The 144,179-nt window shown below is 41.7% G+C and overlaps 3 protein-coding genes across 3 annotated transcripts; 1 reads left to right on the forward strand and 2 right to left on the reverse strand.

The window, feature by feature from the left end:
* Window positions 1-5,569: 5,569 nt before the first annotated feature.
* On the reverse strand, window positions 5,570-8,936 carry idi1 (isopentenyl-diphosphate delta isomerase 1). The gene is made up of 6 exons (XM_030767310.1): window positions 8,888-8,936; window positions 8,585-8,784; window positions 8,072-8,244; window positions 7,420-7,512; window positions 7,185-7,315; window positions 5,570-6,486 (listed from the first exon to the last, which is right to left on the reverse strand). Exons 2-6 carry the CDS (start codon window positions 8,713-8,715, stop codon window positions 6,169-6,171), a joined length of 846 nt encoding a protein of 281 aa, XP_030623170.1. The 5' UTR covers window positions 8,716-8,784; window positions 8,888-8,936; the 3' UTR covers window positions 5,570-6,168.
* Window positions 8,856-30,160, forward strand: wdr37 (WD repeat domain 37). The gene is made up of 15 exons (XM_030767309.1): window positions 8,856-9,063; window positions 10,856-10,948; window positions 11,638-11,816; window positions 14,444-14,540; window positions 14,894-14,989; window positions 15,502-15,566; window positions 19,545-19,680; window positions 19,936-20,007; window positions 20,135-20,179; window positions 20,869-20,945; window positions 21,724-21,958; window positions 22,412-22,553; window positions 28,547-28,681; window positions 29,056-29,170; window positions 29,429-30,160. Exons 3-15 carry the CDS (start codon window positions 11,679-11,681, stop codon window positions 29,558-29,560), a joined length of 1,485 nt encoding a protein of 494 aa, XP_030623169.1. The 5' UTR covers window positions 8,856-9,063; window positions 10,856-10,948; window positions 11,638-11,678; the 3' UTR covers window positions 29,561-30,160.
* Window positions 30,161-35,131: 4,971 nt separating this feature from the next.
* Window positions 35,132-70,575, reverse strand: adarb2 (adenosine deaminase RNA specific B2 (inactive)). Its single transcript, XM_030769254.1, has 9 exons — window positions 70,500-70,575; window positions 68,546-69,525; window positions 51,709-51,823; window positions 46,328-46,496; window positions 44,614-44,765; window positions 43,104-43,272; window positions 39,660-39,841; window positions 36,681-36,867; window positions 35,132-35,309 (listed from the first exon to the last, which is right to left on the reverse strand). The coding sequence occupies exons 1-9, from the start codon at window positions 70,573-70,575 to the stop codon at window positions 35,132-35,134; spliced, it is 2,208 nt and encodes a 735-aa protein (XP_030625114.1).
* Window positions 70,576-144,179: the final 73,604 nt, after the last annotated feature.

Here is a 144,179-nt window from a genome sequence, read left to right on the forward strand (position 1 = left end):
CCTCTCTCTCTCTCTCTCTCTCTCTGCCTCTCTTTCCTTCTCTCTCTCTCTCTCTGCCCACTCTGCCAGTCTTTCATTCTAATAAGTCCCTTGGTGACCAAGTGTGGCAGGACTCAGCAGCAGGAAACAGCAAAAAAAAAAAAAAATACCTTTGAATTTTATTCTCCTGAAAGAGCACTCCTTGTTTAAGAACCAGTTCAAGATGTTTCAGGCTGTCAGCATCATGAAGTCTTTCAAGATTAATGGGATTATTTTATTTTATATTATTATTAATATCTATTTCTTCATTTCTTGTGGAATATTCACAGTGAGTGTTTGTTCTTTTGTGAGGAGGAATAATTTAGTCATCTAACCCAGTTTTTTCCAGCCTAGTCTCGAATGACGCATAGATTTGCGTCATATGTCAGATGGCTGCTGAAATATGCGTTATCCTTATTTTGACTTAGTGTGTAAGTGTTTGTGTAAGCATTAGTCAGTGAATAATTTTCATACAGATGACTATAAAATGTTTGGAGAAAGAAATATGTGAACCATAATTAAGAGGATCCACATTTGAAAAAAAAAAAAAAAAAGCAGAAATTTTGTCATTGTAGACTTAGTTTGTCTAGGCAGTCATTGTGTGCTAGTGTGTGTATGTGCATGTATACATTTGCATGTCAACACACTTACAAGCGTACTGAATGAATGAGTGTATATGTGTGTGGGTGTTTCTCTGTCCACACATGCACACATGTGTATGTATGCGTGCACGCCCCTATACGTGTATAAACATGCATGAGTGTTTCAGTGCTCATAAGACAGCTCTGTGGCCCTGCAGAACGGGAATAAAGCTAACACAAAGAGACATTTCCCAAGCAGGTCAGGCTTCGGCTTCCCTGGCGACAGAGTTGTCACAGCAAATATGTCACAAGCACGGGGAGAATTGAAACAGTCGCCCTGAATCTCCTCTCCCATCCGCTCTCATTCATTTACAGGCACAGGACGCAGAACCCAAAGTCCTGCCCGCTCATCTCTGGGGTGGGGAACTCTTGCCTGATGTAATAATTCTTCATGAAAGTATTTTATCAATCATTTCTGTCTACCTGAGCCTCCAATACATTAATAACACTAGTGAGAACACAGTAGAGCAGTCATACTAATGCTGAAATTCTTTTTTTTTTTTTTTTTTTTTACTTTTTAGTGCATTTCCTCACACATGTCAAGATATATTGGACCACTTTCAGTGATCAACAAAGTGCTAGTACCTTCTGAACTCATTCTAACTAGGAATGAAGACCTGTTATAGACAAGAGAAGTCATTCCATATTTCAGTCAAAATGAGTAATGCAACACAATATCACAGTCTCTTAATGACAATAAAGAACATTTATAATTTGTCTATTAGTCAAAAATATGGCTATATAAAAATGCAGCTCTGATATTAATGGATTGAATGAGCATAAATAATTTTGCGTCTTTCAGAAGTAATACTGGCCATTGTATTTTCCATTGAAACAAGCTACTGGAGAAAAAGTGCCGGCAGTAATAACTTTAACCTTCCCTTGTCCCTGGAAAACATTAGAAGCCTATCCTACATAGCAACTAGCACAACCGCTAATTATTAGTGATGGAGCTGTGAAGCACAGAAAATGCATGTACAAACTGAATTTTCTAGAAGGCACCCACTGATATAGTGACCAGTAGAGCCCCTGCCTCATCGAAATCTCTCCTGTGGTGTCAGCTCTCTCAGGCTGGGTTTAGCTTTACATGCAAGACTTCTCAACTTCTTCCTCTCCATGTAAATCTATGAAAATAATGTTCAGATTTAATCATACAGTGAGGAGGAAGATTGTCATACACCAGTGGCAGCTGTAGGATTAGTTTTATTTTAATAGTATCGGACATCAAAATGAGAATAGGTATCATAGTATGGAACATCATGGTATCAATCCATCTATCTCTATTTTTTAACAAGCTTTGGCTGTATAGGTCCATCTTTATGACCTTCTATAGAAGTGCATCATCGTTGTGCTCTGTAAAGACTAACAATCCAAACATTGCACAGATGCTATAAAATTAGATGCATAAAACCTCCACAAAGGTGATGACTCAATAGTTGGATCTATGGTTCTTTTAGTTTGGTTAGTTCTGTGTTCTTGGACTACAGCTACATAAAATAATGTCACACTCTCAGTGGACTGAGGGAGTTGTTTGTGACAAAGGCAAACATAAGGTTAGACCGGACTGTTATGTTTTAGCTTTTAGCTGCAGGCGAATTCACAGTAGAGCAAAGTGTGTGGCACTGCAGTCAGGATGTTAATTTAATCTTTTCACCTTAGCGGAAAAAAGCAATTAGCCTGGCTATGCTGCAGGACTCGCCAAGACAGCTTCATACTGGAACTAGTTAGCCCAGTTTCCTGCACCGTGAGTTCTTCCATTACATACACATATAAATGTATACATGGACAGATATGTAAGCCTTCATCACCCATGCATGCGAAGGCACAATTCAGCATAAGCATGCAGCACAGTCTACTCAGCAAAATCAGACTGATAATTAAAGAAAATGCAGACAAGCAAATCGTGTACGTGACTGGGACATATTTGAAAAATATGAATTTGTCATTACAACATGACAACCAAATATTCAAATATAAAATCAACAGAATTAGTTCCGTACACATTTTAAATTGATAATATTACTATACTACATTCAAAACATTTAGGTTGTGCTGTTTGTACTAAGGATATTTTGGACCTCAGTCTACATATGCTAAATGATGCAGAATATGCTAAATACCTTCTGGAAACCTCTCCTTTAAAACTGGCAAGTAATCTCCAGATCCAAGTGTGAGATACCATGTATGTGTGATGCCCAAGGGCTGTAAGATACATCTATTCTCACACACATCCTTACTTACACTCCCCTTCTCTCACTCTCCTTCTCACACATTCACGCACAGACTCACATTCTCTCATACGCACGCACACATGCACGCTCACACACACACACACATGCACGCACACCACACACGCACACACACACACTCACACACACGCACACACACAAACACGTACACACGCCTGACAAATAATGATATAAAAGTCTTATAAAGGCATTCTTTCAGCTACAGAGATTTCTACCAGTCTGCTGGTGATACCTTTTTGTTCCCTCGTTTTTACTGCAAGGCTAAAGCTTACTTTGATAAAATAACACTTCTAATCCTGCAACTAATACTACCAGTAATACTGGGAAATTGCCTTGGTACAGCGTGGGTATCCGCAGTTTAAATGGCTTTACAGAAAACAAGACGACAGTAATCCACTGCCAAAAATCGATAATGTTCCTTGATTGGTGACATCTCCAAACAAGAATTTTCCCCTTCCAAAGTTCTGACTTTCAGTTCCTTCACCAGAACCTGGCTGTAGTCTTTGATGGATGCGTGTGACTCCTCCGTATATTCCAATGTGCAGCTCTTCATGCTTAACATTTGTTTCTCAGAAAAGAGGTACATAGCCATGATCTAATAACATATTTTTTTTGCACTCTGGACATCCAGTTCCACAAGCTGGAAACAAATGCAGCTGTAAACTCTGATATATCATTTACCAAGTGACTCCTGTCCTAAATCAATGTAGACGACAAGCCACAGATCTCTCAGACCATCCACTTTCTTCAGGACTGTTTTATTTTTATTGACTTGTTTACTTAAACCAAAGACACGTACTGCCATTGAGTAGTTGGTTTTAACAAAGTATTAATTAAAACCAGCTGGACGTGGCTGCTGTAAGCAGATTGCTGTTGTCTGGAGAAGGACATAGCAAGAACCAGAAGCAGTGGAGGGGTGAAGATGTGAAAAACAGTGGTATATCTAACGAGGAGTAAATTACACACACGTGACAGAGGAAACAAAAATCAAAGCTGAAAATAAGCTCTATTCTTTAAAATCACGGATCATTTTCAGACAAACGATTCCAGCCTAAAGGAGTAAGGTGAGGATAGTGGATTCAGCAGAGGGAGTTAAGGCTAGCTGAGGGGGAACATAGGTTTTAATGTAGCGTCTCCTTGTAAAGCAGGAGGTGAGGGAGCCTTTTAATCCCCTGTCTTTGTTCCTTAGCACCGCAGACGACGCGAACCTGACACTGCTTCCGCGTCCATCTGGTCCCCCTGGTGGTCGCTCAAGAGAACTCCTCCTCATCTTTTCGCTTCAAGTCTTCTCCTCCCTCTATCTCTCACACTTTACCCATCCCCCCGTTTCCAGCGTTTCCTCGGCGTATCCCTGTGAATAATTGAGATGGGTTGTCCCTCTACAGCTGCCATGTAGGCTGTGATGTTCTGATGTCAGAGACTCAGACACACTGACTCTTGATCAACATATCATTTTTTTTTTTTAATCAGAAAGATACTGGCAGATCAAGCCAGAAAATGCAGCAGACAGTGCATAGCTTTCAGATGCGTTGTTTTTTTTTTAAATGTCCCAAATAACATAACTGACAAAAACCTGACTACATACCTCTTTAGACAAGTTCTTGACTGCACAATCAAGTGTTCACACACCCTAAACTCAAAGTGTAATTACCTAAAAGAACACCCTGTGGTAATAGAAAGCACGCATGATGCCACACGCTCTGAGCCGAGCTGACACAGACCTTCATCTTCACCTCACACATTTCATACAGCCTCACCCCTATCCACCCGCCCTCCCCGTTTAACGTACCAATCACCTCGTCCCACCTGGAGGTCTATGGTGCTAAGCTTCCTCTGATAACGTCAGCTGCAAGAAGCTCTCTGGCTTCTGACTATCCACAAAAAAAAAAAAAAAAAAAAAACCCCACAACAACAACAAAAACAACAAGAAGAATTCTCCGGGCTCCGGGCTTTATGCCCACAGAAGCCTGTGTGAGTGAGTCACGGACAGCACACTCCAGGCCAGAAAAAAAAAAAAAAACAGCAGAAAAGAGGCTTTCTCAACGCCTATCCTCTGCTTTCAGAACAAAACCACATCACTCCTGATGACCGTGCAGCTTGCTGCTTATACAAGCCAAATGTCACCTCCGATTTTATTCAGGGAGTCTACAAATAAACAATAAAAAATGAAACAGTGTCAAATCCTTAAGGTGAGTGCTTTGAAATATAGAGAGAACAATTCATAATGAGAAAGCAATGGGTCTGTTATATACAATGGGTCTTCTATTGTTATATTAAAAATTTGAGAATTAGATTCATTCCATGATGTTAGGACATTTTGATCCTATCTAGCCTACAGATGTACTGTAATATATTTTTCCCCTTTCTAACTATCATCTAAGCTTTTTTTTTCATCTAAGCTGTCTTAGGTGTAATAATGAGGTAAGGCTCTCTGTAGTATTTGCTGCCACCTTCTGGTGCATTTAGGAAGCTCACGAGTGGCCCTTCGGATTAACATATCACACATTGTTTGTAGATACACTTACGCTTTTAGCTCTAGTCTGGAAAGCTGAAAACATTGCAGTTTAAAGGAAGTTTCACCAAACTCGCCATTAAACCTCAAAATGTCATGGTGTTAATCTTGGAGGGATACTGAAACAATGAGAAGATGAACATTACCACCAAGTTCCCAAACTGGAATATTTATTATGCAAAATACAGAAAAAGCATTTGTGTTACTCTGCTAATAATTACATAGCAACTAATTATTTTACATTAATGTACAACTGCACTATCAGCCCTGATGGCATGACATCTACACATAACATTCCCTACATACCTTAGTCTCAGGGAGATAACTAGGCACTTAGGAAAAATCAAGATCATTTGATTGTGAACAAATTCATGTGCTTAATTCTTCTTTTTTAAAATAAACCCTTCTAAAACACCCTTAGCAGCTCCTCCATGTGAAACCACTTAGCAGCTCTTGCATGTAAAACTACAAAGACTCCATTGTCCTTCAGCAAAAAATGACAACGAACGATGTGAACACAGCAAAAATCATTACATAAATTATTTTTTGAATCTCGTCTCTGAAAAACAGTTATAACTGCAGTAAACAATGTAATGACTCGAGTAAAAGCCGCAGAACACTTTCAGCTTTCTCTGGGGTTCACGCATGCTTCGATATTTCCAAAATGTACAATTGTGTTATTTTATTTTGCTGCTTAAGCTGGTTTCTGCTGAAGGGAAATCGAGGGAGGTGGAGACGAGAGTGGCGATCACATGCGATGGATTCGGTCATGATCCATAAACTGTTTTAGGTTATGCAGGTTGTCCCACCATTTGAAGAGGAACGTTTCAGCGATGAGGCTAAACCAGGGTGTGAGCTTCAGTTCGTTTCTCTTGGCTTTCTCTATCATGTCTTTCAGTTCCTCTTTAGACACGTAGCAGTAGGTCTTAATCTCGTTGGGGTCGGGATCCAATTCCACGTCTTTCTGCATAAAAAGGATGTAGTCTATCTCGTGTTCACCCCACACTCCGTCTGACTGGGCCTTGTAGTGGATTCTGGTCAGGTAATTCATCTCCTCTGGAGGGACCTGGAGGTTCACATTAATATGAGCAAAATATTGGCCCCGAATCAAGAGTGGATTTCACAAAGAGCACCACATGTAAATGTTCAACTTATGAAACTATTGTCTTCTAAAACTACTGGTCCTTATTTTCAACATCACAGTGGTAACTTTACTTAAAGTTACATTGGAGCCATTCAAAAATTAATTTACTGTAGGCTACAATTCAAATATTTATCTTGGTTGTTAATAATTAATTTTGGAAAAGCAGTGACATCTTGTTAAATGGTTATCATTTCTGATATGACTCTACATTGTGGCCAGTTCAGTATTGTGAAAGGTGGTACAAGCCCTTGACAGGAAATAGCTTGGTGAGCTAGGACTGGAAGTACAGCAGTTTAGATTGTACAGACAGCATCTCTGTTTACCTACTGTTTGTTTTCAGTCATTAAAAAAAGAACTCATTTACAACATTTCACAACATTTACCCTGTCACATCCTGCATTACTAAAACACTCATCAGAATTCTGCCTGCTCTAGAGTTTTATTTGGTCCTCTGAAAACTTCAAGAAGTTTTCTAAGCTACAAATTGACGTCGACCACCTTCTTGGTGAACTCAAACACACCTATGTCACCTATGACTTTTCCTTGAAGCGATGCAGCTGTATTTTTTTCTCTCTCCATCTTCCCTTTTCACACACTCACACCCTCATCAGACATCGTACCTGTTCAATAGGGATTCCAAGCTCAGCTTTGAGTCGTCTCTGTGCTGCCCGTCTGACCCCAATGGCATCTGTCTCCTCCAGCTCACTGGGCGTGTGCAGGGGATGGCTGCAGCAGGTGTTGGTGAAACAGCCTGTGGATACAGATAGTGATACATCCAGTAACTGAGTGGTCTGAATACTTAATCTGTTGTGGTTCTAATGGTAAATGCCATTTGTGTCTGCAGGTATAACCCACCTGGGAAGGTGATCTTAGCATCTGATCTCTGTTGAAGAAGAAGCTTATCTTCACTGTTAAACAGGAAAACGCTGAACGCTCTATGCAACATACCTGAGGAATGATATATGTCAAAGTAAGTCAAAACTGGATAAATTACTACAGCATCCATTATCCATGTATCTATAAAACTGGTTATGGGACCTCAGATTGGTTTGAAAAGCCCTTAACTTCAGCAGTCCATAATCTAATGTGGATAAAAATCAATCCCTAGCTACATCTACACCATCAAAGCATACAGAGAATGAGTTCTATTTCGACTACATGCCAAAATTTTGTTGATTACAGAGCTATAACTGCCACCATGATTCAGTATTAGAAGATAGAAAGGAGGGAGTCTCCTCTGTTACACAATTTGCTAACTCCACCTTTATGAAGGCAATGTAAAACAAAGCACTTTATCTAGAACACACAACAGTACAATTCAATGTAGCACTTATTTCTTGGCCAGGTAAACAAAATGACAGTCACAGAAAAACGCACTACTACTTCCTCTGCGCCAGTACATTATTTTACAGAAACAGTGTAAGTAACGGCTGAACATATTCTGTCATTTGAAATGTACGGTTCTACTAATCAGGCTTTAGTATACAGTCCAGGTACAAAGCATTACCTTTGTCGATATTGGAATTAAGGTGACAGTTCTTTTTGCTTTCGGCTCCCGTCTTCTTGTCGTTTTCATCAATAAGGATGCACATCTCCGCAAGGAGCTGGACTTGCTTCTCGTCCAGATTATCCGTGTTAATTTCTGGCATCCTTAATGACTGTCTGATCCCTCTGACCCCGCTACACAACACAACACAACACAACACAAGCTGATTAACTGTACCGGTACAGTGACAAGTAAAGACATGCTTCTGTGCGTTTCTTTGCCACATGAAACTCATTCTTCCTGCCCAGCAAACAACTGCTTAATCTGCGTCATGAAAGCTATAGCTAGGAATATGAAAGTGCTCTCGAGCGCTTTGCGAATTATAATTTCCGGGCTCATACAACTACTTCGTATAGACGTAGTTTATTACAATGCTGTCAGACATTGCGTATAGCATTGCGTTGCCAGATCATTGCTAAGAAGCTTAAGTTTATGCACGTACCTGCAAGTTAATATCACAAAACGGTAACTCACCTTGACAGATGTCTCACACAAACAGCTGCGCTGGGTTTCCTGACGGTGCTTTGCACAGAGAGATTTGATTTCATCAGAGCGGGTCCCTCACAGGACACCATCCTAAGCACCGCCCACAGAGCGCGCACCATGGCCAGACAGAGGATGAAAGCCAATCAAAAAGTATCAGTCTGCAAACACGCCATCGAACCACCCTTGTACTGTGAATGAAACCAAATGCACAAACTGAGTTCAGACAAAGCACGGTATAATTTCTGCAGAAAATGTAAAATATAGCAGCTGGTCGGCGATTCTAAAACATACCAAAGGCGAGAGAAATAACTCTTCAGTACGGAGTCGTCTCTGTTCCGTCATCTGCTCACGCGCTGTTCATGTAACGCTAAACGTCAGTCGACCGCCTACTGTCGACGCATTCTTCATTGATTGGTTCCTTGGATTTGTCTTCAGCATTCTTCCTGAAATAGAAATGCTTCTTATGAGTAAGAAATACGTACTTAAAAAGGCAGTGTATTTCATGTAATTGTGAAATAATGTAAGAATAAACATCATAATGGAATAGAGCACCTTAGCTGAGAAGTAATAGCACAACACCATTTTTGACTCTTGTGACTTTCTTTTTTAATCACATATTTAATATCATAGAACTGTTTCTCTATAAAGGCAATCACATGCCGCATGAACTAGCTGGAACTGAGCTCTCGCCTTTTGACTATGAAAATTAAACTGCACAATAAGAACGAAAATTCCTTCAAAGATAATTACTGAATTTAATCAAATATCAGTTGTGCACATTCGCATATAAGCATGCACACACGTAACAGTTTTAGTGCCAAGACTGAATATTTTAGCTTTTAAAACCACATTTTCTGGTCCCTCATTTATTGTCTTTGAAACCCAAATAACATTTCCTTCATTCATGAGAATGTCTATTCTGTTCTGTTCTGTTCTGTTCTATTCTATTCTATTCTATTCTTAATTTTTGGACTAAAGAGTATTGAAATATGAGATTTTAATGTAAGACACGCCAGATACAACTATATGCAACACGTAACACAATTCAGTAACCTCTGTTGCCTTCGGAGCGTCAATAATGTGATTATTTTCTGGAGGACTTTTATTTTGGTTATTTAGAGTAGCGTTTGTGAAACCGGAAGTTAATGCACGCGACCTTTTTCTTTATTTTCTTCGCTGATTCGTATCTACTACGAGTTGGACACCTCGCACAAAATGAGACGGTAAACGTTTCCGCATAGTATTGAAATCCAATTTTCACATAACCCGTATGCAATGACAAATGCCATTTTGACAGTGTGAGAAAAAGGGGAAAACCAAAATATTTGCCGGAATTCCGTGTGAAATCTTACGGCTTCGTTCTGTTTATCCAGAAATTTCTCGTTGTTTCAATGGCAAACGACCTTCGTTTCAGCGTATGACAAAATACTTTTGCGTTATTGTCTATTAAATGTAAGTATTATTGCTGTGGCACAAATTAAGTAAAATTAGCTTGGGGATTAGCTAGATTAGCTAGTGGGTGTCATGTCAACTAATATTAGGAGGTCTTGTACTAGCAGGCGATAGCCAAGAAGATAACCCTTCACAAACCCAAAACACCTTGAGACGTCCTGACAGTTAGCACTCTCGTTGGTTTATCACTGACAATCGGTAACGATAAAATGTTATCCGATCCACCATCTCGTCTTGGGAGAAACTAGCAAGCTAACTTGCTTCTACGCAATTTCTGTCTTTAGCACCCGACCTTGCAACAGACAGCTGACACGGCCGTGTGAATTTATTGTTATGACGTTGACGTGACAGTCTGTAAAATTTCTCTTCTTGTTTATCCAGTGGAATGAGTAACTCGGTAGACGTTATCCTTTTATGATACATTACCATCGTAAAGGTTCAAGGTTAGAATTGGAATGTGGGGAGCTACGCCTAGATCAGCGTAAAACCATAAGCTAAAATTGTTGCAGGGGGCATTTCGTGCATGACTGACACGTGAACGCTGCACCTGCATGTGTTTCGTTTAAGTGCATGGATGTGGAAGATGAAGTGAAGGGAGTTGGCTGTCTATTCACATCGCTTTAGAGCAATGCAGATCATGTCCTCTTTTTAACTTATCATCCTCCTCTTCCTTAATCACGTGTCCTCATTTTCTGTGTCTCGAGATGTCAATGTAAATGTACGTCTTTGCTTCTTGTTTTTTTTTTTTTTGTAGTGTCTTGTCGTATATGTAGACATATAGAGCATTTTCTTTTTTTTATCGGTCAGTGTTGGAGACCTGCGCAAGAGGCCCATGCAAGTGTGAGCTGTCACCTGAAGGATGCATCTGCTTTGTTTTGTATTCACTGCTCTTCACTGCTGGTATTTTTATTTTATTTCATTTCTTTTTTGCATGTCCAGTTCTAAGTGTGCGTTTGTTAACCCTTTTGTCATACACAGCTCACAACGAATTCTGTGTTGTTAACTTTGACAGGGTATCTATTTCCCGTCTGCCTAATTTGAACAGGTTTGGACAGGGGATTAGCATTAGAGTTGACCTGAAGCTGGGTTCATGGGTAACAGATCTGAATAACCCATGAGTTTAAGCTTTAAAGCAAAAGCAGCGTTTACTGACATCTAGAGCATTGATCAGAATGAATCACCTATCTTTTCACAAAGGAAAGGACTCTTTAAGATTACCTTTGAAAAGAGTTTACCTAAACTTCTAGAATCGGTCTTTAGTCTTGTAAATTTAGATGAATGCCGGCTAGTCTGTTTTAAAGCATGGTGCATTACTCTCATTTTGAGGTATTGAACCCATAAACAGGTTCTACCTCAGCATTACATTAAGAAGTCATTGGTCAATATATCATCTGTAGACAGCTTTGTTCACATAAAATCCTGAACCTTTTTAGGTAAACCTCTTGCAATCCTTAGGCGATTGTTTATTTTATGTAACACCAGGAAGTAGAGAACTGACAAAAGGGATTGTTGTTTACACAGGAGAAACAGTCTTTTCGTTGCAGTGCAGCGGGGTGACAGGACAAATCATGGCACGTGTGTTTACTCAGTTTCAGGTAGGAAGTGCGTAAGAGTACGTCACTGAGGAGTGATGCCTGTTGAAAGTGGAAACAGCGCAGCCGCTCGTCAAGCCAAGCAGAAGCGCAAGTCACACAGTCTCTCCATTCGGCGAACCAACAGCACGGAGCAGGAACGACCAGGCATACACAGAGACATGCTGGAGGGACAGGCGAGTGAACCTTCTTTTTGGCTGTCTAGTTTTATTTTCTCTCTCTTCTCCTACTTTTTCTCTTCTCGCTCAGTCTCTTATTCTGTTATACACAGGGCCAGGTTGAGGTCTAACCAATGGGAGTGTCAGCGTCTATATCTCATTTTCAGTGGACTTAGGGAGGTCATCCATGAATAAAGATAAACATTTATTGTTCAATTGTGCATGCCCTAAGACTTGATCTTGACTCTGTCTTCTGTTCATGTTTATTGGAGTACAGTACATGACAAAGCCGGTTTTGCTGCATTGTTTTAGACATGCTGATGACTTTGTGGTGCAGACAAATGTTTTACACTTACTGTACTCCTACAATTTCCTTGAACATTATATCTCTGCCTTTGTTCACACTTAAATCTTTGTTTTTAAGGTCTGGAGCAAAACATGATTTACAGACTAGATTTCAGAAGGGTTGTTTAGCCTAAAGCTTTTGAGTAATTTTTTTTCAAAGTGTAATTTCATCACAAACCGTATACACCTGTGGATGAAAGAGATTGTATGTGGTATGAGTTCCAAAGACTTAGCTTAAATGCGTCCAAATTACTCAGACCTGTTCAAACTTGATTGGTTCATTGAGGAACTTGTGAATGAGTTAGTGTCTCTGGTTTTAAGTTTTACATTACGAGTAGTTAAATGGTGTTAACAATTAACTCTTCCTCCATCGACCAGATTCTGTAACATCACAATTCTTCAACAAAGTGTCTTTCAGCATTCTCATCTGATCGGACCTTCCCTTATGCAAACCGTACTTGGCATGCACAGTGATAAGAACCGCTGAATAAACCTCCCTATCACACATAAAGCTAAGGACAGAGTCTCTTACATATCATAGAGCAATGCATGTAGACCCACACATAAAGCAGTAGACATTTATTTTCACTCAGCTGCTAAAAAACCCATAGCTTTCTCAACAGGATATGCTCATTTTCTTAGGTGTAACCCTGTGTGGGGCCAAAAGAGGCTAGTACAATTCTATTCTGGAGATGATGACTTTTAGCATCAAGCTAACTGTGAATGAACCCCGCATTTTAACTGAAACAAACCGTATTGAAGACATACTATACTGTGTGTGCACACCTAAGTTACCCCCTTTGGGTATAGTTGGTGTTGAATTCCTCCTGAATGAAGCTGACAGCTGCGTCTGATGTACTCAGACAGGTATTGTCTGTAAAGCTCACTTTTAGCTGGAACTTTTCATTCACCTGAAGGATTTTCATTCAGCAGATGAACATGGTGAATGCAAGGCAAAGCCGTCACCTCAACCGAGCTAAACACTTAGGATAATTCATTCACAATAAGTGTGTGAGACAGTTAAATCAATTTGTTTGCATTTTCAACGTACATGTACTTAAGAATGACCTCATGCAGCAGTAAGCATCGTGTTAAATTGCGTCAAGCATCTTGTGGGCGTGGTTAAATGACTGCAGAATTGTAAGGATAGTAGTTTGATTGGTCAAAGCTGATTTCAATTACTAAAAAGCATCAGTAAAATGCATTAAAACTGTTGCTATGATCAAGGCGCTCATGCTTTTTTGGACTATCGTCAGCCCGCTATCTAACTCATCAAATTTTAATTTGACACTCTTGTCATGGTTTGATTATTCTATTCACTGGCCCTTTCTGTTCCTCTGTGCTACCTGTAGGCTTATTGTTGACAAGTACCCCCTCTCTTTTGGAAACTGTTCGCCAGGATTAGACCTGAGGGCCTTTTCACTCACTCAATGCTGTCATTATGTCTGGTTGCTATGGCAATATCTACTTTTTAGTCACATGATAGAGCAGCTTTGTTAGAATAAGAGGCTGACTGTGTGTTTGCTAATTGGTTCCCCCCCTACTTCTACGTGTATTTACATATGGCAGTGACAGAATGGAGAGTTGCTAACCTCACTTTGACACCAACTATGTTTAATGTCAGTTACAATGAAGACATACTCCTCTCCTGTGGTGGTTTGTCATAATAACAGTGGCAAGCTTCTGCCCAACCCACTTATGTTCATTTGCGTTCTTTGTGGACTACTTTCTTTTGTATAGTTTTAATCTGGCTGAAATCATTTTTCTGGGAACTTCTTAATCTTGAGCATGGAGGTAAGATCTGAATATAGGGTAGCATTGTGATGTAGCAGAAATGTTTTGGTCAGAATCTGTTGTTTTATGTGATGAATTGTCCCTCAGAGCACCGTTACTAACCCAAGCTAACCTCACTGATAAATTCTTAACCATTTGATTAGGATTAGGGTTTTAGCCATGTAATGAAACAGTTACATGGAATTTATACAGTCAAACCCATAGAGGAATTCAAGACTATCGCAAGCTAAACTGGAACAAGGCAAATCAAATGATTTGCCTTGTTCATTAGTAGAGATAATGTTGCTTTAGTGGAACTTGTTTGTGGTAAGCACATTGATGTTTTAAAATAAAATTGTTTGTGTAAGTGTGTGTATTAGCAAATTCCCTTAAAGGCCTCACTTAGTTTCTAGCACCGTTGTGAGTGTTGATTCATGTACATTGCTTCAGGGTAGACAATAATCTCTCATATAGATTTTTGAATTTGTTAATGTGGATTTTTGATGGGCTTTATGCTTTTTTTTCAGGATTCCAAGCTGCCCCTTCCTCTAAGGAACAACCTTCTCGACCTGTTTGGACAGATCGAACGAGAATTTGAAAATCTCTATATTGAGAACTTAGAATGTGAGTACTAAAAGCCTAACATTTTTTAATGAACAACCAGCTAATCCATTACGATCCTAGGCTAGACAGAGCCCCACTCTCTTTGTCAACATTGCGTAGTGGAGATAATATTGAACGTCAGCTTGAAAAGTGGTTGCGAGGGTACATAGATTTCTTTTTTTCTTTCTCTTTAATGGAGCTCACAACCACCAACACATAGTACACACCACTTTTTTTTTTTTTTTTTTTTTTTTCCCCGTCAGTCATTTGGTGTAACTGAGGTAACACAGCTCATTTAATGTAAGTATTTGTGATGTGGTTATGTCTGGTGCTCTGTAGAATTCTTTTTGGATATGTCCTATCTAACTGTGCAGTGCGGCGAGAAATCGACTCTTTGAATGAGCGCCTGGCTGGGGAGGGACAGACCATAGATGGGGGAGATCTGAGCAAAGGAGCTCTTAAAACAAAAGGTACCGAGAAACTAGACCCAGTCCTCATTGCCCTCCTGTTTAGTATTTTTTCTAAGGTACAAATTACCAAACTCTTATAGATTATTTATGCTATATGCTAAATTGTTGTTGCTTTTGGTTCTTTCTACCTTGCCTTAAATCCAGAACAGCTCCATGGAGTCCATTGACTCATGTTATTGTGAATTTCTGATGGCTTGTGTCAAGTCTTGTTTGTTTTGGTGGCGTAATGTAAAGGTAGGCTAAAGCTAGGTCAGATGTTTCCAGCTTGGTGACTGTGAGATAGCCTAGAAACAATTTCTGTTTTTGGGATCAACAGTGAAGACACACAATGACTGACTGTTGATGGTCATATTACTGTAACCAGAGTTGTCACACATATAATATTACAAACAGCCCTTATTGTCAGAGATGTATCCCGTGTTCATGTTTTCTAGAAGAAGTGATATGTAACTCTTTCCTGCTTTTTGTTCCTTTATCTTGAATGATCTGTTCATCTATTCTTATCTGTTTAGCCAGTCACAGTACAAGTCAGCTGTCTCAAAAACTGAAGACCACATACAAAGCCTCCACAAGCAAGGTATGTACTGCAGGCAGTTCCATTAGCCCTGCTATGGACTTTACAGTCAAGAATAATTTGGCAGGGTTAACAGAACTGCTTTTACGTAATGAGTTAATATCATTATTCAAAGTCCAACGGCAACTGGCAGCCAGATCGTCTGGCTGATTTTCATAGGAAAATAAATCATGTTTTCAACTCAGTAGAAAGCAAGCTCAGATTTTTTCATTTAGACGCGTTAAAGAGCAAAAGAAAAGAATGTGGCTCTCTCTGAGGAAACGTTTCCAGCATTTGGTATAACGTTGATTAGACCTGTTCTGAACCTGTCCGAGTTGCATATTGTTTTCGCAAAGTATCAGATCACTTTGCAAAACTAGATTTTCAGGAGTACAGTCTTATCATTCTGGTGCCAGTAATGCTTATACATTGTCTTGACTTTAGCCTGAGGTGCCTTCACATTGAACGAATGACCAGTGGCGTATCTGCTCTGAATGTTTTTAAACGGTTCATTTCAAACAATCTAGAGGAACATTCCGGAGTGTTGGCAACAAATCCAGTGATGGAAAATATGTTCCTTACTCTCATAGCCGCGTCAGTTACATGGAGTATTTCACTCAACCGTTCTCAAACTGTCTTTTTCCCTCTCATTGTTAGCTATTGTTTGGAATTGGAAATGTATGCTAATGAGAGCCAGTGTGAACGCACCTTGGCAGGACAGCCAAAAGAGTGAAGGATATCTCAATATAAATTATATCCGCACAGCAGGTCACAGAGCGTCGCAGTTTGAGTGAATTCCATGTTACACCCAAGTCTTACTACCCACTTTTCATCTGTGAATGTAGTCATTTGTTGTAAGACACACAAACTGCATTCTGGTAATGGAAGGGTTATGGCAACACCTCTTCCTGTCAGCTTCGGTCTTTCTGATTGAAAAAAAATGCTCTTTTCTCTCACTCCCTCCCTCACTGATGTAGCGCTCACATTCTTTCCATGGCAAAGTAGGTGGACCTCGCAACTTCAATGTGGGAAACTGGGAGTTGTGGGGTGGAGACTCATGGGTAACTTCCTCGCTTTTCCACGCGCCAAATTGTGCATGAACTATCCACAGCGGGGGGTTGTTTAGCTGTCCCATTAAGCACTCAACAAATTGAACAGGCTATAATAGGTTTTCAAAAGGCATTTATGACTTTATTTCTGATATAATGAAAGTTCTGATCTTGCACAAAAAAAAAAAAAAAAGAAAAGAAAGGAAAAAAAGGCTGCTAACCAAGATTATGAAATGTATTAAGATAAGTATGACTGGAATACATGACATGGAGATGCTAGCCTGGTAAGACAGTTTGTTAGCATCTTCTGTATGGATATGTGTCTCAGGTTTGGGCAGTACTGAACATACAGTAGATCATCAAATTATTATGCTCTATATTAACAATCTCTGTGCATCTGCATTTCTATCATGTGTCAATGTCTATTCAGTGATACGTGCAGATATCATTTCATTTTCACTTTTGCCTTGTGATATTCTAAAGATGGAAAGTCATATAGAGTGTGAATTTGATCTTATCCCCCCCAGCTGAGTGGTTCTGTATTCCCCCCTCCCTTTCTCCTAAGAAACCAAAGTCATTTTCACTGTCCTTTAATTAGTGAGAATGGCTTTTACGGTCAAAGAGCGGTTCTATCATAAATTGAAATATCTTTTACTCTGGCTGAGTCTAGAGTCGAAATTGATCTGTCTGTGATGACAGCCACCTGTCAGTTAATGAAATGTGCACAACAGAACTGAATCAAATTTAAAAAAAGGCTTGTCTTGCTGCCTGTTATTCTGTATTCATTCAAGAGAAACTCAAAACAAACCACATTTTTGATCATACAAGTGTCTGTTGTCACACAGTGTTATATTTCGAGATTGATATGGTGTATATCTGATATAGATGACACTTTATAGAAAAACCACCTGTCAATGGATCTGTGCCCCATCCCCAGTTGTTATTGTTTCAAATCATGCAAACAGTAGAAACAATGTCTGACTGTAGTTCTGCTTTGCAGTATCTAAGTCAAGAGATTGCTATAATGAATTATTGTAGTTTAATGTAGCATGCTTGGCTAGTGATTGATTTTAAACAGCTCATGAATTCTACACTGTTAAAGCAGCAGACTGTTTACGGTCACAGCAAATAGGTTGTACACAAAAAGACTTATTTTTTTTGTTTGTTTGTTTGTTTGTTTGTTTGTTTATTTAATACTCTTTTTGTCTGGATGTGATGTAGTTAGGGTGTAACGGTACACACAGCACAGGGTTTGCTTGGTAATACGTTTTCGAGGTCACGGTTTACCACGTTTTTGGCACATTTCAGCGTAACTTCGGTCTTCAGACGACGATGTCTCGCCTTTGCCAAAATGAAATTACCCATCAGGCTAAGGATTGAAACAGTGTTCGACACGTATTGTGTTGGCTTGTTCAGTAACAAGAACATACTTCAGGAAAGAACACATACCTTTTTTTTTAAGTGTCCATGCAACTTAATGAGAGTGTCCATGCAACTTTTCTGTGGTTTTATACATTACATTAACTGTAGCCCATAGAAGAACACTTACTGAAGGATTCATTCTGGATGATGTGTACCGTTACATGTCTACACGCAGGCTCACATTCCTAATGTGCCATAAGAGCAAATATTTCCTAACAGGATATTTCTTTTTTCGTTCAAACCCATCTGATCACACAATCAGATATATTTACAAGTCAAAATCAAGTATATCTGACACTCTCCTTTCCTGCTTCAGCCAGATTTTATCTGTATAATTTTAACTTCAGTGTCATTCAGCCTTTACGGAGAGTGTGAATGATGTGTGCCATAGGGGCAGCATGGAAAAACTGATCAGAGAACAGTGCTTATAAGAGCAAGTTAAATCCAGTCTTTCAGTCAGAGTCAATGAAAACGGCACACACTTTGCTTTTCATAGCTCAAAGTGAAATGTGAATGCTTGTCTATGTTTAGGTACTGTAGGTAGACTGCGTATTGGCTTGCTTGCCTATTTTTTACAGTATGATTTTTGCTTCATAGAAACCGCAAGTTTCCTTAGCCAAGTGTTGTTGAACATTTATACATTTTAACAGTTATACGCAATACTTCCTGTAGATCTTTTACTTTATTGTTTTTACTCATTAGAGATGTTCATTTATGTTTGTCTGTTAAACAGTAATATAAACCTTTTGATTCATTGGCGTACGGTTCTGTCACCAAGGGTTGGGTCAGTTATTACCATTGGAAACGTCTCTGTTCGTTTGCAGAAGAGATGCTGACTTGTTAAAAAGTCCGTTTTATACTCTGGACTTTTCTAGTATTGAAATTGGACTAAATGCAGAATATCTGCTTTTTCCGTTTTACTCAGCCCAGCTCATAGTAGGATGATTTTTTTAGTATGATTTAGTGTAGGCACCTTATTCAATTCACTGAATTTGATGTGCATGAACAAATTGCTTGATGCTTAATTTCACCTTTTAACTATGCTTTTTATTGCTATTCTACATTACATCTTCAGTCTTTTTTTCTTTTTAAATATACTTTATAGTTAACTGTGTACTCAATGTAAAATGTTGTCTTATTTTGAAAAATATTCTGTTATTCTTTTTGGTGGATTTTTATTTGTTTATTTATTTCATTTGGTTTTATGACTGAAGTATTGATCAGAGTTGGAGGCTTCATTCACCATTTCAAAGGCCTTTGAGATGAAATGAGTCTCAAAGCCAGCCACGCACACAGTATAGGCCCTCATTCAGCGTAACCACACGCAGCGTGTTATACACAGCTACACGCAGATGGGCAATATTCTTAGCTCAGGCAAGCCACGCTTACGTGCTGTCTGCTTCTTGCTCTGCACCTAGATCAGTGTGTGTGTCTGTGTGTGCGTATTTGTGTTTGTGTTTGCGTGTGTGTGTGTGTGTGTGTTATGTCTTAATGTGGACTGAAGGTCTCCTCTCTGTTAACCCCCTGTCAGATTGTGTCCAGTTTCAAAGCCACTACGTCCCGGGCCGTGTGTCAGCTGGTTAAAGAGTATGTGGGGCACAGAGATGGAATCTGGGACCTCAGCATCACGAGGATACAGCCGCTGGTCCTGGGCACAGCCTCAGCAGGTACAACCGCCGGCGCTCCCCACCCGATTTAGAGCGTAAACTACACAAAGATTCAACACCTTTCAACCATTGCAGCGGTGGCCATCCCTCACATTAAACAGTGTCCAGGGTTAGATTAGTTGAATGTTTGGTTGATGTCTAGAATTTAAAAAAAAGAAAGATCATTCACGGTGTTGAAACGTCGCTTCAGGAAAAGCTTTTTAAAAGCGTTTAATAAATGGTATGTTTACATTGTCTCTGTGTGATTTTCTGTAGATCACAGTGCTATGCTGTGGAGTATTGAGACAGGAAAGTGTCTCCTTAAGTATGCTGGTCACGCTGGATCAGGTAAGGACAGCTTCCCATTCCCATACAGCCATGAGAAGCATCCTGAGTTTAAACGAAGTGGGTTTTGTTTTTTTTGGGTTTGTTTAATCAATGCTGATCATGACTCCTTTTTTTTTTTTTTTCCCAGTCAACTCAATCAAGTTCCACCCCACAGAGCAGATGGCTCTCACAGGTAGGTCATTGCTTTCAATGGAGAACGAGCCCCAACTGTAGCTTCAGCATAGCAATTTTACCTGTAGGACGGTTTCCATGGGAACACGACCTTTTAATACGCATTAGATCGTTCAGCATAATGGAGACTTCATATGTAGAAAGCTCCTCATGTATTGTCATCTGTTCATCTCTTTTTTGGTGAATGGTTTTGATTGCTGCCAAAACATTTAGAGAGAACTAACTGCAGAAACACCCAGAAATCAGTCTACGTAATTAATGTCAGATATGGTGCCACCTGCTGAGCGTTCTGTTTACTACAGACACATTTCTGTCCTCAGTCCTTACTGGTTAATATCAGCTGATGGTGACAGTCTTATTTCTCTCTTTGATGCTGTTAATAGTGGTTAAATTTGGTGCACCGTGACTGGGGAAAAGAGCTCTAACATGATCTTCATCCCTTTGATTTCCTGTGTGTATTTGTCCAGTAGATTAACATATTAATCAATAAATGGGATTACGCCCCCTCTCTCTCTTTCTCTCCCTGCTCTCACACACATACTCTCACGCTCATTCCCTCACTTATTCAATCTCATTCTCTTTCTGACTTTCTTTCTGTGAAATGTTTTGATGGATGGCGGTATGTTTATGTCTATCTTAGTGTTAGTGTACCTGTGTTCAGTGTGTACGTGTGTGTGTTTCTTCTCCAAGCATCTGGCGACCAAACTGCTCACATCTGGCGCTACATGGTGCAGCTGCCTCCACCTCAGCCCCCCGCAGACATCAGTGTGAGTTTCAAGCTCTGCTGTTATTTACACTGTCGGCATGCGCGCGTGCACACACACACAGACACGTGCGCAAACACACAGGCACTCTCTCTCTCACACACACACACTTGCACACAAACTACACACTCCTCATTCCTCCCAGTCATTCATTTTAATTCACCTACTCTTACTGCTCCTTTAGCCATAGCAGGTTTCTGTTTTCTGAGCTATTAAGAACCTTCTCTTGACCTCCTATTCACTACACTCATTTGTGCATTCACGGACTCATTCATTCATTCATTCAATCTAGCCCTGGGCTAATTTATGTAACCATCTGAGCCATGCACAGCGGTCATTCACTCTCTCAGCTCTCTTATAATATCTTCTGAATCGCTCACATGCCTTTTTTCTGACCTCCAGTTTATTCACTCCACTGCCCACTCTCTATTCCTCATTATGGTGTTTTACAATGGGTCTCTCACAACTGAGCTCTGACAGGCACACACACACACACACACACACACACACACAGATACACGCAGAGAGACAGGGCCTAGAGGTCTTAGTCAATGGATGTCTGGTTTTTTTTTTTTCCGGTTATAATTTGAACACTGTGTCTTATCTACCTTAGCTTGAGACAGATGCAACAAAGAGAGCAGAGCGTCAGTGACGTGAGCTGTAAAAATAGTCGTGAATGTCTTAAAATCAAGTATCTAAAAGAAGAAGCAGGAACATTTCTACGAAATAACCCTCGTTGAGTCACCTTACTTACAGCCGCCTCCCTGCTGTCTGACACCAGGCCTCGTTAGACGATGACGTGGATTTCTCAGACAAGGACGAGGCGGACGGAGAGGTCGACGGGCCGAGCGAATGCCCCACCATCCGTGTCGCCACCACCACTCTGAAGAGCCACCAGGGCGTGGTCATCGCTGCAGACTGGCTTGTCGGAGGCAAGCAAGTGGTCACCGCATCGTGGGACAGGGCCGCCAACCTGTACGACGTGGAGACGTCTGAACTTGTCCACACGCTAACGGGTAAAGAAAGCAAGCTGATGGCTGGAGTGAGCTTTGCTGCTCTTATGAGATACTGGACATGTCACAAGTTAGGATATATTCCCTGCTGGGAGGTTATTTGTACTAGAGAAACTAGGAAGGACAGTAGTTGTTTGCAAAGCCCTGTTTCTCAATTAACTGGAGAAGTTTAGCAAACGTGTACTTAAGCGTCTAAAAGAGGAACACTAAACTGAGGAACAGTTTAGGTGTTTTCCACTTTGGCTATGCTGTGTCGGGGGGGTCATGGAGTTTGGCTAAACCTCGGATCAGCCTTTGGGAAATGAATGCCTGGTTGTCATGGTTTAGCTGTACTGAAACTGATTACACAATCTTTCGTTTTTTTTGAGTATGTTTTTTTTCCCCCGTGTGTGTGTGTGTGTGTGTGTGTGTGTGTGTGTGTGTGTGTGCATTGTGTGTATCTGTATCTGTGTCCAGGTCATGATCAGGAGCTGACCCACTGCTGTACTCACCCCACCCAGCGTCTGGTGGTCACCTCATCCAGAGACACTACTTTCCGTCTGTGGGACTTCAGAGATCCCTCCATTCATTCAGTTAACGTCTTCCAGGGCCACACTGAGTGAGTACCCAGTGCTCCTCTGTACCACTCTCTTTCACCCCTCAGGATACCTGAGTATCTACCTCAGTCATTAAGATCACTCAGTAATTTCTACATGTTCACCAGTTAACACAGAATAGGCCTAATGCATATGTGTATTAGGTCTCTAATACTTAAGTAAGAGTTGATACTATATACCTTTGGAACTACCAGCCACACAAAACAGCTTAGCGGCCTTTGGCCTTAACTCATTATGGAATTGAGTCCTACCTTTCAATGCTTGTTTGTGTGTCTATATGTTTTGCCTCCTGGAAGTTTTATTGTGTCCACCAGATGGCAGTGTAGTTCTTTCAGTTGCAGATCTGTTACAGTTAATGTGCACTCTCCCATTGTCAACCCTTTCGTGCCAACGTGTACAACTTCAGCACTGCGAGTCCTAGGCAAAAATCTTCCAGTTTCGTCTCGTGTATTAACGAGAGACCCTGTTCGTTAAAACGTTCTGTCACTTCTCAGGCTTTTTACAATAATCTGTGGTCCTGTTTAATTTGGTCCCTTCAACATCATTTTTAAAAACAGGGGCTTTTTTCGCCACTCGCATCTTAAGTGTCAACTGACAGTTCCCCTCTGAAGTCTCAACGGCGTCTCTTCTCTAATGCAGAAACGTGGATGCACTTGACGCCTTTGATTGCGGGGGGATTACATGTCGCTCATTATGTTGGACCCCAACATGTATAATTCCGACAGATCCGGCAGTAATTCTCTCCAATAGACAATCACGGTAATGAGATTAGTTGCCGTGCCGCTGCCAGTTTTCCCACATTTGCACTAGTCAATGCTAAGTCAATTATTCCCTGCCACTTCGAGTGCCACTCCGTGCAAGTTCGTTCCTTCCCCTTCGCTAGATGTGCGAAAACCTTTTTGTTGTTCATATTTGTTTGTCAAGCCGTCTTTTTGTTCTCATTTATTGTTATCGCGTCAAAGATTCAACAAGTCGAACTCGACTTAAGGTAACCTTGCGCACATAAGAGTCGTTAAGAATCACTCCGCAACAGAGGGCTGTGTTTTCAAACTCCATAAACACACAAAAATACAGGGAGCGCTGACAATGGCTCTTTTTAGCTACTTTTACATTGTGTAGGTGTAACTTTAATTTTATACTCAAGAGATTGATCACGACTGTTTTACCAGAATGCTCTTTCACTATAGTCACTGTAATTGTTAGTTGTTTTATTATGGTGATTTTTTTTCTCTGCCTTAACCTGAGCGGCCTGAACTGGTTTGATAATAACGCTACGGGAGTTTGGAATCTACTCTTTTGGCGTATCAGCTTTAGAGAGGGTGGAGTGACAGCTGTAGCTAAACTGTAGACGGCACTGAAACGCCTGAGTCAATACTCAACCAAGTAGGTTTCAGATGGAACGGAGGGCTCTGCAGAGGTATTGTACTGGAGTTGATGAGTCGCGGCTAATTAATTTGGGCTCTGTGAATCCGCTGATGCAGTCAACACCCAAGCCTCTGAGGTACACTTGTCACACATGCATATACACACACACACACACACACACATAAAGGGGAAGAAATATGCATACTAACACTGCTGTGAGGATATTGTGGCAATTTGGCATTAACATATTATAATGAAGTAGACACTTGAGTAACACTGAACGTGTGATTACATTTCTGCATGTTAATGAAATGCATTGCTAAAGAATCTGAATTTCTCCGTTTGTGGCATTCTGTGAGAATAAAGAACTTCTGTGTTTTGGTATTGCCATGGAAACATTGTAATGGACTATGCTTTTGTGCTTAGATGTGTATATGAGTGGAGTGTGTGTGTGAGAGGGAGAGAGAGAGAGAGAGAGAATATCTGCAGTAAATTACTGAGGTTCTACAGTTCACATCACTGAATATGTTGGCTGTGTGTTGCGGATGTGTGTATGGGTTTCTGTTGTGGTGAATCCATGTATGAATTTATTTGAGAGAACATGTAAAGGGGTGAATATGAGCAAATGTGAGTTTGTGAGTGTGTGTGTGTGTGTGTGTGTGTGTGTATGTATGTCTGAGTGAGGACTAGGGAGACAGCTGTTAGTCCTAATGAGCGGCAGTCACAGTGGAGTGTGTGTGGGTTGATTGAGGCTCTCGCGGGGACCGGCATGTAGCAGGCTGAGGGAGGGAAGGAGGGAGAGAGTGAGAGAGAGAGAGAAAGGAGGGAGGGAGAGAGAGAGTAGTGCTACTGTCAGCGTGAGGCAACGCTCGGCTGCACTGCCACCACAAGATGAATGAGGCCTGCACCACGCCTGGCAGGGCCTGAAGACCTCCCTGGGCCTGCTACTGTTAGTGACTCTCTCTCTCACACACACACACACACTCTCTCTCTCTCTCTGTCGCTGTCTCTCTCTCCCACACACACACTCTCACACTTTTATGCGACAGCACACACACACACACACACACCCTCCCAAATACCTGAGTTACTGTACATATAGACACATGCACTGCTGCATATGTGTGTATCTGTGTAACAAATACATCCATAATATAGTCCCATATAGATGCCCTCAGTCCAATACACACAGCAACATCTTTTTCCTCAAAGAGCCACCAGCTCTGTACCTGCTCTCTTCTCTCAGCCAGTCTCTACCTGCACTTTGCAATCTTCCTTATCAATTTCCCTTTGTATCTTCTCTTCTCCTCATTCTTCTGTGCAGCAGTCTTCTTAGTCTGGCTAATCTATAGACTCTGCTCAATATGAGACAGGGAGCAGAGACAGCTCTGGGTTCCCTGAAACACAGACACAAACAGAACCAACTCTTGGTTCTTTTGTAACACACACACATACAAACAGAACCAACTCTGGGTTCCCGCAAACACACACACAAATAGAACCAACTCTTGGTTATGCACACACAAACAGAACCAACTCTGGGTTCCCTGAAACACACACACAAACAGAACCAACTCTTGGTTATGCATACACAAACAGAACCAACTCTGGGTTTCCTGAAACACACACACAAACAGAACCAACTCTTGGTTCCCTGAAACACACACACAAACAGAACCAACTCTGGGTTCCCTGAAACACACGCACAAACAGAACCAGCTCTTGGTTCTCCTGTAACAGACACGCACAAACAGAACCAACTCTGGATTCCCAGAAACACACACACATAGAACCAACTTTGGGTTCCGTGAAGCACACAAGCACACACAGCTGCATTAGTAGGAACCCTTGATGGTGCATCCTGTGAGGTAATTATTGGAAACACACTGTGACAGTAGAGCAATGGCACTCAAAAGGACTCCTGTGTCCAAGCCCTGTGCCTCATAATTGTCTGATAGTAGCGCTCGCTCACTAACAAGTCCAAGAGTACAAATCAGAAGTGGCAGCCAACGTGCTCAACAAACAGCCTGCCATGTCGTGTTTGTCTGCTCTCTCTCTCTCTCTCTCTCTCTCTCTCTCTCTCTCTCTCTCTCTCTCTTTCTTTCTCTTTCTCTGTCTCTTTCTGTTTCCCTCTCTCTCTCAGCACTCAGCCAGCGTGAGTATGTGTGCGTGTGTGTTAGAAGACGTTTGATCTTGACACCAGTGCGTGTCTGTCACTTACTGACACAGGGCTTTTGAGTTAGCATGCCAAAGTGGATCTGAGTCGACACAAATACACATGGGGCCAGAGAGAAAGAAGAGAGAGAACTCGCTAGTTTTTTGTTGTTTTTTTTTTTCCCGTGAACACGTCAGAACTGTGTTAACACCACAGCGCACGCCGGAAACATCACATACTCCGTTTCCTTTTAAGGCTCTCTCAGTTTACCGTTGATAGGCAGTGTAAGAAGAGACTTAGTTCTTTTCCCCTGTTGGGATATGTGGCTAATACGTGTCCTTTACCTCCCTCCTCTTCATCCTTTTTTCCTAATCCGTTCTACATGACTCATCTATATTCGCAAACTGATGTCCAATATCATTCCATAACAGGATCCCCTGAGCCAGTGAAATGGGAAAGGATCTCTCTGGATTTAGTCATCATTGGTGGAGAATGTGGGCAGGACTCATCCTGTTCCATTACACACTGCGTGATGCCGTACTTCTTTATTAGGGATGCGGAACTCCATGTACCCCTCCTTCCCTCCCCACTTCTCCGCTCCTTTATTTCCCCCCTAATGAGTCTCGACCTTGCTTGTCAGTCGTCCCGAGGGGGGAGGGGGGGGGGGGTAGAGGGAACATTTCGAAAATATCATCGGAGTTATAATAGGTTTTTAATCAAGCTTTTAATCTATTACCCCTCCACCCCCCCTCCCCGCCCTCTCGTCGCTGCCCACCCCCTCCCCTGGTCTCCGGCGGCGGCCACGCGGTGTCAGAAAACGTTTTCACACCCCGGCATCAGACGCAGAGCCCTCGCTCTGACGAGTACGGGCCAACAGGCCGTTAAATACAGTAAGTGCCTGAGCTCCTGCATTTCTGATGTGGCAGAATTTAGCCCTAATTAAACCTTATTATCATGTCAATTCAAATTAACGGGAGGTTAGCCGCAAGCAAGGGCTGGAGCTAACTCACACCTCACTAATCCCAGTCAGCAACCAGAACAGAACAGAACAGAAGTCCAACCTTTTTTTTTTTTTTTTTGGTAAATTTAGCCTATCCAGTGGTAGAATAGAAAAGACTGCTGGGGAGAAGTGACAGCAGAGAGTGAGGTTATAAATGAGAAATATTAAATTCTAATAAATGAACGTGCGTGATGTCAGCCGTGTGGGTGTGGGTCTGGCCGTGGGTGTGCGTTGGCACTGGAGAACGGAGCTGAGTTTAGCTCATTCATGAGCCTCTGAACCTGAATGCTGCTCACTCGCAGCCTGCGTCTTAGCTCTCACTGCTCTACTGTCTTTGGAGAAGACAACTTTCCACTCGGCTTTGCTAAGCTGTTGATGCTCTATGCGGACAAACAGTGTGTAAGGTGCAGCAGTTTACCTGACAAGCAGTTAAGCATGGTCCAGTTGGCGAGGCCCCTTGGGTGTCACGCGTCCGTAGATTTCAGAAGTGTTGTGAATGGCCTTTGCATCATCCAGAGGGTTAAACTTTACTATCCCGTAAGACCTTGCTGTACAGACTAACAAGAGCTTAAGTTGTGTGTCAGTTTAATGGCAGTAAACTGTGAATTCATGGTGAACTCATGGTGAGATTATAACTAACACAAGCTCATACATGCCTCTCACTGCACTGTTACTGCTGACTGCCATGCTGCTGGCCCCCACCCCTGGGAACTGTTATACCCCAGGATGTCTAACCCAAAGACGGCCACAAAATCAGTCAGAGCTGGGAGTGGAGGAGGCGCCTCACACAGGAGCTCTTGCTGTGTCAGTTTGAGCACTCCTCAGCACAAGTACTACTCAGAGAATCTCAAATGAAGAGCAGTAACTGAGAAATAAAACACGGGGTTTGACTTTGAGAGAAAGGCCCGAGGGCAAGTTTGGAGGTACAAATGTCTTTTAATTTAAATAGCCTCTGAAAGTAAGTGTGTGTCACTTTTATTCAAAGCAGCGTGACTGTTTGTGACTAAGTAACTGAGTGGATTCATAGAGACCCCCTTGGACATGTACAGAGAAAATACACACTGATTTTCTAAGAAAAATAGCATGATGGAGATTAAGCTTATGCTGTCAGAGGGTGAGCATATCTCAGCTATTTTTCAGCAGGTGAAAGGAGAATTTCTTAGTAGCCTGGTGTTAAGAACATAGGAAAAAATGAGAAACAGGTCCTTTTGTAAGTTAGGTGGCACATGTCATATTTCAAAAGTTTCTCACTCCTGATGAATCCTATAGATTGGAATGTGGCGTGACGTAGATAATCCAAAAATCTATCGGCAAATCATCTGAGTTTATGATTGGTGTCAACCTTATCTCGTGTCTTCCGCCGTATCGATGGGAAGGTGCTGAAAGGAACAGAGCGATCGTATCTGAACGGAACGCCTGAGCGATCAGACACTCTGAAGGAATCGTTATTGACTTCACAAACCTGTTTGTTCCAGCACTGTGACGTCAGCCGTCTTCACCGTGGGAGACAATGTGGTGTCGGGCAGTGACGATCGCACTGTCAAGGTGTGGGACCTGAAGAACATGAGGTCGCCCATAGCGACCATCCGCACCGACTCAGCCGTTAATAGGTAAGAAGGAGAGGTCGATAGAGGTGCCAGACGGATTTCACAGAACAGTCACACTGAATCAAAACTCACCGACTACGACCGACTACTCTTAACCGTGCTCTCGCTCTGCAATTATATTTTTGTCTCTGTATTTATGTCTTTTAAAATATTCACTAGCCCTTCCAACAGGCTCAAGTCAAGAATATGCCCATGTAATCAAAATAGCAGAAGCAAACTCATGGAGAACCCACATTTAGTGTCTAGAAAAGTGCTTCCAATAAGGAGAGAAATGAACAGGTTATGTTGAGGCTCAGCAGATGGTGTTCTGATTTTTAGCCTTTGCCTCTCACTGAATTTTCACCTGCCTGCCTAACCACAGTTTCCTGCCCCACCAGGATCAGCGTCTCTGCCAACCAAAGAATAATCGCTCTTCCCCATGATAACCGGCAAGTCAGGCTGTTTGACATGACTGGGGTTAGACTGGCCCGGCTGCCCCGCAGTAACAGACAGGTATACCATGCTCCAAAGAGGGACTGTGTGAGTGCGTGCGAGTGTGTGTGTGTGTCTGTGTGTATGAAGTGATGAATGTGTCATTCTTTTTCTTCATCTGTCACAGTCTTTCACTTCTCAAGGTCACTGCCCTTCCTGTTGTAGCTGTTGACCTTGGTTTAGTCTTGATGCTTAAATGATACTTATGTCCTTAAAGGATGAAATAGCTGGTTTTCTGAAGAAATGTGCTGTAACTTGTGTGCGTGTGTCTGTTTACAGGGACATCGGCGTATGGTGTGTTGCTGTGTGTGGAATGAGGAAAACCAGGCTTGTAACCTTTTCACCTGCGGCTTTGACCGTCAGGCCATCGGCTGGAACATCAATATTCCCGCCCTGCTTCAGGAGAAGTGAACGCCCCACATACATACACACACACACACACACACACACACACACACACACCTATATATTTACACAAACACACTGATCTACATGCACACGTCACTAGAAATGTACATAACCACATGTGACAGAACACTCTGCCTCTTTTCTCAGTTTAAAAAAAAACAAAAACGCATGAGGCCAGCTAACATTGTTATTCACATTGTGCTTCTGTCTACGTGTGTGTGTGTTAAAGTGTGTGTGTGTGTGTGTGGTTATCAAACTAGATATGTTACATTTACACTGGCTCCTGATATCAGCCATTGTTTTTGGACTAATGAGTGAGGAAGTAAATAAGTGAAAAATGCATCTTAAACCTGTGTGTGTAGTCCAGAAGCCTCTGTGTCAGTGAAGTGAAAACACAGGGGTTGGAGGAGAGTGAGGAGGCGGAGTCAAACTCACAAAGCATTGCAGGTGCCACATCCATATCACATATCTGACTTTGTGCTCTCTTGCCACCTTGAGGTCATTATGGATTTAAATGTTGCTTGGCTCAAACATTTTCCCCCCCACCTTCTGAATCCTTCAGCACCCAGGTATGGACTGCTGGGGTCCATAGGAAGTCATACTGTTTTGTTTTTTTTTATTATTTTCCTTTTCTTTTAGTGTTTCAAAAGCCTCATGCTGTTACTTGGTTTTTTATTTTTGTTTTTTTTGACTGTTTGAAATATGTCCTTTTGTACATATTTCTTTTCTTTTTGTTTAACTCTGTCATATTTTCAATATTGTGTGATGTTTTTTTTTCGTGTGGGGTTCGGCCTTTGCTTTGAGAGACGATGCCTCATTTGCCGTTGGCACAAGAGAAGTGCAGTGACATCTGCCTTTGAGAGAAAAAGATGAGAAAGCCTGCTGAGGCACACGCACTGTAGTCCTTTCTTTCTGAACAACAGTATTACTAAATGTCCTTTGCATGAAGAACCTTGGCGCTTTATTGTGGATGGTTAAAAACAAAACAAAACAAACAACAACAAAAAAAAAAATCATTGTATCCTGCTAAATAGAACAGAAAACGTTGTAAAACCTGTGACCATGGTTGTAAATCTTTGTGCTAAAAACTTCAAATGAATTACATTTTGAAGTTAATCTTTCATTTCAACGACTTATCTGTCTTGTGGTTGGCTTTTTTTCCCATTGTTGATCAGACAAATTAGACTGGTTTATTGAATCAATATGTACAAATTCTGAACTCATTTTTGCGACAAAATACCCTCGATGGAGATGTTTATTAGCTCTGAATATTGTCTATGATCTTAGCATAAGTGGTTACAAACTGGCTTTTGGGAATTGTTTTCTTATTCTGTATTCTCATAGCTGTCAACAGTGTGTTAGAGTGTTTGTAATACCTCACAAAACATTACTGAGATTGTTACACCCCTGTTAATGTATTATATATACACCTTCTATTGATGTGAAAGAAACAATCAAATCATAGTTACATCTGACAGTGATGAAATTTATTATGGCATCAAATGTTTGTTAAATTTAAGCAACTGCAAGATATGAGCAGTGACCATTTGAAAAAGTTTAACCAGTGACTGGCCACGTTGCTGACGAGCTATATTAAACCCTTTGTGTTTGATTGAGTAGGAATAAGGACATAAAATGTGAAACTGTGTGTGTGTGTGTGTGTGTGTGAGAGTGAGTGGCTGCTCTGTCTGTGTCAGTTTCTGTCTCTTATTTTACAGTGCTTAGACTTTCAGCAATATGCACCGTACTCATCAGCGTTGGGGGGTGGGGGGTGTTATTTGTATGAAAACGTAATCATTCACTGTTGTATTTGCATTCCAAGTGAAAATGTACAGATCAAATGGATTTAGCATAGCTTCTGTTATCAAAGACACATGGTTTTGAAAAGGTGCACATTCATGTTTTAGATAAGATACAACAGCATAGCAAACCTGGCAGCTTTGGTGTGAGATTGGTGTTTTCTGTTTCTCTCTCTTTTTTTTTGTTTTTTGTTTTGTTTTCATGATAAATGCAATGTTCTTGAGGGGGTGTACTTTTTGGAGCCATTCAAAGCTGGTTGCTTTTTTCTGCCTTTAAGAGTAACTTAGTTTACCATGCTGGGAAAGAAAGTTTGTTCTAATACAAAATGTGACAATAATAAATGGAATCACTTTTCATTAAGATTGACTTCTTCTATTATGATTTTTTTTGTTGTTTTTTTTTGCTAATCTAATTTAATGTTATTCTGTTTGATTCTGAAAGAAGTCGCATGGAGAAATGTGTTTAATTTGATAGAATCCTATAAGACAATAAACACTTTGAATTCTATTCTGTTAGTCATCAGTAGTATACATGGCAAAGTTATTCCATGATCTGGTTTGTCATTCAAATAAAAATGACTCTTTTACACTCCTGCTGGCTGATGTTTATCTTTAAAACGTACATATAGCATTCAGACTACAGAAACACAGGCATAACAAATCATGTATAATGTAAGGGATATAAAGAAGGGGTAATATTTATAGAACAGATTTTAATTTAACACAACGTCCCAGCATGTAAAAGATCAACACTGTTTGACTGGTACCTTTTTTCAGGAACTGTGCCAGGCTTAGGTGAGTTTAAACAGGGGCTCTATCTTTAGGACACATAATGTGTGGAGAGTTTTACACACCCAGACAGCTGAAATCAGATGAGACAGTGATGTGATTCCAGAAGAACAGCATTGGTAGCACGGATGTCTCCCATTTTCTACTAAATTTGGTCAAATGAAATGTGCGTGAGAATATTAAATGGTAAGAAATGACACGTTGTGGTCGCCACTCATGTGACCTTCAGTCCCTAGTTTTACATGTTGTCTCATGACGGGAAAAGAAAAGAGAGCATGTGTACATGTTTCCTCTTTATTCACATAAACAAACATTCACTTTTAAGGTATAACTGAGGTGCAATTTACAGACCTTAGCAGCATATAATCTTACATTTAAATGTACACCTTCATATTGTAACCTTAATTACTCGATTCATCTCTGGTATGTTCTATTTTTTTTTTTTTTTAATTCTTGCTTTTACAAATTTGTACAAAATTTACAGCTGTTATTACAATATTGCCATTCTACCATGCCCTACTATGTCAATTTGTGTTAATTTGATTTTGTTTCATTCTTGTATAGAATTTTCAATATGGCATGTTAGCAACCTCAATGAAAAGAAAAGAAAATTAGAACATTTAACCAGTTTGATTTATGAAAATACCATAATAGATGAGTTAATGAAAACAATTTCCCTACATATGTCTCATTAAGTACATTTTGTAAAAGAAAACGAAGAAAAATAACAATTATTATGAGCATAAATACAGAACAACAATAAAGACACAAATTTAACTAAATCATAAACATATGTCCATGTGTACATTTTGTGTCCAAAACTGAAAAGTGGCCATTTGTGTGTAAGATTATCATTAGTTATTATTAGCAGGATAGCTTTAGCATTACCTGTCCCATGTCTAAAATCTCAGTTGCTCTACCATTATTACTGCTCTGTGTTGACATGTTACTATTGGACTAAGTTCACAAACATAATGCTGGACTGGGGCCAAATTGAAGTGAAATTGGTGCAAAATTCAGTGGCACAAAATAATAGGCTGTAAGTGACTCCCCATGACAGACTTGGAGGACTTGTCAAAATCATGACACAAGGCAATAAGGAGCTGAGTCTTCTCCTGCCCAGGCAGTGATGCCAAAAGAATATCACTTTCTGTCTTGGTTCATTTCTGCTAATGTGGGTATAGTATGTAAACCTACGTGTTGTGTCCTCAGTATAATAATCAAGTGTCCCAAATCAGTCACTTGGAGTCAAGGCTGTCGTCCACCAAAATATATTCATTCAGCCAAAGGAAGTTCAGAAAAATATTTATATTGTGATATATGCTAATTAGAAGTGGTGGCAGAGGAAATGAGGAAATGGGATGGCCGGAGGTGTCGAAATGGAAGGAACTAAAAATGAAATTAAACTTCAGGAATAAACTAACAAATCCGGGACCACTAGGTGTCTCTGTGACTACCAATATTCTTCAGATGAAATTAGTGTGAGGACAAAAGTGTCAGTAAAACCAGAAAACGAACACTACATCCAATGACAAAACATATTGAGAGTGACTATAATATACTCATACCAGTGTAACGTAACTAAACCAATTTCACATAATGAATATTTAAAGTAGGGTTGATAATGATGTGTTAACATATAGGAAATCACAACTATAACCAAAAAACAATACAAAACAAAACAAAAAAACGCAAACACGAAGATATGTTAAAAGACATAAAAATACCGTAAATAACCTAAGATTCAAAGCACATTAATGTCAAAAGATTATGGCATGCCCACAAAAATATGAATAAAACCATTAAAGTTACTGGAATGGCCAACTTAGAGGGAAACGAACCATGTGTCTTTTAACAACCAGTGCAGTAAATAAGCAAAGGGACAAATGCCTTTGAAACAGCATCCTTCTTCATTCATACAGAGAAAGAAAAAAAAATGCTGATACGTCAAATAAAGTTTCCCTACACTGTATTTCCTTTTGCGTAATAATGATAAAAAATAATTTAAAAAAAAAAAAATCAGAAACATCTTCTCTTTTACAGTGAGGTCACTCCCTTTTCTGTGTCCTGTGGTGGCATGAGGAAAGTCAAAGGAAAATGAAAAAGAAGGGGGGGGGAGAGAGAGAGAGGTGACGTGTCATGGATGAGGGAAAAGCAGAGCAGGGGAAGCATTGGAGCTGTACGGGCTGAAAGGGGGAGGGGGGTGGGGAGGGCTTCGACAGAGACCCAGAGTTGGTTGATGGCAGCACTTCTGTTACTGTTGTGCTATTATCTCTTTCCTTCTCTTTATATTCCCTGTGCTGGACTCAAAGGATGGGCTGAATTAACCTGTCTCTGCAATGTCAAACCCTGTTCTTGGTTTCTGAGTCATGCTGAACAGAGAGAAAGAGAGAGAGAGGGAGAGGGAGAGAGAGAGAGAGAGAGAGAGAGAGAGAGCTGTGCTAAGCTTTGCTGTGTGGCATCATGCTGACAGGGTCTTTAATTGGACACCGTGCTGAAGCTCTGCAGGGGCCGGCTGTCCACAAACGCCTGATGACAAAATGGCTGCTGCCTTTCACTTTGGTGAAGGTTAACACACATACGTACAGACACACACACACACACACACGCTCAACTGTGACAACTGCAGGTGTGTAAGCTCTGGATGGAGAAAGTGACAAAGGAGATATGGGAGACGAAAGGTTGAGGTCACTGCCAAAATGAACTCTTTCTCTCTTTTATTTCTCCTCTTCCCTCACTCTTTTCTCCCTCTCTTTTTATTTATATTATTATTTTTTGTTTCTTTACTTTTGCGGCAGTGAAACCGGCTTGACTGCACGTCTGAATGAGACTGCCACACCATGGCAACAGCTTGACAGAGTGGTGAGTGTTCAGTAAGATAGTGATTGACAAAGAGAGAGAGCGAGTGAAAGAGAGAACGAGAGAGGGAGAGAGAAAAAGAGAGAGAGAGAGAAAGGGGCTAGCCATGTCCTGCTCATCCACTCTCTCACAAAGAGGAGAGAAAGTGCTCCTGTTCTGGTGGCTTTCTCACCCAGGTCCCCAGTCCTGACTCCTGTAGACACTTCATCCACTGCTGCTTCACAGTCTGATAGCAACCTGCTGCCAACTTAGCCTCACAGTACATCAACGGTGCTTCCACTGGACTGGCTGTGTGGACGTTTAGCTAGAGAGGGCAGGGAGGGGAAGACAGACAGACAGAGAGAGAGAAAGAGAGAGAGAGAGAAGAGGAAGATGAAGGTAGAGAGAGAGAGGGGAAAAAGTGGGGTGAGAGAACAAAACAAAACGAATGAGCCGGCACAAACGGGGGGAACTTCAACAGCTGTGTAATCTCCCCATTTAAATTTCACAAGCAATTGAACATTCTCTGTGCTTTTGTGCATTTTTTGGTGGCATGCACACACACACACACACACACACACACACAAAGAAGTGACAGAGCAGACGAGGGCAGAAGGAAAAGTTTCTTTGTTGGAGATTACAGTGAGCGCTCTTGCGTCTCCCACTGAACTCACAGTGAGGGAGCCATGGGAGGCCATTCCACTGCCTGCTCAAAAACATTACTACATTTTTTTTAATAGAGTCATTACACTTTAACTGCCACCATTTGATCTAACAGCTATATTTGTCTCATGCATTTTCCGTATGAGAATTAAAGAGTTCCTTGTGATTTCTCATCTCTCTAAGAATTACAAAGTATGATACTAAAGTATTCAAGAGTTCAAAAAGTATATTTGTTTGTTTACTTGTTCACTCAGGAGTCCTCGACTTCAAGTTTTAGATACTGTTTATAGAAGAGCTGCACTGTGTGCCGTGGAGCCGGAGTGGGTAACGAACAGTAAGCTGGTTTCCTGAAGGAAAACTCTGAAAACCGAGGTATCCAGTGTACTGAATTTTTACTACACAATTACAGCACATTCTCAGTGTTAGAGGAAGTGATACATTCTAATAGTTACAGTTTTAAAAACATACTTAGAAAAACAAACCTACTTTTTCTCTTTTTTGTAAAGTATTTCTGTTTAGCTCCTCACAAAAAAAAAAAATCATTACAGCTCTAAAGTGAATTGGTGAGTCTGACTCCGGGGATGGAAAAAAGGATTTAGCTATTGATGTATGCCTATTACACAATACAACAACGCCTTTGCTTGATATGAGTATGTCCCTAAAATACAAAGTGTTGGGAGTTTAATGATTTAAGAGTTTAATGTTTGACTACAAGTTCATACTTCAAATGTCTTTTAGATCAATATTTATGTTTTCCGAAATTTCCCTTAAGTTCCATCTACCGCTACCGCTATCAAAGCTTTAGTATGTCTGATATACATATATAAACTAAACATCAAGTCATTCAGTCACAGAATCAGGAAAACCTGTAGAACAAACATGAGCTGTCAACGGGCACTTCAGAGGAGACTTAGAGCACACTCTTTAAAGTGGACCACAGTTTTCAGTCGAAACCCTCATGTTTGCTTCAAAAAAGGCGAACGGGGATTGCTGACATCGTACTGAATCGAGCCCTGGTCCGGGTCAGAGTTGAACTCACCTTGCGGTAGAGTCTTGCCCAGCGTGTGAACAGTGCGTGCTTGCAGAGTCGAGACGGGGCTCCTGAGTCCTTCCTCTTCCCCGTAGACGCGTTGACCACTTCCAGCTGAGAGTCTCCAGCCGTCCAGTTAACGCTGTAGCACGGAGACTTCCCAGACTGCCTCCCCTCGCTGCTGCTTAAGCCTGAAACAGACGAGAGACTAAACCTTCTCTTCACATTTTAGTAATTCATTATAGTCATACACAGCCTGCATATGATGCATCCAGCATACCTGTGTCAGGTACAATGCTCTTTTTTATACATTTATTGTCTTATTTCTTTATTTTGCGGAGTCATGTACATGTTTCTGCCCTCAGCTTAATGAGGATTTCAATTCATTTTCTAATTAGCTTGGAAGCATTTTATTAGTGTGTGTCTGTATTAGAAATATGCAGTGCAATGAAAAATCTCATGAGGTACTGATGGATGATTTGTGGATATATCAACACCTACTCGAAAACTTGACAAGCTGATAGTCCTGGGGTCAACAGCTACTCAGTCAGAAGAGTGTTTGTGCCGCGTCTTTAGAGAACAGTGAATGAAGCTACTCCGGAAAAGCTCTATTAAAAATGTGAACGTTTCATTAGCTGTGTGTGTGTGTGTGTGTGTGTGTGTGTGTGTGTGTGTGTGTGCGTGCGTGTGTATCAGGCTTTCTTTTTATGGATAGCCAGTGCAGAATCTTTGTGGTAAACACCGGCCCCAGACACAAAGGCTGGCTTGTGCTGCACAATCAGTACCACTTTCTCTGCCAATTAGGGTAACATTCTCTCTCTCTCTCCAAGTCTCACTAACTCTTTCTTTCTCTCTCTCTCTTTCTCTCTTACTCCGGGCACAAGTTCTCTCTCTCTCTCTTCCTCTCTCTCCCCCTCTCTTCCTCTCTCTCTCTCTCTCTTCCTCTCTCTCCCCCTCTCTCTCCCCCTCTCTCTCTCTCTCTCTCTCTCTCTCTCTCTCGCACACACACACACACACACACTTTCTCTCCCTGTCTTTCTTTTTCTCTCTTTCCCCAAGAGGTTGCTTAGAGCGTTGCAAGCAAACAAACAAACAAGGCCCATTCCAGTGGCAGTGGTGTTCAGTAGAGGTTGAATGGTGCAGGGGGAACATGGTGCTTCAAACAGTGGAAGTTAGCAACCCCTCCTCAGTCAACACTTGCATCCACTACACCGGTCAAGCGGTGATCCACACTCTATTCACTTTCATATGCAAGCTCCTGCAAGTAAGACAGGCAATCCTACTTCACTTATCCCTCTAAATCTCCACATGTTCAAACTTATACTTTTATTCTTTTATGAAGACTGTTAAGATCTATATGGGAGTGTTTGTGGAAAGAATGGTGGTATATCTCAGTGACTGTATGGGTTGTTAGATGTGAATGAAAATAAAAGGGTAGCTTTGGACAGAGAGGAAAATAGAGCTTGACCCAGGAATCGTATTGTCCCTCTTCCATCTTCCTAGTGCTACATTTAATATCTAACTCTGCAATTCCACCTTTGACTAAAACCTAGTTATTACAATTATTAATAAATAGGTAACTTCTTCACACTTGAAATGTCATTTCAAAGAGCTACAGATTAATAATGAAACATTGTCTTTGGGTGAAGGGTAAAAGAAAAAGAGACATTGTCAAGTGCTAGTAGGCTTATTTTTCCGTGTCTGCATCCATGAATGTTTAGTGTGAATCTCTTTTTCTACGGCTCCTCAAACGTGGGATAAATTGCCTGCCAATGCAACAATTGTTCATGCTCTTATTACCGCTTCTCTGCCCTTATAGACACTGGTTTCTGCACAATGACTGGCTCTCTCCTCCGGCTTCCTATTCATGCCTCATTTGAAACCTTCAATTTACCTGTGTCTTGCATCTCAATAATAGACAGTTTGAGGGGGTTTTTTATTATCATTTTCTTCTCCTTGATCAGTTTCAGGGCCATTCGCCGTTCTGGAACATTCCTTTTTTTTTGCTATCTCCACTGGGATATGACTTCACATTTAAACTGTGACATCACCTCATGATATGATATCTGTGCTCATGATTGTGATTCTATACCATTCCGTATGTCAGAACAGAGCTGTTTATAGGCATTTTCTAATGCTATGTATAGGTTCAGTGAAGGTCCTGTGTGTGTCCCGTGTTTGAAGGACAGTCTCATTGATGTGTTTAGCGTCCTGGTGAAGGAGTCATTTGCCCCGCGGCGATAACGGAGGCGCTAGGCAGCTCCTCGGGAACTCCTGTTCCCTTTTCATGGCGGAGGGCTTAAAATAACCTGACCATTTTCTGACGAACAAGAGACAAGACACAATGGAGACGGAACTCATCAATGGCGTTGAAAAGAAAGCCGGCGGGGGAGGTGTGTGGGGAGCCTTCTGAAAGTCCCCAACTCCTCTTCATCGTGCTCCTAAGCTGAATACCCCTCTGATAAAACCCTATGATTAGATTGATTTCCCAGACATGAGCATTGGCGGTAACCTATGGAGGTGAACCTATGGAAGGTTAACACTGAAGGTCAGGAGGTATAGACCTGGTTTCTGCTCCTTGCTGGAGCCAGACTATTAAGAAGGAGCTGTTTGTGTGTTTGTTTGGGCCTGTTTTTTTGTTTGTTTGTTTTATTATATAGCGCAAAGGTTGTCAAAAGAGCATTTCCTTCAACCGGAAGTAATGAAATAACTCAATTTAAAGCTACAAGCAAACATCTCGCTCTTGGATAAGTGAGCATTAAACTGAGACGAGGCTGACGTGTTTCGACCTGCAGAACATTTGCATCCTCGCACTGAGGTCTGAAAGTAATCAGAAGCTGCACGGCAGACGAGAAAAAACGTCTTCTCCGTAAATTCAGTTTCGGTTCAGGACGAAACACAAGTGTGAGCGTCAGTTGCTTGGTCACAATATCAGACTTTTCAAGCTTATCTGAGTGAATAGGATGTTTGTAAGGTGTCGTACCACTGAGAAGGGGCTGGTTGCGCCTGTAGGTGAAGGGCAGAGGTCCAACCTGCTCCAGACGCTGGGTCATCATCCTGGAGAAATGACCCGTATGTCTTAGGCTGCCCACCGTTAAGCTGGACAGGTACACTGGCTCCAGAAAGTGACTCAGCAACGCCCCCTGCAGGCCTAGTATATTCCACCTACAGAAACAGAAAGAAAGCTTAAAGTAAAGACTGAAAAAAGTGGATGCTCTAAGTAATGCAAGAAAATACAGGAAGACACTCATAATCCTTCCCTTTCTATCTCTCTCTCTCTCTCTCTCTCTCTCGCACACACACACACACACACTCCCAAAGTGTCAAAGCATTGCTCTTGTTAATCATGACCATAACATAAACAGTGTCATCTAAAATTTGAAGAAATTTCCAGTTTATATATATATATATATATATATATATATATATATATATATACACACATACATACGTATATATATATATATGTATTTTCTTTTCTTTTTTTTCTTTCTAGCCGCATTTAATCAAAATACCCACAACACGTTAGAATACAAGGACAAAGACCAATTTACATAAACACATTATATAAGATCCTATCTATTATTTGATTAAACGAGACAATGGTTTCAAACCCAGCTGGTCGGTAGTCAGTCTCCTCTGTTGGATGAAACAAAGACAGGCTTGTTGCGAGCCTTTCACGGGTTTATTCTCATATGCACCTACTAATGAACTTATGAAAAGCACAATCATTGACAAACATTATGCTGCTAATTTTATATCATTGTTCTTTTGCTTAATTAAGGTCTCTTTATCATGTCTGCAATTAGTGCAGTCGGCTCTCGTCCTGCCATCTCTCCTCATGACTAATAATGAACCATTATAGTTTTTGCTTCCCCAAGCAGTCAATTAACATCCGCCGCTTTCCAAGAATCGCAGCGCATTTCAAAACCCGAGTCCACGTGTACCTGAGGTCCAATCTGTTCACGGGGTCTGCTTTTCCCCTTTCCAAAGAAAAGAGAGGAGTTGAAATTGTATTTTCTCTTTCTCCCTCTCTCTTTACCCCCCACCTTCTGGTGCTTTCAAAACAGAAACGATTTAGCCCTGCAATATTAATTTGCCCAGGAAGCGACACTGTGAATTAGAAACATCTTTTAATCTCATGCAAGAAAAGACATGCCATCTGGCTGCTACGAGAACTTTAAAAGGGGGAGACATACTCACTCTCACTCTCTCTCTCTCTCTCTCTCTCTCTCTCAGTCTTTCTATCTCTCTCCCTCGTGGTCTTTTCTGCCCTCCCCTCTCCCCTGCTCCGTAAAAATCCTGAGCCATTAAAGTAATGTGTTCATCTACATAAAACTTAAATGGTATATATATATATAAGGGATCATATTCATAGAGAAGCTATTTAAGCTTCCAATTAAAACAGTCGTTGACTTAATTAAACATCTACTCTGCTCAATCAGGTTCCCATACCTTGGTGCTTCTGAAAAATAATGAATAGAAGTATGAGAACTCTCAACCTTCACAAACAGAGGTGGGAGGGGAAAGAGGGCCCAGATGTGCTATGTGGACAGACAATGCAGACAATGAAGAGTAAAGATGAAGAAGGATCCAAAAAGAGTTTGAGCAGGGGAAGGAAAAAATTACGTTTGTTCTGGCTCCTACCCATGTTTGTCTGTGTGTGTGTGCGCGTGCGAGTGTGCGCGTGCGAGTGTGCACGCGTGTAAGTGGTAAAGCAGAGCTCATTGGAGGAGGATAAGAACTTAAGCCCCTCTTTTTCTGCTATGCTCTTGACAATGACCTTGATTAGCTGCCCCACAGTGACCTAGCCTCTTCAATGGGAGGGCGGGATAATTTACAGGGATATAAAACGGGGGAGAGAGAAAGAGAAAAAGAGAGAGAAGGATGAAGTAGCAGGGGGGGAAAAATCGCAGAATGTCCCTTTTTTTGTGGTTTTTCTATTTTTTGTAAAGTAATTGCTTTCACCCCTGATGGTGACCTGGTCAGATTTAATCGGACTGCTCCTGGACCTGGCCAACTGAATCAAATTGGTCAAATTAACAGCTCTTTAAAGGAAAGAGCCTCACCCTGGTATTTGTGTGCGTGTGTGTGTGTGTGTGTGTGTGTTCCTGCACATACCAGTGACACACACACACGCACGCACACACACACGCGCACACACACTATCTGTAGAGCCGATCACCATCATGTTCTTGTGTGTAAAACAGTGTATGTGGTTTTGGAAGCGCAGATCAGTTTTCAAGAAATGCTATAAAGGAGAAAAAAAACAAAACAAAACAAAATGAAAAAAAAACAAAAAAAAAAACCTTAACGCTTAACAAGGGTATATTCATGGACTTAATTAAACAGGGGCATATGGCTAAAAAGGCAAACAAATTTAGCATTAGCGCTAACATTCTTCCCTTCTCTGATCATCACGATTCTCACATTTACAGCAGAGGCAATGGGGGTCAGATGCACAAAAAGACAAGGAGACCAATCCAATATCACAGTCAACGAGACTAATTCACACCCACTTGACAGCGCTGTAACAATAAACAGCTTCATCACTTGCTAGGCTAAGGCAAATAGCCTGGGCTGAAGGGCCAACAAAACATTTTGTTTTCTCTCTCTCTCTTTTTTTTTTTTTTTTGGAGGAGGTGGGTATCTGCATGGATACATTTACAGTGGGTCACAGTCCACACTGTAGTACACTGGCCTGGCTGCTGTCTAAGGCTGAACACATGTTGTTTAAAAAAAAAAGAGAAAACCTTTAACACCAGGAAGCTTGTTATAACATGGATTAATAAAATGACATTCACAGTCGAAGCTAATTAGTACAGGATTATAGTAGCTACACCTTTATAAACGAGAACTCATTAGTGCAGAGCATTGACAAACACCAGTCCAGTGTCAGCATTAGGAGCAGAGGACTATCTCCCACGCAAGACAAATATCACGCCAACCTTTCTCTCGTTCATTAAAAGGCCTTATAAAAACGTCCTCTTTAAACGAAGTTTGCTCGCCTTCATAAAAATGTAATCCCGCTCTAATAAAGATAAACCTTAAATCAATACATTCTCCTCTGTGCTGCCTCCATAATGTCGCCGTGGAAGTTATGTCCACTTCTCTCTACGACAAAAAGCCTTCACTCTCCGCTGTGCAGAATTAGTCTGAAGCTGGTTTGTTTCCCTCCCTCCGGCAATGGCTACGGATCCAAAGCGATTCAATTTCTGACTGTAATGATCACATTGAGCTCATGTTATTTACGGCTAAGTTCATCCCTGAAGGGAAAATTCTGAGGTAGACGAGATCCGGCAGCGTATTTGAACATTGTATCATTTTTATATGAGCTTTGAGCCTTTTTTTAAAAGAAAAAAAAAAAAAAGAGAGAGAGAGAGAGAGAGAGAGAGAGAGAGGGAGGGAGAGACAGTTGTGTGGTTACCTGCTGATCTTGTCTGTGCAGGACATGGTGATGAGTCGCTCACCCTGCAGAACTCCATCCCACGTCTGAACAGGCGTCTGCGACCTCACGGGAAGCGTTCCTTCCCCTGACTCGATCTTAGTCCTCAGGTGGCTGTGAAACTTCTTTACCAGTGGTCGGCTGTTGTTCACTGCAGAGACAGATAACAGAAAACATGAGTGAAGCTCAACAGGGTTTATGTCAAACACATAATTTCATTCCAGTAGGTGTCTTTTCATGTTATATATTTATGGCGTCACAGACGGGAGCAGCATGTATTTGGTCTGTACATAGAGCATACATGTGTTGAAAGATCACACATTCTTGGAAGGATTCTGCATCAAAATATACACACAGCATTATGTGCAATGTGGATCAACATTTAGACCCACAGTGTATGAAGTTAAAATAGCATTATATAGCAAATCCTCAAAACAGTAGGTTGTCACCCTCTCCTTTTTCTGGGTAGGGGTGGGAAATGTTGAGCATCATTTTCCCATCTGTGTTAGCATATTGTTCAGTAAGTCTGTACCACTGTTTTGCTCCCTAGGGTAGCTTCTATCGGCATCGTGTGGAGATGAGTGAATGTAGACCACTCAACCAGAAGGTCTTGATGGTGTATTTTTCTATTTTCTTCCATGCATTGCCAATTACCATGTCTTTGGCGATGCAGAAAACTTCCCAAGTTCCTCTCTCTCTCTCTCTCTCTCTCTTTCTCTTTCTCTTTCTCTCTCCCCCTCTCTTGGTTTTGCATATAAAATGGAAAAGAGTTGTCATGAAGTCCATAAGTCTTTCCTCTGATCTGTAAAAGCTGCTTGATGAGCATTTAAAAGGTTTAATAACCGGGCTACAGGAGTTCAAAGCTTTCCTGCTAGACAATTTTCTCTTCAACTATGCATGATTCAATTTTTCTAAACATTTTCCCCTACAGCCAGACTGTCAATATGATGTTGACGTAACACAGAGAATGAACAGACTTGAAAGTAAAAGAAGAAAAAGAAATCAACATATGAAATGACTTGGTGGAAAACAGCTATAAAGATTACAATTCTAAGCCTGTAAATCATACACACACACACTGAGACACAAAGCTAGATATCTAAATAAATATAGTTTTTTTTTTATGGACTGAGCATTAAAGTGTCATCTCTTGGGTGCTGTTGCTGGCAGGCCTGTGAAGACCTTGTGAATGTGATGTGACATGAAAAGAAGGAACGTCGCTTTCTGACAGCAACTGACAAAAGTGGCACAGCGCTTTCAGAAATCCCGACGAAATAAGGGAGAAAAAGAGAAGGAGAAAGAGAGAGAGAGAGAGAGAGAGAGAGAAAGAGAGAGAGAGAGAAGGCGATGATCCTTTTAAAAAAGCCAGACTAAAGAGAAGAAGATATCGTAAGTTGTGTGTTTTGTGTGTATGCGTGTGTGTTAGAGAGAGAGAGGGGGAGGAAGAGAGAGAGAGAGAGAGAGAGACAGAGAGAGGGAGAGAGAGACTTACAGTCAGCTGTGATTTCGTAAGGTGAGTTGAGGCGGGCGTCTCCACAGGGCGACGTGCTGATGTACATGTGGAAGAGGATGTTTTCCCTCAGCCGGTAGCCGCCTTCTTTACAGCGCACAAAGATCGATTGCTCCCAGTCTTCTTTCCTCTGGCTTTCAGTGGGGAGGGAAGAGGAGGCATATGAGAAATGGCAACCCTCTGAGGTATATGGCACACTTGGGTATGCGCACACACAAACACACACGCACATCGCCTTTTATTAATGGAGGAATGCAGACAAATACTGCCGTAGTACTGATCTTTCCTGTACTGATCAAGGCTGTCTCTGGCTGATGTGTTTCCCCTCTCTGTGTGTATCTCTCTCTCTCACACACACACAAACACATATACACACACACATATATATGCATACACACATACACACACATACGCACGTACACACACACACACGCACGCACACACACACAGATCCTGTTAGATCATTACTCTGTCAGAGCAAGTGAAGACTGAATTGCTGGAAAAGCAGAGGGGAGTTGTAACTCTTTAACTCAGATGATCTGTAGCTCGTCATCTGTAGGGAGGACATGAGTGTGGATGACAGCCTCCCACTGGGCCCATCCACTTTCCCAGGCACCATCATAATTAATGCCACAAAAAACCAAAGAATACCTGGCTCTGGATTATGAGGCGCATGTGCACGTTACAAGTGCAAGGAACAGACACATATTTACACACACGCGCACACACACACACACACACACACACACACACACACACACACAGTCTGAGTCTTCGTACCATTTCTGCTCTCCCTAGTGGTTGATAAGTAATGAATGTTGAAGTTTTTGTTGTTGAGTAGGGAGACGCTCTTTTCTCCGTCTCCAGATCGACACGCTGAGGGATGCCATGACAGCCATTCTGGCATTTTCTTTGGCCGTTTACATTCTGATTTATCTACCCAATTAAGACACACACCGCTACCATACGGGCCCATTCTGTTGGTTTGATTACACGTCACGTGAAGACGGAGGTCAATCTTACGCATATGCAAATATGACATTAAAGAAGGAAGCCTTTCTTTGGACCAATCTGTTGTATTACGAAAGCCATTAAGCATCTGAAATGGCCACCAAGTGGGCAGTTCCTCAGCATCACCAATCACATGCTAGCAAGCCTTTAAATAAGGCTGTAAATAAGTAAACAACAGATAAGAAACTTCGGGCTTTAGAAAAATATACCTGTGAAACTACATGTGTTAACTGATGTCCTACAATTTATTTATTCACAAAGCTCCAGAAATATATATATATATATATATATATATATATATATATATAATTGCAGTGAAATTATGGAAGATAATCACCATATTTGAGCGAAAGAACAAAAAAGAAGCACTTTGGTGTACTAATACTGCAGACGATGACTGTAAAACAGAATCTTAATCGCTTTACTTTCTACTCCTGCGCCAATTCTACTCCTGCTCCAGTTAAGAATTTTGCTTAATTTTCCACACTCTTGTCAATAAAGATAAATGAGAAAAGAAAGAACCATGAACTGCATCAAGTTCATGAACATTCAAGATATTGAACTGGCACACGAAAGATAACACACACTAAATGTATGTAATATGGTGAATATGTAAGATGTAATACGGTGAATATGTAACATGTGTGATGTAAGGTGTGTGATGTGAGTTGAGTATGTGTATCACCTGAGGTGCAGCTCCAGTTGAGAGTAGAGAAAGCGGATTAAGGCCCTTCTCGTCATGACTTCGGCATGGCAGTCATTGACGACGAGCCCTTGGTCACTGATATACTCTCCGTTGATGCACTTCGTGCCAGTAGACAGTGCCACCACTTGAGCTTGTCTTAGGTCCAGACCTGACAAAAATCCAGCCAAGAAACAAAGACAAATATGTTGCTATGTTTTAATATATACGTTTATATTTGTCGTTGCCTGGACACAGCATACATGGCATTTGCAAAAACCAGTGAACTTCACCAGAATGATTGCTGTTGGTATGGTAAGAAGAAACCCATGTCTTAACATAAAGGATCCCACCTGACAAAGTCCAGCCCCTCCAGACAGACTAAGCTGAAAGGATTTTAGGGGTCTGGGGCAACTTTTTTTTTCCCCCTTTCAGACAGAATAAATCATCACTGTGTGTGCGGCTATCTCAGCATGCTTAACGCACCTTTCTCCAAACTCAAAAAAAAAAAAGAGTGCAAAAGAGAGAGAGAGAGAGAGAGAGAGAGAGAGAGGGAGAGAGAGAGAGAGAGAAAGGAAAGTCTCTCTGTTGTCTCAGAGAGTCAGAGTTCACTGCTTCTCTCAGACCTGCAGGCAAGGAGCTACATATGAGCTTTTATCTTCCTGAGCCCAGACGGTATTGCAGGTATGTCCTTTCCACTGCCACCACCGCCAATCCAGCAATAACAATAATAAAAGCTAATATTGAGGCAGGGTTAAAGGCGTAGCCTTTGAAAGCCTCTTTGCCACCTGTCCCGTCTTTCTCGCTCACTCTCCTGTCTCTCTCCTGTCTCTCTCCTTCACTCTCCTATCTCTCTCCTGTCTCTCTCCCTCACTCTCCTGTCTCTGTCTTTGTTGATTGAGAGGGTGCGTGAGTGCAAAGACCTAGAACAGGGTGGTCAGAGACAGATACCGCAGCTTAGCGACACCATACAGTCTTATCCGTCCTGTCAATCAATCCATCGATTGCTCTTGATTTGTTGTTTTAACGGAGCAATGCAGGCTTGGCTACGCAGTCATTTGAGAAGACCTTTGAATGTGGAAATCTTCATAAGTGACTGTAGTGAAATATCGGGACTGAACTGCATTATGATCACGGGTCCTGGCACATTTTTTTGTCTTTTACACTGTGTCTCAAATGCATAAAAGGAAGAAAATACGTTATGTTGTCTGAGATAAATTTCAATGCTAATGCGGAAAAAATACAGAGAGGGAATTCCAACAATGCCATCCTTCAAATGAGTTGCCAAAGCAGGAAGAAAAAAAAAAACATAAAACACAAGTCTAAAAATGAATTCTGGGTAGTTCCATCACCACAGTGCTCCTGCCCTTCACTGGTTCTTTCTCCTGCTCTATCTCTCCTTTTACCTGTATTTACTGACAGAACTCAGCAAGGGACCATAGCATCTCTGGCTCTCATCTCTATTCAGTGTTTTGCCATGAGCACTGTTCCAATAGGGGGAATAATTTAAGTTAAAGGGATCACACCACCACTCACACAGTGTATTTCCTCTCTTTCACCTCTTCACTTGCTGTTCCGCTTAGCATTTTCTTAGATCAATTTGGTCGAAGTAGAAAAAAAAAAAAAAAACGGTAATTGTGCAGTAATTTCTTCCCACCCACTTTCTGTCTCTGCGAAAATGACACAAAGGTTTGTCTAGTTCTTATATAGGATTAGCAAAGCCTGCAGACACAGTTGGTTTCAGAGAACAATCACATGGATCACAAAGAGAGAGAGAGAGAGAGAGAGAGAGAGAGAGAGAACAAGTGAATGTTGCTTATAAGTGGCAGTAAGAAAGGAGAACACTGCCTTTCACAGAAAAAGCATTTTCCAGACATCAGGTTGCTTTCTCTAACCTCAGAACTCAGAGGAGGTCAGCTCAGTTGTTTATTCGAAACAAAGTTATAAAAAGAAAGAGTGAATGCAGTGTAAATATGAGCTGCATGAGTCGCTTTGTGTACTAAACCAAACTGCAAAGTTTCTTTTTTTAATCTCTGTCAAACAAATACCAACTCAGTTTTAATCCGAAAATGAAGTGATTACAAACCTTATCTTATCGAAATCAATTTTGTTTTTAAATATTCTCATTAATAAATAGGAAATTGTATTTTCCTTACAACAATAACCCAGAGCTTTCTCACAATTTATTCTTAGACAGTTAATTCTCCACATCCCCCTTCACAGAACATTGAGCACTGTTCCAGATTATGCCAATACAGCAGGCTACTATTACTGAATAAACTTCTTTTGTTATGAATACATTTTGGAGATAAAATATTCTTAAAGCAGTTTTGACATTGTAACTACTGTGATAGCAACAGAGTGTGAGTCTAAAACAATCTAAAAGATGATTGCCTTTGTAAAGCACAGGACTGTTTATACTCGAGCATGGACCCGAGCCAGGGTTCTACAAATGTAAAAGAGAATTCAAAAAGCCATAAGAAGGCCGGGATGCAGAGGAAGAGGGGTAATATTTCTATAACTTTGGACTCTGCTGCTAACTGTAGCCTAATCTAAACAACCAAGTGTTGACGAAATTTCCTCAGCAGCTTGACTGTTTGCCATACATACCCACGACAGTGATGGCGGTGACTTGATTAAACAGTGATGCTAAATTTTCATATTGCTCGCTAGGTTGATCGACTGAATGTTTGTGTTTCTGTTCATTTCTATGGCTATTCCTCGGAGAGGCCGATACACATTCCTGCTGCTATCAGGTTTCAAGCCAGAAAATGATAGCCAGCGATGAATTCACAATAATAAACAAACAAATAAATAAATAAATAAATAAGGGATTTGGGGGGGGGGGGGTGTTAATTTAAGCTATTTAATTGTTCACATTTAGACCAGCATTAGCTTAGGTTAGTTATCTAGCTATTTTGAGCCTATTTTAGTTTAGGATGCCAGTGTTACCTAGTCAGCTTTATCAGCTGTAACTGATATGAAGTTTAAACATTCAAATTTGAAATCCTCTGGCCATGAGCAGCCAAGGTCATGAGGAAGCATTACAGCATGAATAAGAGTGTTTGTATTTGAATGACTAGTCATGGTCTCTGTTCATTTCTCTAGGCTCTTTTGGTTCTACTGTGCAATGACCTCACAGTTCGGGCCCTGCTTTTATTCAGCAATCTGTGAGAGAGTGCAGTAAAGATGGAAAACACCAGTCATTTGTTAAATTTAAAGTGGTATTTCCCCCCCTTGTGAGAGAAGTACAAGGCAATACACACTTGCCAAGGAAATGCATTGTGTAGTGTGTAGTTTGCTAATGGCACAGTGAGTCTACTGTTAAGAAGTTGTCTTACACAGAGTCATTGTGGTGTGACTCAGTAAATCCTTATTCTAAAGAAATGGAGAAATGGTACAATCACTGAATCAGTGTCCCACATCTGTTATTGACTGCTGACTGCAGTTCTTCCAAGTCTGATCTCTCTCTTTGGTCTCTTTGGTGTTTTTGGTACAAAGCCATTCTTTTCAAATATCTATAAATTTGCATTAAATCCATTTCCTGCCAGAGTAAAATGAATGGACAAGGTCATGCTTTCTCAACTCATTTACATCCCATTAAACCCAAAGGAGTCTCATGAATTGATTCTTTAGAAGTTGCTCTTGCATTACAAAATGTTTGAAAATTAAATGAGGTCAAAAATGTTGCATATCATCGTTAAGGGGAAAAAAACCCTCATCTATAATGAAGTACAGTTCTCAATAGTCTCTCAGTTACAAGGAGAACAGAACAAAGCACTAACTGGACTGTTTGTCCAGTAGGGTTCATTTTTCCATAAATTCAATGGAACATGTTGTTATTTCTGAGGTAACTGCCATTTCAGATTTTAAAATTACATTGACTACTGTTCTCATTAAAAGTTTGGTGTTATTTTGGGATTTTTTCCCTTTCTTTTCTTTTTTTCTTTTTTTTTTTTTTTGGTGCCTTAAAGCCTAGCGACAAACTTGAGTTTTTGTCACTACTGAGATAGAGCTAGACATGTCTAAAGGTCAAAACAAGGTTATTCTAAAAAGATATTGCAAATTTCACATTTCTTCACTCGGTAAAAGAAAGCAATTACTTATAAGCAGTTGTCCTCCAACACACAATTTTCAAGCTGAAAGCAAAACATTGTAAAGGGTTTCAGATGTACCAGGAGAATCTCTGCTTAATCGTATGCATTTCACACCCGTGAGAGGAAAAAAATTGAAATTTAGTTTCCTTTACTTCGCCATTGCTTTGACTACGCTTTGCTCGTCTGATGTTCAAAAATGCAACATCTGAACATCAATACCATGCTATGTTTAAGAAAAAAAAAAAAAACAGATTCTTCACACCATTAGATTTAAGGGGTATCTGTTTGCTCTTACCGGATAAAACAACCAAATAAAGCAACCTTTGTGGAACTGTTTTAGCTAGGTTAAAGCTCCTCGTATGGGGCTTTGGTTGATGAAGCCATGGAGCTCGGTTCATTCCGCATTAGTATTCCAAAGGTGCACGCTAAAGCCTGAAACGTTCAATAGATGTTCCAAAAGGCGAGGAAACGGAGCCCCTAGTGTTTCTGTCAAGTTTACGTCTAGCAAACCCACCACAAATACTTGGGCCGCCAGCCGTCTGGATCTTTGAAGATAACGGCACTATTAACAAACAAGCCGACCAATTATTTGCAAGGCAGGGAGAGAAGAGGGACGGGATTAGGTTGGACGAGTGCGGTTTCACTGAAGTCTAAACTGATGAGCCGCGGTCCCTCCGAGGGGAATCCTGATACTGATCCTCCAGTCCTGACCCCTAAACGTCTGGCTTCACATGCAAGATAAAGCTCTCGACAGCAAAAAAAAAAAGAAAAAAGAAAGAAAGAAAGAAAGAAAGAAGGAAACGTGGAAATGTCAAAGTGATTCTGCCAAGCAAAGCTGCCACTGATGTGCATGTGTTTAAATTGATAAATCGAGTAGCAGCTGCTCTAATTTTCAACATGAATATGAGATTAAACTCCAAAGTTATTAATGAGAGAGATTTTGCCTCATGGTAGTGTATCAAAACATTTGAATAAACAACTTGCAGGAAACCACACAGGTTTGACCTTTGTATTCTAGGCCACAGTTCGTATGTGAGAGAAAGCTCTATGTTTAAGTATAAACTGAGCGGCATGGGTGCAGCCTTATGGGCCTCCTCTCCCATGGGGGATAATACTAAATATTTAATGTCTGAAGCCCCTCCCTGACTCTATTCTACCTCTAAGTTCTGCAGGAGAACATGAATGAAGCGTCTGTGGTGTCTATGTATACTGGACCGGTTCAATAATTTACAATGATATAAAAGTCAATAAAATTTTATAAATTTATTTATTTATTTATTGCCATACCTCTGGTCATTACGATGCCTGCCAAGGCTTTGTGGCGTGCGTGCGTGGGGGATGGGCTGCCTGCCAGCTCGAGGTATTTCTCCCTCACCAAGTGGAATATTGCTTCGGCAAAATCCTGCAAGACACAACCGGTTCTCCATCAGTTTCCCCTGTCACACTCCTTTTTTTACAGCATTAGACATAATATACAGAACAGATTGTTTCATATCCACAGATATGTGAGTGTTTCACTGCATGAGCCTTTTTGGAAAATTCTCAGAGTAACACCATTTCGACAGTTAATTTTTTTTTTTTAATGCCATTCAAATTATTTGAATTATTTAAAAATTCCGATAAATAAAGACAGGTCAACTCGGTTAGAAGTAATATACCACTGGTAATGTCTAGCACAGTTAGAAAGAACACAACAATTTCCCTTTTGGAATTTCCTCCAATTCCAGCACAATGGGTTTATTAATGGGTTCATCAAAAAGTTGTCATGCGAACGGTAATAATGCTAGCTGGCATACATTTGTCTTAGACGCTTTTGCTAATGAAAGCAAGTGATTTGTTCAGTGACATCAGCATATTCTGGAAATGAACCATCTGTGCCCTGCTCCGAGCTGTGGCCCACGGCTGCCTGCTTAGCCCCCCTGAAAAATGCTGGGACCCCTCCTGCATTCACACCGTTTGATTTTCTCCATATCGCAGTGATACCGTTACTATAACATGTTACCATCCTGGACACTCTGTTTTCACTACACCAGTTTTTCCATGTCTGGGTAGCAATTATTATATTATATGTGTAGCAAACAAACACACACACACACACATACATACACACACACACACACATGCGTGCACATTCTCTCTCTCTCTCTCTCTCTCTCTCTCTCTCTCTCTCTCTCTCTTCTCTTTCTCTCCTTTACCCCCCCCCCCCCCCCCCCACACACACACACCATTTAAAAAAAAAAAAAGATTTCAGGGCATATTGTTCTTTATGGCTGGAGCAGAACTGCGGGAACTGTGGTGGAGGATATTCGATGCTTTTGGTAGAGACTGTATGGCCATGCCGTGGGAGACCATAGAACCAATGATAAAGCAGTTAGGACTAATTCATTGACCTGCAGAGACAATGGAGCTCTGTGTGAGACGTGAAATGACATGGTCAGTAAAGACAGTGGGAAATGACCACACAGCTGTTTAGCTAATTAAACCACACAGGGCAAGTACAGCACTCATACTGTCAGTGACATTAAACTTTACATCAGATTTGAATAAACAAGTCTGGTGGAACAGTCACTGAACATTCAGAGGAATCTGCAACAGCATATTTGACAAAAAAAAAAGAAAAAAAAAAGAATGATAACGTTAATATTATACTGATCACTGTATCATCACCACTACTGGGATATGATTACATCTTGGGAGCTTTACGTTACACTAGACAGTGTTCTGATGAGACGTTAGAAGACCAAACCCTGCATTATCTATTATCTCCTTTTCAGGGTTGAAAATTTCATACTATTTCTCCTATTTGATTGGCTGACACCAGAGCATCATCAGAATGAAGGTCTGGAGGAATCTGACTAAACAAGACCAGTGCCTAAAGAACAAACGTTCTCATCTTGTATTGCAAAAAAAGAAAAGAAATAAAAAAAAAATTAAAATAAGTGACCAGCTGCTTAAAGAAGTCTTGAAAACACTGACAGTGAGAGAGACCTAAAAAAGTGCAGTTTGTTTCCAGTCAGATTAGTCGGTACAAATCCCATGACTGAAGCTCTTTACCTGGTAATAAAACTGAAGCATCTAAAGATTTGCTCTGATTGAGAACGCCTGGTCATGAGTACAGACACCTTTAAATGCCTCTCGGCCATGATTAAACATTAAGCCCAAAGTCACCTTAATAAAACACCCTTTATTGGTGACATTAAAAGGATTAAGTGGGATGCCAAACATTTCCACGCTCTTCAAAGAGGAGAGGCGTGGGCCATCTTTGGCCTGAAGCCCAGGTTTTCTGTGTGAAGTGCTAGAACTCCCGTCTGATACAACCTGGCCTAATACTATCTAATGTCCGTAACACTCAGCATGAGAGTTGATAAGATGCAGGCAGAATTAGAGATAAGTTTAAAGAGGAGCTCACAGCTTTTTTGGTGAGAGTTGATATGGAGGTCTGTGATTTGAATTTGATGGTCGATTTTGAGAAAAGATTGACCAAGATTGCCCCGATTCTGAGTGTTACAAATATTCAGAGATATTTGTTTCATGCTATGATGCTGCAAGGGTCTAGCATAAAAGTATACAGAGTAGAAAAATGTATAGAATAACTGGACTGAAAAAACCCAGTTGAAAAAAACGTAAATTTTCCTTCCCATAAATTAATATAATCTGGCCACAATTTATCAGAAGAAACAAAAGAGCCACATTTAAAAATCACGATCATACAATTATCAAAATAAACCAAAGGTTGTCTAATAATTAGACTGTCTCACGAACCAACAAAATGTAGACTTTCCATATTCATTTGTATTCATGTTATGAAGTGAGAGGGGAAACTGTTGCCGCGCTTGATTTAAGGAGAAAAGCCAGGGTAGTTAATGGTCTCAATTTGAATGATCAAAAGCAGCAGTGAAATGTTTAAAGCAATCAAAAGGCAACATAATGCTCTAAAACAGCTGAGAAACACCATCAAGAAGATGGGCTGTGTCAGCCCATGGATCTCCATGGTAACGGTAAAAGCATGCTAAACATAACGAGTCTGAACTGTGCTCATTTGAATCGTCAACGACTGACTTGACAAAGGTTTTCGCAATTATGTGAAAAGATTAAAAAAGCGACTCTGAAGTTGGTCTGCTATCACAGCAGGTTGTCCTAACAACTGTATTCTCATAGCTTCTGTTGTAACTACTGTAATAATTTATAGAAATCCTTTTCTTAATTGCAAGTATTCACATGTGTGTAATAACTATCTTGGAAGAACAAAGTATCTACTTGCTTTCGAATATGAATATGAATATGAAAATGAATATGAATATGAATATGAATTAAAAACTTTATTTGAATAAGAAATTACTCTGTACCATTGTTATATATACCTAATAAACAGCCAAATAAACACTGCTTCCAAAATCTCACAGCAATGTCTTTATTTATTTATTTATTTATTTATTGCTGTGAATTCAAACTATGGCAATGCAGTAGAGTAGAAATACACTCAAAGACCATGTATGAACTTAAATCCTAAAGAAATGCTTTGCAAAATTCTCCAGACAATATCATGAGCAAAACATTGTTTTTCCTCTTCTTAAAGCCATCATCTAAATCAGTCATAACACCTCACTTATCTGTACCGTATATTAAAACCTATGGATAAAAAATATGACTTTGCATTAGAATGGAAAACAGGAGCAAAGTGCCAGACTCCGCAGCAGCATTCTCCCCTGCCAGCGGTAAAGCCTTTTTCTCTGGGCTAACACCGAATGTCAGTGCTGGTTCTGCTGCCGTCTTCATTTCTCAGAAGTCAATATTGTGCTAGGAACACAAATGTCAACAGGGAAATTTTCTCCACTGATCCCTGACCCAGAAGTCTTTTCCTCTGGGGGGGCCGGTGAGACCGGGGCTTCTGGGAGGGCTTCAAACAGCACACGGTTTCCTCTGAGGGGAAAACAGCGGGAACTGAGCTAAGCCTGGTGCTAGCCACCACGTCAGGTGTATGGGCAGAAATACATGGGTTGGACATGATCTCTCACTGCTGAGACATAAATAAGACACTGGCCAACCATGATTTTATTCTTTGTAAAATATTTTAGATGATATTTGTCAATTGTCATACATCAATATTGCTGGGGTGGTTGGGGAAGGTGGAGGTAGTGGGGGATGTAAGCAGGGTTAAAACACAATTAACTTCAGCCATCGTCTGGTGGCGCTAACATGCATTTTTCATCAGAGCAGCTATGACGGAGCTGCCACCCACTGCAATCTCCAGTTCGAGAGAATCCAATCATATGACTGCATGTCTTCCAGATTCTCCCCCTCCCCCACACCTCTTAACACGCACATGCACACGCGCACACACACACACACACACACACACCCCTTATCAGGGCCCAGCAGAGCAGTGATGACAGCATTAAAATGGGTCCACGTTTCCTATTTCTTTATAGAGGTATTTAACAATTCATTCTCCAAGTTTTAATAGTGTCCTCCCTGCCACTATATCATCCCTGTGCCGGCTGCCGGCTGTGTGAGGCTTTTCAAAGTCAATATCCATTCAGTTGTGGGAACACCTTGCCTCCACAAGCTTTGGGGGGGGCACAAAAAAACAAAAAAAACAAGAGAGAGTGTCATGGCTACAAATAATATCATCCTTGTTTGTTTTCCGTAACCCATGCTGACAGACAAGCACATTCACACTTTGTGAAAAACTTGATAATCAACACAAAGGTGAAGACACCAAACCCTCTTTTGTCACTACTTCTTTGATCATTCAGTTCTCGGATGGCTTTTCCTTTGTCTCTTGATGACAAAGCAGGCTAACGTCTTCCATGTAATTGAACTATATGCATAGGTTTCGAAACCTGTGAGGTGACGTAGCTTGAAACCATGCCAAAACCTTGTTTCTCTTTGTTCTTTTTCCTCTCTGTGCTGAATGTCCAGATGGTCCTGCAGCCTCTGAAACAGATTTGAACCCAGTGATGCTTTTAGTTTCGTCAGCAGGGTGTTGTCGATCAGAACAGCCGGGCTGTTCCGCCGTCGTCATACAAAAAACAAAAGAACAGAAAAAAAAGCCACTTCAGCCACTTGCCTGACAGACTGGGGCAAAAAAAAAAAAAACCAGCATTCAAGCTTACTGTAGTCCTTCCACACATGAGAGAATAGCTAGGTCGTCTGACCTGAGGGATCCACTTTAACACATGGTACTATATGCTCTCCGCTGCGCACGATCCCTGATCTGGAAAAAAAAGACCTCACCGTGGCAGGTGAGATTAAGGGTGAAAGGCGAGGTAGCAGGGCTGCAGGGATGGGAAGTGATCCAGCAGTATCTGTGGCCTACATGAGAGTGAGAGAAAGTAGGACTTTATGATGGTATCGTTTTGGCTGCCCGAACACTGATGGATGCATGTACTGACTGAGCCGGTGGTGTCGTGAAAGGTACTGTTGTCTTTCAGCATCGTGGGAGAAACACGAACGGACAAGAGTTGCCGGTGAGAAGGACACAGCAGGTGACGCTGTCAGGTCTGGCTGATCTCCGCATCCAACACGCGTCTATGTACGCATATACAGATAGACAGGCACACGTTCCCCATTATGGAAACGGAAACACAAAACAAATGTGTCATCACAAAAAACATGGGAATGTTCAGACAGAGTTGCTGATGGCACCTTTTTTTTTGACAGGCACTGAGAGTTCCGCCTTAGAGACATGACCGTCGAAATTACATCAAAGTTAAGAACAAGCCCTGCTGGAAACGAGGTCATCCCACAAACAAAGACACAAGATGATGCAACTCATGCTAAATGTTGACAAACGTTACCTAACTCTCTGGGTCAGTAGAGGATAATAACCCGGGAAAAAAAAATAACAGGCTTGTTTTAAAGGCCAGCATCAGCGTTAATCTGACAAAACTGACAAAAAAAAAAAAAAGACTTCTGCCAAGGGAATGATAATTTTGTTATTACACATGGAGTGATCCCGCGCTTTCGTGGACACGCTAAGCAGATGTTGTTTGGGGAGGGCGCTGTCCCACATCTGTGTCCGAAACCTTTTCAACGCGACCATCTGAGCAAACAGACAACGAGAGCGGATACAAAAAGCTGCTTTTCCAGACCAGTGCCATCTGTAAGCACGTGTGTGAACACAAACTGGCAGGATTTCCCGCCTCCACACAGCGTGAGCTTAAATTACTCTCTGCGTGCGTATTTCGGCTGAGCGACGGCTTCGTGTTCCCAGCCTGCACCGCTGAAAAGTTCATTCTCTTAGACCTGCGTTGTATTCGTTCAGTATGGTTCACCTGCTACAGAAGTGGATACACTGGATGAAATGCACACGGTTAACATGACGGGGAAGAGCCAGGAGAACGCGCAGACCTCAGATGGCACGGCTACTGTTAAAATGCTTGGCGTGAGTCCCACTTGATTAACCTCTCTGTGGAGATGAGAGAACGCAGATAAGAGCTAGAAACGGCTTCATAACGCTGACGACGGTGTAAAACACACACCACTGCCTTCATGCATAATTCATTACCCCCCCCCCCCCGCCCCCAAAAAAAAGAGGGGAAAAGGGAAAAGTGGCTCCTTCAAAAGGATAACATGACCTGCCCCCTGAGAGAGAGTGAGAGAGAGTGAGAGAGAGAGAGAGAGAGAGTGGAAGAGAAAACAATACAGAGTGGGAGAGAGAAATGGAGAGAGAGAGAGAGAGAGAGAGAGAGAGAGTGGAAGAGAAAACAATACAGAGTGGGAGAGAGAAATGGAGAGAGAGAGAGAGAGAGAGAGAGAGAGAGAGAGAGGCATTCATAATGTGGTTTTAACAAGGCGCCCGGCAGTTGACTCTCCTCTCACAGTGAGGGCTGTTCACACATCCTTCGTTTATCCACTCCTGATTGTGGAGGAGCCAGCCGGGGAAAGGCCACATCGGTAATGATGGGCCCATTCAAACACTGTCATCCCCCACTCCTCAGCCTACGCTAATGCTGCTGGCTAATGTAACTCTCCTTCAGGAGAGATGACACTGATGTGCACTGAACGCTTTAGACCATTTAAAGCGCTAGATAAACAAACAAATATGGAATGTTTCTACCACATACCACATAGTCAAGGTGGCTTAGGGCGATAAAATGAAATACGAAGGTCTCTACCTGACCTTAGCTCCAGCAAAATGAGGATATAATCGGATGTTCCTGACTGTTGGCAATTTTTTTTCTTTACAAGGTATCAGTTCTGAGGTGATACTGAATATTTACGCACAAAAAACGGGGGGGGGGGGGGGGGGAATGGAACCAAAAAAACAAAAACAAAACAAGAAAATTCTCACGAAAAGGAAAAAAAAAAAACCAAAGTGAGAAAGACACAGCGGCGGAAGAGCTCGCAAAAAAAAAAAAAAAAAATCTTCAAAATGATTCATCAGAAAAAAAAAAAAATATGGCAGAGACTTTCTTTCATGTTCTTTGCTTTGAGAAAAGGAAGGAATTAAAAACGTTTTCCTGTGAAGCATGGTGCCACCGTTCTCTGAAAAGAGGATTTGCGTTGACCGTCACCCAGACGCCGGAGCGCAGTCATCTCTGCTTGTCTTGAAGATATCGGCTCGAGCGTTCTGAGCTGGCCTAGCCAATCGCCCGACTTCAAAAAACCGACTCGCACACTTTGAACGGCTTGTCGTACACTTTGCTGCCAAAGCTGCTGATGCCGAAATATGTTGCCAAAAATGACAGGGGGTAAAAAAAAAAAAAGTACCATCTGAAAACCTGTTTAAATTCTCATTTGATTATTTCAGCGCTTAGGGAAGGGACAGAAATGAATTTTGTATTTAACTTCAAGTCTAAAGAAAGTTTCTGTTACAACAAATAAATAGATAAGTAAATAAATAAATCAATCTTTGGTAAAAGGGCAGTAGAGCCCTTTTATAGAGTGCCCTTCCATACTTGCTTGACTAAGCAAGGTGAATGACCAGGGCCATATGTACTGATCTGGGCAGACTCAAAGCCCTCCAGTCACCCATACATCATGAAATATTGATATGGTTCCACAAGACTGCCACACCTGACATTTGATTCATAGCTTAAGGTGTTCTTTTTTAATTCTAAACAGTCAACAAGGGATCAAGGGAAAATGTCAAATGTGCATTGTTTGGTGAGCCAGAGTGGCATGTTGGAAATTGGGAAACTACTAGCCCTCATCATTCTTTTCGCTCCCCTTTCAAATGGCATGGTATATACATGTATGTATGTGTATGTGCATGTGTGCGTGTGTGCGTGTGTGTAGGTAGGTAAATTTTCAGCACTTAAGCATGAAAAAGAACCATGGTGTCAGTTCTCTTTGTAACTGTGTCTCTGTGGGTTGGTCTGAAGTATGAGCCTGCCTTCTCAATATCACATTTACTCTGCACCCCCCCCCCCTCCCCCGAAACGCACACACACACACACACACTGTCTTGACATTGACTTTGTGTTATTCCCATTTCCCATTCACCAGATAAAATAAAATAAAATAACATAAAATAAAAAACAGGGTTCAGGCTACACTAGGCAGCATGGAAAAAAATCAATAAATGGATTTCAAAAGCCATCACGTGGAAAGAATGCGCTCATTTCTCGCACTCAGAAATACCTGTGATGGACATTTTTGCTCATATGATATCAAACCCTCTGCACTTTACAACAATAATGATTATCTATGGGAATGATAGTGATACAGTAATGGTTCACCTGGATGCATTTGTTGCTCTTATTGTGACAGCTGTGTAGTCATTGTGGCCTTTTCTGCACAAACCTTCCCCCCAAAAAACCCTGAACGGATGGAAGGATGGAAGTGAATTATGCTGATCTCTAAAGAGCACAACCGAAAAAAAACCAAAAAAAAACCAGCTGGGCTGGCCCCCTGCTCTCTCAACATTTACCAAATATACATCATCTCAACAGTGCGGAGTAAGCAGAATGTTTCAGTAAACACCTAATCCCAACCTCCCTTTTTCCACCTCTCCACTCTCTCTCTCCCTCTCTCTCTCCCTCTCTCTCTCTCTCTCTCTCTCTCTCTCTCCATCTCGCTTTCTGACCCACCCTTTAAAACTGAGACTGGGTTAGAAGAACAACCCCCCCATCATACAGTGAAGAACCTTACACAGGAAGAGAGAAAGAGATAGAGATAGAGTGAATGTGAGAGAGAAAGCACTCAGATAAACAGAGACCGAGAACTCCGGGGGGTGGGGGGGGGGGGCGTCCTAAACGCTGCGTTCCTCACCGCGCATGTGCCCCCATCAGAAAATCACATAGTACGGCCCTGACAGCCAGTGGAAAAGACTGTATAATTAACACCAGATATGTCAGACAGATGCACAGAGTTGTCTGCCCTCTGCGTTGACATTTCCGAGCTTGCGTGTCAGCTGGTTATTAAGACTACACATCAATCCGTGACCTCCCGCTCCCTGCAAAACATCATTAAAAACACAGCTTTTTCTTCATTAGCCGCCAGGAGCTTTGCCGATGCACTTGTTGTCATAGTGGGCTAAGCCGGCCGCTAGCTCAGTAGCTAAAGCGCATGTGACGTCGGTCACATATTAAGGGAATCACCTGGGAACATGTCGTCACTGAGTGCTTCTCACCTTCTCACCTTAGAGCGTGTCTCTAACACTAATTGGCCTGATTTAACAACCTCACACCACGTTCTCTGATACTGGCGGGTGTGGAAGCCTGGTGTATGCTGTGGTAAATTCTCCCTGACTTGAAGTGAGACTTTAAGATATCTTGACAGAAAAAAAGTGACGACATTGGCTTGTACGTGGTAAATAATGACTTGCTGTGGATGGCAAAGGAATATGGGACAGAAATGATTGTGAGTAAAGAAATAAGATGTAAAGCAAGAAATAAGCAGAACAATGCTTCTCACTGCTATTGAGATAAAAGCTTAAAAAACAAAAACAAAACAAAACAAAACAAAAAAAAAAAACAATGTTCTCGCTCAAAATGGCTCACTCTCTTTTCTGTGTTTGAACTGCCCTCTGAAAGTCTGGGCAACTCCACAAGAGGGCGCTAAACATTGAGCAGCAACACTCTATTCTCCTTCATATGAGAGTGTAGGACCATTACTCATTTATCTCCCTGCACAAGTTACACACATCAGTGCGTTCTCCATTTGGAAAGGCGAGGTTTCACATTCATATGCACACGCACACGTACACACACACACACACACACTCACATATCCATACACACACACTCCTTCATACAGTGCAAGTGTGATGAAGTGAACATGAGAGAAGTCAAAGGACACTCTGCCTTACACCGTCAGCAAATGGGATTCCTCTGTACCTGCAGAGAATGGGTTTTAACCCAGACCACAAGAAAAGGCCATTCCTGACTTTATGTGAAAAGTGTGTTTGAAGCTTGTCCAAAAAAAAAAAAAAAAGAAAAAGAAAAAAATGGGATTCAAATATGTGCTCTTCTCCGTAACTGGGCACTTTAATAAATCAGTGCGAGTTTTCAGAGTAGCTTAAAGGTTTAAAACAGATTTCGAGCACTACGACTACATTCCTACGGGAGAATATTGTCGTCAACGTTAAGTCAGTTATGAAAGATCCGGTTCTCTGAAATGAAAGACAAACTTAGGCGACTCACATCTCTTTCTGTGCTCTTCTGTACGTGTCAGAATGAACTTGCTAAAAAAGAAGATTAGACAAACTGTCAATGGCCTTCCTTCATCATTTCATCTGTATGCAAAGCCGAGTGTTTCCTGTGTCTGAGGAAATGACATAATGAAAAGGTCACCGGCAGGCTGCAGGCTGCTACTCTGGATCTGTATAATTTTCATATGTTATCTAGGCTTTACTGTACCGACGCCTGAACACAGAAACAAGAGCTAAAAATACAATTAAATGAGGTCAGAGAGTCTTATGAGACCTGAATTCAAATGAAAATTAATGCAAAATGATCTCCATCTCTGGTTTTCACACTAAGGTCCAGAAAAAGTAGATTTTGCAGTGTCAAAGACATGAGCTGTTATGCCTGTGAAGGAACAGCCAATCCACTTACAACATGTATGAAAAACACAGTAAAAAAAAAAAAAGAAAAGAAAAAGAAAAGGAAAAAAAAAATACTATAAACCTGTTATACATGTGTGACATATCTCAGCATACAATGAGACCAGAAATTAGCGTAAGTCCCGTGAGGATTGCAAGCTTGTTCAAGTACCAGAGTAGCTCTTTTCCGTTAGTGAACCTACTTGCGGCCTGCGCTGAAATATGGCCACCCTACTAAGGGAGGAAATTCTGAATTCTGAGAGCGCAGGCCTGCCCTGCAACCAATCTGACGCCTAATTAATCCTGAAGGTCTTTTGTTCCACTGAGGCTCCCACTACTCTCTCTCTCTCTCTCTCTCTCTCTGTCTCTCTCTCTCTCTCTTTCTCTCTCAGCCTTGGACCATCCATTCTCTCCTCCAGTCAGCCCCTAATATGTCCCTGCCAGTTCCCCCTGCCTGCCTCCCAGCCAAACCCCACTCGCTCCAGCGGCCTCTACACAGGGCCAGCCTACAGGTTTGTGTGTGTGTGTGTGTGTGTGTGTGAGTGTGTATGTTAAGAAGAAATGGAAAACACAAATTTAAAGCAGTGGTCATTCATCTCTGTTTTCTCATAGCACGTTTCTTGTCCCTGTGACAGTTCCGCTACGACTGTGTGCATGCGTGCCTCTTATGCTCACAGTCAAGCAACACACCACATGCTTCAAAAGCATGTCTCATATACTACTACAGTCTAAAGAGCTTATCCCAAAACCGAAACTATATACAGGTCTAATCCTTACTGTGTATGCATGTGCTGTATCGACAAATTTCACGTGTTGGGCCAGAACTACGATTTTGCATGTAATGTGAGTCAGCACAACCAAGTTAATAAGTTTATTTTTTGTAATCAAACTGGATTTTGCAGTGAGGTTTTTTTTTTTTTTTTGCACAGTCAAGCTTGTGCCCTTGCGCTATCTCTATAATTTCCCTCCAACGGTGAATGCTATGTCATTCTAAAAGTACATTTGCTCTATCTGGAAAGTTGTTCGGGCTCCAGGGTTAGTCAAGGACATTCTGCTGTAGCCCACAGGTTGACTGGATCCCTGGAGGAAAGATAAGGGAGTAGAAAATCCCTTTGGGGAGAGATGGCAGTACAGACATTCTCAATGTCCTGCCAAGCATGCCAAGGGCCAGGACTCCCAGTGACAGGAGACCCTCTGTACCAACCAATGCCAAGTCTAAGGTCAGGCAAAGGGTAGGTTTAGGTCTGCATATGTATGTATATGTCAATGTGTGTGTGTGCGTGTCTGTGTGTGTGTGTGTGTGTGTGTGTGTATGCGCACGTGCGTGAGCCTCCACGTCCTGCCTCCTCTCCCTGTCTGGCGCCATGAGATAAACCTCTCGTCACACATGCGGCTCCATGCAGCTGCAAAGCCGAGTGATTTATTTGTGCTCATTTTGTACCTGAGCGCCTGTGAAATCATAATGAATTTGATTGCTCTTTTAATGAAGTATGAGAGCTTCTACCGGAGGCCGCGTGCAAACACTCGCGCGCTCCGTTTCCGGCGATGGACGTCGCGAGACCACCAAATAGTATGCAGTCTCTCGTCAGGGAATTTATCCCAAAATCCTACACAAATCCCACCGTGTCATATTCAGCAGTACGCCATCATGGCTCAGAAGCCTCCAGAAGGTGATGGGACAAGACGCGCGTGTGCTCTGCACTTGCTTTTACTCGACTAAGGGATTTTGGCCTGGTGTGAGACTTGCTGCTAAAACGGTGTGCTGACAGACGGAGAATAGCTTTAGCAATTTTATAGGTCATATTTTGCATAACTACGAGACAGTCCACGGTGACGTTAACCTTTCCATGTACAAAGTGCTCCTATTAAATATGAAAACATTATTGCGCGGTCGTTTTAGGTACAACTGTTATATCCCCCTATTAAAGGGGTGGGGGGTGGGGGGGTGCGGTGATGGAATCCTGTTATCATTCTGATGGCCTCTCAATTGAACATACAAAAAACAAACAAACAAAAAAAACAAACAAACAAAAAAAAAATTGCCTTATCATATCCAGTCATAACCTCTAGCCTATTATATTAACCATCTTCAAACATCTGAGAGCATGCCACATCATTTATGTTTCCACTCAGGCCATCACCCATGCACAAATGTCAACCCGCTGAAATAACGAAAACAGTAAAATGGTATCTGACGGAGATCTACAGATGTATGTTTCTACTTCATCACCACAGGAGGCAGGGAGCTTCTACTGACAGTGTGTGCCGATGGGCTCTAATCAATTTCTCTGATAATGTGTTTCTTTCACACCCAGGCCCTACCTCTGGATCTCTCTCTCTCTGTCTCTCTCTCTCTCTTCCAATGCCATCCATCCAGCCTTCTCTAATTCGTTGTGGCAATATTAATTAATGATCTCTGTTTCACGGCTGTTGAAGGGAGGCTGTTTATTTTGAGCCAGATTAAGTCAAAAGAGAGCGAGAGAGAGAGAGAGAGAGAGAGAGAGAGAGAGAGAAAACAATCTGCAAAATGCTGGCTGGTCGGCTGGGTCACCTTCACACGTCTGGAGACACTCTTAATTCACTGTGCTGGGCAAATTACCATGCTAGATTAAGCAAACTCCATGCCTTCTCTCTGCATTCATACACTATATCAGGAGAGAGAGAGAGAGAGACGATACAACACAGCACATAGATTAAATGCACTCCACACTGCCTCTATTACACACATACTGTTCCACTCCAGCGTGAATGAAATAACGTGTGAGGCACACGACCAGATAAATAACAACAACAACAAAAAAGTCCTATTTTCTACATAACTACAGCATGACACATACAAAATATAATGTGAATGACTGACTGTGCTGTTTGTCTAAAAAAAAGTTTCACAATCACAAAAGAAAAGAACTTCGCTTGGGCCTTCAGCCATAACATTTCATACAAAAAAAGAATTTTGTACCTCCTGGCTCACTGTAGCTTCCTTTCTATATTGACTTTATCCCAAAAACACTGCATGTATTGTTATTCTGCTGTGCACAACAGCAGACATCTCCTTATTCACTCATAATCCAAGGTTTGGGAAAGCTGGAGAGAGCGACAGTGAACAAGGGTGACCCGGCTGACGACCTGCTCATAGGAGGCCAATGTCTCTTCGTGGAGGTGGACACTCCCCCGTCTTAGGGGCACTTGCCGTTGACTTGGCAACGCGGCAGATCGTTGTCACGGCGAGGAAAGATTAAGTGGCCAATCAGCCACAGAACATGGGGTAATCATTCCACTCAGTAATGTGGCTGAGAGCCCCGGATGCCAAATTACATTCCGCTCTGGCAACTTCTGACACTCCAAGACACACACACACACACACACACTCACACACACACGCGCGCACACACACACACACACACACTCACACACACACACGCACACATACACACAGTGCAAATGCACAGAACCTACTTCTGCAGTTCATATAGAAAATAAATTGAGCTTCTAATACTGTGGTTAGTTAATGTGAATCATTCTGTGCTGAGTGGGAAAGGGTCATGCAGCGATTTGTGCAAATAGGCCTGGATGAATCAAACTACGAAGGGTTTAAGATTAGCACAGGTATTATTCATTGGAATATAAAATATAGCAACATCTGATTATAAAAAATGCTTACAATTGATTTCTGTTAATATCTGTGAGGTTAAGAATGTGTGTGTGCGTGAGTGTGTGTGCGCGTGTGTGCCTGTGTGCGTGTGCATGTGCATGCATGTGTGGTTATTCTTATTTAGAAATGTGTGACTCCACACAGATGTGAGTGCCAGGGAATGCAGTTTGGATGAGGGTTCAATTTTTCATTTCTGAATGTCAAGGAAAGGCATAACCTGTGAGTTTACAGTTGGTGAACGCCCGGGGCGATTCTCACTGCCATGGACAGTATCCCACCGGTGCCAGAAATGCCGGCTCCCCAACCGTGCCTGGCTGTCCTTTCATTCCTTGGCAAAGGTGACCCCTCTAAGCTCTCTCTCTCTCTCTCTCTCTCTCTCTCTCTCTCTCTCTCTCTCTCTGTCTCCTGCTCTCTCTATCTTCCTCTCTCTCTTTCTCTCCCTGTCCCTAAACTCTACATTTTGTCTTTTCCTCTCATAAGATTAACGGTTGATGTGAATATTGAAATCAGCAACCATAACTATTAAACTATACATTGTTTTCAATATTATATTTATATCACCAAGGCTTGTTATGACAGCTGCTGTCTGAATTCTAAAAGTCAGCTTTATGTGCCAGAGAAGGTTGTGGTAAAAACTGTTAAAGGTGTGGTAAAGGAGAACAGTGGTAAAATGTGTGGTAAGGTGTAAGCTGTAAAACGTGTGGTAACAGGTGACAGTCCTGTCTAAAGGAGAGAGTGTAGTGGGACAGGTTGAATAAGAGAAGTCCTGGGACATTGGTGGAGCGGGCATGACTGAAGCATAGCAGCCACTGGAGACAGAGAACTGTGATACTTGGCACTTAACCTCTATCAAACCCTCAGATCTCAAAGTTACTGCAGTCTCTCTTCACACACACACACACACACACACACACACACACACACACACACACACACACACACACATTCACAGAATCCACATCCGTATGAATCAGTTATCAGGCACATGCGAGTACAGCACAGATATTTAGAGACATACACACGTTCACGTATACATACAAATGTATGCACACACATACACACACACACACACGCACACACACATTCATGAACGCACGCGCGCACACACACAGATGAACTCAGTTAGAACCAGGGGAAATTTCCTGTTTGATGTGCTCATGTCCTTCAGCACATTCAGTATGACCCAACAGTAGACATCAGCCACTCTGACTTTTAAGAATTTCCACAAGCGAGTGAGCGCCTTTCTGGAACTAAACTGGTGAGCCAAATCCTCTTAAAATCCTTTTAAACAGCGTGGCAGAGAGGAAGAAAAGAAAAGTTTCTTCCAGGCAAACATGCGCAGGTTGTTTGGTTGATGTTGTGGGAGCAGGAGAACAACATTTCCCCCTGTCTTTCCCCTACAGGCAGCAGAGCAACGCTAATGCTACATACCTCATTTAACGGCATAGAACTCAACACAAATTCTCCGTGGGAGAATCCCACTGGGGCCAAATGACATGCAGAAAGGTTACTGAGAATACCAGAGACTTTATAATGTAGGGTTTTTTTTTGTGTCATGTATATAGCTTCCTTGATTTGTTTTTCATAATGGCTTCAGCTTGTTAAGCTAATGTTAAAATGGGAGGATATAGGATGTTAACAGGAGTACCATTTTTCAGTGAGGGCATTTTGATCCCACAACTGGTTGAGCAAACACCATTTGACCTTCGTCTATATTTTCATTCAGATAAGGAGTCAGTGACTCTTGGTGTCTCAAAAAATCAGACTTAAAGTGGATTTAAGTCTGGGAAAAAAAAGCAAAAACGAAAAAGACTATTTCCCCTGTCTGATTGCTATTTACATATTTGCCTAAATGACAAGGGAATGGGGCTGGAGGTTTGTTTGTCGATTTACTCTTCACTTCTCCCCTCTCCTTTGGGCAATAGATTAAATTAATGTTTATAGACACTAAGATGCCACACATGAGGAAACAAGAGATTGTGCACAATTATAATACTTTTGCAATTGCAGCTCTATAAACACGAAGGAAAAAAAAAAAAAAAAACTAATTTCGGGAGCGCTGCCTCTCTCTCCCGAATCCGAGGCAAGGGGACGATAATTTGGCTCATTTGCATCCCCTTTTTCCGTCTGAACAGATCAGCAAGTAGATTCTGTTTACCTTCGGTCTTGGCTTTCCAAATGCATACACATATGTGTGTGTGTTTGCCTAAGACACGCCACACTCACTGCCCAAAGTAAATGTTAAGGCTTTCAGCAAACATACCCCCTGCCCCCTTCCACCCGGCCCTTGTCCTTACATCTCCACCCCTTCACTCCCATAATCCCCGGCCTTTCCCTTCCCAGCCACACCATTTTCTCCTCCCTCTTAATTAAGTCTTGGATAGTTGTTCCACATCCCAGCATTCCTGCTGCTTGGGCTATTACAGACCTCCATATGGAGCTGAGCTCTTGCCAAACGTGGTTAAGTTGGCACTGCTCACCTGGGGTAAATGAGGGCACTTAATCCTGCTGGGCCTATGGTCCGTTCGCCCCTCAGGTGCCAGCCTGATGTTGAAGAGAGCCTGCAGGGCACACTGTGCGGCTTGATTCTTGGCAAGTTTCTTGCTGCGGCCCGAACCTTCGAATATCCTTCCGTCCACTCGCACGGCCATCACGAAGCTGCGCGCCCGTCTGCCCTGGGTGCACTCGGAGAGGCAGGCGTAACGCAGGCCAGGCCGCAGGTCATTGAGCAGCACCACGGCGCTGGGTTGGGGATGGTGCTCTGCGGACATGGGGGCGGAGGCCGTGACCGGGGGAGCCAGCCTCTGTTTACCCTGCCTGGCCTGCACCATTAGGTCCAGTGTGTGGCGCAGCAAACGTCCATGGCGGAGGGTGCTGGAGAAGAGCTCGTTTTCAGAGGACCGGCAGCGGGGGAAGCTCTCGGTGTGCGACGAAGGAGGTTCAAAACCCTTAAACAAAGTGTCCGGAAAGTCCGCTTGGTCGGAAGTGAAGTCGGCTGAGGGGTTCGCCAGGCTGCCCATGGCAAAGTGTGCCTGGGAGGCATTGGGGAACTGGACAAAGGACTTGAGGGCCAATTCGGCCGCCCTCATTTTGGCTTTCTTTTTGGTAGGGCCCGTGCCCTCGAAGGTTAGCCCATTTACCTCCACTGCGATGGAGAAGACAGGAGCGTGCACGGGTCCAGTCTGAGACACCATCCGGTATTGGAGACCTGGCCGTAGCTCGTTCAACTGAACAAGGGCGTTCTTTGGTGTGTCAGACCATGACAATTTCTTGTAGAAGAGTCGCAGTTTGCAGAGGTGTCCGTTGTTGTCCTCTTCCAACGGCCGTTTCCTTTTCAAGCCGGAAGTCCCGCCTCTGGACGGATCGGAACAGAAGAGTGACTGACGGTCCGAGGATGCAATAGCAAGGTCCTCCAGGTTCCCGATATTCCGGTTCTCTTTGACCTCCGTACTGCTCGTACCTGGAAGCAAAGATACCATTCAGCAGAACGTACAGTACCCTTTTTCCATCTCATAAACTCAACCAAAATAAGAGTCGATGCAGACGCTGCAGTGAATCTCAGTATCTCATTTTTTCCTGTGCAGTAATCTAACATGATCAGGGTAAAGACTGGCCCGGTGATTCACAATGATATGATAATAACTACAAAGCCAGCATCTCTCTCTACTATGCGGTGGCTCCAAAGGTTCATGGCGAGAAAGGCCATCTCATTCAAGTGTTTTAAAATCCTAGTACAAATCCTCCAAAATGGGGGCATTATCTGACAAATCGGTCTGTAATCTGCTACAAAATTGGCTTTGAGTCCTTGGTTTAAGTGTCTGCAATTTGTTCCTTGTATTCAATGCAAAGCAGCGATCCATTCTGTAATGGAGGGGAGCAGCAAGTTTTTGTGAGTAGAAAAAACCCCCAGTCCCATTACACATTTATGCTCTGTGTGAGAGTGTGTGTGTGTGTGTGTGTGTGTGTGTGTGTGTGTGTGTGTGTGTGAAAGCCCTGATGGTAACTCTAACTAAATGGTATGATGCTCTGAAAGATTTGATTCATGTGAAGAAAATTCAATTTCAGATTATTTACCAAAAAACTGATAATACTGTTAATTGAAACTAGTCATAACAAATGATACTGGATTGGTGCAGTTATATTTATTATTATATTTTTCAATTTTGCAAGTGACAGCAAAAATAAAATCAGGCCAACCCCCCCCCCCCCCCCCCCCCCCCCCCCCCCAAAAAAACCCCTAAATGAATAAATTAACAAACAAATAAATGAAGGTTAAGATCTCAATGCATTTTATTTGATGAAGTGACTTTGCATCATTTAAACAAATCCAAGCACATTATGAGTAAACTGAGAACAGTGGAACCATCGCTCTCAGCTGGATGTACAGAATTAATGGGTTTGATGTATTATATTTGTGTATATTTGCTGACTTACTTAGATTGTCCTCATCCTCTATGCTGCCTGCCCCAGGGCTCATGTACTTGAAGGGAGCGATCAATGCAGACAGCATGCTGCTCACTCTCTCTGTAACACAGGGCAAGAGAGAACACACACATACACACAGACATGAACTCTTAATCAGTGAAGAAATGGCACACAACACATGTATGTGAAATTGCATTCGGATTAAACCAGACGATTTCTCTGCATTCTCTCTTGTGGGTTGTCAGGAGTGTCCAAGCAGAAATGACCCCTAAGCGCTGGTTCTGGGTCAGTTTTGATTCTTGTCTCTGGATGGTTAAAGGTGAGACTGGTGTTGGGAAAAACTGATTCAAGTACAAGAGCTTGAGGGCAACTTCAACCTTGAGGTGTCTGAGGAGGTTTGGCAAGGTACAACTGTGAAGGTACAACTGTGAAGCCAAACAGTGTTGACAGCCTGCTGCCTCTGCCTCTCTCTCTCTCTCTCTCTCTCTCTCTCTCCACCACCACCCTCACCCCACCCTCCGCCTGAACCCTTAATGCTGCTTGTCTCCAGGTGTGTGTGTGTGTGTGTGTGTGTGTGATGTTTACACTGCAGGCCCCTATTAGGAACAGGATTTGGTCTGTTGGACTGAGGTCCAGTCCGAGGGTTACTGACAGTGCAACGTAATTCCCACCATCACCTAATCATCAATGGTTTTAATTGGCTGACAAAGGCAAAGACAGATGAAGACTGGGGAGAAGCATGGAGAAGCAGTGCCTTCTGATGTAGAGATAGACAGACAGAGAAGAAAGAAAGATACAGAGAGAGAAAAAAAAGAAAGTGAGAGAAAGAGAAAGAGAGAGAGAGAGACAGAGAGAGAGAAAGAGAGAGAGAGAGAGAGACAGAGAGAGAGAGAGCATGTGTGAATTAGATGAGTGCTCGCCTAAAGCAGTATTAACAGAGCCAGAGGCTTAATGATTCAGAATGAAACACATGGCTGCATTTTAAAATCTGACAATTTAAGATGGAAATAACAACCAGGAATTTGATTTAAAAAATAAATAAATAAAATTTGTATTTCAACCTAACTACATGATTACGAAATCATTAAACAAACCATTAAGAACTGAACATATAAAACCTAAATTTAACACTTTTTTAAAAATTATTTTATTTAGATTTAGATTTGGTTGAACTTTGCCTTCCCCGTTAAGTGGTTGTAACCATAACAACAGGCTACTAAAGCCATTCATTCAACAAGAAACTGTGTCTTGATGAGATACTTTGAAGTCTCTTGAGACTAGTTCCAGCACTGAGATCAGTTCCAACATTTAAAGAAAAGAAAACTCCCCCAGCACACGAGTACCCATGTAGTCATTACTCTGTGTTTTCAAGTGAGGAGAAAGGAAAAAGAAAAAAAAACAAAAACAAAAAACAAAAAAACAGAAAACGTAACTTCTAGGGGCCTAAAAGCGTCTTTAATGCATTTTTTATCATTCTGTTGGGCCTGGGGGCATTACCACCCACTCCAGACCTTCTGTTCAGTGTGTAAGTCCACTGGGCTGTGAGAACCTAGCACGGCGCTGCCAAACAAACATGCTACCAACCTGATAGCTTAGTACTTAGAGGGTAATATTTGGTGCTGTATCCAGAGAAATGAGAGTAATGTGACTATTAGAGAGAGTACAGAAGGACCACACCACTATTACTACTACTAATACTACTACTATTACTACTGATATTAATACTTATACAACTATCATTACTACTCTTCTTACTGCAACTAGTCCTGCTGCTGCAACTTGAACTGCTACTACTGTGTTAACGATACTTAATCATTAATCGTTAATGATTACTGTTAAATACATCTTGGTCAGATAAAATTCACAAATGGCGAATGCTGCGATGGAAAATCCAATGCCTGGAACCACGTTTTTTTGGGGTTTTTTTTTAACACAACAGCCATTGTGTAAACACAGAATTTTGTGGGCAGTTTGATTAAATTAAATTTGTTGTTAATTAACCTGTAACTTCATAGAGCCGGTAACGTGAGGTTCTGAGGCACGTGTGCTACAATGGTACATACAGCAGTGCTGAGAATAACACAATCTAAAACGGGTCTCACCTATCGGACCAACCTTAAGAAATCCTTCCTGCTCGACTGAAACGTGACCAGGGCTAGGCAGCAGGGATTTTGACAACTTGTAATGTGTTGAGTGAGATAAGGACCTGAAATCCAATTATTTTCTCCTTCCCAAGCTGTGGCCATGATGTTTTCTCTCTCTCTCTCTCTCTCTCTCTCTCTCTCTCTCTCTCTTTTCCATCAAAAGTGAGCTGGATTTCTAGGCCACATACAGTACATCCTCAGAGTTAAATGTCAACATGTGGAGGTGAGGGGAGATATGGCGGCACTATTGTTCACTTCCCATATGTCACTTCCTGTACGATCGCTGACAGGGAGGCCACAGCATGTATGAATGACACTACTTTCTATCACAGTCATCTACCACCCATTCAGATGACTGTGGACACTTTGTGTCAGAGCTCAGTCACACAGTGCATGTAATGGTGTCTAGCTCATATCTGAATCGACAGTGCATTGAATGACACTCCACAAAAGACTCTAAAAGACTGGGGAAGCTAATGAAAGTCCAAGGCTTCATGTATTTCAAGAATGAAAAAATTCCTTTCACAAAAAGTGTGAGAGAAACAAGTGTCAGCTTGACTAATATATTAGGCTGTAAAACTGACGAAGCATTAAGTAAGGCAATGGATTCTTTACACAGCATCTAAGAGTATAGATGATATGTTATGGTCAAATAAAAGACAGTGTGGACATGGACAAAAAAAAAAAAAACCCAGAGTGAGTCAGTGCTGAAACATATTCAGTGACAGCAGACTGCTGCCTAAAGCATGGAGTCAGGAGCACCGTTTTGAACAAAGATATTCTCTCAAGCTTGAGATAAACATGTAACGCACAGACACACACACACACGCACACGCACGCACACACACACACACACACACACACACACAAACAGAAACAAAAGCTTGGTGACAGTCTTTGAAGACATCCATGGAGACACTCAGAGAGACGCGCGACCTGCTGTCAGCGACATGTTGCCTTAGCCTCTAGCTCAGTGAGTCCTAAATCTGAGTCTCAGTCAGTGACAGACAGAGCTCATTGTCTCTAACAGTATGAGCTGAGCTGGAGCTCACTATACCTCACAGCTCTGCCTTCAGCGAAGGAACCACACACTCAATGATTTATTTATTTTTTTCCCACTGAACAAAAGGAAACAAGAGCAACCTGGAGAGGTGGTAAGCTTCTGATAGGTAGCCATATTCTCACAATGCACAGAGACAGAGAGAGAGAGAGAGAGAGAGAGAGAGAGAGAGAGAGTGCACTTGTGCAAACGCAGAGGAAGAGGAGGAGAAGAGGGAGAAAAAAAACCCACTCCTCCCGCTATCAGTGTTGAGGAGAAGTAATGAGCCAATCACAGTCTCCCATGGCTCCATATAACGAATGGGTCAGATGAGTGACTGGAGACACTATTCAAACAGGCGGTGGGGGAAATCATTGACTCTCTCTCTCTCTCTCTCTCTCTCTCTCTCTCTTTTCTAAGAGACCAGCGATTAAATGTCGGTGAAGTGGCAAATGAGGGAGGCTGCATTGTCTCACCGTTGCACTCTGAATCTGATTTCTGTCAGGTCGCTGAGCTGAAGAGCTACGAATAGAGGAGAGCTCTGCATAAATACCACTCGTGTGCTGCTAACTGCCTCTTCTGTGTGTGTGTGTGTGTGTGTGTGTGTGTGTGTGCGCGCGCGTCTTATGAGTTTAAGTGCGTAATACCCACACACACACACACACACACACACACGCACCTTACATTTTTTGCTTTTGTTTCTGTGACTGTATCTAGATCAAGTCTCACAAAAGGGGGCATATATTATATGTTAGAGGGCAAATGTCTGTCATGTTCTCTCCTCCTGGTGCCTCCTTGTCTCTCTCTGAATTTGTGTGATGCGTGTAAGGGGGGTGGAGGGGCACACTTTCCAGGATCGGAAAAAAAAAAAAAGTCAGACGGGCAGATATTTAGCACCTGATTAGTGCCACAGAAGACAGAGAGGCTGGACCATCTGCCTTACATGTGTTCCTGTTCTCTCTGCCAAGGACAGAGGTTTTAGGGGGTTAGCAGCAGTCCGTCGGCACATGGCCTAATCTCGTCCAACGCCATTCGAAGGTTATCCGAAAAAGAACCGCAAGAAAATGAGGTTTGACACGTGATTGAATTAGCGTAATGAGATCAACTTCGTGCCCATTCACATTACTCGTCACAGTAGAAAACACCGGAAGCGTACTGGATGTTTGGACTGAGTGGGATGAAGGTCAGCTCAGTTTCATTAAAGCCATCACGGTAATGCATTTTCCAATGAGGTTGTAACTATAACAAAAACTGAAGCCCCCAGAAATACAAACAAACTGATGGTTATGTCCTGCGTATACCCAAAACTATTCTAAACTATTCCTTTAATAATACTGATGCTTCATATTTATAAACAAACATCCAATTATGAACATTTACAGTAGATTTATTTATTTAGCAGATGCTTTTATTCAAGGTGACACATACCAAAGAAACCAAAGTGACACCCAACGTGGGGCTCAAATCCACAAACCACAAACAAGCAAGAGTCTCACACTCTACGGACTGAGCTAGCCGGGCCACGGCTGCGGCCTGTCAGGTGTTCCACATTAGAACGAGTCAAATTTATTGCAGCGCTCTTGTCTGGTATAATATAACTACCAGAGGAAACCAGATGAACTCAAATTTTTCTTCAGATGTTGCACATGATATGAAGTGATAGCACTGTTCTCACACTTCTGTGATTCAAACAACACCACAACGACAAATCTTTTTCTCTTGTCCCCTGTCATCTCAAATTAACTCTCGGTGTTCCTTTCAGCATTGCTTTAGTGATAATTAATCTGTTGACATCATGTCTTACAGCCTTACAGAAAAGCAGTGATCTCCTTTCTATTTCAACTAACAGGCCCATTGATTGAGGAGTGTGATTAGACCATAAGGAGAGAGGTGTTTGTCATATCTGATACTGATTCTGGTGCTTAGGAAATAAAACTGATTGGTCAGAGTCGATTATTTTGTACGGCCACTGAAATTTTCCAAAGCAATTTTCACATTTGTTGAAAAAAACAAATGACAAACAAAAAACCCCCTCAATTCATGTAAGTGCTTTTCCATGAGCTCTTTCGGGTGCCGTCTTACCAGGCTGAAGAGAGGAATAATTAAGGCAGAGCTCTTCTTCTGTCAGACACACCCCGCAAACGGTAAAATAACACACAACTGCACTTAGGTAACTCCCGGAAAAGTCAGTCAAACGTTCTGAACGCCGCACGAGGACGAGGACGAAAACGAAAGAGAACTCGTGACTGTTCCCCCAATAAAAAGCTTTTTGGTGTTCAGGAGTAGATATACGAAAAGCTTCCTGCTAATGCAGAGATTAATAAAAATTGCATGCCGCGTCTCCGTGCTCACACCTGATGCAGACGCTCTCTGTGACATGTTGTGCGCATATGGGCATGCTCTCCACACCATGTGCTCCAGAGCTTAAGTACAGTTAAATCAGTCATATCACCTCAGAGGGCAATGTTTTGGCCTCAACTGTCAAGTCTTGTTTTGTATGATTCGCTGTGGTTGAATTTAACGTGAAGTGATCTTGATGCTTTTTCCATTCCTGAGAAATGACTTATTAAGGTCATATAAATTTTGAAAGTTTCACTTTGTGATAACATCAAATTGTACGAAAAGTTTCTCCTCTGCTGATTATCTTTACTATTTCCTTGTGTGTGTGTGTGTGGGTATATGTGAGTGCGTGCGTATGTATGTGTGTGCGTGTACGTATGTGTGTGTGTGTGTTTGTAACAATTCAGAATTTAAAAATGAGAAGAAAAAAAAAAAGGACTGCTAAGGTTTCGCGCGCTCATTTTCATGAATACATGAGCAGCATCAGATCATTAAAACATTTCTACTATCCTCATCAGTTCTGTCTGATTAAGTTCCTAGATTCTGAATTCTCCCTGATAAATAGCACAGCCAATGTGCAGTCTAGCTAACATTTTTTTTTTCTCTCTCATTCCCTCCATCAACTGAATATGCATGAGAGAGCTGCCATCCAAAAGCATTAGATGGAACACACATGCTAAAAGCAGATAAGGTTCCTGACAGGTGTGCCTGAACTCCTCTGATAACTTTATGTCTGTTTGAGAACTAGTGTCTCTGTGCATTCAAAAGTGAAGAAAAGAGATAAATTTCTGTGTAACTTCCGAGATAAAGGTCTTGGACGGTTTCTTTCTAGAGACATCATCTTTCTCTTCCTCTTTTCCTTCCTCTTTTCCTACTTTATTCCATCAGCCTATCTGCTCCTGAGCCCCCAGCTCTGCCTCAGGCCCTCAGAACAAGACCGGGCTGATCCTCCTAGCACGGCCCTCATCTTCTCATCTGGAGGTGTTGGAAAAATCATTCAGCAAGGACTGCAGAAAACCGAAAGTGGCTGCTCACTCTAACACTTTGGAACACGGCAACAAACCACACACACACACACACACACACACGCACACACACACACGCACACACACACACACACAACTTGCCTTGAGCCACGAACTGTGTAGCGTGATGAAGCCTACTAAATTTGGTGGATGGTCATAACCAATAAACAGCTAACAGACAAGACTTGTGAGGATGTGAGAAGAGCCAAAAAATTGGGAGTTGTAGCTTTACGATCGAAGAGAGGTCAGTGACGTGAACAAAACAATATATGTTAGCTTAGCTTTAATATCATTCTCAATGCTGGGTTCCATTGCAAAAAAGTGGTGGGCTAGTGTTTGGCTGTTTGGGGGGAAAGCAGGGATATGAGAGCTGATATACAGTTTCATGTCTGAAAAGATGATGTTTGCTTTTAATCTGAGCAAGGCCCACACATTCATCTTCTCACCTCTCTGATGCAGTCATGTCTCTGTCTAACCCGTTAGCTACCAGTCTGCCTCAGAAAATGCCCAAAATTTTCACCTTCTGTCTCTCTCACTCTCTCTCTTTCAGTCTCATTTTTCACTCAAAAATAAACAATCTTAATGTCCAGTTTTCTTCTCCTCAAACCACGTCTTTGTCATCTGCCCTGTTCTTTCATCCGCTTTCCCATCTTACCAGACTTTCTTTTTCTGACTCTCTCACGCTCTGTCATCATTTTGAAACTTTCATTCTATTTGTGAATATGTCTAAAAAAATCTGTGTTCTATCTTTCTCTGCACTCTTCTGTATTGTTTCCCTCAGCTTTTAAGTCCCTGAATCTATTTTTCTCCACTCTCTCTCTCTCTCTCTCTCTCTCTCTTCATTTGTTTTGCTTTCTTTCATTCGCTTATGTCAACGCTGGTTAAACAATGCTAGCATTAATACAGTGTAAAGCAGAAGGGAGAGAGATAGAGGGAGAGAAAGAGAGAGAGCACCACATACTGACCATTAAACTGCACGAACTGAAGATTTAGCCTCTTGCTAGGACATAAATAACTCAATAATTTAATCTCCCCATCCCGTCTACATCTCTCTCTCCCTCACTCCCTCTCTATCTCTCTCTCTCTCTCTCTCTCTCTCTTCCCTCCACATCTGGAGCACTCGCAAAAATAAACTGAGGTGGAATATCACCGATGTACAAATGTACGCTTTTCCCTTTTCTCTCCCTTTTTTTTGTTGTTGTCTATTTATGCATGTCATTATTATGTGTATAATCAACCCGAGTGTTTACACTGCTTTTGGATGGGTTGAGATTGCTGCACCGCTGGTCCCACACGCCCTGGCACAGATGGGACGCGGGATAGTTTTTCACCGCCTGTTCCATACCACAGCACCCAACACATCTGGTATGCAGCGAGAAGCATCTTCTCACTAATTTGTTTGTCACTATGCATTGAAAGGCCGATCTGTCATCCTGCCATGGTTTAGTTGCCGAATGACGTTTGAAGATGAGGCTAGTCATGAGTTTCAGAAGCTGGTCGCTAGGGATTCACTTAAAGCATCCGTCTGACTGGAGAAATGAAAAGGGACTCACTGGGAGAGAAAAAAAAAAGTTGCTACACAGAGAGAGAAGGAGAGAGAGAGAGAGAGAGAGAGAGAAATAAGGCGAAAAGCTGAAATCTACTTTATCACAGGCAGTTCCTCACTGTTTCCAGCCAATGAAATAGGACAAGTTTGGTCTCCAAAGCGTATTTGAAGCGTTTGCTTCAGTTGTGTGAGAACGGGGGCCGGAGTGACCCTGGCGGCAATTCAAAAGATGAGGAGGTTCCATGCTTTAATTGGATTAATTGCGTAATGACTGTTATTAAAAAAGCTATCCAATGAAGATAGCTGTCTTTACAAAACTATCTGTTGTCATGTGAGAATTTAAAGCACAAACAACGGACTTCTCAAGACCAGACACACCCACTGCCTCACTTAAGCTGCGTATGAACATGTGTGTGTGTGTGCGCGCACACGCGCTCTCAGATGTATGTGTGTGTTTGCAGTTGGAGATAAAGACTTTAAAGAGCCACTCATTCAATTCTTTTTTTTTCCTCTTCCACCACAACAGTGCTGTTCGCCATTTCTTTTCTAAATCCCGCAGTGAAAATTGCGATAAATGTGAACTGACAGTTCATAATATCCCGTTTCCAATTCCATGCACTGCACTAAGTGTGATTCAGAGTCAATTAAAGAAGTGTTTGATGTTGATACATTGAGACTTTCAAATTAAGTGCGAGCCTGTTATTTACTAGTGTGTGACTGTATGTGTGTGTGTGTGTGTGTGTGTGTGTGTGTGTGTGTGTGTGTGACTGGCCACCTTGTCACCATGTTCCCTCCCCAACAGTCTGAGAAGATAAGAGAAATAGTGAGAAAAGCATCACTGGGAGAGAGTGTTTTCTCTAGGTTTGTATCAGTGGATCAAGAAAGAAGGAAAGAGAGAAAGAAAGGAAGAAAGAGTTCATCCCATTTTGCTTGCTTAAACATATAAGCAAAATACATTTTCAGACAAGCTGTCGAGAAAAATATTATATCAAGTACCCCGTTGCCTTGAAATTCAAATGACTTAACACGCCAGCACAAAAAAGAGAAATGTACGTCTTTGAACAAAAAAGCCGCACACTTATCACAAGCCAATCATTCCCCTGTGATGGATGGGCACGTGCTCAGCTGTTGCCAGGGGATTAGGAGAACCAGTCATGGGTGTGTTAAGAGTACAAGGAAACTCTGTTAGTCGTTTCAGAAAAGGATTCAGAAATAAAGCTCAGAAAATGAACTTTTCTTCTGCCATATGCCATACAGTTGAGGAATGTGTGATATGACTGATCAGAAATATGAAAAATGGGACAAAAATGGAGAGAAAGAAGAGAAAAGTGATGGAAGTATGGCGAGGAAAGAAGGACGCAAGTCACTGAGAATGTGCACTTGGGAATATGCGTAAAGCGTTTCATCACACAGTCACACATGCACATACACACTCATACACACACACACACACACACACACACACACACACACACTAACACAAACACGCACACACGTGAATGTGCACTTCCACTAAATTACTTAGGTGTAACATCTGAGAGAACAATTCTAGTCGGTTGGTTAAACACGCAGTGGGTTAAAAGACTTAAAAAAAAGAAAGAAAGAAAGAAAGAAGAGAAGAAAAAAAAACCTGATGAACTACAAGGCTTCACGTAAAGTCAAGCAGAAATAACAGACGGATATATTTAGACACATTCTCACCTACTTCGTGTGCTCTGGGAGTCGTTTTGAATAATAAACTGTGGCAATTTCACATGGAAATTTCTTAAAAGGCTTCCCCTGTACCTCCTCTCCCTTGACCGAGTCTTTCAAGCCGTCGACGTGGAACACTCCAGCCAAAGTTTAAAAAAGACAAGCCTTTTCTTTCGCCACATGCAGTTGTGAGAGATCGACAGACTTTCAGGGAATTTATTTAAGTAAGGTCATCAAGTTTTCTATATAAATACAATGAGAGGAGAATATCACTAACTTTTTGTTGAAAGCATGTCTTCTCTCGGGGGGGAAAAACAAACACAAATAAATCTTAAGATTTAAGGATACCATCGGTGTTTCCTGCACAGAAACCTTTGAAATATTACCAGATTCACAGGAAAAAAGACTTCTTGCTCGGTACTATCAACAGAGCTTCAAACTCAATTGATGTTAATGGTGGTACAATAGTATTTTAGTCAAATTCAATAGTTAGGGTGAATAGGCAGCCATGGAGGTTGAATTCAGTGTTTTGGAGGTTGAAAGGGTTTCATTTGTTGATGTGGTGTCGTCTTCTCCTTTGAAGAGAACAAAGGCACACCTGACTTTTTTGCCGCATGACTGGTGTTACATTCACTTCCCCTCTCACTGGTTTTGAAGCTCCAGAAACACACAGCTATTTTCAGGGGTCCGGAAATCAGACTGCACATTAAGGGGTGAGAGAGATGAATCAAGACACGCACACTCTCTCTCTCTCTCTCTCAAAAAAAAAAGCGTCATAGCATTTCATCTTTTGCCCTGAGAAATACAACAAACGTGCACCCACACACACACACGCACACACACACACACACACAAACCAAACACAGAAGCTGCACTCACTTTTAGTCACAGCTTGCCGGGCCATAAAAAGTTTTTACATTCCAGTGAAGCTCAGAACAAAAATATGTAGAAGCCGCCCTGATGCTGTCAGACACTGTAGTCTACTTTAATTGCTTTCAAACATGATACATCATTGGATTCGTTAAAATGGGCAAAATTAAAAGACAAAAAAGAAAAAAAACCCACATTGAATAAAACAAGAGACCTATGGAGGGTTATAATTAATGTCGTAGCCGTCTCTAAATTTCAAAGCATAATGAGTCAAAGGATATTCATGCAATGAGACACACACGCAGACACACACAGATACACACACACACACACACACACACGCGCACACAGACACACACACACACACACACACACACACACTTAATCTCTCTCTCGTATACAATTAATCAACACAAATAAATATATTCAGTTCACACAGTGTTACAACATTATTCAAAGAGCAGCGGGGAGGGGAGGAAAAAAAAAACAAACTTAAACTCGTTTTGACCAAATACATGAATAAAATCTCAACTTATCAACTAACTTTCTTTTTGTAACAGGAAGGAAAACACGCTGCCATCCCTGCAGGGATTTTGTTATCTATCCTGAAACTATATTAGTGACCCATTTACAGAGTAGGTCTCTGATAAAAGTACCCCATAAAAAAAAGGAATTTGAAAGTGTAAGCTGACCAAGGGCTCGTGGAGTTTCATTAAGAGGGCAGATATTAATATCCAATTAAGAGCTTTACAAAAGTCAGCTGTCCCTGGGGTTAACACACACACACACACACACATCCACAGTCACCTCAGATATACGGAATTGAGGAGGAAATTCTGATCTCTTGCTCCCTCCTCCTCCATCAGCTCCTGTGCCTCCTTCTCTCTGTCAATGTGTGGAACTGGTCTCTCTATAGGAGTAGAGTGATCTCTGTGTAACCCTGGAGCAGGTTGCTAATGTGTGGTGGTCCCTGTCTCCCATAGGACATATGAAAGTCTGATCAGGGCAGAGAACCTGCGTGTCGCATTACACAGGGCACTGCACACGTCCCAGAAAACATACTGACACATGGAATACACAGGCTGCCCTACCATCAGCATTCAGAATACACCATGAAGACTTTACTGACAGAGAGAGAGAGAGAGAGAGAGTGAGAAAGAGAGAGTGAGAAAGAAAGAGAGAGTGTGTGTGTGTGTATGTGTGTGTGAGAGAGAGAGAGAATATAAGAGAGAGAATGTAAGAGAGATATAGGAGTGGGGGGAGAGAGAAGGAGAGAGGTTGGGGGGGAAGAGAGTGTGTGAGAGAGAAAGAAACAGAGACAGAGAGAGGGTTGAAAAGTTGACTGTCACTTGTCAGGTTGAGCCTATCATTTATATATAACCCAACAGTACAGGGTCTCCTTCGTATATTTCACTTTCTCTCAACCTGTTACATTTTCAAGGGAAAAAAAAAAAAACCCACCACGTTGTGTTTTGGTATCCATTCAACATCCTCTACGAGCTCCTGCAGTTTTATGTACTGTCTCAATATTCCCATAATTTTCTAAGTCGTTTAAATCTCATTTTACAGCCCCTGCTCACCATGCTTGAGCAGCGAATAAACAAAAAAAAAGCACCAACAGGAAAGGACAGGTATACCTTAGAATGATATACACATTAACCCTGTCTTAAACCCTTGTAAGATGGTCAATCTTCTGAGTAAACGATGCATGAATTATGGGAGTTTGTTCATCAGATTATGGAGTATGCAGTGTAAAATGGTGATAAAGTTTAGATTGCTGCTCTGGCCTTTGGCTAAAGACTAACCTTGACCTGTGTGGTTTTAATCTAAGAACGTGGGAGGGGGGGGGGGGGGGGGGGGGGGAGAGTTCTGAACGAGCACAGACCTGACCTCCACCCCCTCATACCTCGTACCCCTGTACAGTGTCATTTCAGCACTCAGTGCCTTCTGACCCTCCGGTCAAACCAGCTTGAGGCCATTTGATTAGGTAACATATTCCCAAAAAAAAAAAAAAAGAAAGAAGAGACCGAACCGTACAATGACAACCTCCGGCGCTTTGACTGTCTGTCCATGGGCAGAATGTTGTGCACCGAAAGAGAGATGACATGGTTATGATGAGATGAACGAGGAACTCTGGATGGTTGACATAAGTGTGTGTTATATCATCGTTTAATGGTTTGACGGGCATGAGTCAGATTGAGTCATACAGAAGGGGAGAGAGACGATTTGCATGGGTCAGGGAAAGGCCAAGGTAGCTGGCCTCTGACAACGCAGCAAAACAAGGCGAGCAACTGGAAGACAGCTGATATGGAGAGAAGATGAAAAAGCACGGAGAAAAAGACAGAGGATAAAAAAGAGAGAAAGAAAAAGAAGAAGAAGAAGAAGAAACAGAAGATAAAAAGAGTGCAGACCATATGCTCTACTCTGTGACTGGCGTAAATATTCTCCAACAGTATCCACAAAGGGCCTGTTTGTTAGGGGAAATTGAATTACTCTAGATTTCCATATTTGCTAATAAAGGCACTACACGAATTGCAACACTTGGGCAAAATATGCAAATGAATCTCCCATGTATAACAAGCACCATTTGACAAAAAAAAAAAAAGACTCGTTGTAACCTAAATACAAGTGCTATTTCAGGAGTGTTCAATTCTAATGATGTAGTTAGAGTAAATGGCTGACATTTTCCATATGGTGCCTTCCACATAAATTAAAGCAGAATACCAATAGCCAAATTCTTAAAATCATAAAACATGCTGCTTCGCAGGATGTGTAGTATACAATGAGTGAGAGAAAATTACAACTTAATTTTTTTCGGTGACCTGCTTCTTAATCCGTGTTAAGGAGGGTGGGACGGACTGATTTGATGCGGGTAACTTTTCACTGTGCTGTGTAATTAGAAAACCTCATTAAGTTCATTAAGTTATCAAGACTACGTCCAGGGATTTCATTTTACACATGCCAACAGAACAGCACTACAGCAGTGAACAAGCTTTCGCTGACAAGAGCCAATAACCATCTGTGGCCACTACACAAAAACAGCTACAGTTTAAGGCCTTTAAAAACAGAGGAATTACATTTGAAATTTGACTGAAGTCCTTTAGATACCACAGGAAGATAAACCCAGATAACTCTTTATTCTCTCCTGATAATTACTCTCAATGAAAAGAAAGAAAAACAAAGAACAACGACAAACAAACAAAAGCAACAAGAAAACAAACAAACAAACAAACAAAGTGCCCTGGTCTTTTACAGGAGGCAGGACAACACGATAACGCAGCAGGTTGTGTTTTAACAAGGGTCCTTACAACCCTGTCTCTTTCCCTGCCATTAATCTGAGAGACGCGCAGACAGGGAGGGAAAACCCGGCGTGGCCTCGGGCGTCGCATGCTAACAGATGACTGCTTGCCACTGGAGACAGAAGAGAGAAGGTCCTATCTCCGTTTGGGTCCTCTTGAACCCGACGATACCAATTTTGGTGTTGCTGAAGGCAGCGATTCATCATAGGCTGTATTACTTAGTGTGCTAGGCAGAGGAGGACAATCCATCTCCCTCTCGGGCCCTCTCTGAGCCCAGGAAAGAAGCCAGACCTGCAAGCCTAGCAAACTTCTCCTCCTCCAACCTCCCCTGTTTCCCAATTTCAGGCTCTTCTCTCAACGTCTCCCCCTCCACGCCTAGAGACGTCCAAATCCAGGCCCTAACAACAGGCTGTACTGACACGAGTCAGAGGAGATTCCAGCAGCTCTGCAAGCCGTGGAGTGCTCATCTTTTTTACCACCTACATATCTGTTGGTTTCAAAAATATTAAAAAATTGAAGTTTGTTTCAAGATACACAGCTGAGTATGTTTGAAAAATTGAACTTAAAGATAGTGGTGGAACCAAACATTGCATCATACTTGGAGAGCACAGATCTGCTGTGTAATTTTCTATTTCAACCTCCTTCATCTGTCTTCTCCTGCTCGACTTCCAACCACCAACCTTCATTTTTACACATTTCAGCGAATCTGTTACAGAAGAAAACCAGACAATCCACTTTCAATGGAATTCCACCAGTTTGTATGCAGTATATAGGATTGAAGTATGACACGGACCCCACTCCACGAGTGAGTGAGTAAATGAACAATGGACACTGTGAAGAGGCACACGTATACGCGTGTGTGTGTGTGTGTGTGTGTGTGTGTGTGTGTAAGAAGAGGGTGAATCCAGACCCTGAGCTCTGGCCAGGACCACAGGGACACACAAAACAATTTCACGCCCCCCAGGGGAGCGAGGCAGGCAGTGATGGCGGGGGAAGGAGGCATGGCCTCAGAGCACGCCGCTCCCCTGACTTCAATTAGCGTTCCGCTTTAGTCCGCCGGACTCCATCATACACGCCGCCGCCACCGTGAAAACAGCCAGCGCGCGCTCACGCAAGAGCAATCCGCCGCTCCGCCGTCACGTTCCTCTGTTGTTCCTCCGTTCCTAAACTCCATTAAATCTTTCTGTTTGAATCACGCGACAACATATACCAAACTGCTGAAACATGCAATATTTCTCTGCAAAACAAAGCTCTTTACACGGCTGGCTTTATATATGAACTCAAAGAGTGCTTCAAAAACTCCTTGTGTATTAAGTTTTATTACGAATGTTCTGTTAGTCACGTTGCAGAGACTGTCATGAAATTTTGCATTCATCAAGGCTCTGAACATTATACCACAAATAGCTTTCTGCTTTGGGGGCATATAAAATGTTAAGCCTTTGTGGGTTTGGGCTCAAATAATGGTTGGTTTAAAAAACTCAGTTTTGTTTACAGGCATGTAGAATATCATCTGACAAGTTCTCATATTTATATCAACTTAAGTTATGTGATACCATTACACTTTCATTCACTGTAGTTTTATCTTTATCTCTAAATCATCAGGGTTACAACTGGCCACTGAAAATAGACTGTGTTTAGGGTCATAATGAATGATCTGAGTATTTTCAATATTATGGGAAGAGTAATTAAGCAAATTTGAAGACGGTGTTTGAGACAGAAGTCATGTCAGAATCACTCAGCATTTCAGACGCCCGAGGCTTAAACACTGAGACACGCATGTGAGTGTGTGTGTGTGTGCGTGTGGAGCCGAGATATGAGGAGACTGTTGTGTTTTCGCTCACTGACACCGCGTCCCTTCTAATTACGTGATACAAAGATAAGCCTGTTTTAACAGTGTGTCTGAGCAGCTTCTTAAAAGCATCGCTACAGGAGGGGAGGGAAGAAAAACAACAAAAAAAAGGAAAAAAACAAAAAAACACTTTATTCCCTCGCTCTTTCTTCATACCCATTCCATTTATGATATGAGAACATATTATAACCATGTTTCAGTTTCAAACTGCAACCTGACTTTCACGATCTCCAATAAAGCTGCCACCTGATTCTGCCTTAATTACCCAACAAGCATTCTGGGGCACTGACCACCCTGGCATGGCTAACAAGGTTAAAAGGTGCACATTGAGTTTAATGAGATTCCTGATAATTCACCGAGTAATTGCCAACAACATGTTACTGCTTTGTCTGTAAGCGAATCTGTCAGTTTTTTACCCTCTCTCTCTCTCTCTCTCTCTCTCTCCCCAGTGAATGCACAGCATATGCTTGTTAGCAAAGACACTCAGGTAGAAGGAAGCTAATTTTCTGAGCTTTACCCATGATCCTCCAGCGCAGAGAATAAAAACGGAGCGACAGGTTAGATGTGCTACAGACGCTGAACAAACAGCGTTTATCAGAGCCGCCGTTTGCGCGCTGAAGTAAATATTAACGGCAACTGTGTAAAGATCATTGACACGAGGTGATTATTTGTCTGCTGAGGTTAGAGCTTTAATGGTGGGATCAGACAGGATACAGGCAGAGCAGAATGTAAACACAGGCATCCACAAAAAGAACAGGAGCAATCAGTTATGCGGTTAGGAGACATGCCAGAACATACACACACGCACACACACACAAGATCTCTGTATCTCTTTTCTTTTCTTTCTTTCTTTCTTTCTTTCTTTCTTTCTTTCTTTCTTTTATAATTGGAATTACAAAATATTACACATGCAAACTGAAAACAGGAAGATTTTTTTTTAGCTAATTATCAACTACTTCTCAGGAAACAGAAAATCTTGACCATATGTATTTTGTTCTTCAAAGCATTCTGCTCCTTCAGAAAAGAATTAGCCTCAACTCCAATTCACAGGAGTCATCGAGCATTGTAAACCCAGTCTTTAACAAGGTTGGCATTTAGCATAGCTATTCTTCACATATCCTTTACAGTTTTATTCTTTGCTGCTTTGAACGTTGCCACAGATAAATGCCTTAAACACGTAGCCCAAAGTGGTATTAAAAACAGGCCTCTGAATAACTCCTTACACTCTCTCTCTCTGTCTCTTCTCTCTCAGAGCTCCCTCTCCCTCTCTCTCTCTCTCTCTCTCTCTCTCTCTCTCTCTCGACAGATTGAAAAACAAGTCTGTGGAAACATGTCATCTGTCCCTGCAGTTGGAGATGGCGAAGTACACAAGGCTGAAACATCTGGGATTTTCAACAAATCACTGATCAAAATCAAGTAAACACAGCCAAATCAAAAAAAAAAAAAATACAACAACAACAACAAAAAAACCAGAACCATAAAAAAAGAAACAAAACATATAACCATTAATCCCTTACTAAACTTAAAAGAGCAAGAGACCTTCCACTCCAGTTGTCCCCAGGTATCACAGATCTGTATTCAAAAAGACCGTTACCATTCTTCAAAAGGAAAAAAAAATGTGTAATTCACACTGAATAAATAATTAATTAAACGGTTAAATGACACTGCTGGATACAGTATGAAGGCCTCAGCCATTTTATGACTTGAATCTTTTTTATTTTAATTGAGATATCTGCAGAAATACATAAAAGCAAAGAATCCTCACACACTCTTTTAAAGAAATGTTTTCCGATTTTTCTTTTTTCTTGTAGCAAAGGCTGAAGTGTCCGCAATTCATACATGCCATGGTTCCACAGATTATTACATTAGCAGTCGACTCCCCCAATTCTCAGTTTAATTCACAGGGTTAGAACAAAGCCAGAGAACAGACATGGCTTTTACAATTTTCCACTTCTCTTGTCATGAGCGTTAATGCAATTTCAAATGGCTGTTCATCCTAAAATCAGAAAGCCTTTATCATAATCCAATTAACCAAATTCCATTTATAAGCATTCATTTTTCATGTAAAATAATGCATTGGAAGGTCACTGGCATTCAAGCCAGCTATTCTTAATCTATCATAAGAAAAAGGCACTCTTGTTTCCACGTTTCCATCTTAGTGTATTCATTTCAGCATCATATGTAAAGAAAGTGGAAGTTCATTACTGTCAACCAGCATTTTCTTATTTATTCTATTTTCAAGGGTTCCAAAGTGTTCTTAAAATCCCTTAAAGCCATCACATTCCTGGTTTACACTCACTCTACAGTCATTCTCAAGAGGCTCCTCAATAGAACAAGCAGTACCTGTTAATCTTTCTTTAAACTTGTAAGTCAAAAGAAGAAGAAGAAGAAGAAAAGGAAACTGCTCTCTTGTGGCAATTAGCATACTACACAAGTGAAAAGGACCAGGTTTCTCACATTGATTCACCCTAGCACCACCTACACAGCTCAGTGCATTTGCCTTTCACATGACATGAATCAAAATCGACACAAAGCTAAATTGCTCACTGGGCGAATATCCACGATTTGGCGACCTGTGTAAATTCTGCGAGGGCTAATCGCTAAGCCACAGCAAATACTTACACAAGCTCTGGACCCTCTAACCAACAACCTGGCGAAGGTCGACTGGCACAACATCCTTTGATTTATTTATTTATTTATTTTGAGAGTTTGGTCTCACAAAGTGTAATGTTTTTTTGTCCACCTTTCCTTGCTTTCTGACTCTGGTTTTGAACATATGGCTCAAACCTTCAGTGATAAGAACAGTGTTTGCTTCTCTGGTTGAGAGAGATAACATCCTGGTTCATTACCGAACCCCTGTTAGCTTAAGCTCTTTGAAACGGACCTCTGCGCAAAAAAAAAAATAAATAAAAGGATGTAAAAACCTATGGTTTGGATGAGGAGAGAGAATGAAATTATTATATATTTTTTAAATTAACCCTTCTTTTCTCTGAGTGCAGAACTCTCAATTACAAGTGACCTCTTGCCTGTCTCCCTCTTCGCATGGTGGGCAATATTGGTCTAGATGGGTTAGGTGAACACATGCTTCCCCTGTTACATGCAAAGTCAGTCAGACACTGCAGTTTCTCACACATAAAGTTATCAAGTGTAGTAGCATGATGCAACTATGCTAAGTAGTTTGAATGGAGGAGAGCCCTACTTATGAAACAGTACTAAGCTACATAGCTGGTGAGAAGCAGTGAGAGATGAGATGGGGCCTACACAGACACCTGGCCTAAGGAAAAAGGCGAGTTAGTTTGCTCTAAATACCTGGACATGGTCAGTAATGGTAGCATAGCTGGGATCCAAACAGCGGGTGTCTTATTTATGTGTGTAGTTTGGTGGGACCTTCAAGTTGGAGACTGAGGTGACTGCATTCAGAGCTGATAACAGTCTTAACCATAAAGTTACTGTAAGAATCTGTTCTGTACATAAATAAAAGGCTATGAAACTTCAAAGGCTTTTAAAACGGCATACCAAAAAATGACAAGAAAGGTCAGAATTCTGTCAATTTACACACTCAAAGCATTTGACACATTTGTTGCGGTTTTACGACAGACTCCGTCTTTCTTAGATTAGCCCCTCTGGAACGTCTTCCTCTGGTCTCTTAACAGCTTAGGACAAGTGGTAGTGAATTAATGCCTCTCATTGTTCTCAAACTGGACTGAATCACCATAATATTGCAGTAGGACGTTACGGAATAAGAGTACCCTAGGATGCATTAATGCTTGTGATAGATACTCTTTAAGCTTTCCCTGAGAGTAGAGCATGTACCAACACCTTGAAATTGTCACCTCTTCCTCTCTGCAAAGGAAGAGTAGAGACCATTCACTGCGTTTCTCCCCAGACAATACTATCTTCCATTCCCAGACAAATTGCCTCTTTGTTTAAGGACATGAATACTCACCCCCAAAGAAACATTATGAAAATCCCATAAATAAGAGAGACTCTGCAGAGAGAGTTAAAGTGGCCCTTGTACTTATAAGGAGCTATTGCATGAGCAATGGAAATTCTTGCATTAAAGTGGACTTTTTTTTTTTTTTTTCTTTTTTCCAGACGCTGCGGACTAGAGCGAGTGAAGGTTGCGGCGACCTCTCGTGTGGCCTATATTTTAACGGGGGGAATTGCTAATTGCGTAATTTGTTTTAGAATTAGCTGCTAATGACGGCTCTGCTCTATGGTTTTTTTGGAGCCAAGCTTGCACACCCACTCTTCCCCTGTTTTTCTGGCACTGGAACAGACTCCCGCACAATGACTCATTATTACTATGAGAAAATAAAAGCCCACTTCACTGAAGCACAGAGACACCGGTTACGAATTAGCTCCAATGCTTGAGCAGAATTCATTTGCAGTTTAGGGATATAATAGCATTTTACAGACAAGACTGCAAGCAACTCAACAGATCTCCATGAAAAGAGTATTGTACATCCAATTATCAATTACACGAGACAAATCGACAAGTTCTTAAAGAGACAATTAAGCAAGGAAAAAAGAAGATTTCAAATAAAGCATACATAATTCGACTTTATTGTATTTAACTTTAACAGACACTTCAATGAATTAACTGATGAGGAGAAGTCTACTGAAGCAGATGATGCTGTAGCTGAGGATGGATTAAGTTCCTGAGGTACGGGGACATGTCAGTCTCTCTGGAAACCAAGCAATAACCTGGGCTGCTCGCAATGTAATAACCTAAACTAAATTTCCACACAAAACCAAACAAACAAAGGGCTGAATGAGAGGTGCAGCCGAGTCTAGGATTCAATCAATGCTGTGACCCAGCTGTCAATCAAACACAGTTAACCCTTCAGCCTGTGAGCAAAGCACCATCTGCATTTCTTCGGTCACTGTCATCTCAAACAAACAAACAAACAAAAAAAAGGCACACCAAACAAACATTCACTCACTCATTTTCAAAGCCGCTTATCCTAATTAGGGTTGCGGGGGGTGCTGGAGCCTATACCGGCGTTCACTGGGTGAAAGGCGAGGAAACATCCTGGACAGGTCGCCAGTCCATCGCAGAGTAGACACACAGACAAACACACTCACCCACACATTCATACCTAGGGGCAATTTAGCATCTCCAGTTCGCCTAACCTGCATGTCTTTGGATGGTGCGAGGAAACCGGAGTTCCCAGAGGAAACCCACACGGACACGGGGAGAATATGCAAACTCCAACAAACAAACAACAACAACAACAACAACAAATACAACAATACCAGGACAGTCATTGTTGAATTAGGAGACATTTCTCTATGAGAAAATCCTCAATGCATGTAGTTGTTAAGATTTTGAAAGTAATTTTAATTTCCTGATCTTTCTGCTAATTAGGTTCAGGTGCCATCTACTAAAACTTTGAAAAAGTCATTAAAAAAAGACATATTTCATCATCTGGTAAAATGTTCCTCCAGTAAACTTCTCTCCTGTTACTTGAACATACACTGTATTTGATTGCAAATGTAATGGAGTAAAATTGTGAATATTTTGCTTAATCACATGACTTGACCTCACTGGCCAATGATCTGTGTCGTGGGAGTGTGACGTGACGTACTTCAGCTTACACATGACGCCTGGGGCTCAGCTTTTAATTAAGGTCCTTTCCAAAGTGCAACCTTCACACTACATTACAGAGAGACTCCCATCAAATAATGGGTAGAAAAACAGACTCCTAATGACCTTGTTTTTTTCATGATTTGGTAAATAATAGCCACTTATTCAAACTTTCGCCTATTGTTGCGGTTCGAAGTCAATTGTAACCCCAGGTTCCATTTTCTATTATGGTTCATTGGAACATAATATTGCTTTTACGTTGTGTGGCAGCATTTTTAAATTGAAATATGACAGCCTCGCTGAAAAAGGACACATTTCGGAGACATTTTATTAACTTATGCGCGCCTTCATTTTTCTCTCAATTCAATTATGCGCCGAGGCACATTGTCCTCACCCCCCTATGTACAGAAGTGTGCAAATTCATTCAGTGCTTCTCCAAAATACGACCATTCAAAAATAGCACGGTGCCGCTGAATTCAAAGGAGAGGGGAAAACACACACATACACACGCTCACAACTGCACGTCTTTGTAGTGTTATGAATACAACAATAGCACGTTTTATCGGCTTGCTAATCGCAGCATTGCTGTTCTCAATTAAATAGGAAACATAACACCAGCTTATTAAAAAAAAAAAGTGTGCTATGGGTGAATGTGTTACTTTTTCAAGTGAACAATTGTACCTGTAAATTAGCAGGACACACGTAGAGGCACACACATACACACAAAGCACAAGGGTGTACATGATATAAGAAAGGTACAAGTGAGCCAGGGCTATATCATGCTAGCATTTCATAAAGTACATCTCTCTCTCTCTCTCTCTCTCTCTCTCTCTCCCTCTCTGTCTCTGTGGCCTTAAGACCTGCTTAAGCAGGCTGAGGGGGATATCTGTGGTGTCAAAGTACCCCTGTCGGCCAGTTTCATCCTTTTCTACCGCTCTCTCTCAAACGCTTTCAAATGCACTAGGGTGACATCAGCCAAAACACTTCTGTCATCTTCACATAACATTGACTTCAATGATAAATGGCCCTCAGTGGAACAGTTGCACCACAGGACTGAATGAGAAGACTCATACCTGCAGAGTGGATCCAACAGCCGCATGACAAAGACAGACACCAGAAAGAGAGAGAAAGAGAAAGAGAGAGAGAGAGAGAAAACACATCAATTAATAATTCATACAGAGGAAAGACATTAAAGCTATTACACATAGCAGATTCCATAAATATTTTTCCAGTAAAATATATTTTCCCATAAATCTTTGTCCTAGGACTAGGTGAAACAGGAGATGGGCCTTATGAAAGAGAGGTAGACAAAAGGACAGACTGTGATGTTGACTGACAGTCAGGCTGGCAAGCGAGAGATTTCAATCCAGATTGCGGTATCTTTTCTGAGATAGGTGCACGCTATCTCCTCTTGGCCGGTCCACATTTTAAGGCACATTTAACATCACCTCTGCTGATATGCGTGTAAATTCTGAGAAGCTGGTGCAGCAACCTAAATGATATTCTGTGAACTTCTGTAACGTTCAGCTCAGAATACAACCACATAACTAAGTACGGTGACAAAACCACTGGGGCCTCCGTGTCTCTCAATTCATCCTTTGTTTAAATGAAGTTCAGTTTTTAAACAAAATACAAACATAACCTGAGCCGTGAAAAAGGACAGTAGTTTTGACATGAGAAAAATACCAGAAATACCTTACATACACGAATGCTTTAAAAACTACTGAGTGACGCACAAACAAGTGAATGCCCACGAGAATTAGCAGTAATGACCAGTAAGCAGAAAGAGCCAGTGGCTTTGACAAGTATGGCACTGCCTGTTAAAATCAGCCATCATTCACAACTTTAAGAAGTCGTAATCAACGCGCGGCATTCATCCCTCAGTAAACTACTCTTTTACATTCAACGTGCTACTTGCCTTGCTCCTCAGAGACCTCGCACAGGCACCTGATTAAAAGGCTGCCGAACGCAATACTGTCTGCTCGGTCTGCCATCAGGAAACATTAAGTGCTTTACGGCCATGTTACCTGAAATTGGCCGCATTATCTACAGCACGCGTCTCAACCCTGAAACTGCAAATCTTTTCCAGGAATACCCAGAACCGTCTCTTAAAGATGTGGTGTGGTTATAGCAAAGCTAAGCATACGTAGCCGCTAATTAAAGAGACGCGGTGCAGCGAAGGAGTAGAATGGTTGTAAGAAATAATGAAAAAATAATGGTGTCATTTTTGTATCGGAAGACCAGTCAAATAATTCTGTTGGAAAGAAAGAAAAAAAAAACAAAACAAGATTTGTGCACTGTGTAGAACATTATTTACTCAATAAAGATAAATTTATTATAAATACTGTAATTGAGGCTGCATTTTCAAAACAGAAATGGATAGTGACTTAACGGTTTTCTGGATATTACAGAAGAGGGAACACACCTACACACACACACACACACACACACACACACAATTCTGTGTGGCATGGAGTTTGCAGTAGAGAGAGTGAGATTGCCTCTAGGCCCGATCACTGCTGGCAGGTAGGCTGAGGGATCATCTGCGGCTGGCTGTGGATTACATGTGCACTACCCAGAACGGCCGACTCTATAAAGGGGTCCATCCAAACTCGGCCTGCCTACGACACCTCATTCAGCATGGGCTTACAAACACCACACTAGAGGTGCACTACTGCACCATCCTGGAATTAGTCAGTTCATCAATGCTTCCCTCTCTAACTACCTGAGGAATTTAGGAACATCTACAAAACTTTTTGAATAATGTTGCAAAATGTCAATACATTCTACTCTTGTACATTTATTTACTGAGGGAACTGAGCAAATGTAATAATACTCAAGCTAATCTAAGATGAACAAATCGTTGTGTGTTACAATAAACACACACACACACACACACACACACAGACAAAAAGAAGAAAACTAACATGTAACATCCAATGAAGGCAAGCGGAAGGGAATGTTTTCATTTCATCTGAGCGAGACTCTGCATTTCACTACCATCACTCAATCATAGAGGTAATTGATGTTGCAAATGCTGCAGGCATGCTTGGAGAAGAGGCATGTTGCCCCCCCCCCCCCACCATCCTCTCTCTCTCTCTCTCTCTCTCTCTCTCTCTCTCTTTCTGTCTGTCTCTCTCTCTCCCCTCTACCTTCGCCACCTGCCACATTCCAGTGCCAGATTGGCCTCCGCCAAAAGCAATGACGACAGTAAACGAGCAGCAGCCTCGAACTTTCTCTTTCAGTCATCCATCAGCTTCGGCCTCAAACACCAGCACGCGTGTTTGTGCAATTAAGGAGAACCCACAGTGGAAGGGCATAAATCATTCCCTGGCACACGAATAAAAATTTCCTCACTGTTTTTTTGACTTCATTATCTACTTATAAATATTGATGCGGATTTACAATGTTGTCTGCGAGAGGTCAGGGAGTCTGGAATATAATACATTACCTCAGAGGCAAATCTGAGATGATTCCCTGGGAATGGACCCATATTAACCAGCTAATATAGCCCCCCGTGTGATGGCATCCGAAAGGTGACAGTCCAAAATCTGTTTTTAGTATTCATCTGGGGTTTTTCTATTTCTGTCATAAGGCTAGTCACCTAACAAACAAACACTAAGGTTGTTCAGGTTAAAATTGTAATACTTTTTTTTTTTTACCTTAGTCCTGGCCACATCCACTCATGAATAGGCTCTTTGATGGTTTACTGTGTAAACCATTCTATTTCTATAGAAAAGGGGGAACTGAAAACCTCTTAGGCTACATTCACACTGCAAGCCGTAGTGCTCAATTTGGATTTATTGCTCAGACCCGATTTACTTGTTTGGCTGTTCACATTATTTTTTAAATGCGGCCAGTATCAGATTCCAGTGGGAACTGGCCACGGTCCAGAACTGGCCCGCACGCGCAAAAGAACGATAACAAAGAGGTCACACACAGCACAGTAAACAGTAAAGTAAACATGGAGGCCTCTGAAGTCAGCATTTACGGTTTCACTTATAAGTTGATGTGCAGTGGAAGCCAACAAATTCGTGAGCAGATGGTACAGAAGTGTCACCCCAAATACTTATGAGGTCTAAAGGCTGGTTTATACTTCTGCGTAGAATCTACGCCGTAGGTACAGTGTAGCCGCATACTCTACGCCGTAGCCTGACACACAGAAATGTAACTACACATCATGGTGACGTGCATCAGACCTGCATCGGAATTAGGACCACATATGAAACGAAACAAACAAAACGAAACAAACAAACAAAAAAACAGATCTAAGTCACATTGTCAGATCTAAGTCAGATTTGGGCCACTTTTTGGGCCACTGCAGTGTGAACGTAACCTTAGTGAATGCAGCATATAAACTGTAGCTTTTTAAAACTGCACATCTATAATGGCAAACACAATTGACCTATTGATGCTATACATACAGGGACGTTGCAAGCGTCTCCATTTTCCAGCCATCTGCTCTGTTCTGAGTTCAGGACCACGGTTAGCTCCTCCTCTAACTGGCAAAAAACGAGGGCTCACTAAGGAAGCCCAACACAAGGAGAACCATTCACACTCTGCCAACATGCAAACATCCTCAACACAACATTCAGCTCAACAGCAGCATATCAATGTGCCCCAAAGAGAGCACACCCGAACTGACAGAGGCAACAAATAAGTAAACAAATGACAAAAAAAAAGTCACAAATAGACTGTGGCTCGGCACACTTAATTGGAAACACATTTGTTTGTCATTTGCTGAACTTTATGCTTTCTATAAAGCCCAACAGACTAATTAGAAAATGATGGGTACATGTAAATGTGTCATTATTTTGGAGGAAGGAGCAGCCATGCTCGTGCTTTTCTGTGGTGGGGCTAATTAAATCTATTTTGTATATGCGCGGCAAATGAACCTTGATGAGCAATGTGATCTCATTAAATGACAGCACAATGAATCGATTGCTGCAAGTTAGGGGTGCCCGCTCTCTCTCTCTTTCTCTTTCTTTCTCTCTCTCTCTCTCTTTTTCTCTCTCAAAATGATGATTCTCCTGACAGCGCACCTCAGCACCACGGCGACAGAACAGCTGGGAGCTGACAGAACCGTCAAACCATCAACTCATCTTCTGGTTCCTCATTGGCTACTTCATGCATGACCATTGTCACTCAGACAAGATTTCAAAAATATTTTTTATCACAGTAGCAAGTAGCAAGGACACATATTAAAGCAAACCTCCAGTTGTTAATGTACAACAAATTAATAAATAAATATAAGAAATACATAAATAAATCAAACATAATATTTGCGTGAGGCCCAATTTAAAGTTACAGTGGAGCCGCAGACCAGTTTGTCTCTGGTTTGGTTGTGAAATTCGTAAACCAAAATTACCACTTGAAGTCAATGTGGGTTAACATCGTAGGTCCATAAGACCAAGTCTTTTTTCTGACCATGAAAACTGCAAAGTACATCAAAAAAGAGGGGGACTTCAGACACAACTATGAAGCGTTGCTATGTCGAAACTGCTTTTTTTTCTGCTGTTATATGTTGTAATAAATCCTCATCATTTTGGCTGACCTGTGCTCAGACACACTGGAAATGAAACTCTCTCTCTCTCTCTCTTCTGACAAATAACATTTGCCGTGGCCTTGGGCACTGCTTATATGTGAGGAGAGCAATAGGACCGGGCTTGCTCCTGCAGGCATCAACTAGCAAACACAATAAGATGGATCTCTTACCTAACCAACCTTCTTATACACACAGTCACATCCTTCAGGGCCTATCCAACATGCGTTTATCATTTCTCAGTCACAGTGGTGTATCATTACAGAAGCTGGGAATAATAATAATAATAAAAAAACAGAGCTCTGAGGATACCTTCCTATGCTAAGCTCTTGGTCTCTGAGGAATTTAAATGGAGTGTTTTGTTTAATGCCATCTCACCCAACTGTCTACTGTACGAGGGGTGTACAAGTGGCTTTCTTTAGGGCGCCCAGACTCAACAAACACTTCAAAGGGCCTTCTTCATCAATGCAGGGTAGCGATATTCAGCCACAAAACAAAATAAAAAGGGTTTAAGCAGCTGATCTGTCCCTGTTTTCTTTACGATTAGGACGGCGGCGCGGCAAAATGTCATTTAGTCGAACGCCGTTCTGACGGATTTGCTGCACTGTTTGTCTTCCTAAATCTACTACTGAAGAGCTGGCAAATGAGCCCTGAGCACATGAATAAAACAAGACAGAACCAGAGAGAGACGGGGAGAGACAGAGAGAGAGAGAGAGACAGAGAGAGAGAACGAGAAAAAGAGAGAGAGAGATAGAGAGAGAGAGAGAAAGAGAGAGAGAGAAAGAAAAAAAAAGAAACCAACTCCCGTCTCTCTCTGGCATCTCAAGGAACGCTGGGATTCCATGCAAAATTTGATTTGAGCAGACAGTGGCAGTCAGAAAGTCACCTGTGTTGAGTTCGGGGTTCTTTTTTCTTCTTTTTTTTCATCCAATAGGGGAAGCTTTTAATGTTTCTGTCAGCAAGACCCCCCCCCACGTCAGAAACATTAACAGCAGTCTGGTTCCCTCCTCCCAATCTCGCTGTACTTGACAAGCCTGAACAGAACCTTCCACTGTTAAGCAGGCTTCATGTTCGCTCTCTAAGACATAAGCGCCAGGGAAGTAAAGGTTCACAGATTTAAATAGGTGCACTGAGTTTAATATTTACAATTCGACTGCACTGAATCAAACAGCGTGTATCAGGCAAAGGTTATAAGGGAGCCGTGACTAAATTGATAAGGGCGTCTCTGTATTGGTAGAGTCAAACATTATACGGGTACATCTTTATCATTATTATCATTTGGAAATGTTATAAAAATACATTCCCTTTCAGACTGAGTGCTTCTCTCTCTGTCTCTCTCTTTCTTTCTCTCCATCTGTGCTTCTCTCTCTTTGTCAGTCACCATGAAGGAAGAGTGTCCTCCAACTCCTCAAAACACTTTTTCACCTCCATGGTTGAAGTTGACGAATGGAGAAAGTCATGTGAAATGTTGGATGATGGAGAACAAATTTACCCTGCACTAGCAAAATCACCTGATCGTTGATTACATATCGTAATGCATATTACATCAGTCCCAGAGGGTGAGATACACCCCCCTAATAAGCACATTCACTTATAATACAGCTCAGGTAGCAACTGCAGTGCCTCACTGCTAACTACATTTACATTAACATATGTTCTGTAAATATCAATATATTTGCATAATTAGTGGCATGGTTTTGCAACTGTATATTGCCATACATCTAATGACTGCTCTTCAAATTTCAGCAGCTGCAAATAAAAGCTGTATTGTGTAATACTTTTGCAAGGATCACTAGTACCATATAATAAAACATCTATGTATGTGTTATTACATGGTTATGAGATGACCAAGATCGTAGTGGAGACGTTTTTTTGGATAAACCGCAACAGATATGCAGTCTTTCATGCTAAACAAATGGAGGTCATTAACACAGCCTGGCAAACTGCCTGTGACATTTCAACCCCAAGTACTACAGTAAATGCTAATAGCCATGTGTTCCTACATGCATCAATCCCACACCGCTCACATTATCATCTGACTGCAGCAGGCAGAACTGTGGCTCACACTCAAGGTGTGGGTGAAAAGTCTGCCAAAGAACGGACAAAAAGGAAAAAAAAAAGATGAACTACTTGGTATTCAGTTAAACACCATTCATATATTCTCAGAGACTGATGAGAGTTTGGTAAAATATGGTATTCACGATCTGGTCCCTCATCAACTGGGGGTTGTGAGAGTTGAGACTAGCACACTTGGCCAAACCCAAGGCTCCGGCTCTCCTCACTCCATTCTGCCACCGTTCATGGCAGAAAGAAATGAGCTCATTACTATAAGCTGGGAGAACGATGGGACATCTTTGTTGTTCCATCAGTGGACATTAATTAGTCATGTGTTGTTTGTTCACATGCATAATTCAGGCCAGGAGGTGGCATTTCCAAACTAAGGAAAAAAAAAAAAATCAACGGGAGCCTCGTTCATTATGCTTTCATCTTTTGACGGCCGAGGCCTCCACCGGTCCTGATTTTTTTATGAATGCCCAGCTGATCTTCCAGAGCTCATGCTGTCTTTCAAATGTCTGTGATACAAACAACGTGTGTGTATTAACAAAAAATGTATTGGAGACTAACAGCCGAAGAATCAAGGGTTCTATGAGATCGAGACCACTCAAGACTATGTCGGTGTTTGGCAGACAAAGATAGGTTTGAGTGAGTGTTCTTCAAACGAGAAATTTTGCTGGCTGACTTCTTGAGAGAAGGACTTGAAGAACTCATCTTTACTCTTGTACTGTACCAGTCTCAGCTCCTCTCCTACTGTGGAATTGTTTTTTGTGCTTGACTGAATTAGGTGATCATTTCTTATCTTACTCCGTGGCTGCACCGGCTTCGGCAGTCCGCTCCAAGGAAATTGGAGGTGGGGGGGGGGGCCTGTGGAAGACGTTGAACATTTATCGCATGCTGAGGTTAATCTCCTGAAATTGTGGGATTTGGTCAGAAGGAGGAAAGTGGAAAATCCACGCTGCACACTCCTGGAGAATTACAGCTGTATTCTGGAGCTGTTCAGAGCGACCGTTCTTTTTGCCTGGTGGCAGAGCCTAGTAACTTTACACGGACCAGTGTATACTGGTCTCCTTGTTTTTATCCAAGCACGCAGATTAAAACCAGCGTTCTTCTGATGGAAGGAGAACAAACTGAACAGTACAGAGGCTGTAAATGTAATTTTTTTTTTTTTCTTTTTTTGCGATATCTACTCTCTGGATTTTAATACATCAATACAGTTGTTCCTGTTCACCTGTTGTGTGATATTGACAACCAACTCTGCCAATCCCAGACTCGTGTAGCTTGTACAGACAAAAATCTTCAGTTGAAAAAAAAAAAAATGCATTTGACAAGTACTCGCGGAAGGCATTATGCACTTTAAAATCACTTCTCACCACCATGAAAAGCCAGTCGCACACACCTGTGTGTCAAAGCGAAGTCTATTCATCCCGAAATCCGTGCCGCACGTTTCTGAGCAAACCGAACAAATCCGAGCTGCCTGCGGCACCCTTCATGGGAAAGCCTTCCCTCCGCATCTCTACGGCAGATATGATTGAACGCGGATCAGGCATTTGGAGCGGAGCTCATTCACAACTAGGAGCGTCTCGTCGGACAATGGAAGCAAGCGGCCATTACGGCTCATAGTGGCAAGACCCCTGGTAAACACACTTCGGCTCTGAGTGCAGATGAGAGAGTCTATCTCTCTCTCTCTGTGATTTATACCTGCATTTTATGGCATTTTTCAAATGACTGTCGGTCGTGCCGCAAAGTAATTCCACCCTGTCATATTTGTCTTTGGAAATTGTAACAAATTACAGTGATTTATAACGTGAATCTCTTCTTCTCCTTCTTCTACGTTCCCTCTTTCTCTTTTTTTTTTTTCTTTACAGGGAGATAAGTCGCTGATGGCAAGATTGTGGGGCCATCCATTTACAGAGTGAGGCAGTTGACAGGGAGACATGTTTCATTCTCTCCTTCCCACCATGTGACCCGTCCCCTTCCTTTGAGTGGAGTCTGTCAGCATAATTCAACCCGTCAATGCGCTTTTGTCAGGGGTGTCTGAGTGTGTGTGTGAGTGCGTGCGTGTGTGTGTGTGTGAGAGAGAGAGAGAGAGAGAGAGAGAGAGAGAGAGCAAGAGCAGAAGAACCGCGTACACGTGTTTGGACGAGACATGGCATTCCAACTTCCAGATTTGCTAATGGGGTGTGACTTATCAGTAGAAGCACTTCACTACATACTACCTTTACCTTCCCTCTCCTTCTCTCCCTCTCTTTACGAGCCTCTCCGCCCTCCTCCAGTGAATAGAGGTTAGAGATCTGTCCATCTTGGTAAGAGACAGGCCCAGAAATACTGAGTGATGTGTGAGAGGTTCTGTGTACGTATGTGTGTGTGTGTATGGGTAGCTTCCCCCCTCAGAGAGAGAGAGAGAGAAAGATAGACAGACACTATATATATATATAGAGAGAGAGAGAGAGAGAGTGAGAGAGAGAGGAAGAAAGGGGAAGAGGGACACAGAAGGAGAGAAAGATGAACATAAATGAAAGCGCAGCACCATACACCCAGTAAAGTGGGGCAGGTTGCCAAGTGGGTCTTTTCACTGTACAGTATTCCCAATTTCCCATCTCAGAGATTATGTTTCCCACTCAAGCTTATTAGGATGGCAGTGCGTGTGTCTGTGCGTGTGAGTGTGCCTGTGTGTGTGTGTGTGTGAGTTCCAGTGTGGGTGTGTGTATGTGTGAGTGAGTGTGTCTCTGTTTGAAGCTATGACTCAATGTCATTGTGTTTGCTAGTTCTGACTTAGCTGCCGCAAAGATCTGCCATCCGACTTTATCCCTTTCTACTTGTTTTTTTTTTTTTTTTTTTTTTTTATCAAGAACATGATATATGTTCCCCAGAGGCACTTAGACCACATAAAATAGCGTTAATTAATTGCGTAATAGCGCATCTATTTAACAGGGTATGTCACAGTAAAATACATGTTTTAGTCAGTTAAGCCCACATGCTGAATGACTTTCCCCCACACTGACTAAGCCCTCTCTGCTTCGCTCCTCTCCTTCCCTTCCCTCTTTCTACTAATTGCACTCGTATTATAAAAACATATTCCCTACAGAGCATTGGCAATTTAAGCTTTTGTTAAAACGTGTAAAGTACATTTGTAATTTAATAAAGCTCATTACCGGGGAAATAGGAGGCAGGGCTTGATGAGGGCGAGGGGACGTTTCATTCAGTTTTGCCGAAATGTCCTAGAACTGTTCCGATTTTACTCCTGAAATGAACCCTCGGCGAACGTCTTACGCTCTCGCTAATCATCAAACGACATGCGGAAATCATTTCAGTCCTTACGCACCCCAATTATCCTTAGTCCTCATAAATTAATGCATTAAATATCCCATTTGAATATTTAAAGGAGGCTGTGATGACACATCACACTAACTGATTTCAATTTCAAGAGTTATTTTCCTGAAATTTAAAGATGGATAGATGTCATTCCATGCTCTTCAAGTGTGTGGAGTCGTAATGCCAACTTAAGAGCGGATACTTGATATGTTTCTTCAATATGATTATTATATTTTCCCAAATGTAATTCTAAGCTAATGAGGATAACAATAACAATATGGTACAGTGGTTGGTGCAAATTGCCGTTTCTTGCCTTGAGTTATCTAAAAATGATAAGAATATGACTGCAGATTTTAAGTGATCAAGTACAGAACATCCCTTGAGGAAGTATGTTGTGAGAACTCGAGGGAGGGGGCAGAAAGAAAGACAGAAATAGATGTAAAGAAAGATAGAGGTTGAAAGTAAGAAAGAGACAAAGAGAGAAAGAGTAAGACAGAGGGAGAAAGAAAAACAAAGAGAGGAGGTAAGAAATAAAGAAAAAGAGAGTTCGTGTATTTGTGTGTGTGTGTGTACGTGTGCGCGCGCGCATGCATGTGTGTGGGTGTGTGTGTGTGTGTTTGTGTGTTTGCGTGTGTGTCACGAGGGAAGGGGTTAGGGGATCTTTTGTACATTAGTAGGAATCAATGCAGCTTTGTGTTCCACGAATGCCACTCGCTCAGATCTTCACTTAAAAACATCTTCCTTGGAAACACAGGAGCGTACAGCAACAGATCGCTGACTGGGAATCGGACGGTAAAACAGGCGGAGTGCAGCCGAGCGTGGCTCGGCGGAGCGGCGGAGCAAAGACTGCTCTCGAGGGCCAAGAGGATGTGCTCAGGCAGATCAAAGAGAGGGGGGCAGACATGGTGTGAAGGGCCTCTCTGGTGTTAGAGTTATTGATTGCTGTTCGGTGGTGGCCGTCATTGAGACAAACGCACTGGAAACCCCCCAGAGGTGATCATTACCACCCGGCTATTCCTGTCAGCAAACATTAGCCCACTCTCTCTGCACTCACACATTTAAGGGGGGAAAAACAGAGGTTAGCTGTAACCTCTCCAGTCTATACACACACACACACACAAACACACACAAATACTGCAACAAGAGTGAATATGAAGTCACCTTAGGGTTTGGCCCTGTACCTGATGCTAACACTCAGTCACTCATGGTCCTAGCCATATTATGGAATATTTTGTGTGAAACCTGTTATTACCTTAGAAGATCTCGTCACTCTACGATGTTAAAACATAGCTTGGGGTGGCAGTACAAAGAGGTTTATTTATGGCTGTAAACGTGGAGAACTTCCATCATGACTGTTGGATTGGTGTTTTTTTTTTGTTTTTTTTTATTGTTAGCCTCTTTTTTCCCTTCACTACTCACTACCAGAGCACAAGGAGTCTGCTTCTTTTTGTTGAATGGGAAACCCTGCGGCTTTGCTTCATAAAGACATTTAAGAAATGCATCAAAACAGCAGAGACATCAGAACATTTTTAAAATATGGAAAGGCATGCTAGCAGCTTGGCTACAGTTTGACTGACAACAAAACCCTTCATTTATGCACATGCTACTTATCAACATGGAAAACAGGCAAAATGATACCGCTGACTGGACAGTCCTGACTGGGTCTGTTTTTTTTTTTTTTAATCTTTCAGTTTAAAAAGAAGAGGCGATGAAGTTTCACCAATTTGCAAAGCTGTGCACTTTTATGGCTTTGTCCTCTCTCTCTCCCTCTCTCTCTCTCTCTCTCTCTCTCCCTCTCTCTGTCTCTCACTCTCTCTCTCTTCCCCTCTGCAGAGTGAGAAGACAAATTAAACAAGTCTCCATAATAGGAGAAACATAAGCCTCTGGCGCTGTGCTATTAGCCGGCCTGCTTATTTGTTAAGTGACTGGATTAGTTTATTTTATTTGTATGGGCGGCCACCTGCCTGTGCCTCAGTGAAGGGCATTCTGTGAGGCTCAGTGGTTAGTTCACTAATCTGTCTCTGAAGATGATTGGACTTTTTTTTTTTTTCATCCCTCTTTTTTTTTCCGTAGCGCGATAAGGCTGCCCCTGCTCTTTTTCCGTCTGCAGGATCAAGAGTGAATGGTTAATTTTGTCACTCGGTAGACTCTTGACCCTGGAGCGATCTGACTCTTCCTTAGTGCCTCGTCTGAGAGGAATATAAATCGCACCTCACCTCTTCGCCATGCCTCCTGTCCATGACCAGCCTGGCCTTTAAGATGCATATGGTAATCTGAGAACAAACGAATCACATTACCACGTGAAAAACTACTTCAGATGCTTGCCTGGTTTGTTAACCGAGTTAGCCAGTTTAGCAGAAACCACGCTTGTGTTTAGTGGCTACAAATGCAATCCCATACCCTTTGTGACCTTTTTAGTGGGGTTTGAAGAATGCGCGCGGCCACGTGGGAATGAGCTAAATGTCAGACGGAATCGCACCGGTCACAATCATCAGAAAAATCACAGATGTGGCGGTATTAGCCGCTAACATACAGGTCAGACGTTATGGGAAGTCAATTACTTTTCGACACTTTTCCAACCGTGCCCCCCGCTGTCGGACTGGAAAACCCAACAGAACAAAAAACAGCCTTGCCTAACGCAACCTTAAGGCTTAAGGTTGGGTCTGAATAGACGAAGGTGAGAGGACTGCGGCATGTGTCCTACGCTGAGACAGAAGAGTGCATTTTGGGGCACACCTATGCCTGTTTTTTTCAGCCTTGGTGTCAGTGGTGGACTCCCACTGCAGGGCAGAGCTGCATGTCCGATGTCAGGCAGGATAAATGAACCGTGAATCCTCCGGGGATGCTGTGTTAATGTGCCTCGACACCCTGTCCTTGTAAAGCACGTTTACCCCGCATAAATTATTCACTCTCCTCCTCCGCTACCAATTCTTTTTAAGCCTAGCTCTCTAAATGTGTCTGACTCTGCTACTAACTTTTTTTTTTATGTATTTATTTGTTCATGTTGTGGTGGGGTAGTTTGCCTTGTTTTTGTTTTGATGTTAATTCCTATTTATTAATTACTGGGATTAAACTTCTGTAAATGCAAACGTTGTAAATGCAGTTGTATACTGACTTGACAGAGTTTTTATGAATATGCAGATTGTTTAAGAATGCGTGTCTTGCATCCGCATGTTTGTCAACACATTTGTAAATCTGAATTTTGAAACTGTTTTTAAACTATGACATTCTACTGTTACCGGGTAGGGAAAAAAAGCGCTTTGAAGCATATTCTATCTTAATGTCTTTACAGCGGAGGTGATAAGGCACAGACTTCTATTAGCTCATTTTTAGGGGTATAATTTTTTTCTTTTTTAACTGAAATTGAAAAGTGCAGTTCGGTAGTGCTCTGTTTGGTTTGTGGATTTTGTTTTTTTTTTCCATCTCAGCTCTTGTATGTGAAGTTTTTCTCTTTTTTCATTGCAACATGTTGCCAAATCATATGGAATGCACATTTTTTCTAGCACAGGAGAAGATTCCACACTGTTTGTGCTTTTTATCATTAAGAATAACATTTATCATCATTTGAAGCCATTACGCCATTTCTTTGTCCTTTTCATTTCTCAGTGCGAGAAAATATACGTGCCATTCACCATATCCCATGGCGCGTGTGTGATTTAACTGAGCGGACGACTACCAGAGCTTTAATGACAATGTTGACCATTTTAAATAACAACAGCGCATGGTGGCATTACACAGACTGCAAATAATATGTTATATTGTAATATATGAATCCACATAAATAAATGAATCTTTAAGTGTCTCTAAGCTGAAGCTCGTTTTTCTTGTATCAAGGTAGCCACGCGCTGATCTGAAAAAGGTCACAGCAGTGTAAATGTACTTATGTTTAGGTTTACAGTATTTCACTCATTGTCATGGAGAAGAGCCTTAAAATAACTGTTGCTCAAATTTGCTCAAGCTTAGTTTTTTTTTTTTTATATATACTTATTTTCTAGAAGAAGCATGAAATACAAAGGTGCTGAAGATTCATTTTCTTCCATTCTCATTTTTAAAGAGCTTCATTGCTGTTTGTATTTAATGTATTCTTTTTGCGTTAAATTTCTAAATATTTAAATTAAAAAGAAAGAAAAATTTCAGGTCTGATTTGGTTAAATTTTCTTTCAAGCCAAACCATGAACCGTAGTTCACAAACCGAGATACAAACCAAGCTGTGAATAGGGTGAACTGTGACACCTCCATTCACTTTTATTAGCTTGTTTCTGTCTTTGCTAGCATTTCTTACATGTGGACTAATTTTCCCAAAAACACACAACATAATTTAAGCTTACACCCACATTGTCATTACATTACAACTCAAGCCTTTCCATTATACTAAGTGACTGGCCAATTAGGCCCTTTGGGTTAAACAAACCAATTAACCATATTTCATACTTTGCCCATTTATTTCTAAAGGCTGTGGTGAGGACATCTTGATACATGGAACAGAAAAAACTGAAGAAATGATTCCCTCCCCTAGATGTTTATTGATGGTGGGTAGATTCTCCTGCCTCTATATGTGTATGTGTGTCTAAGGTGGGTAAGAATAGAAGAAAGAGAGAGAGCTGTCAGACAGAGTCTCACTAAAAGGCCCAATCTGCTTAGAGCAGCAATCAGAGCAATCACCGTGACGACACTGCAGCTGTCAATAAAAGCAGACAGGGACTGCAGCATGTGTTCCTCACAGAAGATGTAAAGGAATCATTTCACAAACACAGTGATTTCCCCAGTCTCCCATATTCAAGAGTGAAACCCACCATCCTGTTCCACTTTCTACTTTATCCTCACATACGTTCATTTAACACTGGAACTTCAGCGCTATCTCTTTTGTATTTAATAAATCAAATGCCCTGTAAGCATTACACTCTTGTTCCTCCACATCTTTTCTAAATATTTGTGTTTTAAGTGCTTTGCTGGTTTGCAAATGGAATTCTTTGCAGTCATTTGTATACTGCTTTGGTGGTAACAGTGACCCCTATTATCACCAAATCGACAATGGTACCCAAGCAGGAATGCTCCCCCGTCCTCTCTGCTATTCGTGTACAAATTGCTCTCTCTCTTCTCTCCTTTCACAAATATTTGGAATTGGATTGTGCATCATTAGCGATATGAATGTGACTATCATTAAGCAATATGAATTCTGGATGGTCTAATCATTTTATTTTCTAGCCTGAAAATGAAACTGATGTAGAGTTTACCATGGGGGGGGGGGGGGGGGGGGGGGCACAATTTGTAATCATTCTATGACAATGACAGCTTCACACATTGACAATACACACCAAGCCTGTCTGTGCACATGCAGAATTGGTGACATAAAACATTAAGAACCTGACAAAGGCTCGGAGACTGACTTTGAAAATGAAAAAGAGTGATATGGAAGTGGGGCGTTCGCCACGTGATGGTGACAGGCATAGTGTAGCATTAACAAAAATGAAAAAACGTCCGTCAGTTCAGGTATAGATCAATGTTTTATATTTACATTTATTCATTTAACTGACACTCTTTTCCAGAGTCATTCACAATCTTCATTTGCTATATGAGAGATCACAAGCCTCTCAAGTAACTTCGTAGTTAAATACCTTGAGCAAGGACACAACAGCGTAGACCAGTCCCAATCTGGGTTATAACCACAATCCTTTGCTTATAGTTTTCTTATCATTACACCACCGCTGCCCACGGCTGTTCGACCCTTGCCGTGACCCTTCTGCAGGGTCATGTCAGGTAGGAGTGCTGTTAAACTGGAGACATTCCAACAGCCAGCATCAACAGCCTGATCAGTCCTTTAAAACGCGACATGGCCATGTCTCTGTTGAATCAATCTCATTTTTTTTTATTTGACCTTTGTGACCTCTACAATCCAGGAGCTGCTGTTGATGACTAGACAGTGCTAAGTAAGGCTTGTTTCCAATGGAAAATTCTAGAATGTGCTGATTTGGAAACACATTATCAGTGATGAGTCGATTCATTCCCCCAGCAGCAAGGTTGCTATGTGACCACAGCACTGATAGGCGAATCAGGATCCGTTTTACTAAGGAGCAATGCATTTGACCTTTGAGTTGAACCACAGGAAAAACAACCTGCTACTGGAGGCCTGTGGTAAAAACTGCTGTGGGAGAGCTGTTATAGGCATTATCTCTGGCCTATCAATGAGAGGTCATGGTGAAAAATGAAAGAACAGGAGATAAGTGCATCAACTCTCTCTGTCTCTAAATCCATCTCTCTCTTTCCCTTTTCTCTTTCTCACTATAATTCACACACACACACACACACACACACACACACACACACACAAACCCTCTTTCTCTTTGCCTCTCTCTCTTTCCCATACAGAGAGAATAAGAGACAGAAACAAACAGCAGAAGCTCTGTGCAGCGTTAGTGTTGGTGTACTTAGGATGATTAATGGAATAATGTCTCTTTTTGTGTGCCGTTCTCGTTTACAAGAAGGCTGATTAAAATACCAAGGCCTATTCAAATCTCTCGCCGTCATTTGACAAGATATTTTAATTACGACTATGATAATAATGCACACTGAAAACATCAGAGAGCATTAAAACGTTTAGACATGGATCCCCCAATGAGAAGAGGAGACAGAAAAACACATAGCAACAACCAATAACAGTCTAAGATAAGAGATAGCGTGGTTAGAGGTGTGTGGTGTGTCTGTGTTTACATTGTAGAAAAACGGAATTCTCAGTTTATTTTAATATATTACTATTTTGTTCCTAGCATCAAGACAGAAAGAAAGAAAAAGAGTGAGAATGTATTGGACAGCAAGTTCAGTTACATGAAAAACAAAATCATGTCTGTCAAAAACCGACTCCTTCTTTCTGATTGCTATCCAAGATCACCGGACAATTAAGAATCAGCTCTGAAAACCTCATTCGAATGGTTTCATTAGAAAGAGACAAGAAGTTGAATTATTTTTTTTTTGTTACAGTAATTAAATTATCATCAGGACATTTTTAAATGTAAATAAACACTTTAAATTTAAAAGGGACAGTGGATGATTTAATTGAGGACACAGTTGTGTAACACTCCAAATTATTCTAAACATTTAAAAATATTACAAAAGAAACTTCATGACTGAGTTTATCAAACTGAGCCTGAAGATGAGGAAAAGATAACTGGAGCTAAGCGGCAAAAAAAGAAAAAAAAAAAATTTTCCTTCCGTTTTTTTCCCCCTTACTTACTTCTACTTAGATTAGGCTCTTGTGAACTGCTGTGTTGTCAAGGAAACAAGTGCCACGGTGACACCTTAATCTGAACAAATGTAATTGGAAAACTGAGAAAGATACACATCTTTGTACCTGGATATTTGAAGTACAGTATCCATGGGGAACTAGAGCACTCATTATGTGGATATTATAAGTAAAATATAGACAATGAATGTACAAATGGAGAGACAGTGCTGAGGGGATAAAAATAATGTTTTTTTTTTCTTTTTCTTCATTTTATGGATGAATTATGGCTAAGGTTAAATTATCTCAATCAAAAGTCAAATTCAAATTCATAATGTCTGTTGATACCGGTATGAGGAAAAACTGTGTTTGTGTGGCTGTGTATGTATACACACGTGCATTTTGGTGTAACAGCATGTGTTTAATAGCATGTGTTGGTTGAACCTGCTACATGGGCGTCTCTATTGGGATTTTGGCCCGCGGCTTGAATCATGTTATCAGTGTCATTTACCAAATCTCATACTCCCGTTTTATAGAATCAAGTGGTATAATGAGAAAACGCAAACTCACACACACACACACACACACATGCACACACACATACATACACACACACACACACACACGCACACACGCACACACACACACACACTAATTCATAGTCCAAATAGCATTGTGCACTCCATACTCCATCCAACAAAAATTCCTTTCTACAATAACGCCAAAATCAATCATCTAGTTCTTTGAAACAGTCCCAATATTTAATGAAATCATAACAGTTTTAACAGCTATTGAAACAACTCAGCAAAAAAAGCCCTCAGCTGTGCAATCAATTCGGTGTTACCATCAAAAGATTAATTATTCATAATTACCATGTGCTTGAAAGAACAGACTTGTTTCCCTCAGGGACTGTATGTGTCCATGGGAGCTTTTTTTTTTTTTTAAAATGTGTGGAGATATACCAGCTGTCAGCTAAATCAATCAGCAGCTGATCTATTGCAGCTTACACTGCGTTAGTCTGGGTTTAACAGACAACCTGAATGCCTGAATGTCCTCACCACTCTCCCTGTCTGTCGTTACCACGCGTCATAAGGAGTGTATGAAGTGCCCATTTAGATGAGCAGCTACAGAAATCATGCACACTTTTTATGTTGTCCAGACGACTTTATAAAGTGAGGTGGTGCTGGAAAATGGATTTAAATGCTGAAGGAGTACATTTAGCATACGAGTTTTTCAAGCTAGTGAGATAACTTGAGCCAATAGAAGAAGCTGAGGAACATGAAAAGAGCTAAGGAATGTTCCTATTGGACAATTCTGACCTTTGGCTCAGGTTTTCCGGCTCAGGTGTTGTATCCCCTAACAACCAAGCAACAACACATATACTTGTTACAATTTGGTATTAGCATGGTTTAACTGTGAAGAAAGTTCAAAAACACTGATATCCTGGTATATTGGGACTATGCTGTTGTTTCTCTCTGAATTAAGAATGAGTGAAGATTACATTCAGATTTGTGTTTTTTGGTCATTCTGATCAGGCTAAATATGAAAATCTGTCACTCGGCACCTGATTTTAGGGGACACTGAACATTGCAATGCAGCGACACAAACGTATATTCTGTTGGCTTGATTGACAAATATTGCCGTCTGAAGATATAAATGACCGACTTTGCTAGTGTAATGACTCAAATATTGCATCGTGCATTAGCCCAAATATGGATAGTGAAATTGCCTAGCCAGGCAATATTAGTAATGTTCAAACACCTAGACACATCGCCAATGCTAACTACTTTTACCGGCCTTGTTTGTGAATGAAACATGAGGGAGCGACAAACCCCTCCACTCCTCTATTTCATCAAAATATGGTCTACATCAAAATAGCCAAACAAGAAGACAAAAGGACCTACGGTTTCAGCCAAACAAACATCCCAGTCTGCATAGTGAATAGGGTATTATTAAATGCAACACTACTGAGTGGATTCAGGGAGGGGAAGAAAGGACATAGGACAAAGCAGAACTCAAACAACTAAGAAGGAGACAAATCTTAGACATCTCTGTCCAATTACCTTGTTAATTACAATCTAGTCGACAGCTCCAAAAGAAGATCTGCTCCCTGATTATACGGCGCATTTTTCCTCCGATCAGAAGCTTTAATCAGTAATTACTACCTACAGCTGCCTAGTCTGGAGCACTGTGAGTAAGGGGAGGAAGACAGCGACAGCGACAGCCTCAAGTCTGAAAGATTTTTATCTGTCAGCCCTGACACAGCTTTCTGTGTGTTTATGTGTGTGTGTGTGTGTGTGTGTGTGTCTATGTGTGTGTATATCTGTTGTCTGCTGTGTGTGTGGAATTTCATGTGTGGATTTCTTAATGTGTCTACATGTGTCTGTATCTGCACGCGATTTCTTGGGGGTTTTTTCTGACGCTCTCTCTTGTTTGAGCAGTCATCTCTATTAACTGAACTGTACCATGCTCCTTTTCATTAACGTTAAACGCTTTGAGTGAAAATGTCATGGCTTTCTCATTAGAATGAGAATAAAATGTTCGAGCTGGAAACTCCCAGGGCAGATCGTTTTCCCTCCCCTCACCGTTTTTTTTTTCTTCTTCTTAGACAGCCTGTCATTTCTGAATACTTGAAACGCTGTGAGTGTTAAAGAGAGCGATCCTTTTGCTTTTAAATCTGTGCGGCTCTAATCCTGCATATTTAATGATATCTAAGATTAAGCTTCACGTTCAGCGTATCACAAAGTTCTGCTGAATACACTGCATATGACAGACAAGCTCTTCAATTCTCACAGGCAAACCGCCAGTTAGTTTTATAATGTAGTAATTATTATAGAGAACAAGCATCAAAGACCCAGACTCTTAAAAGAGTCCCTCTGGCTCAGACAGTTATGTAGTTAACCTCTGAGACAGGAGACTCCCTGGCTGTACAAGGTGCCTCTGGCTCTTCCCCTTAGGCTTTGGCCCTGAGGGACTCCAGCAGACAGAGCGTTGTGGCCTTCTTTAGGCTGCCTCAGTCTCGTTGCCCGAGGGTAACGTCTGGTCTCTGTCTGTCACCCGTAGGGTCAACACCCTCTGGTTTGAAAAGATGCCTGAAAGCTCGCGCCTTAATCGGTCTGGTTTTGTGTCTACGATCGAAGGGTGAAAAAATAGGGGTCGCCACCGACAAAATGCACCCGGATGTGACTCCCGGGCATCCGGGCCTCTCTGATATGGGTTATCCTGACGGCCCACCTGACTGGAGGAGTGTTGACTCCTACAGCAACTTGTCTGGTGAGCACAGATCGCTCCTGAGGAGCAAGACAATGCATCTTTATTACTGGGCAGGCTCACATGCCACTCATGCTGTCAGACGTGACAGAAATCTCTAGCCATCTGGGGTCCTGACCCTGTAGGGGACAGAGGACCTTCCACATGTTTCTGCAGGGAAAAAAAGCAATGAATACCAATTGGTGGGTTCGTTAATAAAGGTGTATTGAATTGGTGGTGCGGGGGTTGCTGTTTGACTGGACATTGTGGTTTTACTTGTCTGCCCATCCTGCGGCCAGCACTGGCACTGGGGAACGTGAAAACATAGTGACTTGGACAAACCCACTGGAATTAAGACTGCTTGGATTGATCATCGCATGGTTTCCGTGCGTCCAGGTATACGCAAGACTGCATAACGCAATACTGTCTCAGTCAATGAATGGTACCCACTCCAGTGACAGTAAGTCAGGACATCTTCCCACGTACATCTGCATTTCCAAGATACAGCGGATGGACTGGACTCTAAGCCATTAACACAGATACAATCTTGTCACCGGAGCATTTCCCACACAAAGTCAGCATGATGAACAGGTTAAATGTTAGGCATGTCTAACACAGATTTATGTGTCGGTTAATTAACAAAAACAACATGAGACGTAGGGGGTAGCCTGCTGTAGTAGCGGGAAAGTTGGACACAAGCACATTATTAAGATATGAGAATCCAAGGACCTTCAGAGGTTAAGGCTTGACTATCAAACATAATTCATATTCGTGTCTAATTTGCTCTCCGGTGATGAAAGGCCCTTGATTATGTTGTGGAAGATTAAGGAGCACATGCTTGGCTCAAAGGATGCTTGGCTCTCCTTCCAACAAGATACAGTACTGTATGTCCCCCAAGCATTCTATGCAAGCAGAAAATCTCTTTTTAAAAAAGACTAGACAAATCACAAACAAGGATTTTCCTAATATAGTCAACTACCAATTTATAAATCCAGCAGAAGACGCTGCAAAAGATCGAAATGAAAAAAAAGAGAGAACTGTTCTTTCTGCCGATACCTCAGAATCATGTGCTATAGTTGTATTGTTTCAATAGTGAAGCGTCTGGACAGATGCGGGTTATGAAAGCTGAGCTCTCTTGAAGCGCTTGACTACACCTGCCTGACAGCTATGTGAAAGAAGGCTACGTGCCTGTTACCGAGCGTGATTTGTTGCTAGCTCTAGAGAACATGCTAGCATGACGCTAACCTCGATTCACACCACACACGATACCACAAGAGCAGCCCTGAACAGAGAATATCAGCTGATGTCAGATCAAAAAAGAGAAGACTGAGAAAAAAGAAGAGAAAAGAAAGAAAGAGGGTATGAGGGGTCATGGGCTGCTCTTGTGTTTCCGTTACGAGGGTAATAGCAGGGCTGTTGGCTCGCGATCTGCTCTGCTAACGCCTCGTGAATGCACAACAGCGGACGGCTGGCCACCTGTCACTTCAGATGCCTTATCCGAGGGAATGTAAGGGGAAAAATGAAGTTGGGGGGAAAAAAACAACCCAGGATTTCAGAAGCTCAGCAGTTCTGACTCAAGAGTGAAAGGAGGAGAGAAAAGGGAGTTGGCAGCAGATGTCGCGTTTAATTACTTAGGAAGAAGATCACATTCAACTGCCATGATCACCCATCACACAGTGTGCTACTCAGTTGTGTGATATTCTTACATTTGTAGTCATTTATCAACAAGTGTTTTATTTTCCTGCAAAGGAGAAAAAAATAAAAATAAAAAAATAAACAGTATATTACAGTATCGCACAAGAGCAGTAGTGATCTCACTTTTTCTTATTACTGATACCATGGTAACAGTGCAGTGTCACTTTTCCTACCTTTTCTACAGAAAAAAACATCAGGTTTGCAGGAAATGGCACTAGTTCCAGCAAAACAAAAGCTTTTACCACCAATGCTGATATTGCTACTGAAAATCAGAGTACAAACTGCTACCCTCACTCTCTCTGATGTCAGCAGAGCAAGAGCATCAGACATCTGATGGTTAATAATTCTTGCTCTGGTTATTAATCAGCATAATAATTACACTGATGTAATGTTTCATTCCAAACTTCTACTCTTCTTTGATTATAGGAGCTAGGCTTTTTAAGGTATGTTACAGCATGGTAAATGTAGCTATCCGTATCTCCATCAACAATACAACATATTCTAACTTCTTCATAATGTTTGAGGTTTTGAAGAGTCATAAAACTGAATAACCCCATTTATGACTATAATACCATAGCTCATCACACACACACACAACCCTTATAAGCACATGCCTGAAGACAGAATTCATTGCAGTATGCTCTAATTAGAGAGCTTTTTTTAAATGGAGTTATTACAGCTTCCTGGGACGATAGAGCTTCCAAGGGTACTCTGACTTTAGCCCCGCTACACTGATGCGTAATGGGCTCCATGCAGGGGGTGTGTTTCAGGATTAGTGCCCTTTGTATGGGAGCAGTTGGGGTGCTATTCACATGGGTTCAAATATGAAGGTACATTAATCAGGATAAAGAAAAACAAGACTGTTTCACACTGGTGGATATACCGGATTAAAAAAAAAACGCAATGTAATCTCAGTTTGGATGCAATCAGTAGTTTGTGTAGATGTTGTTCTCTCAATGTTGTTCAAACACACCTGGCAGAGAGACAATTTAGCCCAAATTAGAGTTCAAATGCAGGATCATTAAAAAAAAAAAAAAAATCACACACATAGTGTGTGGAATGGTTCAGGCAAGGTAAGCACAGTAAGTCTGACAACAGCACGCCATTTTCTTTCACAATTAGCTAAATTCAGTGCCCGGGATGTCACATCTCTTTACAGTTTGCACGGACAGTAAATGAAGGCAGACGATTCAACGTGGTGAGTATCTCTTCATAGCTGAGCAAAGATCCCTGTCAAGTCATTCACAACAACCTTGACACCCAATGCCCTAGTGAACCATAAATACAACTTAAGTCGACCACTCTTATGTATTCATACGCAAAAACAAAATCCTCTTTCATTCATCTGTGCACCTTTCATATCTGTTATATACATATTTATTTTTAATGAAAATGAAACAAATTTACAACTTAAAATACTTCAACCTGAGAGAAACAGTGTAGTTCGAAAACAAAACCAAAAGAAAAAAGAAAAAAAAAACCTTAGAGGGTGGGGGTGAGGGGATAGGTAGGTGGAGGTGCAGAAATCTCTCCTGTGCCTCTGACCAAATATGGTGAGAGAGGAGCAGAAGAAAATCTCTTTGACCACTGAAGCTTGACCGGGTCTGGTCAGGAAGCACCCCCCCCCCACACACACACACACCCCCGGTACGCAGGGTCATGCACTGAATGGGAATGAAGCTCAGCATCAACCCCCACCCCCAACCCCCTTAATAGACTCTCTAGTGATGATGGCCCACTAATGAGTTCACTTTAAGCCATTACGCCAGTTAGCAATGCTAGTGGCATAGTAGCCCTTAGGGCTACAACGGCTCTGACTCCTCCTGAGAGCCTTCCAGAGTCGATTTACAACAGCTGTACAATATTACTGAACATAAACACATCTTATCTTTGGAAACAATGATCTGGAGACCCAGCTAATAGAGCATAATCTGTGTGTCACTGCAGACCTACATTAACCCCTGGATCTTTAGAGATTATATGCCTTATTATTATGGCATCCTACATGAATGTATACAGCGTTTTTACATGTAACTGGATGCAAATGTCAGTATGTACCCACTGGTCAAAGCTTTTTGACAGCTTGATAAGCATAAGAAAATTACATGCTTAAATGGCTCCATGCTGTATAATGTGGGAAGAAAAGGCAGCTTTCAAAAGGCCCTCCGACACAAGGCTGCTATACCATCCAAGCAAAGTGAGAGATACCGAATGCAATGAAGGAAGAGAAGGAGAGTGATGTGGAGTGTTTGGCTGGCCTTCGCTTTGTCTCTGCAGGCTGTACTCTCACTAGCCAGTGGGGGATTTCATGCTCTTTAATCCTCCAGTTTACAAGACAGACAGTTTACATGGGCATTGTGAATGGCTGTTTCCCTCCATTTAGCCTCGCGCAAGCCGAACTCATTCCAACCAGTTTAACGCTGCCTCGGCTCCAAGAAGAAGGATTACGCCCCACTACATGTTGCTCTGAGTGGGAAAAGCCAAGAGAAAAAGAAAACGGAGAGAACGCTTAGTGGTTGTGTACACATGCAACGACGCTTCGCTATTTGAAGAAACCCATCTGAGAGGATTGTGTAGGTTTTTAGCCCCCCCCCCCCCTCCATGTCCCTCTACCTGGTTCAACCTCATGCTTCGCTGCGGCCAATGAGATTATGAGATTTGGTCCGGTAACCATTTCAAAGGCTACAGCTGATGACTCTGTGCTTAATGAAACAGAACAGCACAACCAAACCAGGCACAGTCTAAAGAAAAAAAAAAAAAAGATTACTGTGAAAAGAGAAGGAAAAAAGCTATTAAATTGTGACCTTTCCCCATGGAGGGTCCTGGTTTTGCACCACAATGACATGCGATAACTTTGTTGGTGTGATGAAGGAGTTATAAGACTGGGCGGTAAAGGGCAAGCTGCCATTTTAAGTGAAATCTAACAAAACTAAATGCACACACACAAACACACATACACACACACAATGCTAAATGTATGTTTTTCGTGTAGGGTAGTTTCATGCAAAGGTGGATATTTTGAAATTCATTGTCAGCAAACATCAGAGGGGTAGAAAATGCAGAGTTAACATTTTGTGAGCAGATTTACTAAAATGGAAGAGAGGCTATCAGAAGTTATATTAGCCCTGCAAACTGAAAAAATCCCTGAAAAAAAAAAAAAAAACTATGAGAGAGGTGGAAGAGAGAGAGAGATTAAAACACTAGGAGTTTTAATTCACATTTTCAAATAATATGATCAAATATTCATCTTCCGAATGTCTTTTTTGGAAACTGCTACTCCTGTATATTCTAATTACTGTATGTTTCCAATTGTAAAACATGAAGACGTCTACAGGCAAAGAGAGAGAGAGAGAACAGAGTAAAAGGGGAAGAAAAGGGAGGGAAAAAGGAGAAAAAAAATCCAATTCTATCACTGAGGAGCGTAACAATGAATGTGATGGCCGGCGCCAGACAAAAGAGAAATGAATTCACAACAGCTGAGGCGCAAAGCCATTCTTTTACTTCCTATTATACTGTACCTCCGCGATGTTGTGATCTGACTTACATGACTGAGTTGTGCTGTTCCACTCTTTCAGAATTCAGATGCCTGTCTGTCTGTTATTGGTAAATAAGAGAGCTATTGCTCGCCAATACAGTCACACGCAGTCTGTTTACATCGTCTTCGTGGAGAGACGCGAAAGACTAGCAATATAACAGACAACTTTGAATGGTCCAGCTCACAAAAGCATAGTTATGTTGATTTATGTCATGTATTTCCTACTTCTGTGTTCAGAACATTCAGATATACCCCAATCACCTTTACTACAACACTTTTATTAGTATGTGCCTTTAGAACAACACACACACACACACACACAAAATACACAGATGAAATAAAAAGAAAAGAAACAAATGATGACATTGGTCTCTGTCTCTAGTAATGATGCCACAGCCAAGCCTTCCCTCCACTGTCTCAAGCCTTTCCCCCAACCGTCTCACACCTTTCTGGTGAGTATTCACAATGAATGTAATGTGAAACAAAGACTTGATGTCTTGCTTCTCAACGACGTGAGGTAAAGTCAGGGAGGGATATCCTTAACACTTCAGCAGCCACCAGCACGTGGGTGTGACATGTGAATGAACTCAGATGCATTGTGGGTAATGCCAACGTTAAACTGGATTTAGCTGGCTTAATGAAGCCATCTTATCTAAGTCTTGCTCCAATACCCACTCCTCTGAGAACCAAAGACAGCACTTTGGGCGAAAATATAGTTTTGAAGACATATTCCTATGATACGTGTCTTCACATGAGACATAAAGTCACACTGTGACACACACACACACACACACACACACACAGAGTGTCATTTAGGCTGATGACTCAGACCCTGTCTTGCAAATTTTGACAGAGATTGACGAGAATATCCAAGCACAGACTGACTGTGTTTGTCTAAGAGATTTCAGAGAGGGAGAGAGTTGATGAGCAGTGTGTGTGTGTCAGGCTGAGAGAGAGAGAGAAAGCCAGCCCCCAAGCAACAGGCCTACAGGTGCATCCGGAACCTGCCGCAGTCAGGACGCCAGATAAGAGACGCTTCACGCTGAGATCCTGACAGTTCAAAGTTACAATGCAGAGAAAAGTCTATTTTCAGAGTCTCTCTCTCTCTCTCTTCAGCCTCAAAAAAAAATCAATCTCAACACAGACTGAGAACAGAAAATTAATCTCTGGCAAGTTCTGATTTAGTGAATTGCATGTAATAGGTATGTAAACATGGATATTTGGAGTCAGTCGTAGATATCGGCCGTGTGTCCGAGTATGGTTTTAAACTCTAGCTACATGAGAAATTACTTACACACACACACATACACGCAAGTACTGTTAGTTGTATAGGCAGTGACACAGGCCTGAGCTGGAACAGTGTGTCTTTCTGTCAGCCTATCCCTGTCTCAGCGGTGCATGTAATAAGCAGGAACAGAACAGCAGTGAGCTAGCCAACCAATTATATCGCCCATGTCCTGTTCCACACACCGGCATAAATACCCCTGACAGGAAACCAACCACTCTCTCTCCTGTTTAAGGGAATGTGTTTCAGAGTGAAAATATTCAAAAAAATTTGTCTAATCAGGTGTACACCATTCTTGGACATGAGTTTTCACTAATTAATGAATTAAAAACTGCAGAAATTAAAAAAAAAAAAAGAAAAAAAATATATATATATATATATATATATATATATGAGTACTGCTGACCTGGCCTGGAGGTCCTGATCTTTCTACTATGTGAGTATGCTTGGGCAAAGGAACTCTGATACGGCGAAGGACACTGGAGGACCAGTGGTAAGGGTTAGTGGTAGTGTGCTGTCGATATAGAGTCTAAACAGTATATGTCAATAGGCATGACGGAGGCAGAGAGAGCTGCAATATGCCTTAGGTACATTAACTACGGCAAAGAAGTAGAATTCAGTCTCCAAAAAAGTACTGATAGGGTAATATACCCTCAGTCAAAAAGACATCATAAAAGCCTAAAGCTATTTAAATAAAAAAATCTTGCCTTTAAAACCTTTCCAATAGCACGTGAGCCATGAATGCGTTCCCTCTTTCCACCTCATCACGGTAAAAACAGTAACTACGCTCTAGTCATGCACTGTTACATACTAGTGATTTGCATTTAATGGAGAACCGTTTTTCCCAACAATTTTTATAAAAGGGGGAGAACTGTCAGTGTGACACAAAGTGCAGTGGGTTTTTTTTTGGGGGGAGGGCAGAGAATAGTGAGGGGTTGGGAGAGTGGTAACAGCATGCCTATGTCTGGAGCTCTCTCCCTTCTCCACAGCTACTGAGCTGACGTTGACAGCCAGCTATTGTCCCCAAAGGCAGGTTAAGGTTAATGTAACACAAAGTGACATCTTTAGACACATAGCTAAATGCTGAGAGAGACAGAGAGAGGGAGAGAAAGAGAGAGAAAGAGAGAGAGAGAGAGTTAGTTTTAAACACAGGTTCTCACTAAGTAACTTTGAACAAAGATTTTCTTTATATTTTGTTGCAAGTTCAATACTGAAGTGGTTTATTGGACTTTTAAATGAGATGTGAAACACTACACACATTACAGCAGTTTGGGAATTGCAATAACATTCGAACATATGTCAAGGTATGGTTTTGAAAAAAAAGGAGAGAGAAAAAACAATAGCATTTAAACATATGAGAAGGTATGGTTTTGAAAAAAAGAAAAGAAAAAAAAAAAAAAAACAGACTTCAGCAACAGTTAATCATGTTGAAAGGACTGCAAATATCAGCGAAGCACGGTTTTGTTATGATTAAACTGTCTTATCTGATCTACTTTTCTTTCTTTTTTTTTAATGGTCTCCTTATTTCTACAGCATTGATTTGGAGAATCGTCTCTCTCCAGCTGTGTAGCGGCCTGTAAGACTCATTTGATTCGAGGCAATAAGAGTTGCAATCAAAGCTGAAATAGTGGAGATTTTGGGGCCGAGATGTGAGGTTAATTTTGTCAGCACCACTTGAAAGCCAGCAGGTTCCTTCTTAATTAATCTAGCATAACTCGAGCATCTGAGAGCAGATCCGCCAGTCGCACTGCTGAACCCCCCTCTAAACGCTCACAGCTCTGCCTGAGGCAAAGGGGGAGCTACCACGGGAGGTGGCAAACCGAAACGACTGCTACTGACGGAGGCTCACATCAGCACGCACACACACACACACACACACAAATGCATTCCCAGGGTCATGGCAGAACTCTGCACATGATTTAGCCAGATGTACAAGGGTTTATAGGACGAAATCCAAACACACACACACACACTCACACACAGAGGCAACTATAGCTCAGCAGATAGCACAATAGCCTGCCAGACAGGTGTGCTCCTTTGTCACAATCCTTGAACCGCAGCACCTTTGTTCATCAGCAAAGTTACCGTGGCGACAGCATCTGATTTAATTCAAAAACATCCCCAACACCAATCTCCACAATGAGACAGTGATGCTACTCTCTTGCCGATTCAGCTCCATCAGGGGGAGAGAAGGGGGGGGGGGTGGGGGTCAGAGAGAGAAAGCAGGTAGTGATGTGGTGAAGAGCAGTGTGAGTGTTGGTGTGTTGTAATGGGCGGACTGGCTTGCTGACATGATCATGAGGTGTGACGCTGACCTGGAAAAGCACAGAGCAGGCCTCTGCGCCAGACATCGCTACACTCAAACCCCCCCACCTCACCCCCCCAATTCCCTGGGGTTCTCAGGTCTGCCTCACTAAAAGCCATTAACTAGGACAAATAGCAGCTTGCAAAACAAAGAGGCCAGATGGACAAAGATAAAAAGAGAAAGGAGGGGAAAAAAAGAAAAAAAGCTGAACTTGTTTAAAGAGAGGAGATACCTGTTGCCAGAAGTGGCCAAGGGGTTGTCTTGCTCTGATAAAACATTTATTTTGACAGCACAAATTTGATTCGGTTTTATCAAGGACTGGTCTACCCTGTTATGAATCCTGCAATATGGTTCAGTGAGAGTGCAGAAATTCACAATCCAAAAACTGCACTTCAGTTGAGACCACCAAGGTGCAACAGGATGGCCTTAAAAGTTGCCACCGTTCAGCTCACCCTGGCTCACAGCGATACAATTTCAGAAGATTATGTCCAACTAGTATGTTGTGACTGAAATGAAGAAAAATGTTTGCCTTCAACGCGCGAGTCCACACTGACATTCCTCTGATGTTTCTCCTGCGACTGCCCCACTGCGGCTAAAGCCAGCTTCCTCTAAAATGATGGTAATTTCACTTTTTAGCTTGTTCCTGACCTAGAAACATAATTCATTACCAGATATCTGACAAATAAATCAGGAGTCTGCTAGAAAAAAAGCTCCTTACATGCCATCGACATAGTGACACAGGCAGTAAATCTTAGCTCACACTCAGGTGTGACTGCATGTGCGAATCAGCTGCTAAATTTGGAATTAGCCGCTCGCGCGCTAACAACACATACATCACACTAATGCAGTTCTGTCATCCTCGGCATCCTCTTAATCAGAGCACATCTGTGTTCTGATGGCACACATGCCCGCTGATAAGGTAAACAGGGAGAGCCTGAACACAGCATGCTAGCATTCAGCTAGCATTACTCTTCTCTTCAAACATGGCCTCTTGCGCCACATTGAATGAGCTAGCTAGTCGTCCATGCTGTCAGCGATGGTTTCCTGACAAAATTAAACGATGAGGTATCACTGTATGCCTGTCACCGTCCTCAGTTGAACACTTGTCCTGTTTAGCATTGAGCTTTACAGCTCTGACATAGGAATGAGGCAATGGTGGCACTGAAACCACGCAGTCTGCAAAACAAATGAATGTGTCTGGTTTGCACGGGCTGTGACCTGCATGTATGGATTGTATAACACAATGCTGTGCATTCATAAATTCTTTCCCTGAGGGAGACGTTTGAAACAGGTCATTGTTAGTTCTCTGTCACATTAGAAGAGGAATAAGCAATGCATTGTGTTTTGCCCATTACATTTATATTAGCCTCTTGGCAAATGTCCTTCTTTTGTTTTTGCGACAGGATCGCGGCGTGTAAGAGAATTTCTGAGAGACCAGTCCACTGGAGGGAAAAAAAAAAAAAAAAAAACTTGGCCTGCTGACAAAACTCTTTGTTAGGAGTTAATGGAAACAGTGCATTCCATTTTTATGGCAAGAGCGGAGGTGAAATCGACCTCGTAGCTCTCCGGGCGTCTGAACAGGGATCACATCCAATTTTCATTCGCTCTCAATCTGCGACCACTGTTCAAACATGTCATAGCATGTCTGGGCACAGGGTCTCACAGTGTCGACACTGCAAATACACAGCCAGACTGACTGTACTTAAGAACTGAGTATGATATTACTTAGCTATTAGTTTGCTGTTTCAATTAGTTTATGATGGGTGTGTATGTGTGTGCGTGTGTGCATGCGTGCGTGTGTACTTTTCTGAAAATTCAGAAAGAGAAAAATCAGAGACATAAAAGACATAAGACTGAGGTTTTTATGTTCGTTCAAAAATTCAGGCCTGTGACATGTTTTACCAGAGTTACAGCAGATATCCTGTATCCCAATGGTAGGACAGGCTTCACTGTATACAGCAGTGGATCTTTCCATAGCAACAATATCTAAATACGCAATAGAACATAAGGATATATATATATATTTGTCATGCACAAACCCACCCTTAAAAACCGCTGCTGGGCTATCTGCTGCATGGCTGTCAAGCTTGAGTGGAGGAGACGTGTTTGTTATAGATTTAATATGATGTCTGTTGACAAACACTTCTTGAAAGAACAATGAAAAAAAGCTGTTGTAATTGGGGCTGAGATCCAGCACAGCACATGTCTCACTAATGCTCTTAATCCCCACGATAGATTAACTGTCATAACTGTCATTTTATGTCATATGTGTTACTCTAAATATGGTTAACATCTTCACCCTGATAGCAAACATCTTGGGTCTTGAGTTATCTTGATTGATTTCTCTCATGTGACTTTTCCTCTAGACACTTACATAACCTCCTTTTTTCATCCACCAAAAACACAAAATGAAGAGAAGAAAGACAGAAGACAAAGAAAAGCACCAGTACACCAGTTGAAAGTGGAGATTTGGTGTTGTGCTTGCTTTGATCGGCCCTTGAATCGGGAAGGGCTTTAAGGCAGTGGTGTTTGCGAAACAAGCTGATGTACAATAATGATCATATTATCCTCCCAGGCCAGGGAAAGACTCCACCATGTAAACGCATAGATAATAAACTGACAGAAAATGCTTTGCTAGCATGAGATTCAGGCGCCAAGTCAGCTTTCACAACAAGGGGCAAGAGCAGGGAGAGAAAAAAGAAAAACAGTTATACATATATACAGATATATATATATATATATATATATATATATATATATATATATATATATATATATATCCTCTGAAAAAAATATGGGCAAAGGAAAATGGATAAAGTGGTCAATTTTCAGGGCATGTTTGTGAGTAAGCATAGAGAGAGCAAGTGCTTTTCATGTTCTCAAGTATTCATAACTACAGTTGGGACACTTCTTATGAGAGCTGTCATAAAAGGAAGAGCAAGGTGAACAAAAGAGATGTATTTACTGTGCAGACCAAAGAAAAAAAAAGAAGAGAGGTCAGAGTGAGTAGCAGCAAAAGGTATATGCAAAGTGTCATTGAAACTTGTCATACACATCCCACATACAACTAGCGCTGTCTCTGGAGTTGCAACAAATGAAAAATGACTAAATGCACACGGGGAAAGACTGAAGTTATGAGAGGCAATAAAAGTGAGAAGCTTATGATGCTATAAATGAGAAACATGATTTAGGATTTCATTTTGTTTTTTGGAAGTCGACTTTAGTCAGCTCTGAGAAAGAACTGGTTTGAGCAGGTATAGTTCATAAACAGGAATGTCTCAAACAGGAATGTCTATCACCCACCATACTGCAAATGAGTGAAAATGCTCTGATCCCCACAAAGTTTGCTTTAAAGAGAAACAACTGACACTACAGACGGTACATGACTGAATATTGTTGTGTTGTTTGGGAAAATGGGTCATTAAGCAAATCTAGCACAAACTTGATAAACCCCAAAACGACAAAGATCGCATAAGCATCCATGATGTATTTAAGACGATAAAGGGTTATATGTGTCCATGAATTGTAAAAAGAACAAAGTCAAAAGCACCGGCTTCTGGTTCATTTCCCACGAGCGAATGTGTGGGCGCGTTTCCTCGTTGTCATCCATTTTTCAGCAGACGATAGTTCTTCTTTATCAGGCTTGTGTAAATTGGCAGCATGGCAGCTCAGGCAAACACTGTTTATCTGGCGTTTCCATTGTGGCGTCCTGTCTGCCGCTTGTCACACCTGCGGAGCGTGCGACGTATCTAGCCGACTCCAGCAGACGATACTCATGACTGACCTAATTCCTCATCAGGCGAGTCAACGTCAAACTCTGAGAAGAAATTATGCCCTGCATCTTATAAGCGCAATTATAGGGTAACTGTCTCCAGTGAAGGGTATTTGTTCGGTCCCGCCTTGTGTTTATGCAGTTATCTAACAAGCAGATTAGATAACGCCCGGCCACATCGTACTACGAACATGCACAGTGCGGTCCCAGCCTGGTGTACGCAAATCAATGGCGACAACTTGCACAGGTATTGACGGCATTTCAAAGAGTCAGAACCCACATTTCCTTGCGGGTTAAGCATTGCAATTTACGTTTAAATGGTATCCCTGAGCACTGATCATATCAAAAGGGAGCCCGATACGTTTTTTTGTTGCTTCTTTTATAATCATACACATTCACTACCACTAATTTTGTTGGGTTATGGATCCTCCTTAAAGAGACTTCCATCTCAGAGGCATGAGGAATGTAAGTGAGCTTCTGCCAAAACCTTGCCTGTGTTTCCCCTGCACCAGTACGCCAGTCACCACGTATGGGATGACAAATTACCATCCGTGTGCCTCCAGACTGCGCCGGCCTCCCTCTTCCCAGCCTCCTCCAGATGGACCCAATTAAAGTATTAGCCAATGAGTGAGGCCTGATGGCTCCATTAGGACCCATTCTGGGTTTAAATAAACTGAGCAAATTCCACTCTCTCAGAAAGAAAGAGAAAAGAAAAAGAAAACCGGACGGCGCTGTGAAAGACACTTCTCACTCTTCACAGTGCTCGTGGTGTGATGTCTAGAGTGAACTTGTGTCTGCGTAGCCACTCCAGCAGCGACATTGGCTTTAGAGCTGAGGTAAGAGGCTCCTCATTCGTGAAGGAGGAACGTTAATTTCGAGTGAAATACGTCGTAGATGGGATCTGGAGTGGCCTCCATGTACTCCCTCGCTCCTCTCCCAGGTCCAGTTTATCTGTCATCGCCGCCGCCATGCCATATATTCCCGAGCAGAGTCAATGCAATTCTCCAGCTCCATCACTCACTCCTGCCAACAGCATCTCTGGTGCCACGCAAAAACTCAGCGTAATGCAACTGTAATTTATTTCAAATGGCAGAGGAGATAAACATGTAACCATGGCTGTAAGCTAGGGTGAAATATTTAAATTGAACGTACTGAGGCATATGTGCTTCGTTTAACCCCGACGTTTGGTGTCTTTAACAGTAGCAATTAGACAACAGAGAGCCTTATTCGGTTAACTGTGCTGTTTACATTGTTCAGAGGAGCAAGTAACAGTGGTGGAATCACATAGTATCTAAGCTCTTCACTTTGAATGGTTTTCCTGTTTTAAATGGTTAAGCAAACATCAGTCTGCATGATGATTTCATGCTTTCCAGGAAACTGCTTATAACTAGAGTCAAGCAGCTGTACCACAGCTGGGTAAAGTCACTGTGGTTGCAGGGGTGTAGTTTGAGTGACAGGCCACAGGTGGCGAGTCAGTGTTCTACTTTTTCCACGAAGACAAGTGCCACTCCTCCAGACAGCATCCAATTTCACCTCAGAAACAGAAGTGCCATTGTTTACCTACCCTTAATGATGCATAAGAAAGTCCAGTTTTATTCCTGTTTTTCTTTTATTGTCTATCAGTCGGTTTTGTTATCCATCCACTCCAACATGCCCAAAGTTGTACAAACACACACACATACACACATACACACACACACACACACACACACCATGAAGCACTGTCAAGTAAACTCCAACTTTATCCCTTTTTCTGATCTGCTTTCTTTATTTCTCTTGCTCACTCTCAGCTGACAATGAAATGCGGTGGCACCAATCTGGGGGTCCCACGACAGCATGCCACAGCTGTGCAGCCGTCCCACTTTCAGCCGTCACAAATCCTCTGCCAGCCCATCTCCCTTAGTTTTACCCACCCAGTACAACTGTTTTCTCTTGTTACTTTCTCTTTTTTTTTTCAATGTGTGTGTGTGCTTCTGTCAGTAGCATGTGTATATTCTGACAGTAGAGTCAAGGATAAGGCCAAACCAAGAACCAGCGTCTTTGTGAACATCTGTTTTCCTAACGTCAGCTCCTCGTATGAATTCCCTTTTTTTTTGTGCCCTCTTCCATCTGACTTCTCTTTTCCAAGTATGAGGGGAATTCCCATGCCAGAGCAGCAAGCTCATGGTGCGCTGAAAGACTTCCAAACCGTAGAGCTGAATTAATGATAATGCAGATGCTTTGGGGAGCTCTTTGGTAGGTACACTGAGGATGGCGCCAGCAAATGGCGTACTTAGTAAAAGCATTGTTTAACAGTGCAGATACAGACCTCACATCTTGGACTCACAGCCCAAATCAGTGTTGGCCTGCCTGTGGCTGGGTCCATGGGACCACAATCCTTGGGTGAATTGGACAGGCTTCCTCTCCACCTCTCACTCAGTGGTGATCATTAATGGTGTAATTCTTATGCAGCTAGTGCTAGAGGCAGGCAAACAGCACTGTCACTCAATCATGTTACATCACCACAACACCTGAGAGTACTATATGTGTATATATATATATATATATATATATATATATATATATATATATATATGACACATGGTGTGGAAAAATCAGTGATTGTCTGCGTACATGACTGAGGAAGAATATACTAGCCTCGCTCACCCCGATTAAGGTGACTGTCGTTGGCATGGAGCCTCAGAGAAACGCGATTAATTGGGCATTTCAAATTGGGAGAGAAATAGAAAAAAAGTAAAAGGGATATCAAGGTGCAGGTCAACCCTGATCGAGGTATTCTCTCATTGTCTCACTGTTATGAGACAGTCAGTGATGGGTCCTTAGTTTAATAATCCTAAACGAGGACAATAGATTGAATATCCAGGATTTTATTGGCCTATTCGTTTTGCCACGTGTTCGTCTCAACACGTGTTCACACGAAATCTGCCAGCACACAAGAAACTGCCAGCGGGGGCCGCTGCCACTGACCCAGCAGTGGTTTGGCGAAGAGCGACCTACCAGCTGGCTTCGATTGTGCCCGTCACACTCAAGCTGAGCCGTAGCCCAGCCGTGCTTCAGTCTTTCACAGCAAGGCTGCTGTGAATCTCTCCTAACCCATAATGATCTTTGACATTCTCCTCCCTACCATCCAACATCCCTCCTCTCCTCCTCTGGCTTTCTGAAACTGCCAATTAGCCTCAAACAAGCCAAACTTAATTCTACCTCCTCCCTGTTTCCTGCCTAGATGGCTACCTAACTAGCACCATAAAGAAAGACAAAAAAACAAGGAGGGCCAACAAAGAAAAAGAAAAAAAAAACTTCACCGTTTGATTTCTCCCGATCGCCCTATCAAACATGTTCCGTTGGGTGTCCCAGCGCTCCTGTCATTTCTTTGTAATTGTGCTCACTGGACCTTGAGATCAACTCCCCCTGGTCGCCCCTTTGCTTTCAAGGCGACTCATTCACAAGCCTCCAATCTAACTGCCGTCACAGAGAACAGGGCAGACCAAAACAACCCCATCTGAATCTGACTGAAATCTACCTCCATGCCACCTGCCCCTGAATCTGTAAATCCCAGTGTCTCTCTCTTTTTTTGCCATCTATTCTCTTCGCAACCTCTTTTTTCCTTCCTCTACCTTTCTGCTTCCACTCCATCCATCATACCGTCCTTCTCTAAACTGGGACAGCCAGTCACCCTACCGCTTAACCCCTCTTTCCCTCCCACCCCCTTTCCCTCTTTCTCTCAGGTCTGGGTATCTATCTTTTCTCTGCACCTGAGGAGAGGAAAACTTATGTGTGTATGTACCAGTCTCTGGGGGTTGGGGGTGGAGAGTGGAACAAAGCTGTCTCAGATCTTTTTGTCAGGGACGTCACAGTAACGCCTCATTTCCACCCACCACAGCCAAAGTGTGTCAGTCCTGTTTGTGATTTGTCACATGCTCCCAACTGTCAGTGACCCATGTCAACAGACTGCTCCACTTCTCAAATCATCCCAACAGGCCTCTGCAACCTTTTTGTGTTGCACCTTTAGACTTCTTGTCTTTCTCTCACCAGAGTCATCATGTAAGGTACTTTTAGTCTAGGGCAACATAAGAGAGGAAAAGACAGATAAGGTAAAGGAGGATACGGAACATGAAAAAGGGAGGTACAGAGTCAAACAAATGGTCGCTTCCAAAGGAATGAACTGAAGCTTTGTAGTGCAGTTGTTCTTATAGATCTAAGAATGTTGTGTGTCCTTCAGCCATTATGGCCCTACTGCTCCCACTGGCACAAATCCTCTTTATGCTACCATCCAAGATAGAAGAACAGCCAAATCGCCATAGAGTGCACCATGTCACCACTGCTTGATGCTCCGACGACAATGAAAACTGAACATTAGTGTGGGCTGCTGGGACGCCAGCATTAAAACAATAGGCCCCATTTTCCTGAGTGCAATTAAATCGCTAGTGACAGCATGCATGTGAGGGCATATCTGCCGCGCGCCACTTGACTCCATTCATTAGTGCGTGATGGTGCCAGGCAAGACTAGTTTTATGTGGATATTTATAGCTTAATAACCAGCTGGTGAGAAGGATCCTGTGAAGACGCTTGGGGCTTTGTGATCTTGTCAAATGGAATCGGAGCCACAAAGAGATGACAAGCACTCAGGGACTTTTTTGCGTTGTTGTCTCAGAAGAGACAAAAATAACAGGCCAAAAGAACATTACCAAGTGGTGTCAACAGTATGAAAACACATACCCGGGTGTGCCGTCTGGTGCACAGAACACTGGTGTTCAGATGAAACACTGTTACGCTTGAGGTGCTGTGCTTTGTCACTGTTAAGAGTCAAACAGTTGTGAATAACACTTCTAGTAACATGCCTAGACTGTAATGACTGGCAAATTAAGCTGAAATGGACAACACTTTGCTGAAGTGTTGGCACTGCAGGTCAGTCGATAAAGAAGTGTGTAAAAAAAAACAAGAAAAAAAAAACAGACTTTGCTCAAAACAGCATTGTGATAAGTAGTGAAAGGCCTTTGGCACAAGGTGGAGACACAATTGATTTAACTCAAATTCAGCTCAGCTGTACCATCTCAGCAAAGGTTGACTGAAGACAAAAAAAAAAGAGACAGTTTTTAAATTAAAGGTTCTGTGACAAGCCTGCCAATTGTCAGTCTAATTAAGGGAAAAAAGGCTAATTAGAGTATGCGTTACTTTCAAATAATCACTTGGCTACAAAAGTCCCTGGTTGTCAGGTGTAAACAAGGCGTGTGACTATTGGGGAGGGGGAGGGGGGGGGGGGGGGGTTGGAGAGAGAAAGAAATCAATGGACATCTGTTAATTTATCTCAGGCAGAAAACCAAATTGAAAAATGGATTGGCCGGCACCGGCGCAAATCTGCATTGTGATAAAGGACCAATACATTGCAACACCTGCTTAGTGAAAAAAAAAAAAGAAAGAAAAAAAAAACGATAATGGGCACCTCAGCAAGGTTTAGCCGGTAGGGTCTTGCATTGGCCAATAAAGGATCAAATTGCAATCTCGGCTGGCCTGTGGACCATGAGCTGGGTGAAACTGTCGAGTAAAGACGAGGCAGGCTGGCCAGGATGTCTTCAATCAGAGGGCGAAATCCGTCTGCTGTGGAACCGCGGATCTTCATTACAAGGTTCTAATGAGTGAAGATGAGATCATAAATCCATTCAGCACACTCCTTCACTCTCAAGGGTCTCCTGCCTAATGATATTGCATTTTTTACTCCTTACACAATAGGGGCCACTCCATACATCCCCTAACACGCTCTAGGTGATTGCCCAGGATTCAGGGGAGCGCGTGCACCTTGCCTCAGACCGACTGTAGGAGTGACCAGCCGTCTCCCCAGTGATCTGCCCTGGATAACTCAGTTATTAGGCTAAAACCCTTTCATAAAAGCTGGCCTGAATAACTAGGTTACAGTTGGTTATTGTTTCTGTATGCAGTTTAACAATGAAGCACAAGTTACTTAACTAACTATCGCAGCACTTTCTAATGACTTATTTTAAAAAAAAAAAAGTATTATAAGCTATTTTGGAGGACTACAGTGACGTGCTAGAACGCTTACATAGATGATACATTACACATATTCAATTACCATTTGATACATATTCATTAGGGACACTACATTGCCAATTGGTCCATTTCAGCAAGTGTAAGTAGCAGTCCTGGTACTAATACTTTACAGGTGGAATCATTGAGAGAAATGTCACTATCATAAAGTTCAGAGAACACATTTTTCTGGATCCTTCCTCCCTCCTCCCTTGCCTCTCCTGCCATCCATAATCCTGTCCCTCAGGCTCTGACAGCAAAGAGACAGACAGAGAGGACTGGGGGCTCTGTCAGAGAGAGACAGACAGAGAGAGAGAGACAGAGAGACAGCGCGATTGGCCCTGAGCAGCTAAACAGCTCGTGACTTGATGTGCATCAGATCCTGCTTATGATGATCCTTATAATCAGCATAATAACCTTAACCACCATCACGCACAGACACACAGGCATCCAGGAGAGCAGCGTGGTCCACAGAGACACACACACACAACTGCCTGTTTCACCAACTCTTTTTTTCTTCCATTCAGTTATACTGTCATTCGTCACTTCTGTAGCATCATCAAAAAAAAAAAAAAAGAAAAAAAGAAAATCTTTTTTGATAATGATAAAATATTAGCCAGAGGATATAGTAGGTGTTCTTACAAAATTCGAAAAAAAAATGTTCAATAAAATTTTGGATTTTAAACAAATAAATAGAGAAGAAATATGCTTTTGAAAACAAAAGACAGAAGACTGTTTATTACTGTACCTAATATTACGTTTTGATAGAGTGTGTTTAAATCATCAAGCAAACAAACAAAACTGTGCCGCAATGATGCTGTTTTCATGATCCATGAATCAAACAGATAAGCAGTGTATTTAAGCAGCTGTAATGTGAAGCACACACAGTCACAAACACAGCGAATCTGAGCTCTGCCACGGAAATGAATTGTGTTCCTGTCAAAAGCTCCTCTCGGAGACACTTAAACAACCAGCAGACATACAGTACATTAGCTACATTACAGGCTCCAGCTGGCAGTCAGCCCTGTCTCACACCCCACCCCCTTCCCTCTCTCACCCCTTCCTCTCCCCTGTCATCGCTTGACTCAGTTGCCCCCCCCCATTTCTCTCTCTCTCTCTCCTCCCCTGTTCATTTTTTCACCCCTTGCAGTTTTGCACTACCTTGACACCTGCAGAGTGCATTCATTACTAGTTAAGCTCAGGTAAGTTTAACGATGCGGGCGGCTGCCTGGACGACCATGCCGGGGTCCTTTTGTGCTTCCTTAACTCCTCTGGTCCAAGGTGAGCTCCAGCGCTCAATAGCCCAGCACATGCTATAAGAGGCCTTGTTTTGAAATCCACTGCGGGAGACACATTAAGCCTCAAATTCAATAGAGGGTAATGGTAGAGAGAGAGGGAAAAAAAAAACCTGTTTAAATCCGTTCTCACTGGCCATCAGGAGAGGTACGTTCTTCTGAAGCCATAGAGTGACCTAAGTCACACCTTCACTAACACCACGTTGTGAAGAAAAAGAGACCCAGACTGTTAAAATAACACATTCCCATAAGTATATATTGCAGAACTGACAGTTTAGTGCTACTTTTCTGTACAAGCTGTTCTGTGGAGCAGTAATCTGTTTTTTTTTTAAACTTTCCAATAAAATTTGATCTTAGACTGAGACCTACTAACAGGTGGAACAGCACGAACAGGTGACAGAAAGATAACAGTCTGTGGAGCAGAGTTCATGTGACCCAGCCAGATTCGGTGTGTGTGTGTGTGTGTGTGTGTGTGTGTGTGAGAGAGAGAGAGAGAGAGAGAGAGAGAGGGAGGGTGTGTATCTCTATGCTGTATATATTTGATAGAGTGTGTGTAGAGAGAGAGGGTAGATGAGAGCACTTTGTGTGTGCGTATGAGTATGTGTCTGTGTGTGGGTAACACATGGAAGACTCTAATCGTTCTGATGGTCCTTTCAAATTAAAATGAACCTCCATCACATTAATGGGGGAAAGGCGAAAAAACAATGATCCTGTTTTTCTGCAGTGGGCAGGAAGTGGAGGATTACCCCTCATCCATGCAGACCTCATCATTATTGCTCGCTCTCTCTCTCTCTCTCTCTCTCTCATTTCTTCTTAACTCTGCACACATTTGTTCATGAAATGTGGTCTTCTCACTTTATTTTCCAACTCAGCCTCTCCATTGACTTGATGGATTCAGCTGTGTGACTATTATTGGTTTTAGGTGAGGTTGGGAATGGCAGGGAAGGCATTTAATGGAACACTTCATTAGATCCCATACACATCCCAGTTCACCCTCATGTCTCTCAGCAAGCGACGGGATGATGGAGGTGGAGCGGTATTCCCAAGAGCGCAGGGGCAATCATGGTATGCCGAAACCGATACCCCATGACACAAAAAATGAATGCCCCACACATTCTGAATGAGTACCAGACTTACTTCTGTGAATTTCCTCTGAAACAACAAGTTAACATTTCCTCAAGGTGTCTGTAAATGCACTGTTTAATGCAGAATGTGACTTAAAAAAAAAAAAAAAAGATTAAAATTTCAAATAAAAAATACAAAATTGTACAAAAGAAGTAAAACTCTGGAACACTTAAATGTGATCACCAATCAGGTTGTGAGAAGTATCTATTAATGCTGGGGGGGGGGGGGGGGGGGGGGTAGGATGATATTAGATCTACCCGCTAGGGTGATAATGAAGTATATTGAATCAGAAGTGTTAGTGTGGAAGAACTGATCTCAGGGGAAAGGTGTGTGTGTGTGTGTGTGTGTGTCAGTTCAGGCTTAGACAAATGTCTGGCTGAAGTACTGCAGTGGTATCCAGACCTACCCAATCAAAGACAAAACCTGTCTCCTTCACCATGGCAACATATCTTCGGGTGTCCTTTAAGCATGATATCACATGTTGCCTCAGGTCCAGCATATCCTTCAACCTCCATTGGCTGCTGAAGCTCAGCAGTGGGAGCCCAGCTTCAAACTAGCAATGAAAAAGAGTATCTCTCCCCACTTACAGCTTTGGCCCGCTCATGGTTACACAAAGAGTGAGCAAACAATTCACCGAATCAGACTCAAAGTGTGCCAAGGCCTTCTCTGTTAAAAGCCAAATATACTCTAGGCTATCATCAGAAATGGATGAGCAATTGGAACTTGCAGTGTTTGAATACAAATATATTGGCGGCCATACCCCAAAGCTGTTCAAATGAGATGCTGGAGAAAAAAAAAAAAAAAGAAAGAAAGATAGAAAGCAAGAAATAAAAATAAACATCATGCATAGCAGAATGACAGAGCGAGGGGAAAAATAGAGAAAACCACAAAGTGTGACAGATACACAAGGTTAAAAGCAAGAGGAGAAAGCGAGAGAGAGAGAGAGAGAGAGAGAGAGAAGCATGTGGTGGAATGTAGAGCGTTTTGTGGAGAGGGGGACAAGCATTAGATCAGACAAAGCTAATGCAGACGAAGATTTTTTAAACACCTTTTAACGGATTTGCTGGATAAGCTCAGTCTCTGAGCGCCGGCCCCTAAAGGATGCTGGAATCGATGGATGAGAGAGGATTTACTGGAGGGCAAGAGGAGGGAAGACTGTTATTTAATGCCAGCAGTGAGAGGAATGATGAATCCGGGAGAGGTTTCATATACTCATACAGCCATAATTATCCTTATACCAAATCCTTCCTAGAGCTTTTTTCCAGGCCTGTATAATGCATTCTACCAGGCCAATGTAATGTGTTCTACCAGGCTGGTGTAATGTATTCTACCAGGCTGGTGCAATGTATTCTACCAGACCGATGTAACATATTCTCGAACGTCTGTGTGATGCATTCTGGCAGGCCTGTACTAACCTTGTGCTCAATTCATGGTTTACCATAGTGAAGATCTGGTCAGTCTAATCAGACATTCAAGTCATGCCTGTCCATATGGCAAACATTAAGAAAACAGGTTTTGTTTATATATGTCTAGGGGTGTATCATGACTGTTAAATTAATCAGTGTTGAAGTGTACAATAAAAGCCTCACAAAGATTCAGGCATATAGCTTCTTTATCAGTTGCATGGTAGAGCATCATAGTCTAACAACACTGGTGTATAAAGCATATAGGACTTAGAACAATAGAGATAATAACAACGGTTTTACAATACGACAACGGTGCTTTTTGTCGGGAATTCTCTTTTCAGCTATTTAAGAGCAAATTCAGTGTTTAATGGAATTAAACACATGAACCACAGTACTGATCATATTGTGTTTCTGTATGACTCAGTCCAAACCTAAATGCAGATATCGTGTTATTGCGTTATTATAAGCTCATCTGGATTGACGTATTGCTGTGGTGACTAATTTTTTATTTATTTATTTTGTTTAACTGGTGTAGGCCTTTGGAATTTGTAATCTCTACATCTTGCTCTTGGAAGTAAATAGGACGCATCATGTGAAACAGAAGCCCACACAAACAACCTGATTTAAATCAACAAATAAATAAACAAATAAAAGACGTGGACAATCTCCAAGAATAACACATGTTGTGGTTTTAATAAATCAGCAGAACTGATACCACAGTGGAAACATGCATGACGTACTTGGGAAAAACTTTAGTACACTTGCTAAAAGCTGACTGTTATACTACAAAATGTCCACACAGAACAACAACAATCGCAAAAACAACAACAACAACTAAAAACATAATCATAAAAGCACACAGGATAGTTTTAAATAAACAGTTTAAAGTGAATATTTTCAAAGATTACTCTCTCAAAGATGTGTATAAAACTTCCAAAATAACAATGCTATGGGATAGGATAGAACTAAAGTTAAGTGAAATTTCTTATTATTTTAAAAGGAGGACTTTTTCAGTCAGGCTGACTTTTTCCAGTCGTGGAATTAGTCCGCTTTCATAATATCATGACAGTGGGCGTACTGGCTCTTAGGCATCACTAATTGATTTGTGGCCCACATAGCGGAGCAGAAGCTATTTTTCTGGGCAGGAGGTATTTATGTAGATGGGCTTCTGCTGCCTTTATGTGGCCTGACAGCCTCCCATAGCCTCTAACAGTGTTATAGCTGATCGGCCGATAGAGCTGGAGGCAGAGTTACCACTGAGGAGGTAGAATGCTTTGCTCTTCTAACCGTTCTTTTTATCAGCTAATATTTATTAGCCCTTATTATCAGTCAGAATTCATAGCAGTTGATCCATGAGGATGAGTGACATCATTTTCCCTGTGGGCTCAACAATTATTGATATTTGAATACTTGCTGCTGACCGCACTTACATTTTTTAAAATAATAATCAAAGCAAAAACATACACACACACACACACACACACACACACACACATATATATGAAGGATATTTCTTTGGTGATTATTTAAGAAAAGTCAATATGTCCACATACATTAGTGTGTGAGCATGTGTATGTTTGTGTACACACACACACACACACACACACACACATATATATATATATATATATATACACACAAACATATATACATATCAACTATTTTAAATACACATACTGTACATACACACACTAACGTATATGGTACAACTGAATGCTTATCATTATGGAGTAGTTTTAGTTTTGTGGGGAGGTGAAGAATGAGATTCTGTAGTACAGTTTCCCTAGAATTTCATCAGCCCTTGTCTTTTAAACAAAGCAATTGGAAAAAAAAAGCTCAGTGGTGTCCCACTGGTGGTAAGACTTCAGATGAGTTCTCCCTCTAACCTGAGTCACACAAAAGGCTGAACAGCTCAGCCGAGTTACTGGAAAATTTCAGCATGAAATTTGTTTTTTTTTTTTTTCCTCTCTAAACTCAGTATCCTACAAGGCAAGTCTCAAAAGCCAAGAGGTGCTATTAAAAGAGAATTGCTCATTATACTAATTTGTAAAGTTCTACTATTTCCTTGGTCATTTTATCGGCTGGCCCTCAGGAGAGATCAGTCACCATTCAATGTTAATGACCTTTTTTTCTGCCCCTAACATCACCAGCACCCCTCCCCCTAACACCCCCCCCCCTCCTCTCCTGCTAAATGTATGGTGGAGGACGCAGTGTCCTAAACCGTGGAATATTTTACACTTAATCAGGAAGTGTCGCTGAATTCAAAAGCTGGAGTCGCATAGGACTGCAGTTGCCGGCGGTGATGACCTTCATTAACCTCTTAAATGCCAGCGGTGTTCTGCCACCTTCAACAAAAAGAAGCTGTTATCAACACCAACACAAACAGCCACTCTCTCGCAAAATATATAAATAAAATAATGAGACCAGGCAAAATTGTGTTTACATCTGATTACGACTTAATGCTGTTTTTTTTTTTTCAGTTGTGTCGCAAGCAATTTGGTGTCATTTGTTTAACCCTTAAATAATTCTCCCATCCGTATGTTATTCTGCACATTTGTCCAAATAATCATGAGAAAGCAGTTCACAGTGCACGTGTTAGAGAGGAATCACCATTACAAAAAAAGCAAAACAAAACATATAAAAGAGCGAAAAAACCCCAGATAGTATTCATTTAAAAAAAAATACAGACATAGAGCAAGATCAAAGATGTGCAGAAATTTATATCAAAAAGAGCGTCGGTCTCACTGGAGTATATTAACTGCCAATTGAAGCTGTTGTATTTGAGGACAATGTGTGTCTCACTGTGGCATGTTTCTAATGAGCCTCATCAAGGAACAGTCACAACATGGAACATCACACGAGGAGGACAGCATGGACACCACGCCGCTACTACGCTATTCCATCCAAGAAAAAAAAAAGGAGAGATGAAGAGTTCTGTAGCCCTCCATTCACCCTCTCTTCTTCCCTTCTTCGTTGATCCCTGCCCTTCGGTCATGACTGTGAGCGGCCTGCTGTTTCCAGGCCGCGTGGACTGGACCTCTGACTCACTAATGGCTTTGAGATGGCTGAGCACAACCAAGCGGCACACGGGGAAAGGCGCTGACCCCAGCCTGTGCTACCGGCAGTCCCCTGGGAGGCTGTGACTGTGGTACACAGTGTAAACGGTAATTGGTACATAAATTATGTGACACTCGGTGTCAGTCACTGACTGACTGTCAGCCTCTGTGAGCTACCCCTGGACTAATGTTTTAGACAAGTCTTGCTCACAGAAGGAAACGCCACATTCATACCGCTGCTGACGTAAGTCTGTTTAAAAGCTAACCAGGGTCCTTCTTATCGGTGATCGGGATTTTTTTTTTTTTTTTTTTTCTGTGGCGAATTGAAAAGAGAAATCTTGCAGCGTAGCTTGATGAAGTTGCTGACAAAATAATCACAGGCGGTCTAAGTCAGCTAAGCTTGATCGCACAAAGAGTTTTGTTTTTAACATACGCTCCAGATTTTGCCTTTTCCCCATCAGAATAATCTATCACAGATCACACACAGCATGCCATCTCTCTCTCTCTCTCTCTCTCTCTCTCTCTCTCTCTCTCTCTCTGAGGAAAGTATATGGCAGTTGTCTTTTGGGGAAGGAGTCAGACATTACACCCAATCCCCACAGGAATAGCGATGGCGAGATTAATTAAACAGAGGGGGTAACACACATCATGGTTTATGCTAACAGCTAAGACAGGGCGCAGGACGATGTTCATTGGCATCACTGAATGCCTGCGCTGACAGGGCCAAGATTGAATCAAGCAAAATTTACCAAACACACAAAAATGAGTAGAGACTTGTAAACCCTTCCACAAGCCATTAACACCACACAGAACAAGTGGTGCAAATGTTGAAACAGCTTTAGGTATGACCATTAGGTAAACATTCAAACACAAGGTTTTTTTCAAAGGAAACATGGTCCCAGAAATGTGTGTGTGTGTGTGTGTATGAGAGAGAGAGAGAGAGAGAGAGAGAGAGAGAAACACTGAGTTAATGACTTGATGTCACTGAGAGTGAGTGCCCCAGTTTTCTCTGCCTAATCTCTATTGTGTTCTCTTTTTCATTTTTTCCCTCTTTTTTTTGATACATGTATACTTTGCTAACATTAAAAGACATGCTGTACCAAAAATAAATAAATAAAAATAAAAAAAACAACAAAAAGAAAAACGCAATACCCTTAAAAAAAAACAAAACAAAACAAAAAAAAAAACTAATGAAATCAAAGAAAAATCTGCTTACATCTGTTTGAATACACATAAGTTTTTAAAGCAGGGTTCATCACATATTAATCCGCTGCATTTGCCACGAGATTAGACCGTCAAATGACATGGCAGTGTAATCCCAAAATGCTGCTCTTTGGCCGCAAGGACTATAAAAATAATTGTCTGAGCTCTCAAAAAGATGAATGTATATTAGAACGACACACATCGAATTGTGCTTTCATCTCCATTATTGGAGATTAGCGGTGGAAAGTTAAAACAATCTCCTGACGTAGATGGGGTTTTATGTAATTAATTGTGCTGTAATTCCCCAGAGATGAAGGCATTGTCTTAGAGAGATAGAGAGTGAAAGAGAGAGAGAGAGAGAGAGAGAGAAAGAAAGATCACCACAACAGATACAAATGTGAATGAACAAAACAACAAAAGACTCTCCTCCCAAAAGAACTTCGAGAGACCAAACAAGTAATCAGTGCCTCAAATTTCTCTCCCTTTTAGATAAGCCTCTATTTACTCTCAGTGAAGTGGCCAAAAGCAGACAAAACCATGACCGTAAAACACTCACTTGTACACACACACACACACACTCACACTCACACTCGCACCTTTAATAACCACTGCAGAATTTATAGACGCGGGCAGATATTACGAGAGCATTTTAGACAGCACTCTAAAGAGAGTCCGTTCATTTGCCACCCTGGCCTTGCATCTGATACCATCCAACTGCATCAGCGAGGCAAATAAATTGGCCATTGAAGAATGCAATGTGATGGGTCTCCTTCAGTAATGTGAACACACTTTTTCAGATGTTCATATTCAATGTTTAATGTTGTGTAACCTATTCTGTCATTTCCATTAAATAAATATATTAGCTTCGTCAGTACGCTTTATGTATTGTGTCTCTTTTCTCAATTACCTGCGTTATTAATATCATGGGTTACGAGAGAGGCTACAGTTGTCGTCATGCAATTCTGTTGATATTGCTTAGAAGTGCTAATGGTTCTTCATTTCAAGCCTGAATGCTGCTATTGAGTTCAAAACAAATCAAGAGCCTTTTACCTTTAACAAATTGATAGAGTGCAAAAAAAAAGATGCAATTTGAACGATGAAAAAAAAAGGAAATTTGTGAATCTGTGTTGGACAAAAGCAATATATTATTTAGAGCACTGCAGAGATGTATATCTGTTGTACATTTCCGTGGCTTCGTGTGGTCACCAAAACTCACTAACTAGGATGGGAGCCTAATAATTCTGTATGTCTAGTAAACTATACTGATCTGTTGAATATTAATATTCGTAAACGTGGTGTACTTTAAAAGGTCCGTATATTGTCCCTTGAGGGACTTGAATGAATAATTAAATGAAAAGGAACTGAATGCAGTTTTGAAAACTCCCACTAAAGTTACTAACTGGTCCCTATTTTACAGGCAGGAAATATAAATTTTCAATTAAGCTGGAGAAATATACATGCCAAATCAAACAGGTTTATCCTGGAAAAGAATTGTTGGAAATAAATTTGATGGGCTGGGAGCATTTAAAAAGGGGGCTGACTAGGGGAGCCAAAGCTCTGATCAATGAAATATTATCAGCAAATCCAGCCCGTGCCCCCGTAGCTGTCAGGATGGGCGATAAGCGGCGTGGAGCTTCATACACGACGCAAATTTGTCATGAGGGGAGAGTGGAGGTGTCCCTGAACCTGCCCAAGACAAACTGTTCTCATTTATTACCGTGCCACATCACAGAGACAAAGAACCAATGATGATTCCTGTCACTCACATGTCCAGTCTCTCTTCTATTACTCATTATTTAGGGATAAAAATCACCTCTAAAAAATGCATCTGGAACCCATGTCATTTCCGAAACTTGTGTCTGGCCTTTTTCTCTCCCCCCGTTTAATCTGCACTTGTCTAAGTGACAGACTTGTGCTAAATTCTGAGAGAAAGCAGTCAACGGCCAGCAACAAGTTCCCACTCATTGTCCTGAGTTTAAAATGTAAACCATTCTAATTTAGTCTTGCTATGAAGGGAAATTAAATTTTATTTATGACCATAATAAAGAAACTAGAGCATTATCATCAAACATTTCAAAGACCAAATATATTACTATTATAATTACTAGTAGAAGCACCAGTATTATTGTTATTCTTGTTCTTGTTTTTAGTCTTGTAACATATACTTAATAAGATATAAATTATGTCTTGTAAATCTAAGTGTTTTCAAATATTTCTACATAAGATTTAAACCAAACATGTTACTGCATGAAAAGAATATGAAGTCTGCGACACCTGCAGCTGTGACATTCAAAAACACTTCAGGAACAAGGGACTAATGTAGAAATCATTTCTGTTTCTGTCATAATACAGACTGTAACAAGCCTATATGACGCTTTTATGATAAATTCTAAATGGTATATGTCGGTCCTCTATGACTGGGAAACAGTGAGATTTTTGAGAGGCCATTCTTTTGTTCATATTACACTATTTTGCACGAAAAGTATATCAACAGAATGAGTTAACAGATGTCCTTGTTTTGAGGCGGAGGTCCCCAGAGTCAAAACCTACTATGAATAGGGCAGCCTCTCCACTGACTGAACAGAATGCACACAGAGAGAATTATGTGAATATCAAATTGACCACATGTGCTACTTCACTCCGCACGCCGTCTACAAAACACAAATAAATGTAGCGGCAAATACGGATAATAAAAATGATTAGACGTTGTCAAATCAGAGGACTACCGAAACTCTGGGGTTGGATAAGGTCAACTGGTACAGAAATAATGTGTGACTCTGAGAAGGCAAACGTCCAGAGTCAGCGGCGACATTCGGTGCTTAGTAGGCTACTACGCACTGATTCTCAATTATTATATGACATGCCCGACTAGACATTTCGAATTTGTCGAGCTGTTGAACGGCAAGTCAGTTCTTCTTGATAACGTGCCTATTTGTAACCGGACGATGAGTAATTTAAAAACTAAAACTTTAACTTTGCGATGGCAAAAGGGGACGCCGACACTAAGAGGTAAAACAAAAGATTACGCATTTGAAAAACAAAAAATAGATGTCAGCACTACAGGACAGGATGTGAATTTTATTAGTGAGAGCTCGTTTTAAATCGGTAAAACACGTGGAATTTTGCTTCGAATTTCGATTGACCTTTTGATACGCAGTTTCGGGTTCATGACATTGCTGTGCGCTCGATGCTTCGCCAAGGTGCGCGCGACCTCTGTGATCTGCACCTTTACAAATAGTGATAACATCTATCAAGGAAAAAAGTTTACCTTTTCGCTTTGACCTCCTCCTCCTTCTCCTTTTAAACTTGCATTTTACTTGATTGCTTGGGGTTCCGGAGGCGCGGGTGTTGTTTCCAAGAACTGATGCCATCTCAGCTGCACAGAGGAAAACCTCTGGGTTCGTATAACTTGTTTAGCTCGGTGTTACCGAAAGTTGTTTTCCGTGAGTTGGCGTACGACAACTGTCCTCAGAAATGCTGCAGTCTTTTTTCTGTTTAAAATAATTCCCGCTTGCACTCTAAAAATATGGAACGCGTGCTGTTAAAGGTCTGTCAGTATAATTACCATTAAAAGTACTACATATGTCTCTCGCTCGGGTGCGACCGTATTCTCTGCACAGCGTGAACGCTCACACTGAGCCGCCTCCTCATCGCAGGGCGTAGGTAAAGGCTCCGAGTTTCTGCACCTCTGCGATTTTGGCACCAGCCACTTTGAATCCAATCATGCAGGAAGACTATCTATTTGCTGCCGCAAATTCTAATTAGACCCAATCATGACTGTCTCCGCGCTCTGACATCACCACCAGCAGCACCAACCCCGTGAACCCCTCCTTCTCCTCCTCCTCGCGCCGGCGTGCAAACTCAGCTCTCACTCGGAATGAGTGATAGCGGTGATACCTCGGTCTCGCAAGAGAGGGCAATGAGGCAAAGACCCGTCTGTGACAGAAAAAAAAACAAAAAAAACATGACCAACTGCTTTTGTGAGTGTCTATATTCACGGTACTAATTCAGAAGCCATTATTTGACTAATTCGAAAAATAATTTCTCCTCCTCTATTTCTGTTGCTACAATGGACTCATACAAGGTATAACGGTAAATTTCTATGTGAAAAGGTTTAGAAAAGTCAGATAATTTCTTAAATACGTTATTACATTAACAATTGTTTAAAATTCTTGGATTATTATCTCAATGTTTTTTACTAT

Source organism: Chanos chanos, chromosome 3 (assembly GCF_902362185.1).
Source record: "Chanos chanos chromosome 3, fChaCha1.1, whole genome shotgun sequence".
In the NCBI taxonomy this organism is placed as follows: Eukaryota; Metazoa; Chordata; class Actinopteri; order Gonorynchiformes; family Chanidae; genus Chanos; species Chanos chanos.

Bases quoted from the DNA above. Each gene is read 5' to 3' on its own strand.
- idi1 (XM_030767310.1), bottom strand. From the start codon at position 8,715: ATGGTGCGCGCTCTGTGGGCGGTGCTTAGGATGGTGTCCTGTGAGGGA. The intron at 8,245-8,584 runs GTGAGTTACCGT...TGTGTTGTGTAG, and splicing joins TGTGTGAGACATCTGTCAAG to CGGGGTCAGAGGGATCAGAC. The intron at 7,316-7,419 runs GTGGGTTATACC...CTGTATCCACAG, and splicing joins TGCTAAGATCACCTTCCCAG to GCTGTTTCACCAACACCTGC.
- wdr37 (XM_030767309.1), top strand. From the start codon at position 11,679: ATGCCTGTTGAAAGTGGAAACAGCGCAGCCGCTCGTCAAGCCAAGCAG. The intron at 28,682-29,055 runs GTAAGAAGGAGA...CTGCCCCACCAG, and splicing joins ACCGACTCAGCCGTTAATAG to GATCAGCGTCTCTGCCAACC. The intron at 29,171-29,428 runs GTATACCATGCT...GTCTGTTTACAG, and splicing joins TGCCCCGCAGTAACAGACAG to GGACATCGGCGTATGGTGTG.
- adarb2 (XM_030769254.1), bottom strand. From the start codon at position 70,575: ATGCTGTCTGCATTGATCGCTCCCTTCAAGTACATGAGCCCTGGGGCA. The intron at 44,766-46,327 runs GTGATACACATA...CCCCACTGAAAG, and splicing joins CAACTGGAGCTGCACCTCAG to CCAGAGGAAAGAAGACTGGG. The intron at 35,310-36,680 runs TTCAACTCTGAC...CTGCCCTCTCTA, and splicing joins AGACTCTACCGCAAGGTGAG to GCTAAACGTCCACACAGCCA.